The 138,283-nt window shown below is 49.9% G+C and overlaps 2 protein-coding genes and 1 long non-coding RNA gene across 4 annotated transcripts; 2 read left to right on the top strand and 1 right to left on the bottom strand.

Moving 5' to 3' along the window:
- The first annotated feature begins 7,647 nt into the window (after nt 1-7,647).
- On the top strand, nt 7,648-75,507 carry CASTOR2 (cytosolic arginine sensor for mTORC1 subunit 2). Its single transcript, XM_049904800.1, has 9 exons — nt 7,648-7,762; nt 44,606-44,676; nt 46,651-46,844; nt 49,737-49,869; nt 50,327-50,450; nt 51,519-51,629; nt 52,074-52,156; nt 69,477-69,571; nt 69,653-75,507. Exons 1-9 carry the CDS (start codon nt 7,650-7,652, stop codon nt 69,716-69,718), a joined length of 990 nt encoding a protein of 329 aa, XP_049760757.1. The 5' UTR covers nt 7,648-7,649; the 3' UTR covers nt 69,719-75,507.
- A 4,050-nt stretch (nt 75,508-79,557) lies between these two features.
- On the bottom strand, nt 79,558-114,451 carry RCC1L (RCC1 like). 2 transcript variants are annotated; one of them, XM_049904794.1, is made up of 11 exons: nt 114,092-114,451; nt 108,704-108,833; nt 106,000-106,128; nt 105,242-105,308; nt 104,590-104,641; nt 101,915-101,999; nt 98,250-98,431; nt 91,756-91,843; nt 90,280-90,453; nt 87,643-87,728; nt 79,558-80,890 (listed from the first exon to the last, which is right to left on the bottom strand). In XM_049904794.1, the coding sequence occupies exons 1-11, from the start codon at nt 114,404-114,406 to the stop codon at nt 80,813-80,815; spliced, it is 1,386 nt and encodes a 461-aa protein (XP_049760751.1). In that variant the 5' UTR covers nt 114,407-114,451; the 3' UTR covers nt 79,558-80,812. The 2 variants fall into 2 exon arrangements, with proteins under 2 accessions (XP_049760751.1, XP_049760753.1); XM_049904796.1 differs by having other exon boundaries at nt 79,560-80,890; nt 114,270-114,330.
- A 727-nt stretch (nt 114,452-115,178) lies between these two features.
- LOC126087372 (uncharacterized) lies at nt 115,179-118,281 on the top strand. The gene is made up of 4 exons (XR_007519745.1): nt 115,179-115,731; nt 116,124-116,268; nt 117,089-117,298; nt 117,955-118,281. It is a non-coding gene; the product is annotated as an uncharacterized LOC126087372 (long non-coding RNA).
- The last annotated feature ends 20,002 nt before the right edge of the window (nt 118,282-138,283 follow it).

Raw genomic sequence — 138,283 nt, forward strand, 5'->3', positions numbered from 1 at the left:
AAACAAACAAAATTAAAACTTGGCCAGGTAATCATTATAGGCTACTACTTTTGCCTTCAAGCTACATGGCATGAGCTATAGCTCAGGTGTAGCTAATAGCTACTGCGTTGGAGAGCACAGGTCTAGGAGATAGGAAGCCTCCTCCCCTTTGATCTGCACGACCACATCCTAGGATCTGGGCTTGGTTTCCTTAAGGGAGCTGCAGTTTCCTCTCATGGCCCTTGAGCAGAGAAGTGCAGGGCAGGACCACAGTGAGGAACAACAGCTACCCTGGCAACAGGAGGAAGGCAGGAAACCATCTAGGATGGTGTGGTTATCAGGATAACTGCCTGAAGTGGGACCAGGGTGGAAAGAGAGGGTGGGTTACAGGGGCCTGCAGTATCTTAAATCATTAAGACTTGGTGATTGATTAGATATTGGGGGGCAGGAAGCAAGAAGTAGCAATCTAGAGAGATTCCCTCACCAATCCTCCCTCCTCACCACCAGATTGATATCAGGGTATTATCTATTGTTGGCAAAGAATATTGAATATATCATGGACTGCCAGAAGAACGAGCAAGTCTGTCTTGGAAGAAGTGCAGTCAGAATGCTCCTTGGAAGCGAGGATGGTGAGACTTCGTCTCACGTCCTTTGGACATGTCATCAGGAGGAACCAGTCCCTGGAGAAGGGCATCTTCCTTGATAAAGTAGAGGGTCAGCAAAAAAGAGGAAGACCCTCAACAAGACGGATTGACACAGTGGCTGCAACAATGGGCTCAAACATAGCAACGATTATGACGATGGCGCAGGACAAGGCAGTTTCATTCTGTTGTACAAAGGGTCGCTATGAGTTGGAAGCGACTCTGCGGCACCTAACAACAACATCTATTGGTGCTTAACAAACCATTTTAGCAGGATTCTGCTGAAGGTAGTTCAAACCAGCCGCAGCAGTACGTGGTCAGGGAAGTGCCAGATTCAGAAGATGACGTGGAATGAGGGATATCATTGCTGATGTCAGACGGATCTTGGTCCAGAGCAGAAAATACCAGGAAGATGTTTACCTGTGTTTTATTGGCTATGCAAAGCATTCGACTGTGTGGATTATAACAAATTGTGGGTGACAGTACAAAGAATGGAAATTCCAGAGCACTTAATTGTGCTCATGCAGAATCTGTACATGGATCAAGAAGCACTCGTTTAAACAGAACGAGAGAATACTGAGTGGTTTAAAGTCAGGAAAGGTATGCACCGGGGTTGTATCCTTTCACCATATTTATTCAATCTGTATGCTCAGTAAATAATCCCAGAAGCTGGACTATATGAAGAAGAATGGGGCATCAGGATTGGAGGAAGACTCATTAATAACCTGTGGTACACAGATAACGAGGAACCCTGATGGTACAGGGTTTAAAGTGCTCGGCTGCTAACCGAAAGGTCAGCACAGAACCCACCAGCCTCTCCACAGGAGGAAGATGTGGCCGTCTCCATCTGTAAAGATTTACAGCCTTGGAAACCCTGTGGAGCAGTTTTACTCTGTCCCACGGAGTTGCTATGTGTCAGAATTGACTTGACGGCAACAGGTTTGGTTTGGATTTTTTTTTTACAGGTAATTACACACTTGCTTGCCAAAAATGAAGAAAATTTGAAGCAATTATTGAGGAAGGTCAAAGACTACGGCATTCGGTATGAATTATACTTGAATGTGAAGAAAACAAAGACCTTCACAAACAACATCAGGATAAATGGAGAAGAAATTGAAGTTGTCAATGATTTCACACTACTTGGATCAACAATCAACATCCATAGAAGCAGCAGTCAAGAAATAAAATGATGTATTACATTGGGCAAATTTGCTGCAAAAGATTTCTTTAAAGTTTTAAGAAGCAAAGATGTCACTTTAATGACTAAGGCTTGCCTGACCCAATCCACGGTCTTTTCAATCACCTCATATGCATGTGAAAGCTGGACAGTGAAAGAAGAAGACAGGAGAGAAACTGATACATTCAAACTGTGGTGTTGGCAGAGAATCCTGAATATACTGTGGAATGTCTAAGAACAAACAAATCAGTCTTGCAAGAGATACAACCAGAATGTTCCTTAGAAGTGAAGATCGTGAGACTTTGACTAAACATACTTTGGATACGTCATCACGAAAGACCAATCACTAGAAAAGGTCATCAAGTTTGGTAAAGTAGAGGGTCAGCAAAAACAAGGGAAACCCTCAGTGAGATAGGTTGACGCAGCAGCCACAATGGACTCGGACACACCGACAATCGTGAAGAAGGACAGGACCAGGCAACATTTCGTTCAGTTATTCATAAGGCCATCATGAGCGGGAGCCGACTTGTACGCAACTATCAACAACAACAACAAACCACCCCAAAATTTAGTGGCTTAAAGCAACAATCATCATTTTATTGTTCTCTCTCAAGGTTTTGGAGATCGATCGGGCTCAGCTGGGTGGTTCTCACTCAGGGTCTCTCTTGCATTTGCAGTCAGATGATGGCTGGGACTGGGGTTGTCTTGAACACTTCCTCACTCACACGTCTGGTGACTGAGGCTGGCTGTCAGCTTGAACTCAGCTGGGGCTGTGGACGGAAGACCTTCATGTGGCTGGTGCATCCTTACAGCATGGCTGGTGGGCTCCAAGGCTGAGTATCCTAAGACAACCAGATAGAACTTATATCACCTTTTTTGGACTAGTTACAGAAGTCACATAGTGTCATTTCCTCCATAGTCATGGGCTTGCTCAGATTCAAGGGGACCTCTTAGACCCACCTCTTAATGGGATGATCGTCAATGTCATGTTGTAAGAAGGGCGTGTATAACGACAGATCTTGTTGCAGTCATGTGGAAAATGCAGTGTGCCACGTGAGGTTTGTAGCTTGAAGGGTTGTGAGGATGATGGTGTCATTAACTAAGACAGGTATTACAGGAGGAAGAGGAGCAGATTGACGTGAGTTAGATGATAAGGTGAAGTCTGAACAGATTGCACTGGCCAAGCCTGCGGACATTTAGGTGGACGTAGCCAACCACTACTAAGTCAGATATGTGAATCAGGGCCTCAGGAGCATGCTTTGAGCTGGAACTGTCAATTTGGGGGCCATCAACATATTAAAAGCTAGAGACTAGGTGTACCCACAGAGTGAGAGCAGATGACCGCTGAGGGGAGTGTATCAGCGAGCTGCCTAACGAGCTAGCCCACAAGTTACTGGCTTAAAACAACTTTTTCTTTTTTTCATGCTTCTGTGACTTGGCTGGGCGGTTCCTCTTCTGATTTCACCCAGGCTCACTCATCTGGCTGCCTTTAGCTGGGAAGTGAGCTGAGCTGGAAGGCCCAAGATGGCCTCACTCACATGTCCAATAGTTGGTCCTAGCTGTCAGTACGGCGCTGGGCTCCCCTGGAACACTCGAACCTCTCTCTCCATGTGGCCTTTCATCCTGGACTTCTTATATAGTACGATGGTCCCAGGGCAGCATTCCGAGAGCCAAGGCCCCATGCACAACACTTAGCCAGCACATTTCCTAATCTCTCATTGGTCAAAGAAAGTCACGTGACCAAGCCCAGCATCAGCGTGCGAGGACTTGCGATGCGCGGACCAGGGGGCGTGGATCATTGGCAGCCATTACTGTAACAATCTATGACAGGAGAAAACGCTAGGTGGGCCTCCACTTTGTTTTGGGGTGGGTAACCAACACCAGTCGACTCCAACTCATGGCAACCCGTGTGTGTCCGAGTGGAGCTACACTCCGTGGGGTTTTCGATGGCTGAAGCACCTCTGGGTAGACTCAAACTGCCGACCTTTGGGTTAGCAGCCGAGGACATTAACTGTTTACACCACCCAGGGTCTCCTAGGGTTGGGCATAGGAGGAGAAACCAAAGTTAGAAACCCAGTGGAGCCAGGAAAGGAGAACCAGGAGAGTGCAGTGCTAAAGAACCAAGAGATGGGGGAATTCCACTGGGAAAGTGCTGACCCCACATTTGCACGACCTTGAAAATGAGTTAATGTCTCCTTAAATTTTGGGGCTTAGGTGCCTCACTTGGCCCACCCTAGTCCTAGCCTGAAACCTTCCTCTGGATTTGGCAAAACAGACGTCAGTTTCCTTAACGCTCCAACAATAATTTCAGCAGTTAGTTTCACGCACGCAAAAAAAAATCTGAAACACCAAATACAACTCAGTGAAAGGAATTCTGCAAGTCAAACCAACATGGTCTAAGTGGGGGCAGATTATCCAATAGGGAAAGTAAGCACGGCGCTTGCCTTGCTTACCAGATCATCTGTAGTGAACAACTTCACGTTTTTTCACCACATCAAAGATTCTGCTTCTAGGTATGGCTGGCATCTGTCTCTCTCCCAACCCCACAGCACATTCCTCCAGAATCACAGCCTCATTTCAAATTTACAAACCCTGACAGGGGGCAGATGTAAGCAAGGTAAGCACAGGTTTACTTGTAGGGAACAATTTCACTGGTAAGCAAGGTAAGGTCTAAACTTGCAAACATTATCATGGTCTGACTTGATGAAGACAAAGCCCACAGTGTTTTCAAACGTTTAGACTATGACACTAAGAAATACCTTTTCCATCAAGATCCGGTATACTCGTGTGCGCACACACAGAGACACACACATACACTTACCCACATATCACCAAAATGAGGGTTTTTCCTGAAACATACTAAAGAAAATAGCAACCTACTATTACTATGTGGAATGCACTCTGCTATTTTCTACTCTGTTCAATTCTTTTTTTCACAAATGCTAGATGTACCCATAGAGTGAGAGCAGATGAAGGCTGAGGGGAATGTATCAGCGAGCTGCCTAACGAGCCAGCCCAAAAGTTAGTGGCTTAAAACAACTTTTTATTTTTTTCATGCTTCTGTGATTTCACGATCCAATTATGGCACTTAGGCCATCCAGAACAGAAGTCAGAAAACTGACCCAATCCTGCATTCGGCTTCATTTGTTTTGTTTTATCTGTTGGATTTTTTTTTAATTGGATTTCATGCCTCAAGAGAGGCCTACCCTTGCACCACTCCTGACTGTCTGACACCCAGACACTCACACATTTCTGTTGTCTGTCTGGTCCCCAGAAGCATTTCTGCTTGGGCCCTCTAGACTCCTAGGTTATAACAGGGTAGATGTATGCATGTATTCACTCTACCAACACTGACCAAGGTATCTCCTATGGCACTCACTACTGCAGGACTGGGAACACCACAAAGAACAAAGCAGACAGAAACCCATGTCTTCATGGAGCTGAGTTTATACAGGGGAGATGGACAAGCAAAAGGAAAAAAAAAAAGTAAATATATTCTTTATTGGTTGTTAGCTGCCTTCCAGACATCCCCAGCTCATGGTGACCCCATGCACAACAAAACAAAACATTGCACAATCGTTATGAGCCATAGGATTCCCATTGGCTGGTTTTTGGAGGTAGCTCACCAGGCTTTTCCTCCTAACTCATCTCAGCCCGGAAGCTCTGCTGAAACCTGTTCAGCATCATAGCAACACACAAGCCTCCAGTGATAGACATGTGGTGGCTGTGCGTGAGGTGCCTTGACCAGGCATTGAACCTGGGTCTCCTGGGTCTCCTGCATGGATGGCAAGAATTCTACCACTGAACCAAAATACACCCACATATTCTTTATCAAACCAAACCAAACCCATTGCCATCGAGTAGATTCTGACTCAGCAGCCCTACAGGACAGAGCAGTTTTGGGGTTTCCAAGGAGTGGCTCGTGGATTCTAACTGCAGATCTTCTGGTTAGCAGCCGAGTTCTTAACCACTGCACCACCAGGGCTCTGTGTTCTTTATTAGAATGTGGCAAACTCTTTAGTAAAAATAAAGAAATAGACATGATCTAAGAGCCAGCAGAAATTTCAGGCTTCAGACCCCATTGAGGGAATGAAAAGAACCAATAGGTTCCTCTACCGCCCATCAGTCATGTTGTCCCACTGTGGTGGCTTGTGTGTTGCTCTCACGCTGGAAGCTATGCCACTGATATTTCAAATGTCAGTAGGGTCACCCACGGTGGACAGGTTAAAGCTGAGTTTAAGGACTCAGGTGGGCTAGGAAGAAAGGCCTGTCGATCTACTTCCAAAAATCAGCCAGTGAAAGCCTTACGGACCACAACAGAACATTGTCCAACTTGCTGGCTTTGTACACGTCATCAGGATGGATCAGTTGCCGGAGGGGAATATGTTTGGTGAAGTGGTGGGCCAGCGAGGTCGAAGGAGACCCTTGGTGGGATGGATTGGCACGATAGCCCCAACGATGAACTCAGACATGCTGGTGATTGTGCAGCTGACGAAGGACCTGGCAGCCTTTGGTTCTGTTGTACATGAGTCATTGGACTCCATGTCAACTATCTAATAGGCTCCTACCCAAAGCCCTACTCCACACAGACAAGGGCTGAGGGGGTGTGGGAGAGTAAAGCCAGAATTTTCCTCAAAAATAAAGAATTCCAAGCCTGCCCTAGCAGGCAGAGCTGACAGATCATGTCCCCAGATTGGTGTGCCAAAGGGCAAAGCACCCGTCAGCCAGGAGGGGGGAAGCCTTGTGGGCTCTGGCACTGGCACGTTGGCCTGAGGGTCGAGGACCTTCAGGTGAACCTACTACAGACTTTTTGGGAATTCAGCCTTCGCAGTCCCCATCACCCCTCTGCTCACGGGATAAAGGGCTCCCTCCTCAGCTCAATCCACATGACCCCTCTCAACTCGACTCCTGGTTACCACGCCTCCTAGTTACCACGCCAGCCTTATCTCTTGCCTCTCCTCCCTCACATTTTCCGCTCCAGCAAAGCCAAACACAGTGCCGTGGGGACTTTCACGCTTCCGTGCCTTTGGACACGCTGTTCCTTCTGCCTGGAAGGCCGCTGCCCTCCAACGACGCCCCCCTCCCCGGCGAGCTCCCATTCATCCTTCAGAGCCCAGCCTAGACACCGCCTCCTCCAGGAAGCCCTCTTGGATCTCTCGGCCGACGCTGGCACTCCTCAGCCACCACTCGGCCCCGGCACCCCTCTGTCCCTCTGTCTGGCTTCTCTGCACTATAGTCGCCGGCTTCTCGAAATCGCGCCCCTCCCACATCTGGCCTCCTCCAGCGCTGCTGTTGTCGTTGCTAGCTTTGCATCCCCCAAGGCCGCCCGAGCTCTGAGCGGCAGTGCTTGCACCTTAGCCCGGGCTTCCTGGAGGCCCCCCACTGCCCCCGGCCTCCCTGTGTCCCCGCGGGGACCCCACGCCCGCATCTTCCGCGCACGACCGGCCCCCGTCGGCCGCCCAGCCCCTGACATCAGCAGGCGGCAGCGCCCCGGCCGCTCGCGACTACAAGTCCCGGCATGCCCCGCGGCGGCCGCGCGTGCGCACGGGGCGCGCGTTTGAGTGGCAAGTTGTTTGTTCCCCCGAAGACCAGCTGCTCGCGCCGGGGTGCGCGCCGCTCCTCCGCCGGCGCTGCCTCCTCGCCCGCCGCCGCCGCCGCCGCCGCTGTCGCCGCCGCCGCCGCCGCCGCCCTTCGTCTGCCGCCTGCAGCCCCGGCCGCCCCTCCGGCCGCCGCCCCCGCCCGCGCCGGAGCTCGGTCCCGCCGGCTGCCTCGGGGGCGCGCGGGGGCCGGGCCGGTCGCCCCTCGCCGAGGAGCCGCGGCGCGCGGGCGGGCGGGCGGGCGGGCGGCGGACGATGGAACTCCACATCCTGGAGCACCGGCTGCAAGTTGCCAGCGTCGCCAAGGAGAGCATCCCGCTCTTCACCTACGGCCTGATCAAACTTGCCTTCCTGTCGTCCAAGACCAGGTGAGCGGCGCGCGGACGCGGCGCGGGGACCGGAGACAAAGGCGCAGCCGGGCGGCCGTCCTCGCGCGGCGCCTCCGACCCAACACCTCGGAGCCGGGAGCCGCCGCCCCGCCGCGGCGGGGGCCGGGACAAAGCCGGCCGCTCTGCGCGCTCGCCCCGGCGGGGCGCCCCCGCCCCGACCCCCGTGCGTCCCCGCCGCTGTCCCCGGCGCGGCCCCTCCCGCCGCTCCCCGAAATCGCGGGCCGGCGGGCTGCAGGGCGAGCGCCGGAATGAATGAACCGGCGAACGAATGAATGGGAACAGGTGTGGGGGTGCGGCGGTGGGAGCGACAAGCTCACCCCATCCCCCACCTCGCGGCCGGGCCGGCCCCTGTCGCCTGGCGGGGGAGGGATTGCGCCGAGCGCGGCCACCCGGGGAAGGAATCGTAAAACCCTTAATGGGTGTTTATCTCAAGGTGCCTGCGAGGGGGGCGGCCGGAGCTGGAGGTGGGGTGGCCGGGCGGAGCTGCGAGTGAGGGTCGCCGTGATGCTCTCTCCTTGGGGTCGGGGAAGGTGGGGGCGAGGAGCAGGGGTGTTTGTGGATCGGCCTTAGGGCTGGGCTTGGATGCTGCAGGAGGAAAAATAGTTGAAGGCCCTGGGAGGTAAAAAAAACTTGGGATTTTTCCAGTGCCAGGTAAGGCTTTGACTTTTTAAGCCCAGGGAGTGCTCGGATTTGGGGTTTTGTTTTGCTTTTCTAAGGGGGTGAGCCCAGTGGAGTGCAGGATAGCAGCTAGAACTTGAGTCCCGGGTTTTCCCATCTTTATGGCTGTTGAGAGGGATGATGAAGTTGTTGCTGGTTGCTTTGGGGAGCATTGGGGTAGAGGTGGTTTTTCCCGGTTTCAAAATGAGTGGATAAATTACAGGTCAAGGTTAACATTGAAACGAGGCCCCCCTGGGCTGCCCGCTTTGGTGCTGAGCTCAGGGGACACAGGGAATAATTCAGTTGGAGCCTCTTCTCTGCCTGTTAAAGTTCTTCCTGGGAAAACCCACTTTGCTGTGTGTGCCTGAGCTGCGAGCTCAGTCCTGCCATTGTTTGTGAGATGGAGAAAGCCTGGCCGATGGCATCTTGTTTACTTTCTCCTCGCGCTGCTCAGTGGGGTATGGAGGGTTGAAATCCCTGGCTTGGCTGGGCCGGGGCCCTGGGAGCCTTGCCCCTTTGATTGCAAAGGTAATTATTAAACAGGTCATTTGAAAACAAAGCCAACAGCTCAGGTTCTGAACAGCCCTGCACTCCCCACCCCACCCCCCAGCTCCCTCTGGCTGTTGACACTCTCTACCCGCCCCCCCCCGCCCCCCAGCCGGTCTCCAGGTTCCACCCCTCGCTGGTCCACAGGTTCCATGGCTGGAGGTAACCTAATGGCCTTGTTTTTCCAACCCTTGGCCCCTGGTCTCAGCAACCCCCTGGCTGACTCCTCGGCTACTGCTCACAGGGATGATGACTCAGGCTGCGGCTGTGCAGGGGCCTGGCGCGGGGAGGAGGGGGCAGCGGGGGGCGGGCTCCCTCCGCAGGTTCCCTTTGCTGGAGGGACTGGCCCTCTTCTAGCCCTGCCCCCCTCCCACCCCCGTGAAGACTCTTAGGTGCCTGTCCCTGAGGGTGAGCCCCCCTGGCCTTTGTGACCAAGGAAATCCAACTCCTCAGGGGGGTCGCCTTCTCCCTCTCTTGCAAGAGGCAGTCAGTCTGAGGCCAGGTGACCTCCTCAAGATGACTCAGGTCAAAGGTCATCTCCAAGCCTCCAGAGACTGCCTCCAGAAGGTGCTGGACATGTTTGTCAGATGGCTGAAGGCCTGCCACCCTGAGCACTCTGGGCCAAGGAGCCCCCACATTGCCTGAGTGGCCGGGGGCAAGGCCTTTGGCCTTCTCTGGCCCTCACTTTGCCCATCTGTAAAGTGGGGATAACACCACTTGGCCCACTCCCCTTCACAGAGCTGCTGTGTGTGTGCCATGGGCTGATGGTGGAAAATGGCATTTTAACAAGTGTCAGGGGTGTAAGGACACTGAGTAGTGCAAGTGGTTTGCTCTGGGCTGCTAACCAACAGGTTGGCGGTTCAAATCTACCCAGCAGTGCCACAGAAGAAAGGCCTGGTGATCCATTTATGTAGGATCGCAGCCGTTGAAAACCCTGTGGAGCGTAGTTCTACTCCCATGAGCTGGAATTGATGATGGCAGTGTGCTTGGTTTTTTTTTGTTGTTGTTGTCGTTCCTTAAGGGATAATGGGTTATGGATCTGTTATTCCAAGTTCTTTTCACTACTCTGTCATCGAGTAAAACTTTCGGTCCTCCTTGACGCTTCTGCTGTACCTGCCCCCAGGGGATGGTCATTTTCCTCACATGCCACCCTCTGTCCTGCCACCCCCCAAACCAGTGCGGCCTCCCGTAAAGTTCTCTCTGCTTCCTCCTCTCCCTAACCAAGCCGTCCTCCCACCAGCTGCCTGAAAATGCGTGTTTGGTGGCTACCTACTTCTATTTAAGATGTTTTAATCGCTCCCTACAGGTAGCGTGGTATTCGAGGCCTTTTGGGATATGGGCCCTGATTCCTCACCTTAGCCACTCCTTGACGAATACCTAGTGACACAGTTTACCTTGTGCCCTCTCTCACCTCTGTGCTTTGTACCCTCATGTCTTCCATCTCTGCCTAGAATGTTCCCCTTCCCCACAATAAATCCCATTTATCCCTCTAGACCTAAGGATGCCACCCTGAAACCTTCCTGACTCCCCTTGGGCAGACCTGGTCACTCCCTCCTTCTCTGAGAGGGAGCTGGAATAGGTAGATACCCACCCTGCATGGGACACAGCTGGAGCCAAGAGATAGCAGGATGCCCTGGCTCTCCCTCTGGGATGCCCAGAGCCTGGTGGGGGAGAAGGAAAGGCCATTCCTGCCATCATGATAAAGGAGGGGGGATCAGAGAAGGAACTGTCTCTGAAGTAGAGCAGGGGCTCTGGGAGGCTCCCTGCAGGAGGTGGTGTTGAAGTTTAGGGCTTTAAAACGGGACTTGTTGATCACAGCCGTAAGTCGGCCGCAGGGCCACCCCATGCACAACAGAACAAAACACCGCCCTGTCCTGTGTCACCCCATGACCGGTTATGGACTGGGCTGTTGTGATACGTAGGGTTTCATTGGCTGATGTTTGGGGATAGATTGCCAGGCCTTTCTTCCTAGTCCACCTTAGCCTGGGCGCTCTGCTGACCCCTGTTAAACATCCACTGACAGATGGGTGGTCGCTGCACATGAGGTGGCCAAGAATGGAGCCGAGGTCTCCTGCGTGGAAGGTGAGAATTCTACCACTGAGTCACCACTGCCCCCAAATAGGAATTATCTAGGTGGGAAAGGGGGTTCCAGCCCCCAGATACTACGACTACAACACCCGACAACTCTGTGAATTAGGCGTTAATTATACCTCCTTTGCAAAGAAGCCTCAGAGGTTAAGTGACTTGCTCAAGGTCACACAGTAAGTGCTGGAGTCTGGATTTCAGCCTTCCTCTTCGGGCTTCAGCTCAGTGTTGCCACTAGAGCAGGCTGAAACGATGCCCATATTCAGCGGCTGTAGCCTTTCTGTGTGTAAGGCGCTGCTCTCTCCTTCACGAGCACACGCTTGAAGCCCTGGCCTGTCTGTGTTTCCCGCTGCCAGGCCTTTAAGGGATTTCTTCCACCAGGAAGGCTTGTCCCTTATCACCTCCCACTTAAACTTTCTGCTGCTTTGGGGCCTCACCCAGATGTTCCTGCCTCTTCTTCAACGTATCTCACTTCTCAGCTTTTGTCCATAACAACATGTTGCTTATCTTATTCTCCCTCCTAGATTAAAAACTTTAATCTCAGGAACTTTTCTGTGCATCTTTTTGCCTATCTTTGTCTTCTACCCCCCCCCCCCCCCCCCCCCCCGTGACAATAAGAAAGACTGTCTGTTTCATCAGGTGAAGACACTGGGATCCCAGGAGCGAAATGGCTTGCTCAAGGGCACACAGCGGGGAGGAGACAGGGTTGAGATTTGAACCAGGTCCTCTCTCTGATGTGCTTAGCACACTGCCTCGTAGGCACTTAGTGAGTGTCTGTGTGATGGATGTTCGGCCATGCACAGAGTGACCCAGATTCCAGCCAGGTATTTCCCAGAGTGTCTTCCGAGTGCCCTGGGCCTGGAAGGGGCGGGCTAGGCGGAAGCACAGCTGGAAGCACAGCTGGCAGGAGCGTGCCAGGCGGAAGCACAGCTGGCAGCACAGCTGGCAGGAGCGGGCTCACTGGCCCTGACTCTGCTGAGCAGGACTCTGCACAAGACATTGGGGCAACATCTGAACGTGGCTGGAATAGGGGGTCAGAAGGCCAGTCAAGTGCGCCTATTTTAGGCACAAAGCTAGAGGGTGAGGTGCAGAAAGCAATTTGGCCTTTGTTTTTGGTTCCTGAGAACCACACCACATCTAAGGCTAATGTGTGGGGGCTGACTAGACCAAGAGGAACCACCTAGAGGCCGATGTTGATTAGCCTCAGGAGGCACGATGTAGTGTATTGTGGTGTTGTGGGGAGGCCAATAAGAGCCCTGAACCCTGTGGTTCAGATGGTCTTCCTGGTTGGTGAGAACATCTGCTTTTTCTTGGGAGGGTAGCGCATCCCAAAGGAATGTGAAGCTCCATGCTGGGACTCCTCCCAGACCTCACCCTATGTGTCTCTTGGTTTGTATCCTTTTTGGTTGTAACGAATCCATAGTCGTAAGTATGGCATATACTGTACTGAATCTGTGAGCCATTCCTGCGAATTACCCAACCCAGCTAGCAGAGGTTGGCGTCTGCCTGTTTGGCAGTCTGAAAGAAGATGTCCTTCTAACTTGTGAGCTCTGTCCTAGCTCTGGGTGGCTAGGGTCAGAGAAGGAAAGTGCCGCATGAGTAGCTGGCCACAGGGATGGAGAAGGAGAAGTGGGAAGGTGAGGACTGGCTCTATCTCCATATTTTGGGGATTGGATTCATGCTGATTCCTTCCACGCAGTTGGCAATGAAGGAGGATTTCCCCACCTCGCCCCTTGCATAGCGTGCCCTGGCTAGCAGAATCCAGGCTGGCCACAGAGCTTCTCCTCTGCCCTGTCTGTAGCTCGGCCGCTCGGCCCTCTGCGGCCCACACGCCTGTCCCACCAGCCTCGTCTCTCGCGGGTCCAGCCGCGCAGATGATTTCTGCTGCCCCCACGGGCCCTGTTGTGTTTGCAGCCTGCAGGCTTTCGCTCCACCTGTCTGGAATGTCACTCCACACTTTGTCCCCCTTGTCTGCCTGCTCCTCCTTTTAGGCTCTGTTTTAGCTTCACCTCCAAGAAGCCTTCCATGAGTGCAGAGCTGGAAGACCCCCCTCCAGTGTGATGGACTTAATCTGGAGAAGATGAGACGTGACCATGGAGTATCAGCAGGGAGGCTTTGGGCTGCAAGTAAAAGAATCTGTGACTTAACCTGCTTACACAATAAAGAGTTTTCACTTCACATAATAGGGGGTCATGAGTTGGACTGCCCCGGGGTTGGTTAGCTTAAAGGCTTGACAGAGTCATCAAGGACCTGGGCCCTCATCTTTCTGCTTGGCCATAGTCCCCTGCACACAGCTGGCAGCTCCAGGCATTACGGACAGTCAGGAGGAAACCCGGTGGAGGGAAAGGGCTATTGCCTCTAGGATGTGCGTGAGAAAACCTTCCTAGAAACCTCTTCCCACCCCTGACAGACTTCCTCGTTTCATTGGTGAGAGCTGGGTCACATGAACATGGCTAACCAATCACTGGCACAGGGAATGAGGCCATCGTGGACCAATCAGGATTCACTGCTGAAGCTGGGGCCTGCCCACAGGGGGGTGGAGGGTCCAGTGGCTGTGAGTGGGTGACCAGCAGTGTGGACCTTGTGGTAGAGGCTGATGGTCCCATGGCAGACCTGCGTAGGGCAGGCCTGGTGGCTGGCTCAGGTGTTAGGGGCCCAGAGAGAGTTCTCTTCCCACACTTGGTTAGGGGTGACCGGAGCTGCATAAATGTAAGCATCACCCCAGATCTAGGAGGGGTCACAGCGCTGCCCTCTGCCTAGCTTGCCCAGACCCCGCTGGAACCCGGACCTGCTTCTGGAGCCCCTTGTAAGGGCCATGGCTGGCCTGGATGAAGCTGTGGGCCCAGCCGGAGCTGCTTTGTGAGGGCCTCGGAGCCCTGGGAAGTATCAGAGGGGCTTGGGGTGTGCAGTCAGGGCAGCAACTTCCTGCCCCCTGGGCTAGTAAGACTTCTGTGGGATTTAGGTTTGTTCTCTGTGGGCGCATAAGGCGGAACTGGAGAATACAGTGATGACAGCAGCAACAGTGTGAACGAGATCACTCATAAAACATTCCCTGCGTGCCACACACTAGTCCAGGCACCATACATGTAACGTTGTTGTTAGCTGCCATCGAGTTGGTCCCCGACTCATGGCGACCCCGTGTACAACGGAACGGGATGCTGCCTGCTCCTGTGCCATCTTCATGATCGGTTGGGGATCAGACCAGTGTGATCCACTGGGGTTTTATGGGCTGATTTTCAGAAGTAGATCACCAGGCCTTACTTCCTCATCCGTCTTAGTCTGGAAGCACCGCTGACACCTGTTCAGCATCATAGCAACATGCCAGACAGGTGGTGGCTGCACACAAGGTGCATTGGACGAGACTCGAATCCAGGTCTCCCACATGCAGGTGAGAATTCTACCACTGGGCCACCACTGCCCTCTATACGTATATTTGCTTATTTAATCCTTACAACTTCATAAAGTAGGCTCTCTGTCGCTCCCAGTTTGCAGATGAGGAAACCGAGGTGCTTTAGTGCCCAGGGACACGCTGAAGTGGCAGAGCCGGGGTTTGATCCTAGGGAGTCTGACCACAGGACCCGCCCTGATAACCCCTCTGCCAGGCATACAAGCAGACCAGTCTGGGTTTCCTGTCAACCAGGAGCCACTTCGCAGAGGTGTTGCCGAGAGGCCATGAGGAGTGAAAGGGGGTCTGGGCAAAACCATTATCCCGAAATGTGCTCGGGTGGCAGGAAGCCACCGTGCCATCTCTCTTGCCTGTGCGATGCTGTTACCTTGGCCAGAAAAGCACTTAGGTAAGTATGTAGTAGGCGTGTGCCCACAGAAACCCTTGCCCACCTGGCTGGAGCTGCTGTGTGCAGGCCTCCGGCTCGTTTTGGCCCGTGCTAGGTCTTTCTTGTCGTTGCCTGCTGGAAAACTTGCCACCAAGCCATCGTGAGCACAGAAGGCGTAAGGGGCCTTTATGGGAGAAAAGCTTCAAATTGCAAAGTCCTTCCAGAGTCCTAATTGTTTTCCTGACTGCACTGGACTACCGCCACTGATGGAGTTTAGGGAAGGACACGCTAGCAGGGGATTAGGGCCCTGGAGCCTGGTACCTTGGTTGGAATCCCAGCACTCCACTTCCTTGCTGTGTGGCCTGGGGCAAGTTGCTTAACTTCTCTGTACTGTTGTTTTCTTACCTCTAAAATAGAGGTAATGCCCACACCTACTACCTAGGTTGTTGTAAGGACTTAATGAGATAAACTGCTTTGAGCACTTACAACAGTGGTCCACTGAAAACGCCAATAAAGTTTAGCTGAGGGAGAGGATGTCCTGGTTAAGCTGGCTGACACCAGTCTGGGGTGGAGTTTGAAAAGCTCAGGGTAGACTTTTTAAGGTCTTTACACGCATATAGGAGTCACTGTGGTACAGACGGTTAATGTGCTCAGTTAACGTGCTCAGCTGCTAACCAAAAGGCTGGTGATTCGAGTCCACTCAGAGGCACCTTGGAAGAAAGGCCTGACAGACTACTTCCAAAAGGTCGCAGCTATTGAACATACTATGGAGCGCAGTTATTCTCTGACATACATGGGGTGCCATGAGTCAGAGTCATCTCGATGGTCACTGGTTGGTTACATGTATGGAATCACGCTCTGGTTCTAGGAAGTGAAAGTTCTGTCACTGCACTCAGGCAACTTGGCCACCAAGGACACCAGTCATTTGAGTGTAGGGCCTTTTGAAAGGAAGAAGTAAGGCTTCCTGTAGGGGGTGGCACCATTGGAGCCGGGTCTGGGTGGATGGGGACGATGCCAGGAGGTGAGGGTGCTTGGGAACAGGGCGGGGAGCTGGAGGGGTGGGTCCTATAAGGCAGTGAGGTGAGGAATGGGGAGAGTACAGGGGCCCCAGAGCCATTTCCCACGCCTGCCCAGGACAGCCATGGCTAGCTGCTGCCCCACAGGAAGGGGCTGGCTAAACCCCAGCTCCAGGCATCAGGTGTGGAAGGCACAGGGTTGTCCTTGGCCTCCCCCACAGCCAGCTGCTTGTCACGGTCTATCCCTCCTCACCAGTGGCCACTGACTCGGCCGTGGGCCATTCATCATCCCTGCCAGAATTACCTAAACAGCTTCCTGTGGGGCAGTCTCCAGGGCAGCCTGGATGGTCAGTCAGCCAGAGCCCTGCAGGCAGGAAGAACAGTGTGAGCAGAGAGGCTGGAAAGGGGGAGGTGTGTGCAGAGGGCATCGTGCTGTCTGGAGGTTGGTGCAGACAGGTGTGTTTTGTTCATTCAGAAACCCTGCAGTGTGCACCTGCTGTGCAGGGCACAGAGGGAGATACAGAAGGAGCTTCCATCCAGTGGGAAAAGACATATCCTCCACCATAAGGTAGAGGGCCAGAGGTCCAGAGGGAGGGGACAGCGGTAGGCAGGGGCCAGGTGGAAGCAGTATGGCCCGACAGGAGGTTGGTGTTGGGCAGATTTCACGGGTTCATTCTGAATCCCTGATGACATCCCTGCCTTGTCCCAAACCCTCGTCTGACTCACACTCATCACCTGGCATTGTGACTCGTCCTTGATATGACTTCTCTCTGGCTTTGTCCTGTCCCTACTCCATGCATGCTTAATTTTTAGGGTAACTGGTAGTTTTAAAATATCGCAAGTCCTGCAATACTCCTCTCTTTAAAACTAGGGTCCCCCACCTTCAGATGTGGTCTGGATTAGTGACTCCTCTAATGAATAGAAAATGTTAGAAGCTGTGCTGTGACTTCTGAGTCTAGATTGGAAGCAGTGCTGTGACTTCTGTATCTGCCTCCCTCCTTCCTATCCCCCCGCCCCCTGTCCATTACTCTGAGGGGAAGCCAGCAAGCCAACTGCCGTGTGGTGAGAACACTTAAGCATCTCTGTAGAGAGGCCCACAGTGGAGAGAAACTGAGGCCTCCCAGCCAACAGCGAGCACCAGGTTGCCTACCTGTGAGTGAGCCACCTTGGCAACGATCCTCCAGCCCCAGGCGAGCCTTCCAGTGACTACAGCCCCAGGGCCTCTTGACCACAACTCTATGACAGATCCTGAGCCAGAACTGCCCAGTTAAACCACACCCACACTCCTGACCCGTAGAAACTGTGAAGCCTAATAAGAGCTTGTTCTTGTTACCCCACAAAGCTTTGAGGTAGTCTGTATGCAGCAGTAGATAACTAATATGGTGACCCTGTAATTTATCATCCAGACGGGACATGTTCTAGACTAACCAAAACCCAAAGCCAAACCCAGTGCTGTCAAGTCGATTCCGACTCATAGCGACCCTATGGACAGGCAACACTAAAAACAATCGCCCCAGACAGCAGGGCACACCACAGTGGAAAATTACCCTATCTGTTCATTCAGAAACCCTGCAGTGTGCACCTGCTATGCAGGGCACAGAGGGGGTCCTTAAACATACCACAAACTCCTTTCTCCTTGGAGTCAGCACAAGCATCACCTCCTCCAGGAAGCCACCCTGGCACTGGGTGAGTGGCTTCCTAGAATCACCTGTGCCTTGGAGATGTAGGTTGCGGAGGCAGCCCCCCTCTATCCTGACCCCCAAGTGCATGTCCAGGCCTCAGGGGCAATGTTTCCCTGGCACTGTCTCACCTCCCTCAGGTCAAGGAGGGCAGGTCAGTGAAAGGTTGAATTGTTCTCTTCTGAGCCCTGCACTCGGATGGCAGGTTTTGTCCTTGTAATAGACTCCTGCAACAAGGATCCCAGCCCTGAATTGTTGTTAGCTGGAACCCTGTACGCAGCAGACCATGGTGATCCGTAGGGTTTTCATTGGCTGGTTTTCAGAAGACCGCCAGGCCTTTCCTCCTAGTCTGTCTTAGTCTGGAAGCTCTGCTGAAACCTATTCAGCACTGTAGCAACACAGCCAAGTCTCCACTGACGGGTGGTGGTTGTGCAGGAGTTGCCTTGGCCGAGAATCGAACCTGGGTCTCCCGCATGCAAGGTGAGAATTCTGCCACTGAACCCCCCATCCAGCCCTGAATAAAACACTCTCGTTCCACGGGGGCTTGAGCTGCTAAGTGTTCTGGTTGTCTGAGGCCTCCCAGGCCCTCTGCAGGGGCACAGGGCTGTAGCGACCCTCCAGCAGCTGATGACTTACCTAAACCTTGAGCCTCTGAATGTGTTGTGTATTAAATTACAACTTTTAAGGGGAAGATCCCTTCTGGCAGCCTTGCCCACTGCCTTGCCAACCTGAGTAAGACCTGTGTTTAAAAGTTTGGGGTCTCCCCAGTGGCACAGGATTGAGAACCAAGATGTGAATCTGTCCCCTCCTGCGGTCACCTGATCTTTGACAAGGACCCAAAGTCCATCAACTGTGGGAAAAGACAGTCTTTTAAACAAATGGTGCTGGCAAAATTGGATGTCCATCTGCAAAAAAATGAGACAGGACCCATACCTCACACCATACACAAAAACTGATTGGAAATGGATCAAAGACCCAAATATAAAGCGAAAAACTTTGAAGATCATAGAAGAAAAAACAGGATCAGTGCTAGAATCCCTAATACACAGCATTAACAGGGTACAAACCACAACCAACAGCACATAAGCTGCAGAAGATAAGCTAGATAACTGGGATCTTCTAAAAATGAAACTCTTATGCTCATCAAAAGACTTCACCAAAGGAGTAAAAAGAGAACCTACAAACTGGGGAAAAAATTTTGGTTATGACAAATCTGACAAAGGTCTAATCTCTAAAATGTACAAGAAAATCCAACACCTCTACAACAAAAAGACAATCCAATTAAAAAATGGGCAAAGGAAAAGAACAGACACTTCGCCAAAGAGACATTGAAGCAGCCAACAGAAACATGAGGAAATGCTTAAGATCATTAGCCATTAGAGAAATGAAAATGAAAACCACAGTGAGATACCATCTCACCCCAGCATTACTGGCACTAATAAAAAACAGGAAATAACAAATGTTGGAGAGACTTCAGGGAAATCAGAACTCTTATGTACTGCTGGTGGGAATGCAAAATGATACAACTGTTTTGGAAAACGATATGGCACTTCCTTAGCTAGAAATAGAAATAGTGTTTGATCCAGCAATCTCACTCCTAGGAATATACCCTAGAGAATTAACATCCATCACAAGAATAGAAATATGCACATCCATGTTCATTGCAGCATTGCTCACAATAGGAAACAGGTAGAAGCAACCTTGATGCCCATCAGCAGATGAATGGATAAACAAACCGTGGTACATACACACAATGGAGTATTACGCAACACTGAAGAACAACGATGATTCATCTCGTAACATGGATGCATCTGGAGGGCATTATGCTGAGTGAGATAAGTCAGTCACAAAAGGACAAATATGACACCACTACTGTAAAAAGTCATGAAAAGGTTTACACACAAAAAGAAACAAGCTTTGATGGTTACGGAGGAGGGCAGGGGTAGGGATGGAAAAACACTTAATAGACAATAGATAAGTGGTAACTTTGGTGAAGGGTAAGACAGTACACAACACTGGGGAAGCCAGCACAACCTGTCCAAGGCAAGGTCATGGAAGCTCCATAGACATATCCAAACTCTCTGAGGGACCGAATTCCTGGGCTGTAGCAGTGGGGAGCACGGTCTTGGGGAACATCTAGCTCAATTGGCATGATATAGCTTATAAAGAAAATGTTCTATATTCTATTTTGGCAAGTAGCACCTGAGATCTTAAAAGCCTGTGAGGGGCCATCTAAGGTACTCCACTGGTCTCACCCCTTTGGGAACAAGAGAGAATGAAGAAAACTAGATACACAAGGAAAAGACTAGTCCAAAGGACTAACAGACCACAACTACTACAGCCTCCACCAGACTGAGCCCAGTACAACTAGATGGTGCCCACTACCACCACTGACTGCTCTGGGACTCACAATAGAGTCCCAGACAGTGCTGGAGAAAAATGTAGAACAAGATTCTAACTCACAAAAAAAGACCAGACAAACTGGCCTGACAGACTGAAGAAACCCCAAGAGTATGGCCGCCAGACATCCTTTTAGCTCAGTAATGAGGTTTACCCTTCATCCAGAGCTTAGACAGGCCCATAAAATGAAACAAGACTGAAGGGGCACACCAGCCCAGGGGCAAGGACTAGAAGGCAGGAGGGTACAGGAAAGCTAGTAATAGGAGACCCAAGGTTGAGAAGGGAGGGTATTGACATGTCATGGGGTTGTTAATCAATGTCACAAAATAGTATGTGTACTAACTGTTCAGTGAGAAACTAGTTTGTTCTGTAAACCTTCATCTAAAGTACAATTAAAAAAAAAAAATCGGGGGTCTTCATCGAATACCAGCTGTTCTGGAAGACAGTGGTGCTTCTCTGGTCTTTTGAGGTGTGTGGAGAGATTGGTTGCCACAGGCTGTGACGGTTTCTGCAGTTTTTCTTTCTTCCTATGGCCAAATAATTGACTCTGTCTTCCTGGTGCAGCCTGGGTCTTTGTCTTCAACAGCTTTGAGACCAGCATGAGCTTTGGGTCTAGACAGACTCAGCTTCAAATCCTGGCTCTGTGGTTCCCTCTGATATTTCCTGAGACCCTTCTGTATGCCGGGGACTGTTACAGACCCTGGGGAGACAGCGGGGCACAAGTTAGAGGCCCTGAATTTATGGGGTTTATCTTCCTGTTGGTGAAGATGGACGGTAAACAAAGGAGCAGAATTTCAGAGAGCACGATTAAGAGCCCTGAAACCATAAAGCAGGAGAGTCATGGTGGCTGGGGGAGGCGCTAGTTCGTGTTTGATGGACAGGGAAAGTCTCCATGTGACAGGCGGGAGCCAGCCATGCTGAGACGTGGGGCCACAGTGGAAACTCCAGAGCAGATGTGGGGTCTTAGAGAACTGGGAGCCTGGTGAGTGTGCCAACACCAGTGTGCAAGTGGGGGCGAGAGGGGCGCAGTGATGTGTTCAGGGGTGAAATAAGGAGCTGACATGTAGTAAGGCCCTGCACTGTGCATGTTACCTGGCAACTCCTTTGATCCTCACAACTACCCTTATCAAGTAGATAGGTTTACTGGCCCCATTTTACAGATGAGAAAACCAAGGCACCAAAGGGTCCAGTAACTTGTCCAAGATTATGAAAACCAGTATGTGAGGAGTAGGGATTTTTTTATAACAGTTTTATTGAGATATAGTTTACAAATCATACAATTCACTCTTTAATGTGTACAATTCGATGGCTTTTAGTACCTTCACAGTTACATAACCATACGTACTAACTGCTAACTGAAAAGTTGGGGGTTTGAATCCACCCAGAGGTGCCTTGGATGAAAGGCCTGGCAATCTACTTAGAAAAATCAACCCCTGCAAATCCTGCAGAGCACAGTTCTACTCTGACGTGTGGGGTCACCATGAGTCAGTTGACTTGACAGGAACTGGTAACTGGTTAGGATTCCAGTCTCCTCAGCTGCCTTGGGGTGAGCCTGGGGGGTGAATTCTCAGGGAAAGGTGATGCCCCCTATTCAGGAGCTGATTTATCCTCCCCTCCCTGTAGGCCCCTTGGCCCCAGGCCTCCAGGTGGATCGTCCTACCCCCCTCCATTGCATGGCCCCCAGCAGGTGCAGATCTGGGGAGACTCCCCTGGAGGACCACCTGGAATGACGCGTTTGCACCACCCAGGCTGGCCCTCCAGGGCTGAGCAGCCCTTCAGAGGTAGTTTGTCCCCTAAGCAGTCCTACTTGGGAGTGAAGGGTGAGAGGCATTCCCGGGCCAGGAGCACAGCAGCTGTCAGTCTGAGGGCCCCAGGTCAGTGACAGGCCGCCTTATGGGTTCCAAGGGGCCTCAGTGGGTAGCCCAGGTAGAGGGCGTCTAGCAGCTTGAAGGCAATAAAACTTTTTCTTTTTTTATCTGCCTTTTTCTACATACTCTTCAGACTTTGTTCTCTTCAGAGCAATTCGCCCTTCAGCTTCCCTCGACTGGTTTCCCTCCCCAGCTCCCCAGTCCACTGTGCCTTTGGTGCTGCTGTTGAGTCTGCTGTTGAGTCGGCTCCTGACTCATAGCAGCCCCGCACACAGGGAACAAAATGCTCCCCGGTCCTGCATCGTCCTCGTCATCTGTTGTAGGTCGGACTGTTGTGATCCACAGGGCCGTCACTGGCGATGTTCAGAAGCAGATCACCAGGCCTTCCTCCTAGTCCGTCTTTAGTCTGGAAGCCCTGCGGAAACCTGTTGAGCAAGCCTCCACCGACAGATGGGTGGTGGCTGACCGTGAGGCCTAGGCCAGCCGGGCTCAGCTGCCGTCCTGTGGTTGCAAGGATTAGATGAGACCCTACAGGCCAAATGCTGAGAGCGGGGCAGCGTCCTCACAGAGAGTGTTAGCTGGCGCCTGTCTGCGTGTCTCCCCCGCCCCATTCCCACCCTGACATGGTGTCTGAGTCCTGGTGAGCACTTTACAAACATGGCATCACCAGGCAAGCCCATAACCCCTCTCATGGAGAGCCCAGCATATGTGCTGTGGTGCGGGATAGGTCCCAGCCTCACAGCACCTACATGGGGGCAGATGTATCCTTGGGCAAGTGATGGGCCCTTTTAGGGCCTCTGGCTGTCATCTGTGAAATGGGGGTTCTCCACAGTGGGCCCTTAATGGCGCTCTCGCTGAGCCTCTGGCACACAGACTGACTGAGAGTGCACAGCCCAGGGCTGGCCGTTCCACCAGGAGGCCCTGGAGGTGGGGAAGGCGCAGATTGCCTGGGGCACCCTGCCGTCCTAGGAGTTGAGGTGAGGAAGACAGAAAATCTGCCTCAGAGGCCGGACCCCGGGCCACCGTTGAAGGGCTGCACAGAGGCCTCTCTGGGTGGACTTGAACCTCTAACTTTTCTATTAGCAGCCAAGTACATTAACTGTTTGTACCACCCAGGGATTCCCGTTGGTCTGTTACTCCCGCACTTTACAAATGAGGAAACTGAGGCCCTAGAGGGTGAGGAACTTGCCCAAAGCCATATAACTTAGTGAGTGAAGAAGCCAGGCTTGGGCGCAGGCAGTCCAATTCAAGAGCCACTCTTGACTACCACGGCAGCGCCCTCTGCACAGCCTCCCAGGGCGGCCCTGAAGGCGTGAGGAGCACGATCTAGCCCTTCTCAGAGGCGGGTCTGCTTCTGACCCCAAGATTCCCCACAGGAGCAGAAGTTGAGCCTCTTTTGATAGCCAGTGTTGAGGTCTCAAGTCCGCCCTGATCTGTGTCCCAGTCTGCCCGCTAGCTGTGGGACTTTGGACGTGTTGCGTCTCCCCCTGAGCCTCTGTTTCCCGTCTGTGGAATGGGTGGCGTGAGGATTGATGACATCACACAAGGCAGAGCCGAGCAGTGCATCTGGTACTTCTTTTTGTTTTTACTCCTTCAGCAAGTGCTCACTCACCGAGGCCCGTGCTGCCCTCAGAGCCTCCCGAGAGCTGCAGTGCTGTAGAAGGGGCCTGTGACAGGGCTGTCCCTTCTCTGCGAACACCCAGAACCCTGCCCCAGCTCAGATTCATGTGGGGCTGGAAGGTGGCAGCTCCCCGGAGCCCCTGCATACTGTGATTGTAAGATCCCCACGTCCCACCGCTGCTCAGGCCCTGCTCTGCACACCAGGTGTGCTCCTAAAACGTCCTGTGAAAAACCAGCCATTACAAACCGTTGCCCTCTGTGTTAATGCCCTAAGGAGAGCTTGTTCTCAAAACCCAGGACCCCAGAATCTTCCTGTAGAATGAAGAATTCTTGTGTCATCCTGCTCACCACACACACACTTGTCCTGTGAGGACAGGTGCTCTCTGCAGACTCGTCCCTTTCCTAGGAAGAGCAGGGACAAGCCAGGGAGGCAGCCCGAGGGAGCAATCCAGGCCATATGAGGTCTGGAAGGCCTGTGCCTCATTTCAGGGTGGCTGGGAGCAGGGGACAGCAGAAGCTGCCAGTGGAGAAGGCTCTTCCTGCCCAGGGTTGACCCTCCACTTGGCCTGGGGTCTTGAAGACTCCATAATGTTCATAGTTCACCAAGTGCTGAGTGCTGGGTCCATGAGGGTGAGGACCCAGGCCCTGGACGTGAGTTGTTCACTACGTAATAGGGAGAGACAGACCTTAATTACTCTGTTAGTATGATGAGAAGAAAGTCCTCAAGGCTGGAAAACCAAGGTGCTGAACAGGAACAGTGAACGTTGTTTATACCAGTTTATGTTTTTAAAAAACGGGGAGAATAACACACACATGCACATACTTGCCGGTCAAGGAGGGCTTCCAGGAGAATGAATGGGACACAGCCTGGCTGGAAACATTACGAGAGGGCAGGGAACCAAGGAGGAACAGCGTGTACAGAAGCTCAGGGCCCTGGCCCAGGTGGCACTGCGGGGTGTGCAGCTGGTCGCAGAGCTAATCCTAATCCCAGGACTGAAAAAGGCTCGCGGGGGAGGGGAGGGGAGGAAGGAGGGTGCCGGACAGCTGGGGAAGGGTCTGTAGAGATGGCCCAGTGGAAAGGGAGTAGGAGGGAACATGGTGGGAGGCTCTGGGCCAGTGAAAATGAGCAGAAAATCTGAGCTGGGGTGGGGGTGTTGTTGGGGCAGAGACCCTCAGCAAGGAAGTGCCTACATCCTGGGGCCTTGACAGGCCTGGGTTTGGACCCTGGCTGGCCACTTTGGAAAGTTGTTTCACGTCAGTAAGTCTCCTTTCTCATGTCTGGACAGCAGCGTGGTATTGTAGGACTCGTGGGCTCACCTGTGTCCAGTGCTACACTTAAGGCGCTCAGCAGATGGCCTCGGTCAGCACCACCAGGCTTTCCTGTGTGCCCCTCCACTGGTGGCAGCAGCCCACCCTCTGGGCCCTCAGCCCCAGAGTCTGCCCCCGGGAGACGCTGTGGTTCATTCGGGAGGCTCCTGCTGGGCCTGGGGCTCCAGTCTTGAGGCGAGGGCCTGAGGCAGACAAGGCCTCAGGCAGACGTGGGGGTGGTTTCTGTCTGCATGGTGGGTCTGGAGGCTGCATCTGGGATACCCTCACCGTGGGACCCAGATCTCCTGAGGGGATGACCCAGCAGTTCCTCCCAGGGTGGGGAGAGGGGCAGCTCTGGGTCAGCTTTAGGATGATAGACCACCAGCCCATGAGGTGCGTCAAGGTCAGAGTTCCCAAGTAGATGGTTACTCACAGGGTGGGGGAGGGTCACCCCAGCCTGGGAAGGCGTGGAGCCCCTCATCTCCCATCCTCCTTGGGTATCAGGTATTAGTCTTGGCTGGGATGGCCCCAGGGTCATGGCACAGGTAAATGACAGGCTGGGCTTTGACACCAGGACTGTGTCCTGACACCATGCCCTTGACCTTGCACCCCCTTCCTACCCCGCCACCTGCCTTGGCTGCCCCCACCCCCGTCCTGCCACCTCCTGCAGGAAGGCCTCCTGCCTCTCGTGTTTTGTTTTCTTATTTTTAACATTTGCCTTTTGAATAGATAAGAAATTCACTGGGTTCAAAATTCCAACGATACACAGAGGTGCCCCATGAAAACTTCCTCTCACCCCTGTCCTCCAGCCACCCAGTTCCGCCCTCACAGACATCAGATTCTTGGTGACATTCCCTGTGTGTGTATGCAAATGTGTAGGTCTTGTTTTCCCTTCGTTTTTTGACATGAATTGGTGTTAGACTGTGCTCACTGTTCCTGGGCTGCACCTCGGCCTTTTCTGTCACACTCGTCTTGGCGACGAGTCCGTCTCATTCATTTTAACTGCTGCAGTTTTCCACGAACGATGACCGGAGTGGGGTTATCCTGTCTCCCACTGATGAGCACTTGTTCTCACCTTTTTTTTTTTAACGAATGCTGTGACGTATTGCTCGGTGCACAGACCTGGTTTTACAGGTATAGGGGTGTGTTTGTAGGCACAGGCCTAGGGGCAGAATCCTGGCTAGAGCATGGGCACCTGTGGTTTTCTCAGGTGTTGCATTTCATAGAGGGGGTCACGGGAGCAAATATCCTTGGAGAGAGTGTCATGGGGGAAGGGTGTCCCCAGGGAGAAGGGTGTGTTGGGGGAGGGGTGTTCTGGCGTAGGGGTGTCCCAGGGAAGGGTGTCCCAGGAGATGGGTGTCCTTGGGAAGGGGTGTCTGGGGGAGGAGTGTCCTGGGGAGGCATGTCCTGGGGACACGGTATTCCAGGGGAGGGGTTTCTGGAGAACAGGTATCCTGGTGAAGTGGTTTGGGAGAGGGGTGTCCTGGAGAACGGGTGTCCTGGTGAAGTGGTCTGGGAGAGGGGTGTCCCGGTGAAGTGGTGTCCTGGAGAACGGGTGTCCTGATGAAGTGGTCTGGGAGAGGGATGTCCTAGTGGGGGGGGTGTCCTGGAAAACTGGTGTCCCTGGGAAGTGGTCTGGGAGAGAGATGTCCTGGGGGTGGGGGGTCCTGGAGAACGTGTGTCCCGGGAAAGTGGTCTGGGAGAGGGATGTCCTGGGGGAGGAGTGACCTGGTAGAGGGGTATTTCTGGGAAGGGGGAGGGTTTCTGGAAGCGTTTGTCCCAGGGGAGGGGTATCTGGGAGAAGGATGTCCAGGGGAGGACTGTCCTGGAGAAGGGGTGTCCCGGGAAAGGGATGTCCTGGGAGAGGGGTGTCCCCGGAGAGGGCCCGCTTCTCCCAGCCTCACCAGCACAGCACGTCATCTGACCTGTGTTTGACCTTGACCCCCTGAGGACCTTCATCATGCTGCCTTTTGTTCTGGGGGGTGTGTGTGTGTACAGACCTACCACACCCTCACGCCCGGCTGGTAGTGATTTGCCACTGTTCATTGTCCCTCAGCTAGGTTGCAGGCTATGAGGGTCTTTGCATTTCAGTGGGCCCCAGCGCTGAAGCACCGATTTCATTGCTCTGGGTGACGGAGCATTTGCTTGCCTGTGGCTGGCTCCCCTCCTTCCCTCCAAACGCAGATGAAGGCGGGAGAGGAGCCAGGTCCCCCAGCCTCCTCCCTGCTCTCTCCTGTGCCCGGGCCAGGTAGCCAGATCGTCCCGCAGCCAGTGAGTACTTTAAGACCTACCCCCAGACTGCCTGGCCCCCCAGTGGCTGCCCCACCTCAGGCTCAGCGCCTCCCTCTTCCAGGAATGTTGCAGAGTCTGTCCCCGGGTCACAGCAACCAGGCCCCTGTGGTGCCCCCTTCCCGCCCTTCACTGATGGGAGACTCCAGGTCAGGGACCAGGGTCCTTTGCACTCAGGCCAGGCTGAGTGGCACCCTCCCGAGGCCCCAGGTGGAGCACCAAGTCTGCACAGGGGCCAAGTGCACAGACACCATAGAATACCTTCTGGCCTGGGGAGGTGAGTCCACAGCGCTGGCCCTCTGACCCCGGGAAGACTCTGCTCACCTGCTGCCAAAGGTGTTTGCCCCTGAGGTCACCCACCTCCTATGTGGGCAAAGGGGATGTTGGCACTGTGGCAGGCCAGGCCTTCTTGGGCCCAAGGGCCTCTCACTGTGACCCCTCCCCCCCTTATCAGTCACACTGACACATTCTTTCCACTTACCAGCACGCCTGGCCTTTGGCAGGGTGTTGATCTCCCACGCCTCAGTTTCTTCCTCTGTAAAATGGGACGATCACACCAACTTTACCGGGTTGTGAGAGCTATATTTGTATGTTGTTATGTTCTAATTTGTGGGGCGGTGGTGGTTCAGTGGTAGAATTCTCTCCTAACGTGGGAGGCCGGGTTTGATTTCTGGCCCACTGCACCTCACACACAACCACCACCTGTTAGTCAGTGGAGGCTTGCATGTTGCTATGATGCTGAACAAGTTTCAGCAGAGCTCCCATACTAAGATAGACAAGGAAGAAAGGCCTGGCAATTTGCTTCTGAAAATCAGCCTGTGAAAACCGTGTGGATCACAAGGGTCTGATCCGATTGTGTGTGAGGTAGCTGTGATTTGGGGGCTGACCTGACAGCAGCTCACCAGCCTTGGCAACATTGGACATGGCCCCAGGGGTTGGCCACAGCCAAGGAGGAAGTTTTAATAAAAATGAACTGTTTGGCCCAAAGCCCTTTGAAGGCCGAGGGGCTGCTGGACCTTTTCCAAGCCTCCCCAGCGGCTTGGAGAGGCGATAAAAGGTGCAGCCGGTGCAAACAGCACTGCGTCCTGCAGGAGGTGTTAGCGGGGGGGTTGAGGAGCTGACCTGGCCCGAAGCGTCGGTTGATTTTAGACTCCAGTCCTGACTCCAGGCGCATTGATGCTTCCATCAGCTGAGGAGGGTGGGGTGATGGGGCTGCTTGGGCTGGGGATTGGCAGGAGTGCTTCAGCCATAGCTTGACCCCCTGGCTGGTGGCTGGGCACTTTGGAAGGAGCAGGGGCTGGCAACCTGTGTCTGGTTAGTAAGCACAGCCCTCCTCCTGGCCTGGGGGAGTCTCCCAGCGCTGCACTGAGAGAAGGATCTAAGCAGAGGGGTCTGTGCTGCAGGACTGGAGGCCTGGGGCTGAAGTGGTCACTTAGCTGGCCCCTGGCCCCAGGTGTAGGACAGCACTGTATAGTTCAGCATTGCCCTTCCTAGTGGAGAAAAATAGCACATTGAACATCTAGTCCTGGCCAACTCTGGGCCAGGCTTGGGGTCGTCGTCTTTAGTTCAGCTTCTGGTTTGTGGATTTGGGACTGAGTCCGAACAGTAAGTGCCTGGCCTGAGCACATGGCGGTCACACAGATCCCCTGGGGTACAGAGAAGCCCTGTGAGCCTGGCTGCTGTCCATAGGGCCCTGGGTGGTGCCCACGAATGGGTGTGTTGGGACAGACCTGTGGCAGCAGAGGGGGACTCTGCCACTCGGGGGGTGGAGTGGGGGAAGGGAGCCCACCTATGTGTTCCCAGCTCCACGCCTTCGTGCCGGCCACCTTCTTTCTCTCTCCTTCAGTCCCTCCTGTCCTCTGGGGCCCAGCCTGAGTCCCCTCCCTGGGAGGCCTTCCTGAGCTCTCTACTCGGCCGTTCTTTAGCCATTTGACTGGGCTGCAGATACTTCCCCTCCATTCAGCTCAGAAACTGCCTGCAGTACATTTTTTCTGGAGTTACGTTCGGTCAGCCCTTAACCCTGGTCTTTGCTGTTGTCCCTTTGCATCATGAGTGTCTCTTCTGGTCAGTAAACCAGTCACCGTGGAGTCGCCTGTGACCCATGGCGACCCCATGTGTGTCAGTGTAGGACTGTGCTCCGTAGGGTTTTCACTGGCTGTTGTTTGGAAAGTACAGCACGAGGCCTTTCTTCCAAGGCACTGCTGAGTGGACTTGAACCTCCAGCCTTTCAGTTAGCAGCTGAGCACGGTAACCGTTAACACCACCCCTGGGCTCCTGTGCTAGGACCTGGTTATACACAGGTGAGAGGAACGGACCCGCTCCACTCCTGCTCTCACGCTTGCACACATTTCTTCCCGCCTCCCGTCTGAAAGCTCTTTCTAGGAGGGGTAATGGGGAAGGCCTGTGGCCACTGTACTCAGGCACAGGGCAGAGCCTGAGCCTGGGCAGCCCTGCAAGGAGTCAGGTGCAGCCGAGGTGGGCAGTGAGCCCCTGAGAGCTCCAGATTAGTGGCCTGCGTGTTTCTCTGCCGTCTAGAGCTGGCAAAGGGTCACAGGGCACAGGCCACTTGTGTTTTATCTGGTTACGTTGTACGTATCCTATTCCTGCCTCCACCCTGAGGGCTGTCAGGGAGCTCGGGGCACTGACCCCACCAGCCATCACACATACACCCTTTGCTGTTCAGGAAATTGCCCCAAATCAAGACACTGAGAGTCTTTGGGGGTCTGGGAGGGGAAAGCGGGGTCTCTGTAAGCCAGATGTGTTTTCTTTGGCCTGCCCAGTATGTTTTTTAAAAATTACACCAGCACTTAAAAATGAAAAGCAATCATAAAAATCTGGATTTCCATCTTGAAAATTGGAAGATCTTGCCACCCAGGGCCTACATGGTGACAGTTTGGATGGCAGCTGCCACCAGATAGGGAACCCCAGGTGGCCTGGTCCGTCCACCCCCTGGTGTCCTCCCACACTGAGACCAGGTGCCAGGTGCTGTTTGTCATTGAGCTCGTGCTGGCTGGTGTCTTGGGTGCAGAAAGGTATCTCTCTTCTATTCTGTCCCAAAAGTGCGAGGAAGACAGACAGCCTGAGAGGGCCACATGTTTCTTCGTGAAAGTGAGGAGTGTACTGGTGTTTACTGTGCAGAGGTGACTGCGTGGATTTTCCTTATTCCTGTTCTCCTCACCATGGATCTCCACTCCCTGCCCTCTGCAGGCCTCTGAGCTGTAACCCCTGCTCTAGAAGTGTCTGAGCCCTGTGTTTCCTGTCCCCAGGCCCCTGCAGACACCCAAGCACATTTGTGTCCCAGTGCTGATACTGTGGGGCTCCTTGTCCTTGGAGAGCCTGGCTGACAGAGCTGACTTCATCATGACAGCAGGGCTTGCCGCCTCTGTGTGTGTGTGTGTGTGTGTGTGTGTGTGTGTGTGTGTGTGTGTGTGTGTGTGTGGCGTGGAGGGTGTGTGTGTGTGGTGAAAGTGTGTGTGGGGGAGTGAAAATACGTATAATAAGACATATGCCATTTTGACAGTTTCTCCATGTGCGATTCAGTGACACTGATCACGTTCAAGTTGTACGGCCATTCTCGCCTTCCTTTTCCTAATCGTCCCACCACGTTCACAGGAACGCAGAAACTTCCCCTTCGCCCTCCTTCCCTCCCCCGGTGACCAGCAGTCATCTTTGGTTTCTATGTATTTGCTTATTTTACACAAGAGATCATTCGGTGTTTGTCCTCCTGCAGCTAACTGACGTGGCTCGGCGTGTTTTCGAGGTTCATCCGTGTGGCAGTGCGCATCAGGACACTTCTCTCCTCACGGCCTAGCGATGTTCTCTGCTCCTGGCTGTCCCTCCAGACCCCACGCTCATCTCAGGGTGCCCCGCGGGAGGGGTGCGGCCCCGGGGCTGCCGACACAGCCTGTCTCACGGCTTCAGTTCTGGGTCCCACGTCCCAGCCTCCCCTCGGGGCCCTGTGGGCTGCCAGTCCACCTCCCCCACCCCAGGGCGCTCCAGCGGGAGCAGAGAGAAGCGCTCAGAGGTTGAACCGCATGGTGGTGGGTGAGATGCAGGCGTGTCTCCTCGCAGCAGCCAGCGCGAGACTCTGAAAACAGAGCTGCTGACTTCCCACCCTCAGCCACCCGCAGACATCTCAAAGCCTTTTTTCTGACGGACCTCAGGAGCGCAGAATTTGATTAATCGTCATCCTTGTTTCATGACGTACTTATCATTGATCCGTGCCAGCGTTTACTTTAATGTTTGTTCACAGTCACCTGGGAAGCCAGTCCCCAGCTGCGACCGTGACATTGATGGTAACGGCTGTCAACTCATGTTTCTCTTTCCTTGATTTTTTTATAAACAGTTTTTATGTATACGTGAGTCTGTACATACACACGTAACACATTTGTACGAGTCAGTACCGTTGTGAGTTCCTTTCCAGCTCCCGGCGGCCCCGTGTGGTCAGAGGAGACTGTGCTCCACGGGATTTTCAGTGGCTGATTTTTCAGAAGCAGGTTGCCAGGACTTCGTTCTGAGGCACCTCTGGGTGGATTTGACCCTCCCACCTTTCAGTTAGCCCCTGGGTGTGTTGCCTGTTAGCACCAGTACCTGGCTCCCTGAGTTCGCGCTCTCTCCGTTAGGCCACCAGAGCACGGAGGTGCGTGCACAGCACAAAGCTCCTCGCCAGGCAGCCTCCAGCAGCCTCCTCTGGCCAGCAGGGCCCAGGCATCCAGGGAAGGAGCTGGCCCCCAGGCTGCCTGGCACGTTAGCTGTACGTCCTCAGCAGGCCCTTTGGGCGTGGGCCCTGGCATCAGTATTTTTTAGCACTCTCTGGTAGAGTTCCATTGCAGCCAAGGTTGAGAACCATGCTTTCAGCAGCAAAGAGCTCCCACTGTGGAAGAGTGGGCCCTGGTGGGCTCCCTCCTTCCCTGTTACTTTCCCAGCCAACGATGGATCCCTGAAGGGCAGAATAAAGACTAGCAGAACGCGAGTTAAAGGGAAAGCACGTCCATAGAGTTTTCTAGAAACCACTCACCCCAGAATGGAATGAATTGCCTTGCAAAGGAGTGAGCTCCCCGTCTCTAGGGATATGCAAATGGAGGCTGGGTGACCATCTGTCCGGGATGCTACAAACACATAGAATGACATTCCAGGCTTGGTTCTGTGACTCCCTGTGGCCCAGCCTCCCTGTCGGGGTAACAACAAGAAGGTCCCTCTTTTGTGGTTTCAGTGGGGGGCCTCTGGTAAATTGTCCCACAAGTCAAGTGGGCACTTGTGATTCCCTTCCCTCTGCTCATTCATCTGGCCCAGCAGTTGGAAGTCTGACGGAGTGAGTTTTCCTGGATGGGCCTACCTGTCAGTGGTCCTCCCCTGCTCCAAGCTCCCCACCCCCTTTGCCTTCTGGCAGAAGGTCTTCCCATCACAGGACTTTGACCGGGCTGGGGCCTGTCTCCTAGGGTGCCAGGGAGAGGCCCATGTGAGGGCCTGGCTCTGCAATATTTGGAATCTGAGAATAAACAGATCGAGTTTCCAGCATCAGCCAGGCCGTCCAGTCAGGCGGCCACAGCGATGGAAGATGAGAACTTTCTCCTCAGAGATGACGCAGCTTCTCAGCCACAGTATAGGGCAGCCCCAGCTCCTGGCTCTGCCCTGGCGGCTGGCTACACGCCAAGCCCAAGGGGAAATAACAGTGGGTTTTTAGAGTCAAGCAACTGGTGTGCAGTGACCTTTCACCCCTGCAAGACAAGGGCACATTTCAACTCTCTGAGGGCCAGCTGCAACTCGGTTATCTGTCACCTTGCTCAACCTTACCAAGTTTCCTCATCTGTAAAATGGGGGTCAGCAATTCCTATCTCAGAGGATTGATGTGAGAAATGAGCACAGGGCAGCCCCAGCCAGTGCATAGTTGGAGAAGTGCAAGTCTGAAGCTGAGAGAAAACCCTGGGCCACGGTGGCTGGAACCTTGGTGATGAGAGAATATGGGGAGCGTGAATAGTGAGAGCGGAGTCCCTGTGTGCTATAAACCGTTAATGTACTCAGCTGCTAACTGAAAGGTTGATGGTTTGAGTCCACCCCGAGGTGCCTTGGAAGAAAGGCCTGGCGATATACATCTGAAAAAAAAAATTAGCCATTGAAAGCCTTATGGAGCACAGTTCTACTCTGCAGCACATGGGGTCTCTGTGAGTCAGAATCGACTCAGCTGCTACTGGTTATTGTGAGATTAGAAAGGACGTGGGAATGGCCCATTGAAAGCCACCGACGCTGGAGAGGGAGAAGTCATTACAGGAAACAGAAGAGGAGTGTCTGAGGAGTTGCAGGAGACTGTGTGGTGGGTGGAGGCCTTGGTCAGCCATGTTGGATCCAGCAGAGTCAAGCACAGGAGGGCATGAGGGAGACGACCCTGAGGTTTGCCTGGTGCATGTCTTCAGTGGGCTGACCAGGATCAGTTGGAGGGGTTGAGGGCCAGCCACATGGCGGTGGATTGAGGGTTGGTGTGAAGAGTTGGAGGCATGTTTAGTGGTGGCCTGAGGAGGAGATGGGGATGAGAGAGGACTTTTATTTAGAGTAGAGGAAACTTGAGCTTGTTTGTCAGCTAAGAGGAAGAAGCCAAGTACGAGGCAGAGACTGCTGGGAGGAAGGAGCGTTTGTGGGAGTAAGTGAAGGGAATGAAGCTTGCCTCAGGACCATTTTTCTGAGGCCAAAGGATGAATGAAAATTGTAAGGGGGGGGCCCTCACTGGTTGGGGAGCTGAGGGTGCCAGGCTAGAAGTGAGAGTCCTGGGAGAGGCGGGACGGGAGCAGACCCAGTGAGGACGGACAGGAACCAGGTCTTGGTGGGGATTTCCGAGCTGGAGGCCATTGCTGAGCAGGGTGGGGGTCATCTGCAGGGACGTGGCAGTCTCTGAATATTTAAAAAAAAAAAAAACGCTAAACCCATTGCCATCAAGTGGATTCCAGCTCATAGCAACCCTATAGGACAGAGTGGAACTGCCCCATAGCATTTCCAAGGCTGTAATCCTTATGGAAGTAGACTGCCACATCTTTCTCCTTCAGAGCGGCTCACCACTACCCACTGCCTTCCAGTCGATTGCAACTCATAGCGACCCTATAGGACAGGGTAGAACTTCCCCATAGAGTTTCCAAGGAGCGCCTGGTGGATTCGAATTGCTGGCCATTTGGTTAGCAGCCGTAGCACTTAAGCACTACGCCACCAGGGTTTGAACCGCCAAACTTTCAGTTAGCAGTGAAGCGCGACACCGCTGCGCTACCAGGGCAGCCAATGCGGGCAGCCAAGGACAGCTGTCCCAGAGGCCAGCAGCAGGCAGTACAGAGGATGGAGTGGCTGCAGGCAATGAGAGGAGCCCTAGGTGACCTTCCCAGGGGCCAGGGGACTCACAGAGTTGCCAGGCAATAAGACAACAACGTGGGCTACAAAGTTCTGTCATAGCAAAGCTGCTAGGGAGTGGTGATTCCCAGTTAATAGGGACAGGAGACTTGGGGCAAGTGGTGCGAGAGCTGCAGATTGTTTTAAAAACAAAAAACCAAACCAGCTGCCGTCAAGTTAGTCATGACTCACGGCGACCCATGTGTGCAGAATAGAACTGCTCCATAGGGTTTTCAAGGCTGTGACTTTTCAGAAACAGATTGCCAGGCCTTTCTCCCAAGGTGCCTCTGTGTGGGTTCAGATGCTTAACTGTTTGTGCCACCCAGGGGCTCCCTACAGATTGCTTTATGGTCAAGTGTGTTAATTATTGTTTTTAATGTGTTGGCAAAAAGCTGGTTGCATCCTGAGAAAGGTAAGAGGTTGTGAATGGTCTGAGGCCACAGGGCTGGTACCATAAAAAAAAAATTTTTTTTTTTTTTTTTTTACCAGGGCTCAAACCCAGACCCTCTGACCCAAAAGCATCTGTTCCCAAAACACTCTCTCCACTACCCACAGAACCATGAGGGATCCAAGTGAAGGCTGGACTGTGGCCCAGGGGTCCAAGTCAGGGAGTAAAGGTACATCCACAGAGCCATAGTGAACCCCAAAATTTCTGTGACCAGCCAAGGCCAAATTGGATGACCCCAGTGGGGAGGCAGTTGGCCCTGGCCAGTGTGCCTGTTGGTTCTGGGACTCTTGCCTGATGGTGGTGCCTGGGCCCCTCTCTAGGTGGCTCTCGGCCTCATTCCCTGCTGACACTGGCATCCTTTCTGCAGCCTAGAGGCCTGCCCTGACCACTTCCATGGCCAGCCCTCCACACCCTTCTGCCAGACCCCTGGTCCCGCCCACCTGCTGCCTAAATTCCCGCCTTATCCAGGTTTCCCAGAAACAGCCTCTGCCTTCCAGGGCACGCCTATAGCCATCCATTTTTGTACCTCAGCTCAGGCATAGCCCCAGCCACAGGGGTCTCTGCACAGCCCGCTTATGTTCATTTTTCTGGTTAGTATATGAATGTAAGGAGCATGTATAAAGCCACTGGCGAACTGCTTCCATAAAATGCCAGCCAAGAAAACCCTATGGGGCAGTTCTGCTCTAACACATGGGGTCGCCGTGAGTTGGAGTCAACTCAACTGCAAGGGGTCGGGTTTTGGGTTTGGTAGAGTATTCATGTCGACCACTGTATAACATTGTGTAAGGAACCCTGGTGGTGCGGGGTTAAGCGCTTGGCTACCAACTGAAAGGTCAGCAGTTCAAACCCACCAGCCGCTCCGCGGGAGAAAGATGTGTGGCGGTTGCTCCCGTAAAGATGACAGCCTTGGAAATCCTATGAGGCAGTTCTGCTCTGTCCTGTAGAGTCGCTGTGAGTCAGAATCAGCTCAGCAGCCACGGGGTACGATGTTCTGTGCGCGTGAACTGCCATGTGTGCACTCCTCCCGGGTGGGCCCTGGGTCGTCTCCAGGTCTTGTTTACTGACAACAGGCGGGTGGGATTGTGTGGTCTGGGTCTCCCGCTGCACGTACGTAAGAGCTGCTCTTGGCTGTGTGCTCAGAGCGGAGTAGCAAGTAGGATGGTCGGGGACGTGCGCCGTTGACCTCTGTCCTCAGCCTCCAAGACCACACCCACCTTCAGGCTGCCTCGCCCTAGAGACAGCGCGGCCCAGTGGACCCACGGCACCTGCCTTAACCTAACTGAGCTTCAGTTTTCTTGTCTGTGAGATGGGAGTCATTCTACTGTATGTTCATTCACTTCTCATTGATCAGGTGCTGACTTGGGCCAAGCACTGGGCTGGGCACTGTGGCCTGGGCGGGTGGGATGCTGGGCACTGTGGCCTGGGCGGGTGGGACGCGCCCCTTGCAGGAGGAGATGTCTTGCTGAGGCAGACAGGCCTGGAGGGAAGAATCTCAGTGACCTGAGGGGTGTTACCGCTGGGGAGGGGAAGGGAAAGGAGGCAAGGAGCTGGCTGTGAAGGGAGGGTGTTGCCCACCTGCAGGTCTCTGTGTGAGCCTGGGGTTGGGGCCACAGCGGGTGGGGAGACCCTGCATCAGGCAGGGCTTGTTTAATACCAGAGAAGCCAGGAGCCGAGAATAAGGAGGGGTGCTGCTGGCCACAGGGAGTTCTTCAGCGCAGAGAGCTGCTAGAGAAGTCCAGTTCCACCAAAGGACCCCTGGACCCTCCTCGACTGTGACAGCGAATAACTGCCACATGCCAAGGCTGGCTCCTGGGCTCTTCCATGAATGTTCAGCACCGTGTGTGTCACTAGGATGCTGAACAGACTAGGAAGAAAAGCCTGGCGATGTACTTCCAAAAATCAGCCAGTGAAAACCCTATAGATCACAACAGTCCAGTTTCCACCCGATCGTGGGAATGGTGCAGGACCAGGCAGCCTTCTGTTGTTTGCGGGGTTATCAGGAGCAGGGGCTGACTCTATGGCAGCAGACAACAAGGGCCCTGCGAGGGAGATACTTTCAAACCTCTTTGACAGATAACTGGGGCTAATCAAGAACCCGTCAATTGTACCTGCTCATCGTGGGTAAGTGGTAAAGCTAAGAGCTATACTAAGGCCTTGTAAGTCTTGGCCACTCGAGGAGGAAAGGAAACTGCTGTCCAGTGCCTCAGTGTGCGCTGCGTGTCTGTGTGTTCAGGAAGCGGGAGCTAGACGTCCCCAAGATGTGTTGCCACCCTGACTTGTGCATTCATCCCACCTGGTTCCCCCAGACAGATGGGCCACTGGAACAAGCATCAGGAAGTCACACTGGCTCTTTGCCAGATGTTCCCTGCCACCCTCCTGGATGTGCTTTGGCCCCTTGGGGCAGGGCAGCCCCACCACCCCACTTTCCCACCTTCCCCAAGTATCTGTGAAAGAAAGTCCTGAAGTAGCCAGGCAGGGCCCAATCCAAAACCAGAAAACCAAACCCATTGCTATCAAGTCAGTTCCGGTCATGGCCACCCCATGTGACAGAACTGCTCCACAGGGTTTTCTAGGCTGTGATTTTTATGGAAGCAGATCGCCAGGCCTTCCTTCCACAGAACCCCTGGGTGGGTTTGAACCGCCAACCTTTTGGTTAGTAGTTGAGCGCAAACTGTTTGCACCACCCAGAGACCCAGGGCCCAATCAGAGGTAAGTAATTTCTGTGGCCAGCAGTTCAGGGCCCACCACTGCCCCCTGACCTCCCTCTCAGAAGTGGGCCCTCCACAGTGACTGACCAGGGACCCTGACGGTGGAGGCAGTTGTTCCCTGCCTCGATCTCGTATTTCTAACCAGTTTGTTGAGTGTTATTTCCTGGCCGCAGATGGACCCATGTCCACCCCTGCCAGCCTGGCCAACCCAGCATCGTCTCTTACCTCCAAAAACCAAAAACCAAACCCACTGCCGTTGAGTCAATTCCGACTCGTAGCGACCCTATAGCACAGAATAGAACTGCCCCATAGAGTTTCCAAGGAGCGCCTGGCGGATTTGAACTGCCGACCTCTTGGTTAGCAGCTGTAGCACTTAACCACTAGGCCACCAGGGTTTCCACTTACTTCCTGAGTGGGCTATTTCCAATCTTTACAGCAGCCACCACCCCCTTACTGCTGCCGTCATGGCCTGTCGCCCTCCCCTGCTGGAATCCTCTCGGCCCCTCTGGGCTTCGTCACGCCAGGCTGTCCCCAGCTCGGCACTTTGCGCACACTCTCCCCTCCGTCTGGAATGGCTTCCCCAGGCTAGCAGCGCTCTTCCTCCCCTCCCCTCCCCTCCTCTCTCATAAACCGCAGGCCTCTGCTTCACCAAACGAGTTGCCATCAAGTCAGCTCTGACTTGTGACAACCCTGCGTGTGTCAGACTAGAACTGTGCTCTGCGGGGTTTTCAGACGGCTGATTTATCTGACGTAGGTTACCAGGTCTTTCTTCCAAGATGCCTCTGGGTAGACTTGAATCTCCAACCTTTCCATTCAGCTGAGCATGTTAACTGTTTGTACCACCCTTGCCCCCTCCGTTTTTTCTGTACAACAGTGGTCGCTCTCTGACATAGTGTATATTTTATTTATTCCCACCCCCGAACCCCCCCCCCGCCCCAGTAAATTCCAGTAGCCTTAAGGTTTTTTTTTTTTTAAGGTTACCCAGCACCTGAACACCTACAGCAGTGCCTGGCACACAAAGGTACTTCATAACGTTTGTTGAGTGACTGATTTATCAACTAAATTAGACTGTTGTCTGGATCTCAGGGGTTTATCCAGATCCTTCTGGTTTCTCTGCCCACCACCCTCCCTCCCTTTGCATTCCTGCTCTGCCCACCATCCCAGAATTTGCGAAACACCATCACCCACACTGTCTGAGTGGATTCCCCTGGTCGCCCAGGACATAAGCAGTTTTTTTTCCATCTTACAGAAAATCTGTTGAGGATGGCCCTTCAAATCACTGAGCCTCTGCAGAATTTTTTTTGTTTGTTTTCTAACTGAAACTGGAAAAGGCAGCTTCTAATTGCTAAAGGCAGTAGAAATGAAATGTAAATAGCACGAGAGACCTACTGAAGACCCAGGAGAGACATGAAGGAGCCGGGGCTGGTGCAGAGAACAAAGCCTGACATGCGTCCCCATCCGCCTGGTGTTGCTGGGGAAGAAAAGCTCAGTAAGAGTGAGACCAGTGCCCCCGGAGGCCGAGCCCCCCACACACAGCCCCAGTGAGTAGTAAGACCAGCGCCCCCACGAGGCCGAGCCCCCCCGCCCCCCCGACAGCCCAGAAGCAGGTCTGTCCCTCATTGGATGTTTTAAAAGGTCACTGGGCAGATGCTGGGAGGTGGCCAGCAGTTGGGCAGCAGGGACACGTGGGTGGTCTCTGGAAGAGGGTCAAGCCCGGACCCCTCCGGCTTGGGATTTGCTGCAGAAAAAAGTGAGGTGGAACCTCCATCCTTCCAGATGGAACAGGCTCTGTTTTACAAGAAACACCCCTGGATCCCCAATTCCAAGTGAGTCAAGGGGCACTCCAAGGCCCTAGGGGACCTGCTTCAGGCCCTTGGGTGGCATGAATGGTTTACACTCAGTTTACTAACCTAAAGGTTGGCAGTTTGAACCCATCCAGCAGTCCTGCAGAAGAACGGCCTGGCAGTTTGCTTCCATAAAGATTGCAGCCAAGAAAACCCTGTGGAGCAGTTCTATTCTGTAACAGATGGGGTCGCTGTATGTCAGAATCAAGCAGGTACTTGGACCATGCAGAGAGCCTGTTCTGAGGGCCCCTGGCTTTGTGTGGTCAGTTTGTGTAGTGGAAGTCCTGGAGTTAATTTCAAAGCAAGGCTGGCCAGCCCCTTAATTCCAATGGTGTGGACTTGCTCTGCAGCCAGTCAGCCAGCAGGTGACCTCAGCAGGGTCTCACTGTCTTGACCCAGGGCATTATGGGTCTGACCCACAAAGCCAGCTCCCACCTTCCAGAGACCTTTGTTCCCTAAATGGGATACCACACACAGGCAAGCTTTGCTGAGTCCTGACTCTTTAAGAGGGTCTTTGTGGTGTCCAGAAAGCTAGAGGAAGGGGGCATGGCCTACTGGGGCCACGGAAGGCCGAAGGGTGGATGGAGAAGCCAAAACAGACAGTGCCGGTGGTAGTGCATCAGGCCTCCTTGGCTCCCCCTGCACAACAGCCCCGTGCTTGGACATGGTTAGCACCTGTGAAAGTTCCCGAGGATCAGAGGGCCAGGCGGGGCCGGGTCTAGGGCTGCAGATTGGCTCCAGCATGGACTCACCGGGAGACTTCAGGCAGAGTCCGTCTCTTCAGTGATGAGATGGAGTCATCACCTCATAGGTGGTTACCTGGTGGGAAGCGGGCTGCTGGGACACGGGAGCATGTTGCTTCGCAATACAACATGTAAGAACAAGGTGTTTCAAAGAATTGGAGACTCAGAGCTCCAGGGGGCCAGAGGCGGTTTAATCCAGTCTCCCGTCAAGGTGGTATCTGCCGCAACCTGCCTTTCTGCCCCCCCCAAGGACAAACACCCCCCCACTACCTCCCAGGTCACCCCGTTAGCCTCTCATGGCCCAGCTGCTGTCGCGCTTTTCTTTCCTGTGAAGCCAGGTCGGCCTCCCCGTAGCCCCCACTTCAGCTGCCTCTGCCCTTCAGGAGGGACACACAGGCACTTAGCCCAGTCGCATTGCTGTCGCCAGCTACTGTCCAGTCAGCCCCTGACTCATGGCGACCTGTGCACAGTGGGATGAAATGCTGCCCTGTCCTGCACCGTACCTGTGATCAGGTGCAGTCGTCAGACCATTGTGATCCACAGGGCTTTCATCGGCTGATATTAGGAAGGAGATTGCCAGGCCTTTCTTCCTAGTCCATCTTAGTCTAGAAGCCCTGCTGAAACCTGTCCAGCATCACAGCAACCTGCAAGCCTCCACTGACACACAGGTAGCGGCTCTGCTTGAGGTACATTGCCGGGAATCGAACCCGGGTCTCCCTCATGGAAAGCAAGACTTCTACCACTGAACCACTGCAGTCATACTGTGTATTAACACATTTATTCTTCAACAGCAGCCCTATGAAGTAGGTGCTATTATCACCATCTGTAAAGAGGAGGAGATTGAGGCACAGAGAGGTTAAGTAACTTGCCTAAGGTCACACAGCTGTAAGGGCTGCATTGGCCTTGTGACTCCAGGCTCTCAGCCACTCCGTTTCACCGAACAAGCCTGCACCCCTTGGTCCAGGATGGTCCTCCAGAGATTTAACAGTGGTGACCAGAATCTTCCTCCAGACTGAAGTGAGCACAGGTTAGTCCCCTCAGCCCCGCCAGACCTGTTCCATATTGGCCTTGAGACTCTGAACAAGCACAGGCTTCATGGTGTGGCCTGCCCTCTATGTTCACAGAGCCCAAGGTGCCCCCAGACTGGGACCAGCATGATTCTTGGAGTAATATCCTGAACCACAGTGAGCTGGGCTCTTCCTGGGGCTGTTGGACCCCCAGTCTTCCTCCTTCGTTGCTCAGGGCTATAGGGTTTTGTGTCCTACTTACCTAACTACTCTGAATACACTAACATGAATGAAAATCACAGTTACACAGGTTACACACTGCCCAGCTCTCAGGGCACACTTCATCTCGCCTGAGATGGATGAGCCCCGCAAGTTATAACACCCCAGACCATCTGTGGTCCCCAGTGGCCTGGAGTCCTCTTGTAGAAGTGCACCCTGTGAAGCTGAACGCCACCAAGGAGGGCCACCCCTGGTGGAGGTGAGAGAGTGGCGGCTGGTGCAGAACAGGCAAGTTTCACTCCAGAGAAGAGGCTTAAGCTGGGCCTTGAAGGGTGAGCAGGAAGCCTCCAGCCAGCTAAGGGGAAGGGTGCCAGCCAGCAGAGAGAACACTTATCAGCCTCTGGGGTGTGAGCCAGGGAGGCGGGAGGCAGCTGAGAGTGGAGGGACAAGACGAGGCAGAGGCTGTGGCAGAGCTGTCATGGGGGAACTTTGCAGGGGGACCATCTCAGAGTTTGAGCTGGGGTACAGGACCTAGGGACAGGGAAGAGTCTGGGGCCAGCTTGCAAGTGTGGTGACGGGTGCTGACTTGGCCTCTCTGAGCCTCGCCTGCACCAAGGTGCACATCCTGAGATTGACGTCTAACAGCTGGCAGGGCCTTGAAGGCCTGGACCCAGGACACAGACCACATCAACGACATATTTATACCCCACTTTTTTTTAACATAGCCGCTGCGCCTTCTGCCGGTGTTTACGGCCTCCAGAATCATTTGTATGGTCTATTTCTGGAGTGTCCCTCACTCCAGGAGGGCATGGGGAGCCAGTGCCGAGCTGTTGGCCTGCACAGGGCTCTCTGGGACAGCTGGCAGCCACTCACCCACCCAGAGAGTACCTGCTTGTGGCACCCTGGTGATGGGGGAGCATTTCCACTTGGGTCCCTGGGAAGGAGCGAAGCCTGCCATGCAGAGGGTGCAGAGACTGCCATTTAGTAAGGCGATTGTTTACCGCTGTTCCCAAAGCAACTATCAGTTTCATTTGTCCAGGCAAGAGTTACAAACTGGATACAGGACAGGCAGGGACAGAGGTGTAATTTGAAAACCTAAGAGCTGGAGGGAAATTGAAGAGTGCGAGCTGTTGGCTGGACATAACGTCAGAGGGGACAGAAAGGCCAGCCTCCCTTCCTACCCGAGCACAGCGCTTTTTCCTAAAGTCAGGCTCCTCGAGGTGTAATTTACATACAGCAGCATTTGCTGTGGTTGGCTTTGACAGATGGATGCCTTCTGGTAACTGCCACCACAAACAAGATACAGAACAGCTCCAAGAGCCCAAGCACTTTCCGGTACCCCTTATGGCAGCGCCACCCCAGTCCCTGGCCACCACTGATCTGTTCTCTGTCCCTAACGGTTTGCCTTTTCCAGAACAGCAGACTGGTAGAATCGCGCAGTGCGTAGCCTCTTCTGTTGGCCACCTTTCACATAGCCAGTGCATTTGAGATTCATCTGTGGTATTGCGTGAGTCAGTAACTCATTGCTTTTTACTGCCAAGTCATACTCGGTCTCCCAGGGTGGTGCAAATGGTTAACACTCCCTGCTGCTGACCAAAAGGTTGGAGGTTCAAGTCTACCCAGAGACACCTTGGAAGACAGGCCTGGCAGTCTACTTTCCCTAAAAAAATCAGCCACTGAAAACCCTGTGGAAGGTTCTCTGACGCACATGGGGTCGCCATGTCAGAATGGACTCGACAGCAGCTGGTTTAGTATCCCCTTGTGTGGCAGCATCGCAGCTTATGCACTTGCTGGTTGAAGGAAGGGCCTTTGGGGTGTCTCCGATTTGGGGTAGCTAAAAGTAAGCATTCACGTGCAGGCTTTTGTGTGGATTTGTGTCTTCGTTTCTCTTGGGTAAATACTGAAGAGTAGTGGTGCTGGGTCTTGGGGTGAGTGTTTACCTTTATAAGAAAGTGCCAGATGTTTTCTACAGAGCTGCGCAATTTTACATTTCACTGCAACGTTATAAGAGTTCCGGCTGCTCCGTGTCCTTGTCAATGAGCCTGCAGTGTTGCCCGCGGCGGGTGGGAGGGGGGGTGTGGCAGGCGAGGCGGACCATGGAGAGAGGGCTACAGATGTTTCTGGCTGCCTCTGTCTGTGATCAACACTGGGTCTGTTTCAAGATTCCGTGTCCATTTTACTCCTTATAAAAGTGACATTTGGACCCTCATCAGGCTTGTCCCTGGGCCACCCTCTGTCTCAGCTTCTTGTGATGGACGGGTTTTACGTGCTGGGCACGGGGCCCATGCTTGTCCTTGTGCTTGGGATCAGTGACGCTGGGTAAGTGACCGTGGTCCCTGTCCTCCCAGCTACTGCTGTGCACTCAGGGACGCCGTCTCTCCCTGCAGCAGCAGCACCTGCAGTGTGGGGGGGCGGAGGCACTCTAGCTCCATGGGCGCAGGGAGAGGACATTGAGGGATGATGACCCTGGCCCCAATGACTGAGGGCTGCGCACACACAGCCAGGCATCTGCAGCGTGCCCAGGACTGGGACCAGCAGGGATGAGATACAGACAGACAGAGCAGTGCTCACCCCTGCCCTTGGGGAGCTGATGGTCTGGCTCTGGGGGGGAAATAAGCAACATGCATCCCGGGCTAAGCAGTACTTCTAAGAAAGTGCAGCCCGGCAGGGACTTTGCCCCAAGATGTCCTAGGTAGCTGTGGCGCTCTCGTCTGGGGGCAGAGTCAGGCAGGGAGGAGGGGGGCAGGGGTCAGTCGGGTCACTGTGAGTTAGGCCTTAAGTGGCAGTTGGAGCTCAAGAGTTGGGGAGTGGAGGGGTGGAGACAGCCTGGCGTGAGACAGCCAGCTAAGGCCGAAAGGTCGGAAAGCGAGGGGCCATGGGAGAGGCAGTTCCTCACCCAACCCTGCCGAGGGCCACCCTTTCAGCTGCATCTTCCCTCAGAGAAGTGGGAGCTAAGACTTCTGTGCCTGGACTGGGCCTTAGGGGCTTTCTGGCTCAGTGGTCCCCAAAAATTGGGGGGTGCAGGGGTAGGATGAGCATCTCTAGGCCTCAGTGGAGACCTGGGTCAGAACTGTAGGGGGCAGGACAGAGCGGGGTGACACATCGCAAGTCACCAGCAGAGCTCTGGGTAAACGAAGGCAGCTCCGCCGCGTCGCACTGCCCTGGGGACTATGCAGGTGGGCACCCCGGGGGGACCTGCCTGGGAGGAGCGGGACTAAGGTGTGGTGCTCTCTCTGTCCCTACCCAGGTGCAAGTTCTTCAGTCTAACTGAGACACCAGAGGATTACACCATCATCGTGGATGAGGAAGGCTTTCTGGGTGAGTGGTACCCTCACCTGCAGCCTGAGGTCATGCTGCTGCCACCTTATGTCTGCCCCTATCCACAGTTCAGCCAGCAAGTCCACAGAGTCTGGTTCCTTCTCTCCCTGTGTCCCTGGCTGACCGCCCCCCGTCCCCCCCTCACCCCCCTGCCCGTCTTTCCCCTCTTGAGGCTGCACCAGGGAAGGTCCCAAAGTGAAAGGGCCAGTAAGGCTCAGCACTACCCAGCAGAGGATGTAACAGCCAGGAAGGAGAAGGAATGTGTTTTATGGAGCACTTACTGTGTGTGAAGAGGTCCCTGGGTGTCACAAACACACCGGTTTGTGCTCAGTTACCAACCTAAAGGTTGGTGGTTCAAACCCACCCAGCGGCACTGCAGAAAAAAGGCCTGGCAGTCTGCTTCTGTAAAGATAACGGCCAAGAAACCCCTGTGAAGCAGTTTTACCCTGGGGAGCTTGCATCCTCTGGTGGGTAAGACTGGGACATCTCTTGGCTGACATCTCAGATAATAGAATAGACGCGGAAGCCAGAGATCGGGGCCTTTTAAAGACTTTCTCCCCACTCTCCCTACCAAGCCTTTTTCCCTTTCTCTTCTGTAAAACCTCCTGGCACTTCCACCCACCCACTGGCCGAGGGCTGGCCCTTCCCAGCCAGCAGGACCAATGGGCTTGCTAACCTGTGGTCACCGTGGCAACCAGAGCTGGGCAGGTAGGGGCCTGGATGGGCCCTCCTTTAATCTCCCCCCTCGGAAGCCATCTTGCCTGAGACCAGCAGGGCCCAGCTCGTCTTCCCTGGGGCATCCGTATCATCTGCACAGCCCCCTTAGCTGGCCCCTTTTTGGGCCCCATTCTTACTGGTACCCACCCCGCTTCTTGGGGACTGTTTGGTGCCCAGGACAGAGCATGGGACTTCGAGTCAGGCCTGAGTTTGAACCATGGCTCTGCCGTCCCTGTTGAAGTGATCTTGGGCTCATTAAAGATCCGAGGCTTCTGGTTGCCAGATGCACAGTGGGGATAATAACCCTCTGACTTTGCTGAGCCCTAGTGGAGGACAGGGTCATGGTCAGCCTTCCCTGTGCCTTGCGCCCTCACTCCCAGGGCCTGGCCCCTGCTGAGGCATGACCGAGTCCCGTGTGCACCCTGTGAGGGGCTGGTGGCTGTGTGTATGTGGAAACACGTGCATCCGTGTGAACCCATGTCCTGTGTATGGGCTCCTGTGGGTGTCCTCTCTGTAGGACTGGGCGGAAGGCACAGTCTGAATGCTGGTTCTGGGTCTGTATGAGCTGGCCAAGGAGACATAGGGCTTGCTGTCCCTCTGAACCTCTCCTGCCCACACCAGCGCCATCCCCAGGACCCCTGGGCTCTCAGGAGGGACTTGGGTGCCCATTACTGCACCCAGAGTGTGGCAACCTCAGGAGACCCCCTGGAGCTGTAAGTTGTTCCAGAGAAGCCAACATGTAGGTTTGGTCAAAGCAGGAAGTTCCAGGCCCCACCCTGTCTTCTGGCCTTCCTTCTACCCCCAGCCCCCACCCCTTCCGGAGGTTCCCAGGAACCCAGTTGGAAAACCACGGAGTGGGTTCTGCATGGAATAATGGTAGTGACAGTAGCACCTGACACATGGAAGGGCTGTGAGAACAAAAAGTGACCACTCCATCCTTGTGAGGCTGAGCCTGTTACCTCCATCTTACAGTTGAGGAAACCGAGGCTCAAAGCACTTGGACCACTTGTCCACGTGGCACCTACTCAGCCGAGCTGCTTGGTACATCCTGAGTTACCAGAGGAAGGGACCTCTGAGGCAATCCCAGCTTCTTTTACCTTGAGGGGACTGAGGCCCAGAGAGGGGCGGGAGTGGTCAAGGTCTTCCAGCCCATCTGGAGTGGTGGAGCTAGCCCCAGAGCCTCAGGCTCTGCCACTCTGGCCTGTCCCTGCCCTGGACCCCAGCAATCACAGGGCTTCCTTCTCCATCCCCGTCCAGAGCTGCCCTCCTCGGAGCATTTGAGTGTGGCAGATGCCACCTGGCTGGCCCTGAATGTGGTGTCTGGTGGCGGCAGCTTCTCCAGCTCCCAGCCCATTGGTGTGACCAAGATCGCCAAGTCGGTCATTGCCCCGCTGGCCGACCAGAACATTTCCGTGTTCATGCTGTCCACCTACCAGACGGACTTCATCCTGGTAAGCAGAGCACTTCGTCCCAGACAAGACCTCAGACACAGTAACGGGCACGTGCATTCCCATCACACACCTCCTCAGACACATTGCCTCCCTCACACACTCACTCACACCCCACACACACACTCCCCCTAACCCAACCTCATACATTCACACCGCTCGCACACATGCTTTTCCCCTGCACACTCTATCACACACTCCCCCTCACATACCCTCGCACACTTGGATACATTTACTTTCACCATTCACACACACACACCCTCCTACATATGCTCACCCACACACACTCTGATACATTCATTCTAACACCACTAGCACACGCCGCCTCACACACCCTCCTCACACTCATTCCCTCATACATTCCTTAGACATTCCCCTCACACAACTCACAGACACAGCCCTCACAAACACACTCCCCCTCACATTCCTCAGACATTCCCCTCACACCATTCACACGCAGAGTCCTCACACACATTCCTCAGACATTCCCCTCACACCACTCACAGAGTCCTCACACACATTCCTCAGACATTCCCCTCACACCACTCGCACACAGAGTCCTCACACACATTCCTCAGACATTCCCCTCACACCGCTCACACACAGTCCTCACACACATTCCTCAGACATTCCCCTCACACCGCTCACACACAGTCCTCACACACATTCCTCCGACATTCCCCTCACACCATTCGCACACACAGCCCTCACACACATTCCTCAGACATTCCCCCTCATACCATTCGCACACACTCCTCACACACATTCCTCCGACATTCCCCTCACACCATTCGCACACACTCCTCACACATATTCCTCAGACATTCCCCTCACACCACTCACACAGAGTCCTCACACACATTCCTCCGACGTTCCCCTCACACCATTCGCACACACTCCTCACACACATTCCTCAGACATTCCCCTCACACCACTCACACAGAGTCCTCACACACATTCCTCCGACGTTCCCCTCACACCACTCACACAGAGTCCTCACACACATTCCTCCGACGTTCCCCTCACACCACTCACACAGAGTCCTCACACACATTCCTCAGACATTCCCCTCACACCACTCACACACAGTCCTCACACACATTCCTCCGACGTTCCCCTCACACCATTCGCACACACTCCTCACACACATTCCTCAGACATTCCCCTCACACCACTCACACAGAGTCCTCACACACATTCCTCCGACGTTCCCCTCACACCACTCACACAGAGTCCTCACACACATTCCTCCGACGTTCCCCTCACACCACTCACACAGAGTCCTCACACACATTCCTCAGACATTCCCTTCACACCACTCACACAGAGTCCTCACACACATTCCTCAGACATTCCCCTCACACCACTCACACAGAGTCCTCACACACATTCCTCAGACATTCCCCTCACACCACTCGCACAGAGTCCTCACACACATTCCTCAGACATTCCCGTCACACCACTCGCACACAGTCCTCACACACATTCCTCAGACATTCCCCTCACACCACTCACACAGAGTCCTCACACACATTCCTCCGACGTTCCCCTCACACCACTCGCACACAGAGTCCCCACACACATTCCTCAGACATTCCCCTCACACCACTCACACAGAGTCCTCACACACATTCCTCAGACATTCCCCTCACACCACTCGCACACAGAGTCCCCACACACATTCCTCAGACATTCCCCTCACACCACTCACACAGAGTCCTCACACACATTCCTCAGACGTTCCCCTCACACCACTCACACAGAGTCCTCACACACATTCCTCCGACGTTCCCCTCACACCACTCACACAGAGTCCTCACACACATTCCTCCGACGTTCCCCTCACACCACTCACACAGAGTCCTCACACACATTCCTCCGACGTTCCCCTCACACCACTCACAGAGTCCTCACACACATTCCTCAGACATTCCCCTCACACCACTCGCACACAGTCCTCACACACATTCCTCAGACATTCCCCTCACACCACTCGCACACAGTCCTCACACACATTCCTCAGACATTCCCCTCACACCACTCGCACACAGAGTCCTCACACACATTCCTCAGACATTCCCCTCACACCGCTCACACACAGTCCTCACACACATTCCTCAGACGTTCCCCTCACACCACTCGCACACACAGCCCTCACACACACACTCCCCCTCACATTCCTCAGACATTCCTCTCGCTCCACTCGCACACAGTCGTCATGCACACACTCCCTCACACGCAGCCATGTGCCCCGTCACATGCCTACTGATGCCCTCAGCCACGGACCCCAGCTGTCTCCTGGGTGTTGGCTTGCTGTGAGACCTCCCTCTGCAACGTTCTGTGGTCACCAGCCCCTCACCAGTCCAGAGAGAGGTTCAGGGTACCTCGGGGTCACTGGTCAGCCACCACTGTGGCCCAGACTGGGCTCCAGGTTTGTACCGACCCCCCCATCTGCATGTTACCGGGCCATGGGTTGGTTTGGCCTGGAGCCAGGAAGTGAGAGGGCCGGGGCACAGTGGGCAGAGTGCGCTCCAGCTGGACCCTCGGTGCCCCTCTTTCTGCACCCGTGGCGGTGAGTGTGCCCTGGTAATGTGGCCAGTGCTCTGCCTGGCTGCCATGTTGTCTGTGTTCTTCCCCAGTGGAACCTGTAGTCTGGGAAGGGGCAGGGACAGGCCTGGGTACACATGAGGTGGAATGGGGCACGGACCTGCACCTCCTGGCCTTGGCGGAGTGTCTCCTCACCCCACTGTCCCTGCTGCCCCCCAGACCCTCCTGTCTCCCCCCATCAGGAATGTAGGAGGCAAGGACGGGGGGTGAAGGCAGTTCTCACAGCAGAATGTAGAGTGAAAGGCCCAGTGCCCCCAGGCCCAATCGTCCCCCACTCCCCGTCCCCAGGTGCGTGAGCGGGACCTGCCTTTCGTCACCCACACCTTGTCATCGGAGTTCACTATCCTGCGGGTTGTCAATGGGGAGACTGTGGCCGCTGACAACCTCGGCGTCACCAATGGCTTTGTGAAGCCCAAGATGGGTGAGTGAGTAGGGGTATCTGTGCAGGAAAGACCGGGCCCTGCCTTAGAGAGTGTGGCTTCATCCACCGGTGAGTCCTGGGGCGTCAGGCGTGGTGCAGAGGTCCCTCCCGGTTAGACCCTCCCCAAGGACTAGCTGGCTCAGTAAAGGGGTAAACAAGGACACAGCAGTGTGGCCAGAGGCCATCCCCACGAGGGCCAAGGAGGCTTCAGAGGCAGTGAGGCTGGTGCTGAAACTTGGAGCCCCAGTCAGAGCTGAGCCAGGTGGGGAGGGCCGGGAGGGCATTCCGGGCAGGCCGCACAACGTGGACAAGGGCCTGGAGGCTACAGGCAAGCCTGGAGAACCTGTGGCTGGGCCTCCCTGGAGCAGCTGCCCAGCCAACGCCAGCCCTCCTTCCTGGGTCCTGCGGCTTCTCTCCCTCCGGCCTCAGCCGTCTCGTTGTCTTTGTGCTCCTGCAGTCCAGAGGCCAGTCATCCACCCACTGTCCAGCCCAAGCAACAGGTTCTGTGTCACCAGCCTGGACCCTGATACGCTGCCCGCTGTTACCACACTCCTCATGGATGTCATGTTCTACTCCAACGGGTAGGTGCACCCGGGGAGGGGCCCCAGGGCCTGCACCCACCCCCAGCACCCTTGGGCCTGAGGTGTTGCACCGTGGGCCAAGGGGAGATGCAGGTCTGAGGGGGGAGACACCACCCTGCCCTAGGAGCTAGCTTGAGGGAAGAGACGTCCCCCTGCCCCAGAAGCTAGTCTGAGTGGGGAGACAAACTGCCCTGCCCCCGGAGCTAGTCTGAGAGGAGGAAACACAGCCCTGCCCCTGGAGCTAGTCTGAGGGGGTAGACACAGCCCTGCCCCAGAGTTAGTCTGAGGGGGGAGACACAGCCCTGCCCCTGGAGCTAGTGTGAGAGGGGAGACACAGCCCTGCCCTGGAGTTATTCTGAGGGGGGAGACACAGCCCTGTCCCAGGAGCTAGTCTGGGGAGAGACACTGCTTTTGGGAACCCTAGAGCATGGTAAAGCACCAGATACCACACAGATGGAATAAACACCTCACTATCCCCTGAGCCCTAAGGACAAGCCCGGTCAATTGGGGAGCGGGGAACTCAGGTTTTTTATTCAGTGACCACAGGCTTTGTGTCTTTCTCAGGGCACGTTTTGTTACAGTTAGGGCAACACTGAATAGGTTAGGGTCCCAGTCTGGCGAGCTGGCGGTGACCACAGATGGCAACCCGAGATGTAGGCAAACAAGGGGCAGAGACACCCTCCCCAGTTTGGGGCTTGCAAACCCTGCACAGGCCACTCTCTACCCAGCGCTGTTCCCTTCCGTGCATGGGCCGCTCACTCTCCAGCGCTGTCCAGCACTGTTCCATGCGTGGGCTGTTCACTCCCCAGTGCCCATTCCGTCCCATGCGCATTTTTGTTAATGTGGTGGAGTCCGTATCTCACAGATGGGCAAACTGAGGGAGACAGAGGCTCCGGGTGCACCAGCAACGCAGGGTCAGGACCATGACTTGGCCCTGGGTTTCCCCAGCCAGTGCTCTTCCTGGCAACCTTATGCGAAGGCTGACAGGCAAAACAGGCAGGTTGCGGGGTGCGGGGATGGGAGTTCAGTGGGGGCGCAGCCCCCCTCACCAGCTCTTCTGGCCCCTAGAGTGAAGGACTCCATGGCTGCCGGTGATGACTGTGGCCACATACGCTTCTTCTCCTTCTCCCTCATCGAGGGCTACATCTCCCTGGTGATGGACGTGCAGACCCAGCAGAGGTGAGCCAGGCCCAGGGCAGTGCCAACCCCAGGGTGGCCAGGCTCCATGCTAGACACAGCATCCGCTCCTGCCCTCATACATCCTTGCCACGCTTCAGAGAGTTTAGAGGGTGAGGGGCTTGCCTGAGGTCCACAGCAGCTCGGTGGCAGAGCAAGCATTTGAACTGTGGCCCCAGGCCTAAGTGCGCTCACTGAAGCTGGGAAGGGGCACTGCACAGCTTAGCAAGAGGTGTGTGTCCCACACCCAGCCCCAGTCACTACCTTCCCTGCCCACCTGCCCCCAAGATGAGGAGGGGTAGAGCAGATGGGCTGAAAGGAATGAGGGGTCAGGAGGGGGGATGGTCCTCGAGGCCCCTGAGCTTTGCTTCTCTTGGGGGAGGTGGGGGCTGGCCATAGAGGCACAACTAACAGTGACCCCTGGGGTTTCTCTCACCTCCTCTGAAGGTTTCCTAGTAATTTGTTGTTCACAAGCGCGTCTGGAGAGCTGTGGAAGATGGTGCGGATCGGAGGCCAGCCCTTGGGATTTGGTGAGCCATGCAGGGTCCAGCGCTGGGGCGGGGCCGGGGCTGCCGAGGGCCTCCACGTAACAGCTCGCTGACCAACGGCAGCCCTTCCAGGGAGCTCTTGGTGGTTATAGATGGGGAAACTGAGGCTTAGCGAGCCTGACACGCCCATTGCCCGCAGTCCTTTGATCAGTGTCTGGCAGGCGTGCACGGGCCTCAGAGGACGAGAGGCACACACGTCAACCGAAGGGCGACTTTCCCGGCTGTAAAATTGTTGTCGTTAGCTGCCGTGGAGTCAGCACTAGCTCGTGGCGACCCCACACTCAGCAGAATGAAACCCTGCCCAGTCCTGCACCATCCCTGTGACCGGTTGTGGTTTGGACTGTTGTGATCCACAGGGTTTTCACTGGCTGATTTTCAGAAGCAGATTTCTAGACATTTCTTCTGAGTTATCTCTGGGTAGATTCAAACTTCCAGCCTCTCAGTTAGCAGCCAAGTGTGTTAACCATTGCACCACCCGGGGGTGAGTCCCAGACCACGTCCTCCAAACACCTCTCACATTGAAGCCAAAGCCAAGGCCATCCTGATGGTCAGGGACAGAGGCCTGCTTTCTGGAGTGCTAGGATATGTACGCTGAGGGCTCCCAGTCCGATCCTTGGACCAGTGTGTGTCTCAGGCCCCACAGACCCCAGCATTTTTCCAAACCCTGTTCACGGCACCAGGCAGCATCATGGGGTGTGGACATTGAGTAGCCTAGAGGAACTCGCCAGTGAAGGAGGCTGAAAGAACCAGTCTGCCCTCGGTGACTCACTTAGTGGAGCCTCGGTACCTACCTTGTGGGGTCATTCTGAACCTTGCGCAGGTGTTGTGTGTATGGCATAGGATATCATACCCATGTATAGTACAGGGCATCACATGTATGACGTGGGATGTCACGTGTATGGTGTGGGATGTCGTATAGTACAGGACATCACGCACGCTTATGACATGGGGCGTCACGTGTATGGTGTGGGATGTCATATGCATGGATAGTACAGGGCGTCACGTGTATGACACAGAACATTGTGTGTGGTATGGGATGTCAGACATGTATAGTACAGGGCGTCCTGTGTATGACATGGGGCGTCACGTGTATGGCGGATGTCATGGTACAGGATGTCACACGTATATGACATGGGACGTCATGTGTATGGCATGGGATGTCATATGCATGTATACTACAGGACATCACATGTATGACATGGGATGTCACATGTATGGTGTAGGATGTCATGCATGTATGGTACAGGGAGTCGTGTATGACATGGGACGTGTGTGGTATGGGATGTCATACACATAGTACAGGGCATCACGTGTATGACATGGGACGTCACGTGTATGCGTAGGATGTCATGTATGTATAGTACAGGGCATCACGTGTATGACGTGGGGCATCAAGTGTATGACGGGTGTCACATGTATGGTGTGGGATGTCATACGCATGTTTAGTACAGGGCGTCACACGCGTATGACATGGGGCATCACGTGTGTGGCATGGGATGTCACATGCGTGTATAGTACAGGGTGTCACACGCATGTATGATGTGGGATATTACACATGTATAGGGTGTCACGTGTGTATCACATGAACTGCTCAGTGCAGTGAGCTCTGGCACTGTGAGTGCTCTCTGAGTTCAAGTTGCTGTCACATCATGGGTAAGGACCAGGTGGCTGGGAGAAGGTTGGGAAGGGAGGGCTTCCCAGAGGAGGTGGTTCCAGAGCTGCCCGTTGAAGGACCAGCTGACACTCACCGGGCAGACATAAGAGGGGGGCTGTGCCAGCAGAGGAGCAGCAAGGGCAGAGGCATGGAGCTGCCACAGCACGGCTTGTCCACGGCACACACCTAGCTCACGGTGGTTGGGCCCAAGGTGCCGAGTCCAAAGGAAAGGGCAGGCAGGGAACACAACCAGGTCACAACAGGCAGATGGAGCAGGGTCTTGACTGCCAGAGTAAAGGGCCCTTCAAGATTTCTCCTAAAGGTAGGAGGAGCCATCACAGAAGTGCTTTAAGTGGGGAAGGAAGGGCTGACGGGTCACTGGGAAGCCCTGTGGAGAACTGATCGGAAAAGACAGTGGCAAGACACAAGAAGACGTGTGTATTTGCTTATCTGTTTATCCCCAGCTTTGGTCCTAAAAGATGTTGAGGTGGTGGAAAACCGTTTGGCTGTTCCTTAAAAAGTTAAACATAGAATTACCCTGTGACCCAGCAATTCCACTCCAAGGGATATGCCCAAAATAATGAAAGAGGTACTCAAAAGGGATATTTTCGCACCAGTGTGCAAAGCAACATTAATCACGATAGCTAAAAGGTGGGAACAACCCAAGTGTCCATCAGTAGATGAATGGATAAACAAAACATGGAGTGTATATACGACAGAATATTTTTCAGCCGTGAAGAGAAATGAGGTTCTGATAGATTCCCTGATACCTGGATGAACCTTGAAAACATTCTGCTATGTGAAAGAGGCCAGACACAAAAACACAAGTATTATATGATTCCACTTATGTGAAATACTTAGCAGAGGCAGATACATAGAGACAAAAGTAAACCAGCAGTTAGCAGCATTCTTTACAGAGATAGAAAAACCAATCATTAACTTTATATGGAAAGGAAGAGTCCCTGGGTAAGTAAAACATTATTGAAGAAGAACAAAATAGGAAGCTTCTCACTACCTGACCTCAGAACCTACCATACAGCTACAGTAGTCAAAACAGCCTGATACTGGTGTAACGACAAATACGTTGACCAATAAAATTGAGAACCCAGATGTAAATCCATCCACCTACGGTCACCTGATCTTCGACAGGGGCCCAAAGTCCATCAAATGGGGAAAAGACAGTCATTTTAACAAATGGTGCTGGCAGAGCTGGATGTCCATCTGCAAAAAAATGAAACAGAACCCATATCTCACACCATACACAAAAACGAATTAAAAATGGATCAAAGACCTAAATATAAAATCAAAAACCATAAAGATCATAGAGAACAATAGAATCAAACCTAGAGGGCCTAACATACAGCATTAACAGGATACAAACCATAACTAACAACACACAAGCTTCAGAAGATAAGCTAGATAACTGGAATCTTCTAAAAATTAAATACTTATGCTCATCAAAAGACTTCACCAAAAGAGTAAAAAGAGAACCTACAGACTGGGAAAAAAATTTTCGCTATGAAGAATCTGACAAAGGTCTCATCTCTAAAATCTACAAGAAAATCCAACATCTCTACAGCAAAAAGACAAATAATCCAATTAAAAAATGGGCAAAGGAAATGAATAGACACTTCACCAAAGAAGACATTCAAGCGGCTAACAGACACATGAGGAAATGCTCACGATCTCTAGCCATCAGGGAAATGCAAATCAAAACCACGATGAGATACCATGTCACCTCAGCATTACTGGCACAAGTCAATAAAACAGAAAATAACAAATATTGGAGAGGCTGTGGGGAGATTGGAACTCTATGCAGTGCTGGTGGGAATGCAAAATGATACAACCATTTTGGAAGATGATATGGCGCTTCCTTAGAAAGCTATAAATAGAAATACCATATGATCCAGCAATCCCACTCCTAGGAATATATGTTAGAGAAATAAGAGCCGTCACATAAATAGATACATGTACACCCGTGTTCATTGCAGCATTGCTCACAATAGCAAAAAGATTGAAACAACCTCGATGCCCATCAACAGGTGAATGGATAAACAAACCCTGGTATATACACACAATGGAGTATTACGCAACACTGAAGAACAACGATGAATGTGTGAAGCATCTCATAACATGGATGCATCTGGAGGACATTCTGCTGAGTGAAATCAGTCAGTCACAAAAGGACAAATATTGTATGAGACCACTACTGTAAAAACTCATGAAAAGGTTTACGTACAAAAAGAAACAATATTTGCTGGTTAGGAGGGAGGGAAGAGGTAGGGATGGAAAAACACTTAATAGATAAGTGTTAACTTTGGTGAAGGGTAAGACAGTACACAGTACTGGGGAAGCCAGCTCAGCCTATACAAGGCAGGGCCATGGTAGCTCCATAAACACACCCAAACTCCATGAGGGACCAAATTGCTGTGCTGAAGGCTGTGGGGACCATGGTCTCAGGGAACATCTAGGTCAATTGGCATAACATAGTTTATAAAGAAAATGTTCTACATTCTACTTCAGTGAGTAGCACTTAGGGTCTTAAAAGCCTGTGAGCCGCCATCTAGGGTACTCCACTGGTCTCAGTCCTTCAGGAACAAGGAAGAATGAAGAAAACTAAAGACACAAGAGAAAGATTAGTCCAAAGGACTAATGGACCACATCTACCACGGCCTCCACAAGAGTGAGTCCAGTACAACTAGATGGTACCTGGCTACCACCACTGACTGCTGTGACAGGGATCACAATAGGGGGTCCCAGACAGAGCTGGAGAAAAATGTAGAACAAAATTCTAACTCAGAAAGAAAGACCAGACTTGCTGGCCTGACAGAGACCAGAGAAACCCTGAGAGTATAGCCCCTGGACACCCTTTCAGCTCAGTGATGAGGCCACTTCTGAGGTTCACCCTTCAGCCAAAGATTGAACAGGCCCATGGAACAAAACTAGACTGAAGGGGTGCACCAGCCCTGGGGCAGGGACTGGAAGGTAGGAGGGAACAGGACAGCTGGTAATAGGGAAGCCAGGGTTGAGAAGGGAGAGTGTTGACATGTCATGGGGTTGTTAACCGATGTCATACAACAGTGTGTATACTAACTGTTTGATGAGAAACTAGTTCTGTAAACCTTCATGTAAAGTTCAATTAAAAAAAAAAAAAAACGTTGACGGTTACGAGGGAGGGGAGGGCTAGGGATGGAAAAACACTAAGTAGACAATAGATAAGTGGTAACTTTGATGAAGGGTAAGAGAGTACATAACACTGGGGAAGCCAGCACAACTTGTCCGAGATAAGGTCGTGGAAGCTCCATAGACCTATCCAAACTCCCTGAGGGACCAAATGAATGGGCTGAGAGCTGTGGGGACCATGGTCTTAGGAAACATCTAGCTCAACTGGCATAACATAGTTTATAAAGAAAATACTCTACATTCTACTTCAGTGAGTAGCATCTGGGGTCTTAAAAGCTTGTGAGCAGCCATCTGAGATACTGTGTCACCCAGTTGGGAGCAAGGGAGAATGAAGAAAACCAAAGACACAAGGGGAAGATTAGTCCAAAGGACTAATGGACCACAACTACCACGGCCTCCACCGGACTGAGTCCAGTACAACTAGATGGTGCCCAGCTACCACCACTGACTGCTCTGACAGGGATCACAATAGGGGGTCCCAGACAGAGCTGGAGAAAAATGTAGAACAAAATTCTAAGTTACAAAAAAAGACCAGACTTACTGGTCTGACAGACTGGAGAAACCCCAAAAGTATGGCCGGCCCCCAGGCACCCTTTAGCTCAGTACTGAAATCACTCCTGAGTTTCATCTTTCAGCCAAAGATTAGACAGGCCCATAAAACAGAACGAGACTAAAGGGGCACAGCAGCCCAGGGGCAAGGACTAGAAGGCAGGAGGGGACAGGACAGCTGGTAATAAGGAACCCAAGTTTGAGAAGGAAAAGTTGACATGTTGTGGGGTTGATATCCAATGTCACAAAAAAATGTATGTACTAATTGTTTAATGCGAAGCTAGCTTGTTCTGTAAACCTTTATCTAAAGTACAATACAAAAAAATGTGCTAAGTCAACATTAAGTGGTATCTGTTAGACCTCAAGGTTTATAACATAGTATAAACCATGTTAAACTAGCCTTTTCTGCCTTGTTTTTAGATTGATTTAAAAGTTAAAACCAATAAATATGTTGAAATATTAAAAAAAAAAAGACGAAACAGTGAAAAGACAAGCTACTGACTGGGAGAATATCTTTGGAAACTACATATCCAACAAAGATCTAATAACCAAAATACATATAAAGCTTCAACAACTTAACAACAAAAAGACAAATAACCTAGTCATGCAATGGGCAAAGGACAAATAGACATTTCATCAAAGAGGACGTTCTAGTAGCCACCATACATGAAAAGATGTTTGGCGTCATCGCCATCAGAGAGCTACAAATCAAAACTGCAGTGAGATACCGTTTCACTCCCACTAGGCTGGCAAAGATAAAGTAACAGCAAAGGTTGGAAAGAATATGGGGAAAGTGGAACCTTCATTCATGCTAGCGGGAATGCAAAACGGTGCAGCCGTTGTGGAAAACAGTTGGTGGTTCCACAAAAGACTAAAAATAGGACTACCATATGACCCAGCAATTCCATTCCTAGTTATATACCCAAAAGACTTCAAAGCAGACTCCAGTGAGCTTTGTACACCGATGTTCATTGCAGCACTATTCACAATAGCCAAAAGGTGGAAACAACCTAAATGCCCGTCAGCAGATGAGTGGATAAACAAAATGTGGTACACACCTACACTGGAGTACTACTCAGCCACTATAGGGCCGCTATGAGCTGGAATCAACTCGACGGCAGCGTGTTTAGGTTTTCTTTTTTTTTGGTTAGTAGAAGAAGTCAAGCCTTGATACATGCTACAGTATGAATGGAGTTGGAAGACATTATGCTGAATGAAATAAGTCAGTCAGTCACAAAAGGACAACTATTCCATGGCCTTACTTACATAAAAAGACAAGAAAAAGCAGATGTATAGAGACCAAAGTCAATTAGTGGTTGCCAGGGACGGGGGAAGGGAGGTTTAACAGGCATGAAAAATCGCGGTGATCCAGAGCAGTGTTGCACAGCTAATTGTTGTGATTGCCGTCAGCAAGTCGTACACCCGGAGAAGGTCAAATTGGCAAAAGTTTTGTGACAGATATATTTACAATAACAACAAAAAGAGTAGCTACTGAGGCTGTTTATGTACAGCCAAACAATGCATGGGATTTGGCTCCTTGGTTTGGAGGTTTACGGTCATGGTTTCATGGGACATCCCAGTTAATTGTTCCAATAACATGTTTAGTGCTTCTGTTCTACCTCCTAGTTCATTGCATAGTGCCTGGGGTCTCGAAAGCTTACAAACAGCCATCTAAGGCATTACAATTGGTCTCTATTCACCTGGAGCAAGAGCGGAAGAAGAGTCAGGAATAGGAGGAGGAGATGGAATGTCTGGCTAATTGCCTCCATGAACAACTGCTTCCCTTGCTATGAGACCAGAAGAACTGGATGGTGCCTGGCTGCCATTACTGGACATTTTGATCAAAGATTCTATAGAAGAATCCTGATCAACACGGGGGGGAAATGCAGAACAGAATTTCAAATCCATGTGAACTCCAGGCTTTCTGGAGCCACGAGGGCTGGGTGAACCTCCGAAACTATTGCCCTGAGATAACCTTTAAAATGTAAACCAAAAATATTCCTTGAGGTCTTCTTAAAACCAGTTTAACTTAACTAATAAAAAATGTCTGCCTTGAGCATTATGCTCTTTTAAGAACTGTCTATATGGAATCAGGAGCCCTGGTGGCTCTGGGTAAGAGCTTGGCTGCTAACCAAAGGGTGGGCAGTTCAAATCTACCAGCTGCTCCTCGGAAACCTGTGGGGCAGTTCTACTCTGCCCTATAGGGTCGCTATGAGTTGGAATCAACTCGATGGCAGTGAGTTTGGTTTTATATGGCATCAAAGTGACAACAACTCGAAAGATAGTAATCTTAGTGAGTTTATGTTAATAGAGGAGGAACAACTCAGGAAAGGAGGGTGAGAATGGTTGCACGACTTGAAGTATGTCATCAATGTCACTGAAATGTACATGTAGAAACTTGAAGTGGTGTGTGTTTCTACTGTGTATGTTCTCAACACGAATAACAAAACAAAAATTTTTTTTAATGGTTAAAAAGGCAGATTTTACATTATATATTTTTGACCACAGTAGAAATAAAGGGGTTTTTGAGGCCGCTTACCAGAATGCACTCTGTATAATTACATCACCCAAAACAGTCAGGTGGGGGGTAGGATGGCTTCGGTGGCCGCAGTGGGCACCGTGCTGTAAGGCTGGTTGGTTGGTGGCCTTGGGCGGTGATGAAGGGAAGTGAGCATATAAGACACACTGATGTTGGTTCTGGCGAGCAGCGGCAGGATTTGCCTGCCTTCCCAGGGTGTAGAGGTGTTCAGAGCCATACTTGGAGTTGTAAATATTCCTGCAAGAAACGTAACTTTAGGGAATCTGAGAGATTTTAGGCTGGTGGCTCCCTGTGTTTTCGACCATGGTCTGTAGAAATACGTTTTACATCACAACCCAGGACACACGCAAATGACTGAGACGGAAGCATGCTTCTCTGGCTACTTGCTGCACCGTTGGCCTTGTTGTCTATCCTTTGTCATTTTACACAGCACTGGTCACCCACCTTCTCAACTGATGTCACAGCACATTTGAAAAGCACACTCTAGACCCTAAAAGGAGTCCCTGGATGGTGCAAATGGTTAAGGCTCGCGCCTGCCCGGAAGCCCCTCGGAAGAGGCTCCTGGTGACCTGTTTCAGACAAATCAGCCATTGACAACCCTGTGGAGCGCAGTGCTACTCTGTCACTCGTGGGGTCACCATAAGTTGGAATCCGCTCCACAGCAACTGGTTAGACCCTAAGAGACCCTGGCCACCTCCTTCCTTCTTCATAGATGTGGTTGTTCTCTAGCTAAAGGTGTCTGAGGACACAACCAGCCTCTATCACCCAGCGAGGGAGCTGACCAGCCAAGGGGCTTGTGGGTTTAGCCGTGGTCCCCTGGCAGACCTGCCTGGCCGCCCTGCACAGGTCTGGGGGTGATGCTGAGAGCTGGACTGGGGAGTGAAGGGAGGGGGTGCTGGGCTTCGGTGTGGTGGGGGTGAAGGAAGGGTGACGTCCTGCTCGATTCCCTGGCTCTGGGCTTCAGGGTCCCATGGGGCGCTGCCCCCACCCTGGGGAGGAGATGGGGAAAGCATCACTGCCACATTAGAACACCAGCTTTTAGGGAAACAACCAAGGGGATTTTGGTCACCGTGGATTAATCTTAGTCTGATATTTGCAGGTGAATTCAAACATCAAGATTTTCTTTTGGTGGGGACATTGGTGGTTCACTGGTAAAATTTCATCTTCCATACTGGAGACCTGGGTTCAATTCCTGGCCAGTGCACCTCATGAGCAGTCACCACCCATCTGTCAGTGGAAGCTTGTGTGTAGCTATGATACTGAACAGGTTTCAGCAGAGCTTCCAGACTAAGAGACAAGGAAGAAAGATCTGGTGATTTATTCCTGAAAATCAGCCAGTGAAAACCCTATGGATCATGAAAATCCTGTAGCCACAACCGATCACGGGGATGGCGCAAACCGGACAGTGTTTTGTTCCGTTGTGCATGGGCCCCAACCATGAGTTGGGGGCCCACTCAACTGCAGCTAACAACATAGCAGCATCCCCTTTACACTGGCTTTGTGTGTGTGTGTGTGTGTGTGTGTGTAGTGTTATTATCCCCATTGCCATTGAGTCCATTCTGACTCACAGTGATCTTGTAGCACAGAGTGGTACTGCCCATAGAGCTTCCAAGGCTGTAATCTTTACAAAACGCATTTGTCAGTGGGCTTCGTGTTGCTGTGATGCTGGAAGCTATGCCACCGGTGTTCAAATACTGAGACAGACTAAGACTAAGACAGACTAGGAAGAAGTACCTAGCAGTCTACTTCTGAAAAGCATTAGCCAGTGAAAACCTTATGAATAGCAGCGGAACATTGTCTGATATAGTGCTGGAAGACGAGCCCCCAGGTTGGAAGGCACTCAGAGGTGACTGGGCAAGAACCGTCTCCTCAAAGTAGAGTCGACCTTAATGACGTGAATGGAGTCAAGCTTTCGGGACCTTCACCTGCTGATGTGGCACGACTCAAAATGAGAAGAAACAGCTGCAAACATCCATTAATAATCGGAACATGGAATGTACAAAGTATGAATCTAGAAAAATTGGAAGTTGTCAAAAATGAAATGGAATGCATAAACATCAATATCCTAGGCATTAGTGAGCTGAAATGGACTGATACTGGCCATTTTGAATTGGACAATCATAGGATCTATGCTGGGAATGACAAATTGAAGAGGAATGGCATTGCATTCATGATCTATCCTGAAATACAGTGCTGTCAGTGATAGGATAATATCCATAAGCCTACAAGGAAGACCCGTTAATACAACCGACTATTATTCAAGTTTATCCAGCAACCACTAAGGCCAAAAACAAAGAAATTAAAGATTTTTACCAATGTCTGCAGTCTGAAATTGATCAAACATGCAATCAGGATGCATTGATAATTACTGATGATTGGAATGTGAAAGTTGGAGACAAAGAAGTATTTGGTAGTTGGAAAACATGGCCTTAGAGATAGAAATGATGATGGAGATTGAATGATAGAATTTTGCAAGACCAACAACTTCTTCATTGCAAATACCTTTTTTCACCAACATAAAGTGTGACTATACATGTGGACCTCACCAGATGGTATACACAGAAGTCAAATTGACTACATCTGTGGCAAGAGACAATGGAAGAGCTCAATATCATCAGTCAGAACGAGGCCAGGTGCCAACTGTGGAACAGACCATTAATTGCTCATATGCAAGTTCAAGTTGAAACTGAAGAAAATTATAACCAGTCCATAAGAGCCAAAGTACAGCCTTGAGCATATCCCACCTGAATTCAGAGACCATCTCAAGAATAGATTTGACCCATTGAATGCTGATAACTGAAGACCAGACAACTTGTGAAATGACATCAGGGACATCATACAAGAAGAAAGCAAGAGGTTATTAAAAAAAGGCAGGAAAGAAGGAAAAGACCGAAATGAATGGTAGAACAGACTGTGAAACTTGCTCTCAAATGCTGAGTAGCTAAAGCAAAAGGGAGAAAAGACAAAGTAAAAGAGCTAAACAGAAGATTTCAAAGGGCGGCTCAAGAAGACAAATGAAGTATTATAATGACATGTGCAAAGACCTGGAGGTAGAAAACCAAAAGGGAAGAACATGCTTGGCATTTCTCAAGCTAAAAGAACTGAAGAAAAAATTCAGGCCTCGAGTTACAGTATCAAAGGATTCTACGGGGAAAATATTAAACAACACAGGAAGCATCAAAAGAAGATGGAGGTAATACACAGAGTCATTATACCAAAAAGAATTGGTCGATGTTCAACCATTTCAGGAGGTAGCATATGATCAGGAACCGATAGTACTGAAGGAAGAAGTCCAAGCTGCACTGAAGGCATTGGCAAAAAACAAGGCTCCAGGAATTGACATGGCCTGAGATGTTTCAGCAAGTGGATGCAGCACTCAAAGTGAGCACTCATCTATGCCAAGAAATTTGGAAGACAGCTACCTGGCCAAGTGACTGAAAGAGATCCATATTTATCCCTATTCCTAAGAAAGGTAATCCAACTGAATGCGGAAATTGTCGAACAGTATCATTAATATCACATGCAGGTAACATTTTGCTGAAGATCATTCAAAAGCGGCTGCAGCAGTGTATCAGCAGGGAACTGCCAGAAATTCAGGCCGGATTCAGAAGAGGCCGTGAAACCAGGATACCATTGCTGATGGCAGGTGGGTCCTGGGTGAAAGAGAATACCAGAAAAATGTATACTTATGTTTTATTGACTATGAAAAGGCATTCAACTGTGTGGATCATAACAAATTATGGATAACATTGAGAAGAATGGGAATTCTGGAGCACTTAATTGTGCTCATGAGGAACCTGTACATAGACCAAGAGGCATTTGTTTGAACAGAACAAGGGGGTACTGCGTGGTTTAAAGTCAGGAAAGGTGTGGGTATCCTTTTACCATATCTATACAGTCTGTACACTGAGCAAGTAACCCGAGAAGCTAGACTATATGAAGAAGAATGGAGCATCAGGATTGGAGAAAGACTCATTAACAACCTGCGTTATGCGGATGACACAACCTTGCTTGCTGAAAAATGAAGAGGACTTGAAGCGCTTACTGATGAAGATCAAAGACCACAGCCTTCAGTGTGAATTACACCTCAACATAAAGAAAACAAAAATCCTCACAACTGGAACAGTAAGTAACATCATGATAAATGGAGAAAAGATTGAAGTTTTCAAAGATTTCATTTTATTTGATCCACAATGAACACCCACGGAAGCAGCAGTCAAGAAATCAAAAGACGCATTGCATTGGGCAAATCTGCTGCAAAGGACCTCTTTAAAGTGTTGAAAAAGCAACGATGTCACCTCGAAGACTAAGATGTGCCTGACCCAAACCATGGTGTTTTCAGTCGTCTCATATGCATGTGAAAGCTGGACAATGAGTAAGGAAGACTGAAGAAAAACTGATGTCTTTGAATTGTGGTGTTGGCGAAGAATGATGAATATACCACGGACTGCCAAAGGAACGAACAAATCTGTCTTGGAAGAAGTACAGCCAGAATGCTCCTCAGAAGCAAGGAGAGTGAGACTACATCTCACATACTTTGGACATGTTATCAGGAGGGACTAGTCCCTGGAGGAGGACATCATGCTTGGTAAAGTAGAGAGAGGGTCAGCAAAAAACAGGAAGACCATCAACGAGGCGGATTGACACAGTGGCTGCAACAATGGGCTTAAGCATAGCAACAATTGTAAGGATGGTGCAGGACTGGGCAGTGTTTTGTTCTTTGGTACATTGGGTTGCTATGAGTCGGAACCTGACAACAACAATCTTTACTAAAGCAGACTGCCACATCTTTCTCCCACTGAGCCTCCAGGGCTCCTTACTATTATACTGAGTATATTTCAGTAAACTATCTCAAAACCCTTTTTGTTGTGAGAAGAGTGGTCCTCAGATCCTGGAGGTGTTCCTGTAGTAGGAAGCCTTGAATGACACCTTCAAATCAGGAAGAAAGCTGAGGCTGGGGTGTGACGCAACCCAGGAAACCCCAAGACCACCTTATTGGCTGGAACCAGGGTGTAGCCTGGGGCAGTCCCCTGCTTTGGAGGTCTAGCAGAAGAAGGAACTCATGTTCCAGCTGCAATCAGATGTTAGGTACTGCCTTTGTTGTGATTGTTTGCTGTCGAGTCATCCGACTTCTAGCAACCTTACGTACAAGAGAACAAAACATTGCCCAGTCCTCAACCATCTCCACGATCATTGTTTGAGTCCACTGTTGTGGCTATGGTGTCAGTCCAACTCATGGAGAGCTTTCCTTGTTTTCACTGATCCTGTACTTTACCAAACGTGATGTCCTTTTCCAGCAATCTATTTTTCCTGTGACATGTCCAGAGTGATTGAAGTCTCACCATCCTTGGATGCTGCCTTTAAGAGGGACTCTTACCTGATAGGAGTCACTGGGCAGCACATATGGCTAACCGCTTGGCTACTAACCAGAAGGTTGGAGTTCACCCAGAGGTGCCTCAGAAGAAAGGCCTGGAAATCTACTTTTGAAAAATCAGACATTGAAAACCCTGTGGAGCACAGTTCTACTCTGACACAGGGGGTCACCATAAGTTGGGGTCAACTTGATGGCACCTGGCTTGGTTTTGTTTTTTTTCTCTTTTTTTATTGTGCTTTAAGTGAAAGTTTACAGTTCAGTTTCTCATACAAAAACATATACACACATTGTTAGGTGACCCTAGTTGCTCTCCCTACAATGTGACCGCACGCTCCTCCTCTCCACCCTGTATTTCCCATGTTCATTCAGCCAGCGCGTGTCCCCCTTGGCCTTCTCATCACGCCTCCAGACACAAGATGCCCACATAGTCTCATGTGTCTACTTGAGCTGAGAAGCTAACTCCTCACCGGTATCATTTTGTGTCATATTCCAGTCTAACCTTTGGAGAGTTGGCTTCAGGAATGGTTTTAGTTTTGGGCTAACAGAGAGCCTGGGGGCCATGACATCTGGGTTCCCTCCAGGCTCAGTCAGACCATTAAGTCTTGTCTTTTTACTGGAATTTGAGGTCTGCATCCCACTTTTCTCCTGCTCCATCAGGGATTCTCTGTTGTGTTCCCTGGCAGGGCAGTCATTGGTGGTACCTGGGCACCATCTAGTTCTTCTGGTCTCAGGCTGAAGTAGTCTCTGGTTTATGTGGCCCTTTCTGTCTCTTGGGCTCATCTTTACCATATGTCTTTGGTGTTCTTCATTCTCCTTTGTTCCAGGTGGGTTGGGACCAATGGATGCATCTTAGATGGCCGCTTGCTAGCTTTTAAGAACCCAGACGCAACTCACCAAAGTGGGATGCAGAACGTTTTCTTAATACACTTTATGATAGTTGACCTAGATGTCCCCTGAAACCGTGGTCCCCAGACCCCCGCCCCTGCTACTCTGACCCTCAAAGTGTTTGGTTGTATTCTTAGCTTTTGGTTTAGTCCAGTTGTATTGACCTCCCGTGTAGTGTGTATAGTCCTTCCCTTCATCTAAAATAATTATTGTCTACTATCGAGTTCGTGAATACCCCTTTCCTTTCCTCCCTCCCTACCCTCGTAACCGTCAAAGAGTATTTTCTTCTGTGTTTAAATCTTTTCCTGAGTTCTTAATAATAGTGGTCTCATACAATATTTGTCCTTTTGCAGCTGACTAATTTCACTCAGCATAATGCCTTCCACATTCATCTGTTATGAGACGTTCACAGATTCATCATTGTTTTTTATCATTGCATAGTATTCCATTGGAAATCCAGGTGGTGTAGTGGTTAAGTGCTATGGCTACTAATTAAAAGGTCAGTAGTTCAAATCCACCAGGCACTCCTTGGTAACCCTATGGGGCAGTTCTACCCTGTCTTGTAGTGTCGCTATGAGTCAGAATTGACTCAACGGCAATGGGTTTTTGGGTTAGTATTCCATTGTGTGGATATACCATAATTTATCTATTCATCCATTGATGGGCACCTTGGTTGCTTCCATATTTTTGCTGTTGTAAACAGTGCCGCAGTGAACATGGGTGTGCATATATCTGTTAGTGTAAAGGCTCTTATTTCTCTAGGATATATTCCAAGGAGTGGGATTGCTGAATCCTATGGTAGTTCTATTTCCAGCTCTCTAAGGAAGCGCCAAATCAATTTCCAAAGTGGTTGTACCATTTTACACTCCCACCAGCAGTGTATAAGTTTTCCAGTCTCCCCACAACCTCTCCAACATTTATTATTTTGTCTTTCTTGGATTAATGCCAGCCTTGCTGCAGTGAGATGGAATCTTATTGTAGTTTTGATTTGCATTTCTCTAACGGTTAATGATCATGAGCATTCCCTCATTTATCTGTTAGCTACCTGAATGTCTTCTTTAGTGAAATGCCTGCTCATATCCTTTGCCCATGTTTTAACTGGGTTATTAGCCTTTTTGTTTTTGAGGTTTTGCAGTATCTTGTCGATTTTAGAGATTAGATGCTGACCGGATTAGTCATAGCCAAAAATTTTTTCCCAGTCTGTAGGTTGTCCTTTTAATCTTTTGGTGAAGTCTTTCAGTGACCGTAATTGTTTGATTTTTAGGAGCTCCCAGTTACCTAGTTTGTCTTCTGGTGTTTATGCATTGTTAGTAATGTTTTGTATACTGTTTATCCCATGTATAAGGGCTTCTAGTGTTGTCCCTATTTTTTCTTACATGATCTTTATCATTTTAGATGTCATATTTAGGTCTTTGGTCCATTTTGAGTTAGTTTTTGTGCATGTTGTGAGGTACGGGTCTTGTTTCATTTTTTTGCAGATGGATATCCAGTTATGCCGGCACCAATTGTTAAAGAGACTGCCTTTGCCCTGTTTAATGGCCTTTGGGCCTTTGTCAAATATCAGCTGCTCATAGGTGGATGAATTTATGTCTGAATTCTCAATTCTGTTTGTCTTAGTCATCTAGTGCTGCTATAACAGAAATACCACAAGTGGATGGCTTTAACAAAGAGAAATTTATTTCCTCACAGTCCAGTAGGTTATAAGTCCAAATTCAGGGTGTCAGCTCCAGGGGAAGGCTCTCTCTCTGTCGGCCTTCTCATCAGTGTTCCCCTGGATAAGGAGCTTCTTCACTCAGGGACCCCTGGTCTAAAGGATGCACTCTGCTCCTGGTGCTGCTTTCTTGTCGTATGAGGTCCCCCAACTCTCTGCTCGCTTCCCTTTCCTTTTCTCTCTTGAGAGATAAAAGGTGGTACAGTCCACAGCCCAGGGAAACTCGCTTTACCTTGGATCAGGGAGGTGACCTGAGTAAGGGTGGTGTTACAATCCCACCCTAATCCTCTTAACATAAAACTACAATTACAAAATGGAGGACAACCACACAATACTGGGAATCATGACCTAACCAAGTTGACACACATTTTGGGGGGAACACAATTCAGTCATGACACTGTTCCATTGGTCTGTGATTCTGTTGTACCAGTACCAGGCTGTTTTGACTACTATGGCGGTATAACAGGTTCTAAAATCAGGTAGCGTGAGGCCTCCCACTTTGTTCTTTTTCAGTAATTTTTTACTATCCGAGGCCTCTTTCCCTTCTATATGAAGTTGATTTGTTTCTCCATCTCATCAAAAAATGTCATTGGAATTTGGATCTGAACTGCATTAAATCTATAGATGGCTTTTGGTAGAATAGACATTTTCACAATGTTGAGTTTTCCTATCCATGAGCAGAGTATGTTTTTCCACTTATGTAGGTCTCTGTTGGTTTCTTGCGGTAGCGTCTTGTAGATTTCGTTGTATAGGCCTTTTACGTCTCTGGTTAGATTTATTCCTAAGTATTTTATCTTCTTGGGGGCTGCTGTAAATGGTGTTGATTTGGTGATTTCCTCTTCCAGGTTCTCTTTGCTGGTGTTGAGGAATCCAGATGGTTTTTGTATGTTTATCTTGTATCCCGATACTCTGCTGAAGTCTTCTATTGGTTCCAGTAGTTTTCTCGTGGTTTGGCTCAGTTTTTTGATTTATTAACTGGTAGAGATTCTGATGGGGAAACTGAGGCTCAGAGAGAAATGACTTGCCCACGATCATCTGACTAGAAAAGAGCAGAGCAGAGCTGAGAGGGGTGACCCACATCCTTCACACCATACCACCCGGTGGCTCTGTCTGCAGAGAACCCCCAGAATAGCAGGGAAGCAAAGCTGGGAATCCTCGCGGGGCCTGAGCCGAGGGTGGTCACAGCGGCTCTGTGGAGGTCTGTGGACAAGAGCTTCCGGCTGGCCCGGGGACCCCAGAAGGTGCCTTGAGGATGAGCCTGAGAGCAAAGCCTTTAGGGAGAGCCATGGGGATTCTCTGGGAAGATGGTGGCTGTAGCTGGAAGGGATAGGCCGAGGGCATGCTGGATGGGTGTCCCGGGAGACGAGGCCACCTGGGCCTGAGCTCTGCACCCACCTCTCTCCCCAGATGAGTGTGGGATTGTGGCCCAGATCTCCGAGCCCTTGGCTGCTGCAGACATCCCAGCCTATTACATCAGTACTTTCAAGTTCGACCACGCACTGGTGAGTGTCCAGCCCCCGGGACGGGGCCGCACGGGGTGGCAGGTCCCCGGGTAATGGGTGTCCACTTCCTGCCCCTTGCAGGTACCAGAAGAAAACATCAATGGTGTCATCAGCGCCCTGAAAGTCAGTCAAGCTGAGAAGCATTAGGATGGCCCCATCTGCTCCCCAGTCCGGGCTCCAGCCCCCACCACCCCGAAGATTGTTCTTGCAGTATTTCTCAACAGACTGGAAGATCGGCCCCAGAGACCCCAGAGAAGGGGCTTCTGGGATACTCGCCTGATTGCTGACTCCTCCAGGCCTGGGGCCCACGCCAAGGCCTCCTCCCCATGACTCCCGCCCCACGCCTTCCCCGAGCCCCCAGACCCTCCTGAGAACTGCCTGTCTCCTTCCCAAACCCCACCCCCGAAAATGGCTTCTGAGGCCCAGGCAGCTTGTGAGCGGTCATCCTCTCATCATCCACACCAGCGGGCAGGTGCCAAAGGGAGCTGACTCCTCCTGCGAGACTCTGGGTCCTGTCTCTCGTGCTGTCCTGGGGGCTGGTGGAGGGGGGCTGCATGCGTGGAGCCTGGGGAGGCCCCCGCTGCAGGGGGCTGCACGCCAAGCTCGCTGGTCTCATCCATCAGCTCAGGGCTGGTTCCAGAGTAGAGGCCAGTGGGCCACCCTCGGGTCATAGTGGCTGCGGAGGTGGGACAGGAGCATGGGTGGGCACCCAGCACCTCGCCGCCAACCACAGGCCTGCACCTAACTCCCAGCAGGACTGCCAAGAGGGACCCTGTCCAGCCACCCTCCCCATGGGTGGGGTCCCAGGAGGCCCAGCAGCTGGGCCACATGCTCCTGTCCTGTCTGCTTTCCCTCAGCCCTCCAGCAGACTGCACCTCAGTTTCCCCATGTGGGGGCATCCCCAGCATTCGGGGCCCAGGGTCTCTTAGGTAACCCCCACCTCCCAGCAGTTGACTAGACCAGCATAGGACCCCCTGTCCTTCCCCCTCCCCTGCCCACCCCTCCATCCGGGGACCGTGGCATTCATGAGTACTTGACCTGGGAGGCAGCTTAACTGAGCCTTAAAGAGAAAACCGTAGCTTGTTTTAGTTTTTTATTTAATGCATTTTCACCCAGGCTGCTGTTGGCAGGGTTTCAGTTTTCAGGGGTGGGGCCTGTTTTGAGTTCTCCCAGGGGACCCAGAGTAGAGGCTTCAGGTACAAACGTGAGAACCGGGCCTCGCCCTCTCTTCTCTGTGGGAGGCTGCTCCAAGAGAGCTGTGCCCTGTGGCACCCACGCGAGGCCTCCCAGCCCGCCACAGCAGCACGGGTCCAGGAAGCCACGGTTCTGCCTATGCGTGGGGTGGGGGGTGCCAGGGGACCCAGGGTGACAGTGGAGGCCAGCAGAGCAGCAGCTGCCGGCTGACTGGGGAAACGGGCAGCCCCCAACCCCTTAATGTCTGGGGGTGCTTCCTGCATGAGCAGGACCAGAAGAGCCTGCTGGGTTGCCCCAGGACGCTCCCTGGTGCTTTGTAGGGCTGTAGCTGGTCGTGCTGTCTCTGAGAAGGCCAGAGAAGAAGGGCCGTTGCCATGCTTTCTCTGAGCTGCGTGGGACCCTCCAAGCCTTGGAAGCCTGCCCGTTGGGGAGCTGTGTGTCAGACCATTTTCAGATGCCTGGGGCCTACAGCACAGATCAGGAGCTCCCCCTTTCTAAGTTAATTCATTTTGCACAAAACAACCAAAACTTATAAATTGTTTGCTGGTTCCCAAAGGGAGGCGGCCAGAGGGGGCGAGGCAGCGGCTGGAGCCCCGTGTCCCCTTCTCTCTGTATCAGGCCTTGGTTCTCCGCGGCACCTCTCGAAGCTTGTGCGTGTCCCCAGACCCCAGGACGTATCTGTTGTACACACATATAAATACCTGTTATGTTGATATAGATGTATACTGTAAATAGCATATATACTTGAGCAATATATATGTTAATATATACCATGTGCGCGCTGTGTGGACACGCCCCGCCGGGTGTGCACGTGTGTGTGTGGCCGCCAGGGCCTCTGCCCACCCCGTGGTGGCCGGGCACGCACGTTTTGAGCCACCATGTATTTTTAATTCAAGTATATAGGCAATACGATGATTAGGGAAGCCAGTCGGACCCCGCACACCTGGTTTTCAAGGAAACAAGCCCAGGAGCCTGACCCGGGACTGTGCCGAGGGCCTGGTGTGGTCTGCGCCCTGACTGCCTGCCCCGCTGCCCCCCAGGCGCCCTTGAAAGCTGGCCCCTGCCCTTCCCCACACCTGTTCCCACAGCCAAGGCACCCAAACCCTCGTTTTATTTGTGGGGGGGACCGTGTTACAGAGGGAGGAGGGGTTGGAATTTCTTTCTTTTTGACAAAATGGCCAACCTTCTGGAACAGTCTCCTGTCTGAAGAACGAGGCCGGCTGGGTGGGTCCAAGTCCCTGCTTGGGACCCTTGGGTCCCCCCCCCGCAGGGGGCTGGTTTTATGTTGACAGCTTACCTGATTATTTTACCTGCAGGCTTAGAAATCTCAGGTTCTTTTCCCAGGCGGCCTCCGGAGCTCTGTCAAAAGAAAAGGATGTGTGACTTGATGTTTGCGTCGGGAGCTGCTTGGCTTGAGGACGTGGCCCTCCGGCCCTGGCGGCCACGTGGGTGTTTCCAGCTGACTCAGTGGGAACCACAGTGGGCCCTTCATGTCCCCAACCCCTTTCCTTCTGCCTGTATGAAGAAGCTGGTTTATTTCTGTGTTCTCTGCGTGCCTGTGAGTAGGATAGACAACGGCATGGTCTCCACAGCTCTCCTGGGGAAGCGTGTGGTCCCCTTGTCCCTTCTTCCATACCCCTCGCTGGCTCCTTGCTTGCTGGATAAGTGTCCCCAGACTCCACTCCTCAAGGGAAGTTTGTTTCTCGGTGTGCCGAAGGTTGTCCACCAGCAGTTGCTCAGGGTCGCTCCTCCCTGCCCTGGGGAGTGGGCCAGGCTGGGGCTGGGCTTGTTGGCTCTGGCTGAGGGGGCAGGCGAAGTGGGAAGGAAAACGGTGTTCCTCGCAGCGTAGACCTCCAGGAACCCAGCCAGGCTCCTGGGTGGGCGAGACTGCAGAGAGGAGGGGAGGAGATGGGCCCTAGGCTGGACCCCGGTGCACAAGCGTGTGTGTGCGCCTTTGTCTCCATGTCAATCTCGGGTGAGAAAGGCTCAGTGTAAGCACATCCCACACCTCGCCCCTCACCTGCCCAATCTAGAGAGGTGAGAACTTAAGAGTGGGGTGTCAGAGAGGGAGCAGTGACACCCCCCTCCCATTTATAAAGATTTGGCCCAACCCTCAGCATGGGGCTCCCTTTTTCCCCAGAAGCCCCGGTCTCCCTCAGCCCCCCAGTCCTGACCAGCAAAGGCATGGGTGCTGTCAGCTCTGCCTGCTTTCTCCTCGGGGGTCTCCAAAGCCCCCAGGGGCGTGCAGACCTGGCCCTGGCAGCCTCCCCTCAACCAAGGTCCAAGTGAGTTGAGAGCCTCCCAAACCACTGGCATTCTTTTCTCACTGCACTCCAGGAAACAGCAGGCTCCTGGTGGGCAGTGGGAGCTGGGTGCCCAGGGCTGCTGACGTGGCTTCAGGCAGCATGGCCTCTGCCATCAGGCAGCATGGTCACAGTGACCTGTTAGGTTCCCAGCAGGAGGATGGTTGCTGTGATGAGGCTTATGCCCTCTGAGGGGACAGACAGTACTCTGGAGGTCAGGAGACAAGCAGACAGGGAGGGCCAGGCCCCTGCCCCAAGCCACAGGCACCATTTGCCTGATAATCTTAACAGATGACTGTGTGCCCCTTGCCACCAGCCGCTCTTGGCTGTTTCCCAGGCTTTGGGAGTCCTTGGACCACCTTTTTGAGCTTCCAGATCTGGATATGGATGGAGTCCTCTGTGGCTTTTTGCAGCCCCAAGCTGGGAGGGGCCCCGGGCCACCCCTGGTGACAGCAGAGCACCCTAGCCCTGGGACAGGGACTTTCAGTACCACTTCCTGAGTGAAGCACAGGCTGGGGGGTGGGAGGGAAACTCCCCAGTACCTCTGCCCACTGTGAGCAGGGCTGACAGCTGCCGGTCCTTGGCGACCCAGCCACTGAAAAATGGGGTGGAGGGCTGGCTTGGTGAGCATGAGGGAGTCTCAGCAGTGAGAAGGCACGAGCCATGGCCTTTTCAGGTGTCCTGGATACTGTGCTGACCGACCGTGAGGCATTAGGCCTGGAGAAGGCAGTCCTTTCTGCTTTAGAGAAGACTGCCTGGGAGGGAAGCCAACCAAGATGGCTGACGGGAAGGAGAGCGCTGGCTTGAGGGGAGAGGCCAGGGGGTGTCATTGAGGGTAACTGAGCCCCAGTGTCGCTAGCCAGGAGGAGCTCTGATGGCGCAGTGGTAAGACATTTGACTGCTAACTGAAAGGTCGGCGGTTTGAAACCACCTGCGGTTCTGTGGGAGAAAGATGTCACACTCTGCTTCCGTAAAGATTACAGCCTTGGAAACCCTGTGGGGTCACTATGAGTTGGAATGGAGTCGGCAGTGGACTTTGGTTCGGGTAGCTAGCCAGATACCTTTTCCTACATCCAGAAGCCCACCCCAGCTTTTTTCTTTCTTTCATTTTCAAAATAGGGCAGCAAACAGACAAGCTTGCCTAATGGTCTCTCGTGCCCTTTCCACAGCATGTGGGGGGAAGCCATGGGGGGCTGTGGCCTTCAGCATTGATGTCCACCCTCCCGTGAAGGCTCTTCTCCTTGGGAAGGTAAAGGTTGGAGCTGTTGGCTGAGGCAGGCATGCTCTTGGGGCTGGTGACCACAGGAGGTGCCCTGGGTGGGGCAGAAGAAGCCTGAGGCCTGGGCTGTGGTGACCTGGGGCAGCCTGATGGCAAGGGAGTTTGTGGTGTGGCTCTTGGTATGAGGGGAGGGGAGGCTGGGTGAGGTGGAACACTGTTTTGTGCGTGCCTGTACGTGTGTTTACACACGTGTAAGCATGAATGTGTTATACATGTTGTGTGTGTGTGGCACATGTGTGCAAATCCCAGGTCCGAGCTCTAGCATTGGTTCATTGAGTCCTCGACAGTCTTGCCCCCGGGCCACATGTACAGGGGTGATTCAGTGGGTGGGTGGCCCTGGCCCCAGTGGAGAGTGGGGCCCCCAGGGAAGTTTCTCTGGTTAGGAGGGCCCCTCCCCACTTGACTCCTTAAAAATCCTCTCTGGAGGGGGAAGAGGGGCCCCACAGGGAATCTGCACCCCACCCCACTCCCCAGGCCTGGCAGCCCCTGGACATGGCAGTCCACACGGCCCTCCTGAATGGGGAGACCTGCCCATGAGGACTCTTCAGAGCCTCTGGTCCTGGAGTCAGCCTGGGAGAGCACCTAGCAAAGGTGGAAACCCAAGGAGAGATAAAAAAAACAGGCCCAATGCAGTTTCCTTTCCACTGCCTCAGTTTACCTGTTTGAAAGTGGCCCAGAAGAGTTGAGCAGGGTTGTTTCCAAAACAGTGGGGGCTAACTACACGGACTCCCCAATCCCCTTGCTCTATGCCAAAATCATTTCCGTTATCCTGAATGGGGGTGGGTGCGTGGGACGCGCAGGGCGCTGAGGGGCCTCTGCCCTGCCCAGGGCCTCACCTGACGCGCCCTGTGTCACCAGCAGCGCTTACATCTGCCCCGAGGTCTGGGTGAAGGGGCAAGTGGGCAGCCTCCAGCCCTCCCCCAGGGGCCCTCACGCTTACTCTCTTTGTTGAAGAAACACAAAACCTTCGAGATTCATGTACTGTATGATGGAGAGAAAAAAGTACCTAATGTCCCCCAAAACAGTATATTTTGTACTTTGTAAAGTGTTAATTAAAACGAAGGAAAAAAAAATGAAGGTGGCTGACGGCCGTCTGGTTTCGTGCTGACCCGACATCTCACTCGTCCCTTTCTCTGTGTGGCGGTCAGGGGACCACAGGCCAGGGGCTGGGCGGGCGTCCAAATGATGTTTCAGTCCAACATCCAGGATCAGAGGGGAATCAGCCCCCTGAGAGACAGCACTAGGTGTTTGTTACCTAATGCTGCCTAAGAAGCCGCCCCAAAACTTCGTGGCCTAACACAGTAATGACGTATGCACGTGTCATGGTTTCTGTGGGTCAGAAATTCAGGAGCAGTTTGGCTGAACAATTCTGGCTCAGGGTCGCCCATGACGTTGCTGTCATTCTGAGTCACGTGGCTGTAAGTTAGGGCTGACTGTTGGCAGGAGGCCTCAGTTCTCTCCATGTGGGTCTCCCCATAGGACTGCTTGAGTGTCACTGCAGTATGGTGCCTGGCTTCCCTCAGAGCAAGGGATTCGAGGGCCCAAGCTCCAAACCATCCCCAGCCTCAGAATTCACACGTACCCATCATTCTGTTGTCATACACCCAGCTCTGTTGGGGAAGTAAACTACACAGGTGTGAAACCAGGAGCTAAGATCATTGGGGCCATCGTGGAAACTGGCTACTCCACCCACCATTCCTCCCTGAAACTCTAGCAGAGGGGGCCTGGGAGTCACAGGACCCCTGGAGCTGGACAGCAGGCCTTGCTGATGGCAGGGGAAGATGGAGGCTGGATGCCAGGCCGTAGACCCTCTCTTCCCCATGCCTGGAGCCCTGCTGTGGGCATCACGGCCCAGGAAGGGTGCCTGGGTGCTAGAAGCCCAGACAAGGTATCCTGGGGGAAGGAGGGGGGCACCATGCTGAGCATCCCTCCCGTAAGCACTGGGCAGGTGGACATTGGGGCTGCCCAGGCATAAAGAGATGAGCTCGAGACCAGCCAGTTCTGGGCTTCTGACACCTTGCATCCTGCTCCTTGGACGTTTTCCGTGGAGGGCAGGTATGAGCCGCACAGGGCTGACGAACTGGACCTGGACTTGGCCCTGTCCGGTCCCACACCACCTCAGACCTGCCCCCACAGAAGAAGAGACCCTGGAGATGGGAGTGAAGGTGACGCTGGTGAACTTTCACCATCACCTTGAACCCAGGGACATCCCGGCTGCTGTGAAGGTTCTTTCTGGGGTCTGCAGACTGAGACCCCCCTCAGTCCTTCAGCTATCCACTGGGGCCAGGACATCCGTGGGGACCCCTGAATGCCCCAAAACTCTCAAAACAGTTGCAAAGGCCTCCAGAGCCTGACCTCCTGTCCACACCGCTCACACACATTCACTCTCAGCCAGGCGGTGCCAGGCCCTGTGCTGGGCGTGGGGACCTGGAGGAATCAGCCCTGGCCCCTGCACTTGCTCACCGCAGGGGAGGTATATGGCCATGGAAACAGGCTGTTACAGGGAGCACAGTGCTAGGATAGACCACAAGGGGGCGCTGGGCTCTGGGAGGACAGGACATTAGGGTCGAGCTTGGTAAAATCAATGGCCCAAGCTGTGGGAACAGCCTGGGTTCAGGTGAGAGGGGACAGGCTGAAATGGAGAAGTGGGGTGGGGAGGGTGGAGATGAATGGAGATCCAAGGTGGGTGTTCAGCAGGCGAAGGGCCTCAGCCCCTCCTACATGCCGTGGGGAGCCAGAGGACTTCTCAGCAACTCAGCAGTGGCTTCTGGGTCACTGAAGATGGATGACGGAAGGAAGGAAATGGGCGGCCAGGGGGGTCAGTGTCCTGGCTGGCCTCCCCTTGACTTCCCAGTGCAAAGTTGAGGTGTGGGGAGGCGAGAGGAAGCCCTAGTGTCGGGGAGGCCCTGATGTCAGCCAGCCTTTCAGAACCATTAAGGGAGCCTTCCTCCCCCCGCCCCACCCCACCCCAGTCAGGCTGTAATTCCTCCTGGGGTGCAGCATTAGCGTCTACTTGGCAGGGCTCCCAACCCTCGCTGCTCATGAGCACTGCCCTGGGAGCTTGCTCCTGGGCCTGGACTCCGCCTCAGAGTCTGAGCTGGCCTTGGCTTTAAAAGCTCCCCTGCACATGACTGTATCGTGCAGCCGAGGTGAGAGGCCCAGGGTTAGGAGACAGAATCTGCCCCAAGGAGTCCCCAAGGCCCACTGTAGCCATGGCTCCTTTTGCTGTTCTGCAGGGCAGGTGGCCCATCCTGTCTTTCCTCCCTCTTGAGACCAGACGGTCAAAGCAGCGGGCCCCAGAGCGCAGGCTCGAACGCTAGCAGCCTATCACCATGGGTCCCCAGTGCTGGCAGGTCCTGGTGCAGAGAAGGCCCCGGGAGCATATGCTTCCTGGTCAGGATTCTCCCACTGAAATGAGGACCAACTGCAGCAGCTGTGGAGCCAGCGTGTGCCACTAGCCTGAGTCCGTTCTGCTGTAGTCCACAGGGTGGACTTAGTTCGGGGCATTTTTCTGCTGGGCATGGCTTTGTGGGATCTGCTCTCTGGTCTCCTAGTGTTTTAACTGCCACCGTGGCCCTACCAGAGCATGATGTCCTCGCCACAGCAGCTCCCACCACCACCTGCGTTTCACCTGCTTGCCTCCCTGGTTTGGGAAGGTGACCACAGGATCTGGGCTTATCCCTTTAAAGGTGACTTTTGAGCATACCCCTCAGTATGGCCCCAGATTTGAGAAGCGTGCAGGTGAAGGGACCCCATATGCTGTCTCCCGCTCAAGCATTGCCTGGACTGAGCTGTCTCCATGTGAAGTCTCGAGGTTGGTGTGTGAGGTTTCGAATTTCTCAATGGGGCAGCATGACTATCTGATGGCAACTGGGTGATGCAGCCTGGGGGAGAGGAAGCAGGTGTGGGGCCCTCAAGGAGGGTGTGAGCGCAAAGCGCACAGCCACTCTGCAGGCCCTGGAGAAGTGGCTGCTCCACGTGCCACGCCAGGGGCTGAGCGTAGTCCTGAAGGCCATCAGAAGGGCCTGGCCACACTCCAGCTCCGACAGCTCTGACTGCAGGATTGTCCTGTAGATGGGTGAGGGCAGCCCCAGCCACCATTGAAGGCTAGCATCCTCTGAACTGTGGATCTCTCAGGGTATGCGGCTGGCTCCGCTTTGTCCTGTGGACACAGTAAGCACGTGGTATTTCCCGAATTAATGAGGACGGGGATCACCCACAGATTCCGGAAACAGGAGCTATGACCGGGTTCTCCTGAATATGCCCGGGGTTGACACCCTTATGAAACTAGCACGCCAAGTGTCTTAATAGCTGATTTCACACTTTTTGTGCCAGTGAGAGCCATTCCTGTCCCCAGGAGTCACTGTGGAGCAGTGGCCAGCATGTCGGGCAGTACAAGAGGACTGAAGACTGAGATCCAGGCAGCGTGGGAAGGACCCTGTCTCTAGAGGGAGGCGCTGGGGCCCCAACAAGTGGCAGGTATTCCTACACCTTCTCAGGCTGACAGCTGGGGCTGCTCTTCTGGCCTTGGCTGCAGCCCCTAAGATGTACAGACAGGCAGGGCTGGGAGCAGGAGCAGCGGACGGCAGAAAAGGCACCAGAGTGGGCAGGTGGCTTGCTTCACTCAGGAGCCTGTGACACTGACTCTTCACAGAACAAAATGACAAATCACAGCAGCCGAGCCAACGGCCTAACAGGTCTCCACGTGTGCATGCGCTGAATGCAGGGAGCGGCCGGGACACCACCTTTGCTGCGGTAACCTAAGGACTCGACCCCCTGGCCGCAGGGAAACGGGAGGGGGCACTTGCCCAGATGAGGGGCCCCTGCTGCTGCAGTGACGGGGCTGCTCCTGCCCCTACGGACACCCCCCGGCTGCCTCCGCTCACAGCCAGGACACCGCCTACGCAGTGGCCGTTCTACTTCAAACCACGGTCCACCGACACCTCCCGTCCCTGCCGTTCTCTTCCACGGTCCGCACGACTGCCCCACGCTGTACCGCACCTGTTTCTGCTCAGTCTCCTTATTGAGGTTTTAAGCCTCAGGACGCAGGAGTTTGTCGCCATGCGACCGGCGTCACGACCTGTCCCTAGCACCTCAGGGACACAGTGGAGGTCTGCTGATGCCACGAGGAGCAGGGAGCTGGCAGCAGCATGTGTGAGCACCAACTCCTTCACCAGTGCCAGTACCACTCGCATGGGGTAGCTTCCGACTCACGGCGACCCCACGTGTCAGAGCAGAACTGTGTCCCACAGGGCTTTCGTGGCTGATTTTTCAGGAGATCACCAGGCCTTTCTTCTGCCGTGCCTTCGAGTGGATTCCAACCTCCGACCTTTCGTTAGCAGTGGAAGGCGGTAACCGTCTGCACCACCCAGGGACACGAGCTGTTTTACATCTCATTATTCCCTCTCAGTTGAACTACGGGGTAGAATCCATCCAGAGAACATTTCTAAGTAGGCCTGTCTTCTAAAGTATTTTTGTTGCTGGCTTTTATTTGCCTCTGTATCAAAAGCTAATCTTTTGATAATTTTTCTTAATCTCTAAATGATCAAGTAAAATAAAGACCCCTTCACTTCTGAAAAATAAAAAGGCAGAAAATATATTTTATTCCAAAAGAGATTTTTCAAAGATGTTTTTCAAGAAAAAGACAAGTTACATTATTAAATCAAGTGTTTTTCACAATTTCTGAATCATCCTCCTCCAAGGCTTGGTGCTTCAGCCAAGCTTTTGAGGGATATGTTCAAAGCCCTCAGCCCACAAGAATCTGGCCTCGATCTTCTTCCTGTGGGAGCTTCTCAGCTTTTCAAAACTGGCAGTGAGAATGGTTACAAGGCTGACGCAGGCTCCACGGTGAAGCCCGCCCAAGGTAGCGCAGGCGGCTGGCTTCGTGTCCACAGCAAGCTGGCTGGGGGCAGCTGGCCAGGGATGGCAGGGGAGCAAGGTGGGTGTGGATGGAAACCACCAGCCTGGCATCCTCACCTCAACGGGGCTCATCCTTGCGCAGCACAAGCCTCCCCGACACAAAGCGAGCCATCACTGTGCTCAGAGGGGCCGCTGAAGCCCTCCTGAACACCAAGTTCTGTCAGACCACCTCTTACGTCAAACACAGTGCTATGGGCGCTCAAAAGCTGTCACACATGTCCTGGACGGAACTGAGAGTGCAGACTGTCCCTACCCTCCCCAGGCTGGGCCTTTAACCCTCACTCCTCAGGGGCACAGCTGTAGCCCCAACGGCAGCCACACTGTGCCGGATTCAGCAGGTTTCCCTCTTAGCGGGGAGAAGGGACCATGTCCCCGAGACTGCTAACACATGCCCACTAAGGGCTGCAGGAGAGCCACACGTCACAAAAGGTTCTGAGCCCCTTCGACCCCCACCAGGAGCCCTGGCTGGCTGGCATGCCTTGGTCCCCACTAAGCACTTCCCGTGGTGCTGGGGCCAGGGCAGATCGAGCTGGGAAGGGAGGCGATTCAGACGAAGGACTTGGCCAGAGTCACCATGTGATCCACGCCACAGGCCACATCCACGGGCTCCCCAGGCATCGTCACCTGCAAGACAAGGCCCAGCACACACTGAGGCGGGGACGGCTCGCCGGGAGGCAGACGGGCCCGACTGTGCCCCTCAGTCAGTCACATGGCCCCAAGCCTCCGTTCCCTCCCCTTGAAGTGAGCTGTGACACCGACCCAGCAAGCCTAATAGGACACTAAACGGGACAACCCACGCACAGCCCAGTCAACAGCAGCCACTCACTAAGAGGCTGCTCTGGGCAGGAGCACAGCCTGTGTCATCGTTCTGGGACGTCCACCCAGAGGGCCCTCCCCTCTGGACATGCCAGGTGCTCCATGACCTCTGCTCGGGGTCACTGCCAAGGCTCACAGAGTGGCTTAAGAACGCTTTCTCCTGTCAACTCTGCTCCTGGTAAGGGCAGGCTGTTTCCAAACTCACATCCCCCCTCGAGGAAGAGTATCTGGTGTGTCTCAGAAGACGCCAAAGTTCCTGCTGAAGTCCTGTGGCAACGGCCCACCTGTGCTGACAACGCTTGTTACAGGAAGGCCCAGCTAGAGGTATTAAGATGCCTCATTTGGATACGGAAGCTCCGGACTCTTTGCCTTTAAAATGACTCTCCCTTGGTTTGGAGGTTTAGGGTCGTGGTTTCATGGGACATCCAGTTCATTGGCCTAATAACGTGTTCAGTGTTTCTGTTCTACCTCCTAGTTTGTTGTGTAGTGCCTGGGGTCTTTAACGTTTACAGGCAGGCACCCAAGGCATCACTGGTCTCTATTTGCCTGGAGCAGGAACACAAGGACGAAATGGAATGCCTGGCTAACTGCCTCCACGAACAACTGCCTTCTTTGCCATGAGACCAGAAGAGCGGGACGGTGCCAGGCTACCGTTACTGGACACTCTGATCAAAGATTCCTTAGAAGAATCCTGATCAAATGGGGGAAATGCAGAGCAGAATTTCAAATCCTCATGGACTCCAGACTTCCGGGAGCCATGGAGGCTGGATGAAACCCTGAAGCTATGGCCCTGAGATAATTTTAAACCTTAAATCAAAAATATCCTCTTAAGTCTTCTTAAAACCAAACAATAGTTTAGCTTAACTAGTAAAAAATGTCTGCCTTGAGCACTGTGCTCTGTTAGGAACTGTCTATATGGGATCAAACTGACAACAGCAACTTGAAAGACTAGGTAGGAACCTTAGGGGGCAGCGAGTTTATGTTAGTGGAGGAGGAACGACTTAGAAAGGGGGTGAGAACGGCTGCACGACTTGAAGTATGTCGTCAATTTCACTGGACTGGACATGTGGAAACTGCTGACTGGCATATGTACTGCTGTGTATATTCTCAACAACAACAAAATAAAGTCATAAAAAAAAAAAAAAAAAGACCCTCACTGTTCTACAGCCTTCCTGGTAAACAAACACCCCAACAGCTCACGCGCAGTGTGCTCTTGGTTCCAGGATAACCACACCTGCATAACTAAGCCGGTTCTCGTGGAAAAGGGCACTTTCCTTTCTTCTTCTTGTTTACTGTTATTATCGAATAGATCATACATAGTTACAATATAAAATGACATTCAGTGACAGAAAATAAAAAGGGATGAAATACCCTTTGTCCCTGGGTCACGCAAAGGATTAAGACGCTCAGCTGCTAACTGAAAGGTTGGAGGTTTGAGTCCACCCAGAGGTGCCTTGGAAGGAAGGCCTGGAGATCTACTTCTGACACACCAGCCACTGCCAACCCCATGGAGCACAGCTGTACTCTGACACACAGGGGTCGCCATGAGTTGGAGTCAACTCTACAGCAGCGGATTTGAACCCTTTACTACCACCCCTGCCGTCATCTGCCCACTCTCCTTCCTCTGCCCTGGAAATTACTCCTAATTGGTCATCCTTGCAGAGCTGCTTCGTGCAGTTTTGTTTATGTGACAGCTTTGAAGTCGGCACCCTGCCTCTCTGGCTCTCTGACTCTGGCTGCAGTGACCAGACCTGCCCCCACCCCCGCCACAGCTGCACTCTCTAGCAGTGTGACAGCTGGAAAGGAGACTTCAAACAGCCTGTGGAGTTTACTGAGCTTAAGAGAGGACCGGTCTGATGCAAGATGCTGGCCTAAAAGCAGAGGCAGCAGGCGTCGGGCCGGTGCTCCACTCCCACAGCCAGGGGACCAAGCCATTAAGGACTCCTGGGCACAGGGCCCACGGATGCTAGGAACCCAGCCCTCTCTAAACAAATGTCCTTAGCAAAACCTATTACAGAAATGACTGAGCAAACAAGACCAGTGCCCCAGCTGATCACCAAGGCCTGGAAACACAGAAAGCATTATGGAGGCAGAACACTCGCTGTAATCTCTGGCGACTGCAGCCAGATGGACACTTAGCAACCTCCCCAGGCCATGAGCAAGCACGATGTTTACCCTTCCCGGGACAGTGACACTCCCTCCACTCACCTGCAGCCAGCCTGCTGCTCTTAAGCACCTCTGACCTTACTCCCAGAGTGCTCTGCCATTAGTGCCCGAAGCCAAGTCAACCACACCACCTTGGCCAAGGCGGGCCTGGGAGGCCAAGGGTCAGGCCCTGAGGGCCCTGAGGGTTGGCTCTGAGGGCCCAGTTCTGAAGGCCCTGGGGGCTCTGAGGGCCTGGCTCTGAAGGCCTCTGTGGGTGCCGTGGCAGAGCTGAGGCTCCAGCTGCCACTGGTACGCAGTCTCACCTAGCCTCTGAACCAAGGCCAAGAGAAGGTTGCCCTCTGTCATGGTACAGCTTTGTCCAAGTCAAGGTTAAAAGGAGTTTCTATCCTAATTTGCCAGAACGCTCCTTAGAAGCCAGGATGGCAAGACTTCATCTCGCATACTTTGGACGTGTTATCAAGAGGGACCAGTCCCTGGAAACGGACATCATACTTGGTAAAGCAGAGACTCAGCAAAAAAGAGGAAGCCTCTCAATGAGAAGGACTGACACAACGGCTGCAGTAACAGGCTCAAAGAGCAACGACTGTAAGGATGGCGCAGGAACGGGCAGTGTTTCGTTCTGCTGTACACATAGGGTAGCTATGAGTCAGAACCGACTTGACAGCACCTGACAACAATTCTAAACCCATTTACACATACATCGTTATTGCAAAGGGAAACTGTTCCAAAAACCAAAACCACGTTTAGCCTGAGTGACTCTTCAAAGTTTGTGTGGAATCCGTTTTGAAACAAACGCCCACCAGGTGAGAGACAGGCCTGTGAGGAGCCTGCACAGGAGCCAGGCGGCTGCCTCCCCCACGTGGCTGCACCTGGCATTTCCTTTACGGGATCGAGAGGCAGCCAACCCTGGGCCTCTGAGGAAGGAGAGCGTTCAGATACCAGCAGAAGGGGTGCTGTTCCAGCGGGCCACCTTTGAAAACCGACTTTCTCCTGGCTTGTTGGAACCACCTGTGATCACTGAGAAAGAAGCCTGGAAGTCAGAGGGTCACTAAGCTAGTACTCCTGAAGCTCCACTGGCCCTGCCAGGGGAGCCCAGAAAGGGACGAGCACAGCTTTGCACCAGAGGTCCCAGGTTCAAATCAGAACCCAGCCCACCGAGGCGTGAGTCCTCAGGGAGCCCTTTCAATGCCGAAAGTCAAAAGGCTGCTTTGAGGATATGAGATAACGAACACTCAGTCATCCAGCACGTTGTACATGCTCTGCCCTCCCCAAAAGGGCTGCCATTTTGGACCTTTGGAGGTGAGGGCGCCACCTGGAGGATGAAGTGGGAAGATACTCCCGTCTTCCCTGAGTGCCTGTTCCGATGCCTGCTGTGCCCCCCACTTAGGTCAGAGGGCCTGTGAACAGCCAGGTGACACCTGGTCAGCTGTCCCCAGCTCTGCATGCCGGGATGCTCCCCACAGCCGGGAGGCCACAATCTCCAGTATCGGGCTCTCTCAGAGGAGGTGGGCTACAATGGAAAGACCACATCTTTCAAGTCAGACAGACCTGAACCTGAATCCTCCCTCTGCCTGTTTCTAGCTGTGTGACATTAAAGAAATCACTTAACCTCTCTGAGCTCTGAGCATCAACGTTTAGCATGAAAACATGTCCTGGGAAGGTTCCAGAAGGAGAGGCTCAAATCCGGTGGCTCAGGTGTCACTTTCCTGGGCCTACATGTGTCAGAAAAGCCCAGGTTCTGGAGTCTACACAGACCCAGCTGGTACCACTGTATGAGCTATAAACAGGCTTTACTGTTCTGTTTTCTGTTCTGCAATACTTTTAAAATGATGCAGCACATTTCCCCACTGAAAACTAATAAGAAAAAATCATTTTCTAAAGAATAAAATGAAAGTCACCTGTACTGAAAAGGAAAAACCAGACCGATGCAGAGTCCAGCTAACCAACAGCAGACTACTCCATGAGGAATCCCACCAATGGATTCTAGTTGCTGACGCCACTCCCCTCCCAGAGTCCTGGCCTCGTGTCCCCAAGCTCACATACAGCAGGAAGGAGGCAAAGAATCGGGCCTCAGCACCATCCTTTCCAGCCCTCGCCATTCACCCAATGCCCCCAGCCCCCCAGGTGACAAGGGGACAAAGCACCCAGGGCTCGCAGAACGTGCAAGAGGAATGGCAGCAGGGCCGCCACAGGGACTGACCACAGTGCTCTTTCCCCGAGGGCGTGGGTGACCGGGGGGTTTGGTGAGCAAGGAGCCAGAGCAAGGGGAGAGGCGGCTGGACATCAGGGGCATTGGGCTCCAGCAGCCTGGTGCTTCCAGCACCACCACAGACACCAACGCTCTGCATACGCCATTTATTCAGAAAAGGTTATTTGTTTAAAATTCTATTTCATGACTTGATCACCTCTCTAATTTGGAGGAAACCAAGGCAGGCGGGTAGGCCCTCGTCACAGTGCTCATCACGTAAAACCCAGATGCTTCAGCTGGTTCCCAAGCTTCCCCTCAGAAAGAAATCCTTTTTGGCGGGCCTGAAGAAAGAGCAGTAAGGAATCACCAGGAAGACAAGCGGGATGTGTGAGCTCCTGACATTCACATTACCTGAAGTATTGTACACCACAAACCATTCTGACTCCGTTCTTGGCGTGTGATGTTTCCAGGCTCAGAAACTAGCTTCGAGCGCCAACCATCTTGGAAACAACTCTGATACACAAACATTTCTTTCTAACAAGTTTAAAGTCTCCGTTCTGACTTGTTCTCTCAGAGACTCCACCAGCAGGTTTTGGTAGTCAGGGCCTGCTGATTCACAGGGAACTGGGAGAAGCAGCAACTAAGGGAAGGGTCAAGGAAATATCTGTCACAGATTGAATTGTGTCCCCCCAAAATGTGCGTTGGGCTTTTCACCCCACACCTGCGCTCGTGATCTAATTTAACCTAATGCAATCGAGTATCATCCATCAGCCAGCTGAGGTCACATCAGTGGAGGGTGGAGCCTAAACCCAATCGCTTCAGAGTTACAGAAAGACAGAGTGACCTGCGCACAGACACAAACAGGGAGACAGACACCATATGAGGATCGCCAAAAACCAAGGAACACTGGAGCTACAGACCAGGAAGGAAATCGACATAACAGAGACCCTGACTTGGACTTTTAACCCCCAGAATGGTGAGGAAAAAAAAAAATTTGTTCTCTAAAGCCACCACTCGTGGTATCTGGGTTATGGCACACTAGGTAACTAAGCCCCAGTCAGAAAGCCCTAAAGCCCTAAAATACGAAATGCCTCAAAACATTCTGCAGCTGGGTTTCTGACAGATAAATCCTTATTTTATTTAAATGATACATTTCTTTTGCATTTTTACAAGTGTTTTTTAAAAATACTTTTTGCACTTTCAAGGCATATTAAAATCCAATCTTCAAAAAAAGTGCATGGCTCTCTAAGCAGAGACTCTCTGGAAGGGAATGTAAACCAGCAGCACACGGGCTGCCTCCAGGAACCAGAAAGTGGGGACTGGAAGACTAATTTTCATAATACGCTTCTCATCTTTTAAAGTTTTTGCCATGTGCGTATGTTTAGTCATGAAAAACACCACACAACATTCATTCTGGAACTTACAGGATTGATTTAGTAAACAAGACTAATATAAACTACAGTTTAAGGGAGGGCCTGTTTCCTTAACTCTGAAATGAGCCTTGTTGTCTAATTGCATCCTACCCCTAAGAAACACTTACTTTTCACTCTGGTGGCTGTGGTTAGGCACTCTAAATATTGAACATCCTGCTTTTTTTTCCAACTCTCTGTGAACCATTACAATCCATGAGCTATAACAAACAGCTCCTACATGTTAACTTTTTCATTTCAACTATCCTCCCTCTCGAGGGCTTGGGAACACCCTACCTGGAGCTTGCTCCTCTCTGATGGGCGGGCACTCCATGTCTCTCTGCTCTGAGTCTCTCATGTGCGGGTGCCCCATGTCTCTCTGCCCTGAGTCTCTTATGTGTGGGTGCCCATATCTCTCTGCTCCGTGTCTCTCATGCACGGGTACCCACGTCCCTTTACTCTGTTTCACCTCAGACAGCCTCCAACATGGCGCTGGCAGGCTAATATGGGGCTGGAACACTTGGGGTAGACCATTCAACCAACAAGCCCCAGAAGTGAGGTGACGTGCCCCCCAGGAGCCAAGATGCATAAGTCTGCAGCCTGAATACCTGCACTGGCGCGGGTGCCTGGCCACTGCCACCAGACAGGTATCTGGGCCGGGTACCACGGTGGAATGCACTGGGGCAGGCAGAGGGTGGCAGGACTCGGAAGGGGAGGAGTTCCTTTGGGCCCGTCCCACTGCACACTGGGGACCTGCTCTATGGGCCTGTCCTCAGGCCCGCCCCGTCCAGCCTTACCCGCCATGGGAAATACTGGTCCTCCAGACGACCGATTCCCAGGCATCCTCGGATGTTCTTGCCCCACACAAACAGCTCTCCCTTGTCTGCCAAGAAAGAAAAACAGAGGCGTGGTTGGGGCCGTGGCAAGAGCAAGTGTTCAAGAAAAGGGAGGGTCACAAGAACAGGCTTTCCAGCACCAGGTACAAACAGCCCCCCAGCATGCTGACGTTTTCCCAGGCATTACTGTCTTCTTCTGAAGAAAAGGGCAAATGTCTAAGGCAAGCGCTCCTACCAGATGTCCGAGGCCGGGCGTTACACTGTGTCCACCGCCGGGGAGAGGAGCGCCCACAGGGGACGGTGCCCACAGGGGGCTGTGCCCAGAGCCCACTTGCTTGCCCCTCACCCATACCGCCCTGCCGCTTAGCTCTGACCAAACGCTTCCCTCCACAGATCCTGAAATCTGAGCGGCCTCAAACCCTGGTCACACCCTAGGCTTTCTAATCTGGCAGAGCGAGGAGTAGGACCATCTGTCATCCTTGTTTGGGATTCCACATCTGAGGCACACTGAGTCGAGTGACACAAGCGACTGGGTGCCTATGTCTCGTCTGTGCTAGGAGCTGGGGACGGGATAGTGACTGGCAGACATGGCTCCTATCCTCATAGAGCTCCATCTAGTCAAAGAGCTAGAAATAAACAAATTGTTAAACCTATCAATACATACTTACAGATTGTAGGAAGTGTCGTGAAGGAAAAGAACAGGGTGCTGTAAGAACGTAACCCGGGGGACCAGGTCTCGATTGGGCTCTGGAGACATCTGCCTCCAGGAAGGGATCCCCGGCCTGGTTGGGAAGCTGCTCAGTTCACAACAGCTCGGACCCCTGGCACAGAGGCCTCCATTTCACCTCCCCGTGTCTGGCCAAAGGCTTGGTCACGGGAAGTGGAAAGGTGTGATGGAGAGGCCGGGACTGAGACGATCCAGCTGTCACTGTGACCAGCTGTCACCACCTCTCTGGTCTGGCCCTCACTCTTGGCCCTCCACCTCAGATTTTATGTGTTTAACAGAACTCAGGTGGACACTAGAGGGATGTCAGCAGACCTCGGAGTAAGCCAACCAACTTCAATTCCCAGGTGGCCACATGTGAACACTGGGCATAGAGACACACAAAAGCCTGAGGTCCGATGCCCCCTCCACAGAGGGGCAGTCACCAGCACTTAGAGGGGAGCTGTTGGGTCTTGGGGGAAATCTAGGCAGAGATTTCATTTCAGTGTGACCTGAAATGGCGACATGGCATGACAGCAGACAGAAAATAAACGCCCTACTCTAATCAAATACTTTGATGGATTTCTAAGCATATGACTTTGCACGCAAAGTCTCAGAACATTCCGGAAATGAGATATCTGTTACTCCCAGGATTAGTCCATAATGCTTCTTATTTGCTAAATCAAAATAGCTTTAAAAAATTCACAAGACCTGGACCCAATTTTCAAATGGAAGCGGCCGACCCAGGCTGAGTGGTGGGGAGGAATCCTTTACTTCGGCTACACTACCACGACTCGTTCCTTTAATACAGTCAGACCGGGCGCCAACGCCGGAGCCTGCGTGCTGGGAGGCCCCCAGGCCGAGCAGCAGCCAGTACGCTGGTGCAAGGCGCCATCTGTAACAGCCCTCACCTTAGAACTGGGCCCCAGGCACAAACCAGGACAACCCACACGGACCGTCCAGGCCCAGATGTTCCAACACCAAAGCGAAACGATTGCTTACCATGGGGCTCGATGAGTTTTTAACTGCAAGAAAGTGGTAGATTTTCTTGAGAATCACGAGATTAAATCAATTAGCATGGTTTTACTGTTCATGTCAACTAAGAGCAGCAAACTGAAGTGAGGGGGACCGCGGAGGCATCAGAGGCGTGATGGAGAAAAGCAGAGATACCTTCCACCTTTATAACTCGGCAAACCTTTTCAGCCTTCCCCTCTGGTCACGCTCTCCCCTCTCACTTCAGAGAAACCGAGGAGATCTGCCTCCATAAAACCAAAGGATGGTCTCGCAAATCTGCCTCTGCCATCCCACGTTCCTGGGTCAGATCGGGGTTCTGGTTGGCCGGGAACGAGATCAAACCCCACATACTCATTTCCTAATTACCCGCGTGGACTTGCCAAACCTCAGCTGGTTTCCTCTAGCACCCTGACATACTCCAGGGTCCCCTCCTCCTACTGCCAGCAAAGTGTCCTCTCAGGAAAATCACTTTAACGTTAGCCGAACCACAAACCAAATAAATCAAAGCAAAACTCCAGGATGGACAACAGACACGGTCTACAATCCCGAGCCAGACGACAGACACGGTCTACAATCCCGAGCCAGACGACAGACACGGTCTACAATCCCGAGCCAGACGACAGACACGGTCTACAATCCCCAGCCAGACGACAGACACGGTCTACAATCCCCAGCCAGACGACAGACACGGTCTACAATCCCGAGCCAGACGACAGACACGGTCTGCAATCCCGAGCCAGATGACTCTCTGCTCATCCATCCAAAGGCACCACTCCACTGCGTGGACGGAAAACTGAGAGCCGCCCACAGCTCTGGCCTGAACCTGACAAGGGGACCCTTCACCAGTGTCACTAGGGGGCTGGATGGCATCGGTCACTTACTGGTAAGCGCAGCAAAGTGGCTGAGTCCACACCGAATGCGGGAAACCTGGATTTCTGGGTTGAGCTCCGTCAAGCCGAAGAGAGTGGGTGGAATCATTTCTGGAAGAGCAGTTTCCAGTAGGTTTGGTCCTTTCCCAAGAATTCCATAGCCCCAGACAAAAACATGACCTTCTCCTACATTACAGTAAAAACAATGGTCAGAAACTCAGCCCAAATGTAGCCCTCCCTCACCAGACATTCACACTGCACCATACAAAAGTCATGACAGCCACGTGGGTATTTTTTTCTCCCTGCTTGGCAGGAACACACTGACAGATATTTAAAAGATGTTTCTCCTCTCCTCTTCCCCCTGCTTTCATTCTTGCTTGTTGAACACGTCTGGCCAGCTGACCAATCTCAGAACATAAGCTTCCCACACCTTAAGGGTAACCTGCACGGACCATCCACCCACGTTAACAGGGAGAAGCTCAGAAGGGCACTGGCCCCAGCAACACCTCCAAGTTTCACGCTGTTCAAAGACCAAGCCACGTACATCACCCACCTCTGGCCAGATTCTTAGAGAGGATTTTTTGGTCACCAGTGGTGCCAGGCGTTTAATCCAGGGCACAGATCTTGGGATACGAACTCTAAGGCTTTTCTCCCATCTGCCTTTTCTTTCTTGGCACAGCCTCTCTGGAGAAGGCAGATCTAGGATGCCTAGCCCAGGAGAAGGGAAGGGAATTAAGTTCATTCTCCACTCCAGAGGTCTGCTATTAAGTGACTAAGCTCTACTGCCGTCTACTTAGAAATCACAGGCTGTTATCTTTCTGTCAAGAATTTCACACAGCATCCACCAGACTGAGTGCAGTACAACTAGATGGTGCCTGGCTACCATCACTGACTGCTCTGACAGGGATCATAATAGAGGGTCCTGGACAGAGCTGGAGAAAAATGTAGAACAAAATTCTAACTCAAAAAGCAAGACCAGACTTGCTGGCCTGACAGAGCCTGGAGAAACCCTGAGAGTATGGCCCCCAGACACTCTCTCAGCTCAGTAATGAGGTCACTCCTGAGGTTCACCCTTCGGCCGAAGATTAGACAGGCCCATAAAACAAGACAAAACTAAAGGGGCACCAGCCCAGGGGCAAGGACTAGAAGGCAGGAGGGGACAGGACAGCTGGTAAAAGGGAACCCAAGGTTGAGAAGGGAGAGTGTTGACACGTCCTGGGGTTGTCAGCCAATGTGATAAAACAATATGTGGACCAACTGTTTCATAAGAAATTTGTTTTGTAAACGTTCAACTAAAGTACAATTTAAAAAAAAAAGTTTTACTCTCACCCTCTAATAACTGAATTCAGCCCAGCCAGCTCTTCCCACGGCCACGCTCCTTTCCGTATACTGAGGTCTACAGCCCACAAATCCAACGGACACTGACCGTGCCCTCCCTATCCAACCCACCCACAGCTTCCCAATGAATTGCGTGGAAGAGGTTCTCACCGTTCAACACGGCACAGCCGGTACCACCACATGCAGCCTGCTTCACCTTCCCCACTCCTGAGAAGGGCAGGCACCGGGGTACATTCACCTGCCAAAAAGGAAGAGTCCAAACGGTTAGGAAAACCAACCAGCGAGAACTCAGGAGTATCCTGATCTTATGTACAAAACAGATGAGTCCCAGTTCATTCATTCACTCCACAAAAAATTCCTGAACCTCTAACGGGTACTAAATACCTAACCAGGCGCTGGGACACAGTGGGGAGTCAAAGAGACCTGGTTTCTGCCCTCATGGGCTGCTAGTCAAGTAGAGGAGGCAGATGCCAACCAAAGGGCAAACAGTGTGCAGGATCACATCTGTGCTAAATGCAATGAAAGGAAGTACCAGAGTCTCTGAGAGCGCACATCAGGGGGTTTTATCTAGTTTAGGGGAGGAACAGTCACAGTCACAGAAGGCTTCATCTGTCCTGACACCTCGAGGATGAGGGGTTACCAAGGCAACGGGAAAAGGGAAGGACATGCCAAGTTGAGAAGCCAGCACGTGCAAGGGGAGTGGGGGGTACAGGGCACACTAAAGGGGAGTCGAAAAGGTCAGAGTGGCAGAAGCAGGGAGAACAAGTGAGACAAGGTACAAGATGGTGGGCACAGAAAAGCGCGACCAGGGTACAGGCAGGCCACGGTAAGGATTTGGTTTTTATCTCAAGCCTGACGAGAAGCCAGAAAGCGTTCTAAGCAGAGGGATGAGATGGCCATCTACCAGTGGGCAAGGACCAGGGCTGTGGGGCATGAACATGGGCCCAGGTTTGGACGAACTGAACCTGCAGTGCCCAGAAACAGCCCAGGACAGATGCTGAGTGGTACCTAGGGGTGTCTGGGCCTCAAAAGTCTGGGCCTCAGCAGTCCGGGCTGAGACACAGGCTGGGGAGCATAGTGAGAAGAGTTTATGTGGCCTTGGCCTTGGTTCTGTGAAAAAGGGAGAAAAAGGAAACAGCCTGGGAGATTTCTCCCCTGGGCGCTGAGTTGTTACAGTTGCCCGAGTCCTTTGGAGAAGTTTATTTCTCTTACACAGGGAAGAAGCCAGTCCCTACCAGCAGAAAATGTCAGTTAATATGTGAATAGATGAAGCCACTTACAAGGGGACTGGCTAGTTCAGTGCAGAGAGGGAGCCCGTTGGTTATTATGGTGCATAAAATCAGCCCAACAGGATTGAGTTGCTTGCTTATATAAGCACCCATCCCTCACTACCATCAAGAAGAGTCTGGAGCAGAGCACATCCTTTGCACCAGGGGTCCCTGCACTGAGAACCTCTAAGACCCAGGAGACAGAGCCGTAGCACTGGAGCAGCGGCAGCAGAACCAGGAGGCCGGCGCGAGACAGCATAGTGGGCTTGCTGCCCCAGAGTGAGAGCTGAACGCCTTCAGGCAGGAGGCTTGCTGGCAGAGTGGGGTGCCTTTGGGCACTTACTGGTAGAGCTAAAAAAGCTGTAACACCTGCCCAAGCAGGGGCAGAGAAGGCCAGGCTCAAACAGGGCCTGGCAGCAGCAGCCGAAAAGAAACTCCTAATTGAAGAACTGCACCCTGAGTTACCTGCAAGCTAATCCTGATCCCATGTTACTTCCCTAAAAAACCATATAGTTTTGAGTATGATCTGTGAGTTCCATGTGGCCACTGCAATCAATTATCAAGCCCAGGAGAGAAGCAGAGAGTGCTGTGGGGAAGATGGCTGGTGTCAGAATTGATAAAAAGGTTGAAGAGGGGAGGTATGTCTGACCTCCACCTCAGAGGAATCAGCTTTGTGTTGATGCTGACTCCTCCCGAAGTCTGACAAGGTCCAACACTGCCATACCCTGTCACAGGGTCACTAGCATATAGAGAGTAGCTGAAGCTGTGTGTGTGACGAAGCTCTTTTAAAGGGAGACTACACACCAAGCTTTGAGAATCTTCAATATTTAAAGGCTGTCTTAGTCACCTAGTCCTGCTTGCTATAACAGAGATACCACAAGTGGATGGCTTTAACAAAGAGAAATTTACTCTCTCAGTCTAGGAGGCTAGAAGTCCAAATTCAGGGCATCAGCTCCAGGGGGAAGGTTTTTCTGTCGGCTCTGGGAGAAGGTCCTTGTCATCAATCTTCCCCTGGTCTAGGAGTGTCTCAGCACAGGGACCATGGGCCCAAAGGACACGCTCTGCTCCTGACTCTTCTTTCTTTGTTGTATGAGGTCCCTCTTCCCTCTACTGGATTCTCTCTTTTATATCTCAAAAGAGATTGACTCAAGACACAACCTAATGCTGTCGCTTGAGTCCTACTTACCAGCATAACTGCCTCTAATCCTGCCTCATTAACATCATAGAGGTCAGGATTTACAACACACAGGATAATCCCATCAGATCATAAAGTAGAGGACAACCACACAATACTGGGAATCATGGCCTAGCCAAGTTGATAAAATTTTTTTGGTACACAATTCAATCCATAACAAAGGCTTTACAAGAGAGGAGAACCAGGAAATGAGACCACGAAGGAACAACTAGACAGGCAACAGAGTACTAGAAGAATGTAGTCACAGGGCAAAAGGAAGGGTGTTTTCACAAAGATGGTCAACATGTCATGGTCAATGTCAATGCTGCTGAGAGGTGAAGAAAGACAAGGACTAGAAACCGCTCTCCTGTTATTTTGTTTGTTTTGTTTTTAAATAATTTTTATTGTGCTTTAAGTGAAAGTTTAGAAATCAAGTCAGTCTGTCACATATAAGCTTATATACACCTTACTCCATACTCCCACTTACTCTCCCCCTAATGAGTCAGCCCGTTCCCTCCTTCCAGTCTCTCCTTTTGTGACGATTTTGCCAGTTTCTAACCCTCTCTACCCTCCCATCTCCCCTCCAGACAGGAGATACCAACACAGTCTCAAGTGTCCACCTGATACAAGTAGCTCACTCTTCATCAGCATCTCTCTCCAACCCATTGTCCAGTCCATTCCATGTCTGATGAGTTGTCTTCGGGAATGGTTCCTGTCCTGGGCCAACAGAAGGTTTGGGGACCATGACCGCCGGGATTCCTCTAGTCTCAGTCAGACCATTAAGTCTGGTCTTCTTATGAGAATGTGGGGTCTGCATCTCACTGTTCTCCTGCTCCCTCAGGGGTTCTCTGTTGTGCTCCCTGTCAGGGCAATCATCGGTTGTGGCCGGGCACCATCTAGTTCTTCTGGTCACAAGATGATGTAAGTCTCTAGTTCATGTGGCCCTTTCTGTCTCTTGGGCTCATAGTTATCGTGTGACCTTGGTGTTCATTCTCCTTTGATCCAGGTGGGTTGAGACCAATTGATGCAACTTAGATGGCTGCTTGTTAGCATTTAAGACCCCAGATGCCACAATTCAAAGTGGGATGCAGAATGGTTTCATAATAGAGTTTATTATGCCAATTGACTTAGAAGTCCCCTTAAGCCATAGTCCCCAAACCCCCGCCCTTGCTCTGCTGACCTTTGAAGCATTCAGTTTATCCCGGAAACTTCTTTGCTTTTGGTCCAGTCCAGTTGAGCTGCCCTTCCCTGTATTGAGTATTGTCCTTCCCTTCACCTAAAGTAGTTCTGAGTGTTATTTTTAACATCATGAAGTGACTGGCAACCCCAGCAAGAGCCATGCGGCAAACAGACATGGGTAAAAGACAAGTGGAATGGACTAAAGAATGGGTAAGAGACAAGGCAATGGAGATGGCAAATAAATGAAGCTCTTGGGAAGTCTGGTCTACAAGAGGAGGCTGGAGATAAGCTGAGGGAGCAGAGACAGGAGGAGAGAGAGGACCCCAGACAAGGAGTCTTAGATGGGAGATACATACTGATGGGGAGGCCCCAGTGAAGGGAGAGAGGCTGAAGTTACAGGAGAGAAATCCCAGCAGACAGAATAAGGTACTGAGAAGGTGGAGGAGATGGAACCCAGGGCACAGAGAGAAGAACCAGCCTCCAAAGGAAGAAAGACACCTCCTTCACTGTGACAAAAGGCAGCATGGGTACAGGCACAGGAAAGCGTATGGGATTCATGGTGGGAAAATGACTTTTCCCTTCTGATAGCCTGTTTCTCTACTAAGCTCACTCTTTTGCTGAGGGTGAGAGGTGGGATGGTCAGTGGTTACAAGAGTGAAATATGGCCGACTGAGCTTTCCAGCACAATGATACTGGACTTGGCACCTTTATTAAGGAATAACTTTAGGAAATAGATTTTAAGCACTTCAGTGACAGACGTGAATCCTTACTTTTCACTTTCAAATGGAGACAGCTGGAAGATAGTAGTCCCTAATTTCGCTCAAAGGAATAAAAGGGAGAAAGCATGCCTCAATAGAGCTGGGTTCAGCCTCCACTGAGTGGCTCTCAGAGAACATCTTTACTCGACTCTGCTCTGGCACAGAGCCCTCAGCAAATGCTGAGAAACGCTCTAGCAACAGCCGCTAGAAACCTACCACTGCCATCACTGACAGGATGAGACTGAGGCCACCAGCCATGACAGTGGTAGATTGCTTCCAAGATGGCACCCATGCCCTTATGTGTGTGGGCTGGACCTTGTGACCTGCTTCAAATGAACAGAATACCAGCAAAAGTGATGGGATGTCACTTCTAAGATTAGACTATAAAAAACTGTGGCTTCTGTCTTTGTGGCACTCTCTCTGGGCTTCTCACTTGCTCACTCTGATAAAGCCAGCTGCCCTATTGTGAGCCTATGGAGAGGCTCACATGGTATGGAACCAAGGAAAGCCTGGTCAACTGTTGGCTGGTCAAGAGCCAGTGAGGAACTGAGGCCTGCTGTCCTGTGGTCCAACAACCACTGAGTGAGCTTAGAAGTGGGTCCATCTCAGTTGAACCTTAAGATAACTGCAGCCTTCCGAGAGACCCACAGCCAGAAGACCTAGCTAAGCCACATCTAGATTCCTGACTCAAAGAAATTGTGAGATAATAAATGCATGTTGTTTTAAGCTAAGTTTTGTTGTCATCTGTAATGAAGCAATTCATAACAATGACAGGATACTGGATCTGTCCCCTACATGAAGGCCGTAGGAGATATTTCTCTCTGGCCTTGTTGTTTATCTTATGGAAACAATGAATCATTTAAATGATCCTGTTTTCTTCTTTGTTTTGGCTGCTAGGATGCTCAGAGCCAAATCTGCAACCACTTCTAGCAACTGTACCAGAATACAAAGATTGTCTTTTTCTGTCTTATTATCTGACCTTTAGTCTCTCCTGGTTCAGATTTCTTTATCTATTAGTATATTTATAAAATCCTTCTGTATCTTATCAGAAGTTTGATTATATGAAAGAATGTAGTGTGTGTTTTTTTTTTTTTAATAGTCCTTATCTTTTATAGATATGTGCTAAAATTTTTTATGGATGAAATATGTCCAGGGTTTGATTAAAAAAAAGCAGGGCATTCCTGTATGCAATTGCTTACACTCCAGGGTAATGAGTAACCTCTCTCCAGGGAGGACAGGATGGGCAGATGTGTCTGCGGCTTCATAAAAGCTCAGAGCCTAATTCCAGGACTCCTCTCCTGTGGTACAGACCACCGTACACGCAGGCAAACATCTGGCCCTCTGCAAACCAGGCCATGCGGAACCAACGCAAGGTACTGCTCAGCCTGCTGTTTTTGGCTGAGTAATAAACTGCCTATTTTCTGGGGAGGAAAAAAAAAGTCCAGAGCAGAAAAGTAGATGGAATTATAGATGAAAGAAAACTGGCCACTAGGGGTACGTGGTTTTTTGTTTTGGGGTGGGTGGAAGCGATGAAAATGTTCTGGCATTAGATAGTGGTGACGGTTGCACAACTTTGTGAACACACCGAAGACCGCTGAATTGTATGCTTTAAAACGGTGAATTTTATGGTATACGAATTATATCTCAATTTTGAAAATTGGCTCTCAGTTGTTAACTGTGAAGGTGCGCGATGCATACAGACGGAATAATTATACAATTATCTCTACTCTTGAAATTTTCCTTAGTAAAATGTTAGCAATCCCACTCTATGACGGCAGTTCCCTCGGTGAGAAGGAGGCGTGAGGGTGGGGAGAGGGTACAGGCAGGGCCCCTGAAGGACTGTCGGGGTTACTGCATAATCCAGACACAGGCTGCACAGGGGCTCACTGAGCTGCACGCTTAGGATTGCGTTCTTCCACCAGACGTGTTCTACTGTAATAAAAAGTATACTAAGACACCAGGGGTACTGGTGTAAACAGCCTTGTGTCCCTTTTAGAAGGAGATGGAGCATACAAACATCCCTCAAAATTGATCTAAACCAGAACTCATACAAGCTCATACAAGCATTGACAATGATGGCTTTTAACCTCAGCTTTCTTTCTGGGCTCCAACAAGAACCCAGTCCCTTGCGGGGCATTGTTCTCACAATAGGGTGGCACTATCCAGCACTTTCTACGTCGCTCCTTGGGGAAGAGCTTCTTATAAATGTCCTCAACACTTTCTACTTCCAAGCCCCCCAGCACCGTAACGCACATCACCAAGTACCTGTGTGGAATCAGTGATGGAGGCCAGCTGCAGGTACTCAGAGTTTCCCCAGCCAAAGACGTCTCCGTCCGCAGACACGGCCAGGCAGCAATCCCCATAGGTGGCCACCTGGATGATATTCACGCCGGCAAGATCTCCACCCAGCTTGGTAGGCACGCTGCTGACATTGTAGTGACCCAGACCTAACACAATGGAAAATACTTACTTTTAATGATTTATTCTTTCAGCAAAGACTTACACAGCGTGACTATGTACCAGGCACCATTCTGAGCACTTCAGAAATACCAGCTCTGAAATCCTAATCTGTTCCTCTGCATGCTCACATAATCCCCTTCTCCCTGTTCTCTCGGGGGAAAAAAAAAGACATAATTCTAATTGGCGTATTTTTAAAACCCCGGGAATTTTCCAGATCTGATTCAAGTTAGAAAATGCTGCAGGATGGAATAGCACTGCGCAACGAAGCTATCGGGCCCTGCCTAAATGACAACAACCAATTGCTAATGCACTGCTGGCCTTGCTGGAAAACGAAGGAAATCTCTAGAAGCCTACCCCAACCTGCCATCCCACTTCACTCTCCCCCAAAAAACTGAAACCGCAACTGACCAAGGGAACAGTGTGGGGAACAGTAGGCAGAGGTACAAGGCAGGGCTTGCCCTGGGGACAAACGTCAGCATCAGCACTGCACTGGAGCCTACTCTCTGGGCAGCAGGTAAGGGCAGAACACTGAACCTTAGACTCCAGGGCTCCTCAGAGGGGGTCAGTGTGGTATCAGGTTGGTAGCACCCCTTAGCAAAATCCAAATCCTCTCTGGAGGAAAACATCACCAATTTAGGCCCTCAGGGTTCCCACAAATTAATTTCAATAGAATATGAGCACATAATCAAAAACTACCAAACAACACACAAGGGAAAATGTGTGAGTCAACAGAATCAACAAACAACCAATTTATACTCTCTAGACTTTTTTTTTTTTTAGACACGAATTATGACACACAAAATAAAAAAATAACTCCTGTGTGCAAAACAAAAGCAGAAACAAGTCTATCAAAATGGCCAAGCAACTTTGAAAAGAAAACAATTAGAAATGAAAAATACAGTTGTAAAAATTAAAACTCAAATGGACAAAAAGACAAGCCACAAGCTGGGGAAAGATATTTGCAATGCTACAACTGATAAAGATATGTGTATAAAATACATAAAGAATTCCCAAAACTCAGTAACAAAAAGACAAATAAGCCAACATAAAAAACAGGCACAGACACTATTCTATTTCAGAGAAAAAACAAGACCAACCAATAAACAAAAGGATGGTCACTCTCAGTGGTTTAGGAAAACGCAAATTAAAACCACAATGAGATGCTATTTCACACCCACCAGACAGGCAAAGCTGTTAAAGTGGACAGGCTGTGGTACCAAGGTAAGACCCCCGCTGCCGCGAGGGTCACTCGTTACAACTATTGTGGAAAACGGTAATTTGAACACATATGCATACCCTATACCCTAGCAATTCCAGTCCTAGAGATCTTCAGGAGAGAAACTCTTGACCATGCATACAAGGAGACATACACAGATGGTCACTGCTTGTTACAGCAAAGTTGTTACCCAATGAAATGTCTATCGACAGGAAGACAGCTAAACCGAGATACAGTCTCACGATGGAATATCACAGACGTAAATATGAGCAAACTGCACATACATATAACAACGTGGCTGAATCTTAAGAAACAATGCTGAGTTTAAAGCAAGTCACAGAAGACCATATATAACATGACCCCCAAAATAAGCAAAACTAATCAACACGGTGTTTAGAAATATGTAAGTATAGACATGTATGCAATTGTTTTCCCTCAGAGAAAGAAAGAATAAAGAGAAACTTCAGGATAGTGTGCCCCGGGGAAGGACAGGGGTGAGAGCAGGAGAACAGGGAGGAACACCCAGGCAGAGTCTGCAGTCCTGGGAGTTTTCTAGGTCTTAAACTGCGAGGAGGTTTCACAGGCATTCGTTTTATCACCAAGTTTCAAAATTAACTTTTATGTATCTTTTGTACATATCAAACATTAAACCTGTTGCCGTTGAGTAGATTCCAACTCACAGTGACCCTATAGGCAGAGGAGAACTGCCCCACAGGGTTTCCAAGGCTGTAAATCTGTACAGAAGCAGACTACCACATCTTTCTCCCTTGGAGTGGCTGGTGGGTTCGAACCACTGACCTTCCGGCTCACAACCAAGTGCTTTAACTACTATGCCACCAAACATTACATGTTAAAAAAGATTTTAAATAATTGAAAATGTTGCAGGGTTAGAAAAGAAAGGAATAAGATGCTGAGATAAAAAGTGTCAAGGAGGAAGACAACAGCCAACTTAGAAAGACTGTTCAGGGAAGGCTTCACTGAGGAGGTAAGATGCAAAGGCGAGTGAAGGAGGACACCTGTGAACACGGAGCTGGGCACGCCCCAAGACTGGCCGAAGGAGGCACAGCAGGGGACAGTAAGTTTCTGGAATGACGCCCACCGTGTCTCTACAGGGAGTGGGTCTTGAACTTTCTATGCTCTCAGAAGGTACCGGCAAGGTCATTACTTTATTAAAACCTGAATAATAAAAAAATTACCTCCACCAATGTTTTAAAAATAAAGAGAAGCTCCAAACCTATCGTTGCCCGAGGAATGTACGTCTTTAAATCTGGCACACACTTACTTAACTCGCACACTTCAATTGATCTTATTCACTGCAGGAGGGGTTATGATCAAACTAGCGCTGCTGTGCACTGCTGAGGTGGCCTAAAAATGCTTGGTAATCAACTGAGCAATACATTCTTATAAAAATATTCAAACCCTTTGAGCTATTCCTGGGAATTTCCTAGGGAAATAATCCCAATGAGAGAAAAAGCTGTAGGCGTACACATGGTGACTGTGCTGCATCTCCACGCGCCCCCTCCTCCAAAAACAGTACGCCTCCTGACAGCAGGGGAATGATTAAAGACCTTATGGTAAATTAACTTAATGCCAAATCGCACAAATATTTAAACTGTAGTTGTGAAAACTGCAGCAACGTGAAAACACACCGCATGTAAATTTAAAAGAAAAAGTAAGCATATAAGGTTACATCCATGCTATTGTTACACCAAGATAAAAGGCATATACACGGGACAAGGACTGGAAGAGAACGCGAGACGATTCCGAAGTGGTGGGCGGATTATGGAGGATTTAAAATGTTTTTCCTCATTGTTCTTACTGTGTTGATGGTACACTTAAAAAGAGAAATTCAATAGGTCACACTTAAAGGCCTTCCCTCCGGATAAATATCAAACAATAAAAAGATTAAATAAATTAGGTTGATGAAATTTGTCCCTCGTTCCTCCCCTCCTTAATCACATTCTTCTCAAATCAGCTAAAAAAGCACTCCTTTTAGGTGGCTTTTGTTTCTTCTTCAAAAGGTTGAGGTTCCTCTCTCAGCTGAGAGAAATGCTCACAATTCCTTTGTGGAGTTACTGGTTCAATTCTATCTCAGCCAGGGTGAGGGGCCTGAGAAAAGACCAGGAAGTGGCTAAGAGCGGTAAGAGTCAACTTAAGAAAGGTGAGGTCTAGCCCGTGAAAGGCCTACAGCTCACAACTCCAACCAGCACAGGCCAAGACCCTGCACTGTGCCAGACGGGTGAAGGTACACTACCTGTTTGTCCATCTGCGCCCCAGCCACAGGCATAGACTTCTCCTTTATCTGTTAGGAACAGGCTATGGTCCTGACCACAGGCAACCTACCGGATGAACAGAGGTGAGAAGAAACACTTAGAACCAGCGTCCCAGTCAGTGGCTCCCAAAGAACCAGCACCATCCCACCACTGCTCCCACGGTACCTGAGCACGGGGAGGAAGGGTACAAGCAGCTGCCCGGCATTGCCTCTGCATCTTACTCTTCCTCAAGCCACTGCAATCTAGCTTTTATCACCCACCCATCGAAGTTGCTCTTGCCAAAGAGCCCGAGGTCCCAAGGAGCAAATCCAAGAGCTCCTCCATCCCACGCCAGTTCTGAGGAACCGCAAGCCTTTCTCCACCCCATTACTCTACACTATCTCTAGCAGCTCCCAGTCTTTGTGCCCAGCTCATCCTCTGCCCTACCCTCCTTCAGTGTTAGAATCCCTCTCCAAGGCTGTCTTCCGCCCTCCCCGCTCCTCACTTCACTTCCCTGGCAGACTGCACCCACCCCCAAGGCTTTAGTTGTCACCTCTACAGTTCTCTCCAGTCCCAACAAGTGTACCAAGCTCAGCCCTGTTTGCAGCCCTCTGCATACAGAAGCACCCGGTGAGAAACCGCACCTCAGAGAAGTGTGGTAACCTGTCCAGAGCCCATCAGTTATCAAGCAGAGGACTTTGACACCTGTGGACAACGTACTGCACTCCGCTGCAGCCTTATGTTCAACATCCCCCAGAGCAAATGCACTTTCTAGCTCCCTAACCTCTCCCTCACCACCCCATCCAAGCCGGCTCCTCCTCGGTCGCCCCACCTGGTTAGAACACTGGCTCCTTTGCCTACTGGAGTCTCAGTCTCCCCACCTGGTTAGAACACTGGCTCCTTTGACTACTGGAGTCTCGGTCTCCCCACCTGGTTAGAACACTCACTCCTTTACCTACTGGAGTCTCGGTCTCCCCACCTGGTTAGAACACTTGCTCCTTTGCCTACTGGAGTCTCGGTCTCCCCATCTGGTTAGAACTCTCACTCCTTTACCTACTGGAGTCTCGGTCTCCCCATCTGGTTAGAACACTCACTCCTTTACCTACTGGAATCTCGGTCTCCCCATCTGGTTAGAACACTCACTCCTTTACCTACTGGAGTCTCGGTCTCCCCACCTGGTTAGAACACTCGCTCCTTTATCTACTGGAGTCTCGGTCTCCCCACCTGGTTAGAACACTCGCTCCTTTACCTACTGGAGTCTCGGTCTCCCCACCTGGTTAGGAACACTGGCTCCTTTGCCTACTGGAGTCTCGGTCTCCCCATCTGGTTAGGAACACTGGCTCCTTTGCCTACTGGAGTCTCGGTCTCCCCATCTGGTTAGAACACTCGCTCCTTTGCCTGCTGGAGTCTCAGTCTCCCCATCTGGTTAGAACACTCACTCCTTTACCTACTGGAGTCTCGGTCTCCCCACCTGGTTAGAACACTCGCTCCTTTATCTACTGGAGTCTCGGTCTCCCCACCTGGTTAGAACACTCGCTCCTTTACCTACTGGAGTCTCGGTCTCCCCACCTGGTTAGGAACACTGGCTCCTTTGCCTACTGGAGTCTCGGTCTCCCCATCTGGTTAGGAACACTGGCTCCTTTGCCTACTGGAGTCTCGGTCTCCCCATCTGGTTAGAACACTCGCTCCTTTGCCTGCTGAAGTCTCAGTCTCCCCATCTGGTTAGAACACTCACTCCTTTACCTACTGGAGTCTCGGTCTCCCCATCTGGTTAGAACACTCACTCCTTTACCTACTGGAGTCTCGGTCTCCCCATCTGGTTAGAACACTTGCTCCTTTGCCTACTGGAGTCACACTTGATCCTTCTAGCTCACTCTCCACCATCTAGCAAGCCCCAGCCCAGGCAATTCTCCTCCTACACGTCTCTCTCACCTGCCCCTTCTCCCCAAGACTCCCAACTAGCCCTCATCATCCCCTCCCCAGCTCTCTCCCACATCCTGGCCAGAGTTCTCACTCTGACCAAGATTCAGCTGTCATTTGCCCTGCTCAGAACCCCTGACAGCCCCCATAGTCAAGGGGATCAAGTCTAAAGTCCTCCACACGGCACAGGAGAGCCTGCATCGCTCACACTCACCCTGTCTTCCAGCCTCTCCTGCTCTCTGTCTGACCCAGACCAACTCCAGCCACGCTGCCTGCTCTGGGCACCTGCTCATACCACCCCTCCCCCGGGCTATCTACCACCTCCTCCACGTAGCACCTCTCCCTGACGTCCCGCCGCTGGCAGGCTTACCCCTTCCCCACTGGGTGCTCCATAGTGCTTTCTGTATAGTCATTTATGGATTCAAGTATGTGCTACAAGTACCTACCGCCTGACAGGCACTGCCCCGGAGATGGGGATAAAATGCTGAACAAAGCGAGCTGGTCTGGAACCTACACAGCACTAACAGCCGTCTCTCCCATGAGACTGCCAGTCCCCCAAAGTCTTATTCAACTTTGAATTCCTCATTTCTAGCATAAATTCTGGCCTACTGCAGGCAAGCAATAATTTTTACTAAAATAATTTACTAAATAATTTTCAGAAAATTCCCCTAACAAGTTTGCCATCACCCTACCCAATTTTCAACCTTTCAAAGGCACCCTGGGACAGGAGAAGCGGCTCTCTGTCCGTGTCTCTTACCTGGACCACCTGTCCATCGAAGTCCTGCATTCTGTGGACTTTGTGACTTTCACTATAGCCGAGAGCAATTTGGGGAGAAGCAAGAGGCACGGTTACAGTACGCACTGTGCGATCCTGGCCTCCTAATTGCTTGGCTCCCACCCCCACGTTTCCATCCCTTGGCTTATTCTTGAGGTGACACAGTATCTGTTAGGGAAACACTCAGGGGCAAACACAGACCAGAGTTAGGCCTAGGTATGAAGTTAAAGGAAAACAAAGCCCTTAGGTGATGTGAATAATGCAGCCAAAGCTGAGAACAGTGCTCAGGCCCACCAGTATCATATGAGGAACCAAAGAGAAATCTTTTCAAAGACTAAAATGAACAGGACCAAAATAAAGAGAAATTTTTTAAGTTAATCAAGTTGACAAAAATTAATTACTAAAAGCCCATTCATTCAAAGAAGTTCTGTGCATCACAACCAACGCTCACACACTGTCCTCTCACGCCAGGCTCAGCGTGGAGCCCCACGAGAAGTGGGACAATTCTTGACAACCTTCCTCTCATTGTGGGGACCTTGCTTTATTTAGGCTCCACGGGTCGAACATGCAGTAACCACCGAGGAGGGTTTAAAGCTTAACACAGTAAGGGGAAGGAGTCCTCTCAGGAACTCACCTGTAAATTTCATTTTCAACCACCTTTCTTCCACATTGCCCGTAGGAATTGTTCCCCATGCTGAAGACTAAAGAAGGACACCCCAATTAGATCAGTTCTGCAAGTTCTCAGCATCCCAGAATGTGAGGACTGGGTGGGGGGCAGGCGCACCATAACTGCCAATGCTCCCAACCTCTGCGGGCACAGGCATAGGTATGCTGGGGTCTCCACCTGCCACGGCCAGGCCATCTTTACCATTCCTTCAGCCTTCTGCTCCAGGCCCTAGTTCTGCCCCCTTGGTAATACCATATTACCAGGCTAGCACCCTCCCAGGAAAGGCCTCAGCATCCCGTCCTCTGCTTCTGTCTCCAGGTGCCCTCGATACCAAGTCCCCTCTTGAAAGGGGTCCCTGGAAGCATCTCCTTTTTTGGACAGGAGCCATGTTACCCGGGAGCCTGGACTCTGGAAGCCCCACATCAGTTGGGAGAAATGTTAGCAAGCAGGCTTCTTTAAGGAGCAAACAGAAAATGTAGCCTAGAAAGCCCAGTTCAGTGACTGCACGGCCCAGAAGAAGGAGATGAGGCTGCTTTCTGTGCTCCGCCACTTTTAAAATGATTTTCCAAGAACCACAGAAAACATAAAACAGTCATCAAGGTCTTTCAATACAGGTCTCCTGAGCAACCCTTCTGATTTACTCAGCAAAGCCAACAGTTTCACTAGTGAGATGTGTGACTCAATCAACATGCCCCCTCCTCCATGGACCCTGACTAGTCAATCACCTCCTTCGCCATCTGTCAGGATGAGGGAGTGCGCTCGGCCGCAGGAGACTTGGAGCACCCGTGTTTCCTGAGGTCTGTCCAGAGGCAGGGGGACCGGCGAGGGCTCCAACACATACTCATAGCCCCGACCTGAAAACACACAACCAAGTTTGTTTTTTCAAATCACATCACACTGACTTGGAATGACAGCATTCCTAACACTGAAAATCACGTTCGACCACCACATTCTTATGCAGGAAAAAAAGAGCCGGAGATGGGACTGACTCACCCAGGCCCGTCAGTTGGCGGCAGAGCTAGGACTAGACCCCCGGGTCCCTGGCTCCCAGTCCACTGCAGCACACTGCCTCCGCTACACAAAGGGTTACCGAAAAGCATGCTTAGTCTCTTCACACGTGATTTACTACCGTCTGACTTTTTAAAGGAAGTGAAAGCATTTCCTCCTGCAATACCCACTAAAGTTCCTTAGTGAGGTTAAGAACGGCATATATTGCATGATACACTTACATGAAGAAGAAACAAAAAGAATACTTGCGCATGCATTAAATCTCTCTAAAAGGGTAAACTAGGAACTGTTAACACAGGTTGCCCTCAGGGAGAAGAACCGTGGGGCCGGGGACAAAGGTGGAAAGCAGGCTTCTTCCCATACACTCTACCACACCTGTGGATTCTAAACTACACAAATATGTTATCTATTCAAAGCAGAAATAAAATGAAAAATCCTTTTTTAAATTCCAGGTAAAAATTCTTTCATCCAATGAACCAGAGCCGCACACAGCACAGGGACACTCATCCGCTCCAGAGCCTACCTGAGAAAGCCAGCGCTGCGGTCGACTTCTCCCCAGCCTTATTCTGACCTCTCTACTACAGGCTGAGCCCACCTGAGAAAGCCAGTGGTGTGGCCAGCTTCCTCCAGCCTTATTCTGACCTCTCTACTACAGGTAGAGCCCACTGAGAAAGCCAGCCCTGCAGCCAGCTTCCCTTTGGTCTTATTCTGACCTCTCTACTACAGGCTGATTCTCCACACCCTCTGGGTAGCTGGGAATTTCTTCTTGCCACAGATGAGTTTATCCCCAAAGTGCACTTACTTTAAGTAAGGGGGAGAATTTGGTAAAAGTCACTTTGAGGAAGAACCTTCCTGCTCTTTACAGCCCTATGGCAAAAGCCAGCCTGGACTATGTAGGGGCTTCCCCTTGCAGGCATTTGAACAATTAGAATGCAGGCTGGGGTTAAGGTGCACTGGTCCTCAACTTCCTCCCCACTAATGACCCCTCTATCTTCTGCCACGGACTCAGGTTTAAAAAGATTCTATCTACCAAATGGCATTATTAGTGCTATCATAACACACTTGCCCACGTGCATTCATCGCTGGCTGCTATAACTCTCTGACAGAGCTACTGATCAGCATGGGATAACTGGTTCATCACACTGAGATGACAGGATTCTAGGCAAAGAACCTGGATAAAGTTGTTAGCTTATACAGCCCTACTAGCCGAAAATACACAGTACTTTACTAAACAGTGACTTACAGCTCCCGTTACTATCTTCATAGACCCCGAAAGGCCTGGGAACCAAAAATACTTTACATTTAAAGGCAACCGGGCTCAAACGGGGGTGGGAACAGCAGCACAGGTCAAAGAACATCATCAATGTCGCTGATCTGCACATGGGAAACTTGAACTGGTGTTATGTTTTTGCTGTGTATGTTCTCGAGAACAACAAAAAGTAAATTATCAGTAAATAAAGGCCATCTGGCTCTAGACCTAACTACAGTTCACAAGAAACAAAGAAGACAGAGGATCAGGCTAAATGGCACCACAGGGATGCAGGAATCAACTCCATACTAGAAAATTCTACAGGATAAGCAATGCAATTTCTTCAACAAACAAATTGCAAGGAAAACTGGTTCAAACAGACTTAAGGACCCTTAAGAGACTTATCAACTGATGCAACGTGCAGACCTTGTTCAGGTCTTGATTTGAACAAATTATAAAAAAATAAAAGTCTAATGGCATTTATGAGACAACTAGCAATTTGAACACTGGACACTTCATATTAAGATATTATATTGGTAATTATTTCTAGATGTGCTAATGATACTGTGCTTATTTTTTTTTTGAGTCTATTTTTTTAGATATGTACTGAAATACTACTGAAGCATACGTTATTATCAAAATTATATGAAACTATATTTTCACATAAACAAGGGAAAAGGAAAAATGAAAAGTTTGGGTACTTTCCCTTTACTTTAAAAAAAGTTTATTATTGTTCTTATAATATTGTTTAACTAATGTCTGTTTTTTAAAATGTCACTATAAATTACTGCTAACATCTTTACCATCCAAATTTCAAACATTTAGAACAATACCTCCATTTTAACGTTTTCACTAAATTTTTTTCCCCAGCCCATATCCATACCATATCCTAAGTAGTTGAGGTTGCCTCCAAGCTGGGAAACAAAAGGAACATTTTGGGCCCAAAAGAAACACCTTCACTTAGCAGATCCAGGGCCTTGCCCTGTGTCTGAAGGCTCCATGTCGTTACCAAAGAGGCTGAAAGTCATCTAGTCCAGATGGTTTCAGACAACACGCCTCTAAGGCTCCGTCTATTTTGTTATGGTTTAGTTTATGTAACCACATCCTTGGAAAGCAAAGCGAGCTTTCTCAGACCTATCACAGCACTGCAAGGCCAAGGGGAGGAGGCTCACTTTTATCTTTAGGGCTCCTGTGAAATCCAAGCTGAGAATCCTGGTTGAGTCCCATACCCCACACTTTGGTAACATCCTTCGTTTTAGAGGACAGCAACGTGAATCCGTAGCCACAGGCAGCAGACGAAATCTGAAAGAGTCCCCACAAAAGAGCAACAGATTTGTGCTGTCAAGTTTTTTCAACAAGAAATGATGGTTATTTACCAAATCCAAGACCACATACTGCTAATGTAACAACTAAGATGTACTGAAAACTTACTGTGTCTTTTGATATTTATCACCTCATTTAATCTTCACAATCACTCTAAGGAGCAGGCGTTATCATCATCTTCACTCACCAAGAGCACAGCAGTAGCAGTCAAGCTCACAGACTGCCTTGGTTTGAATCCTGGCATCTTGGCTCTCCCCCTTACCAGCTGTGTGACTGGAGACAGACTAGTTAACCTCTCTAGTGTGTTACCCTCTGCAAAATGGGAGATAACAGCATCCTTCTCTCTCATAGGGTTATGAGAACCAGATGAGTTAACACAGCTAAAGCCTTTAAAGACAATAGTACCTGACTTAATGTAAGAGCTACAGAAGTTACTTATTATTGTTGTTTGGCTGATGAGAAAACTGAGGCTCCATTATTATTATTTGGTAGATGAGAAAATTGAGGTCCCTGGAGATTAAGTATCTTGCCTGGTCACACAGCTAATATGGAGAAACTGATTCCAGAGTTCACTCTTCTAACTCTTATGTTGTACTGTTTCAATCTCAAACCATTTCCAGAAAGAATAACAATTCCATACGACTCACCAATCCGACTCCTAGGAATATATCCGAGAGAAATAAGAGCCGTCACATGAAAATGCACACCCATGTTCATTACAGCATTATGCACAACAGCGAAAGGATGGAAACAACCTAAGTGCCCATCGACAGATGAATGGATAAACAAATTATGGTACATACACATACTGGAATAGTACACAATGATAAAGAACAGTGACGAACCAATGAAACATCTCACAACATGGATGAATCTGGAGAGCATCACTCTGAATGAAAAAGTCAATCACAAAAGAGCAAATATTGTATGAGACCACTATTACAAAAGCCCATGAAAAGGTTTACATACAGGAAAAACAAAAATCTTCAATGGTTACAAGAGTGGAGAGGGGAAATCACTAACTAGATAGTAGACAAGTATTAACTTTGGTGAAGGGAAAGGTAACACACAAATATAGAGGAAGTCAACACAACTTGACCAAGGCAAAGTCATAGAAGCTTCCTAGACACATCCAAACACCTTGAGGGACTGAGTTACTAGGGCTGAGGCCTGGGGACTATGATCTCAGGGGACATCTAGGTCATCTGGCATAACATAGTTCATAAAGAAAACATTCTACATCCTACTTTGGTAAGTAGCGTCTGGGGTCTCAAAAGCCTGCCAAGTGGCCATCTAAGATACATCTATTAGTCCCATCATGTTCGTAACAAAGGAGAATGAGAAAACCACAGATACAAGGAAAACAGTCATCAACGGACTAACAGAGCACGTGAAGCACAGCCTCCACCAGCCTGAGCCCAGAAGAACTAGATGGTGCCCTGCTATCACCACCGACTGCTCTGCCAGATATCACAATAGAGGGTCCCAGACAGAGCAGGAGAAATAGAACAAAATTCAAATTCACAAAAAAAGACCAGGCTTACTAGTCTGACAGAGACTGGAGGAACCCCTGAGACCATGGCCCCCAGACACACTGCTAACTCAGAACTGAAGCTACTCCCGAAGTCCACCTTTCAGCCAAAGAATAGACAGGCCCATAAAAATAAACAGTAACACACCCGAGGAACATGCTTCTTAGTTCAATCAAGTACATGAGACCAAATGGGCAACACCTGCCCAAGAGCAAAGACGAGATGGAAGGGACAGGAAAACTGGGTGAATGGACATGGAGAACCCAGCACAGAAAGGAAAAGGCGGAGAGAGCAAACACATCACGGGGACTGCAACCAATGTCATAAACGATTTGTGTACAAATTTTTGAATGAGAAACTAACTTGCGGGGTAAACTTCCACCTAAAACACAATAAAAAAATACAGCTGTTGTGTGCCCTCAAGTCCGTTCCTACTCACAGCAACCCCATCTGACAGAGTACAACTGCCCCACAGCGTCTCCTAGGCTACAACCATTCCAGGAGCAAGCCGCCAAGTCTGTGCTCCCTTGCGCTCCGGGGTGGGTTCAAACCCCCAATCTTTCAGTGAGCAGTCATGCACTTAACCACTGTGCCACCAGGGCTCCTGACCATTACAGCTACTGTGAATTTAACATATTAACACATTAACGACGTCAGGTTCATTGCTGAGTGTTTTATTCACATCGTCATCAATCCTCACCTTCATTGACCAGATGAGGAAACAGGCTTTCAGGCGGGCTAGAAGCAAATCAAAGGCTGCCTGGTTTTAAAGTCTACCTTCTTCCCATACTACCCAGAGTAACCATGTAATGGATTGAACTGTGTCCCCCAAAAATGTGTCAACTTGGTTGTCCTCCATTTTGTGATTTTCCTATGTGTTATAAATCATAATCTCTGCCTGTGGTTAAAAGGAATAGGGTGGGATTGTAACACCCTTGCTCTGGTCACCTCCCCGATCCAATGTAAAGGGAGTTTCCCTGGGGTGGGGCCTGCACCACCTTTTATCTCTCAAAAGATAAAAAGATAAAAGGAAAGGAAAGCAAGCAGAGAGTTGGAGACCTCGTACCACCAAGAAAGCAGCACCAGGAGCAGAGCACTTCCTTTGGACCCGGGGTCCCTGCACCTGAGAAGCTCCTCGACCAGGGGAAGATTGAGGACAAGGACCTTTCTCCAGGACCTACAGAGAGAGAAAGTCTTCCCCTGGGGCCGACACCCTGAATTTGGACTTGTAACCTACCAGACTGTAAGAAAATAAATTTTTCTTTGTTAAAGCCATCCACTTGCGGTATTTCTGTTATGGCAGCGCTAGATGACTAATACAGACCATATTCCCAGTTGGCCTGAGACAGTACTGGTTTACACTTGATGTCCTAACGTTCACTCTCAAAAGTGTAAGACAATAAATTCCAGGGTCACCCTAACTATCCCCCACTATCTTTCAGCTGCTATGAGTCGGAATCGGCTCAATGGCAAGGGTTTTTGTTTTGTCTTTTTTTTTTTTTTGGTTTTTATCTTCCAGCCCTGGTGGCATAGTGGTTAAGAGCTATGGCTGCGAACCAAAAGGTTGGTAGTTTGAACCCACCAGTTGCTCCTTGGAAACCCTATGGGGCAGTTCTACTCTATCCTATAGGGTCGCTATGAAAAGCAATCGATTCAATGACAATGAGTTTGGCGGGGTTTATCTTCTGGCTGTTTACAGTTAACCAGAGACCACCTGTAAGTCTAACGTAATCCTGCAGAAAATGCCAGCTTCCCATTGACGAGAAACAAGCACAAGGCAATTCTTTTATTATTATTATTCCAGCATTTCTTCATGAAAGTTGGCGGACTATTTTTTTTTATTTGATTTGTTGAAGCCTTGCGTAGCTGAGTCATCCCTTCTTTTGCCTTGTGATGTGTCTCCTCATATCACCCATCTGGAACACAAGGCACCCACATCCTTGCGTCTGTCAAGAAGCTTCAGTTCTCTGGCCTCACAGAGCCCCTACACTTCCAGAACGGCTCCAGCTTCACAACAATGACCTATTTGGCTGCCAAGAGGCAGCCTCTAACCCTGCACCAGTAAACGCAGAGAAGAGTAAGTCCAAAGATGATGCCCAGTTATTTAGAAGTGTGGTCCTAAATTCTTATGGAAAACCAAAAGACCCAGAATAGCCAAAACAATTTTTTTTAAAAGAACACAAAGGATTTACATTTCCTGATTTCAAAACTGAATTTTCACCTACAAGAGTCAAGACAGTATCACCGTATTGTCATATGATCTATAAAACATATAGATCGCTGGAACAGAATTGGGAGTTCAGAAATCAACCCTTACATTTATGGTCAATTGATTTTTTTACAGGTGCCAAAACCCATTGCCATTAAGCCGATTCCGACTCATAGAGACCCTGCAGGACAGAGCAGAACTGCCCCATAGGGTTTCCAAAGAGCGCCTGATGGATTCGAACTGCCAACCTTTTGGCTAGCAGCTATAGCTCTTAATCACTGCACCACCAGGGTTTCCTACAGGTGCCAAGACAATTCAATAAGGAAAGAAACGTCTTTTCAACTAATGACGTTAGAACAACTGGACGTCCATACGCCAAAAGACGAGTTTGGAACCTTACCTGACGCCACACACAAAAATGAACTCAAAATGGCTCACAGACCTAAACATAAGCACTAAAACTGTAAGAAATCTACAAGAAATGGTAGGGGAAAAATCATTGTGACCTTGGATTAAGCAAAGATTTCTTAGCTGTGATGCCAAAAAAGCATGACAACGCACAACAGAAAAAGCGGTAAACTGAACTTCATCAAAATTAAAAACGTTTGTGCTTCTAAAGACACTGTCAAGAAAATTTTTAAAAAGCCACACATACGGGAAGAAAATATTTTCACCGATAGGCACTAAAAGGTTTGTATCCACAATACGTAAAGAACACTTACAACTCAATATTAAGTCAAACAGCCCAACTTTTTTTCATCTGGTGCTTAAATTTCCTATTTCTGTTGATTTCCATTTTCAGCTTGATGGTCGTTTTTTTGTTCCTGACAGAGAAGTCAGACGCCAAACCGAGCTCAAGTCTGCTTCTTTCCATCACCCACCAAGACTTCCACGACGGCTGCCAGGCAAGGACCCGATCCTGAACGTCCCTTTGTCACCTTCTGAGTCGTGGCGCCCCAGGAAGCCGCCCCCGCACGGCGCGCCCCGGCTGCGCGCGTTTCCAAGCCGAGCTCCGCCGACTCGGCCCCCGGTGCGCCACTGCGGCGTATTCAGCCGTCGCATCCCTCCTCTCTCCCTCCGTAACTGCTCGACCTACCGTCTCCTCTCCGAGGGCTTCCCGCCTCCAGGCGCCCCGCGTTTCCTCCGAGCTGTCGGAACGCGCCTTCCCACAACCCCAAACCCCTGGTGTCCGGCCGTCCGACTGCGACCCCCGCTCGGACGGGGCCCGCCAGCTGTGGGGCCTCGAGCCCGTCCCCGAACCTCCCTGGGCCTCCCTCTCCTCCCCTTGGGAGTGACGGCTGCCGGCTGCCGGGTGGAGTGCCGGGGACGCGGGCCCGGCCCCCCAAGCCGCCCTGCCCGGCTTGCAGCTGGCTTGGGGTCGTGCTCCCCGAGACGTGGCCGGCCGGCGTCCCAGCTCCCGGAGAGGGCCGAGTGGCCCGGAGGGCGGCGGGTCCCGGGAAGGTGAACGGGAGGCGGGAGCGGACCGCGGGGCGCACCTTTTGCTCCAGCTCCAGGCGGTAGGGCACCGGCTGGATCCGGCGGCGCGGGCGCAAGCCGGCGCCGGGCGCGGACCCCGAGCTGGGCACCACGAAGGTGGGCACGCCCAGCGCCCCGGAGAAGCTGAAGCCCCACACGAAGACGCGGTCGGCGCGCGCCGCTCGCTCGCCCACGTACTGGAACACCGGTGCTGCCGCCTCGGCCTCCGCCGCCTCGCGCCGGCTCCGCGAGCGCCCGGCCGCCGTCCAGTGCCCTCGCCACGGCCCCGGCCCGCTCAGCCGCCGCCCCAGCCGAGCCCCCGCGGCCAGAGCCATCGTCCGCTTCACGCGTCAGCGGCCCCTGGGCGCCGCCATCTTGCGTGACCCTTGACCTCACGCGCCGGCGGAAGAGGCTGCCACGTTTACTACTGGCTGAGGGCAAAGGCGCTGAGGGCAGCCCGCGCTGGGGAGGGGAGGGGAGGCTGGGTGGGAGGGGAGAGGGGAGGGGAGGCTGGGTGGGAGGGGAGAGGGGAGGGGAGGCTGGGTGGGAGGGGAGGGGGGAGGGGAGGCTGGGTGGGAGGGGAGGGGGGAGGGGAGGCTGGGTGGGAGGGGAGGCTGGGTGGGAGGGGAGGGGGGAGGGGAGGCTGGGTGGGAGGGGAGGGGGGAGGGGAGGCTGGGTGGGAGGGGAGGGGGGAGGGGAGGCTGGGTGGGAGGGGAGGGGGGAGGGGAGGCTGGGTGGGAGGGGAGGGGGGAGGGGAGGCTGGGTGGGAGGGGAGAGGGGAGAGGGGAGGGGAGGCTGGGTGGGAGGGGAGAGGGGAGAGGGGAGGGGAGGCTGGGTGGGAGGGGAGAGGGGAGAGGGGAGGGGAGGCTGGGTGGGAGGGGAGAGGGGAGAGGGGAGGGGAGGCTGGGTGGGAGGGGAGAGGGGAGAGGGGAGGGGAGGCTGGGTGGGAGGGGAGAGGGGAGAGGGGAGGGGAGGCTGGGTGGGAGGGGAGAGGGGAGAGGGGAGGGGAGGCTGGGTGGGAGGGGAGAGGGGAGAGGGGAGGGGAGGCTGGGTGGGAGGGAGCCGGTCGCCAGGGTCCCTGAGTGAGCGAACCTGGCGACCCAGCCTTGGGCCAGCGCACCTAGTGGGCGTCCCAACGCTCCTCGCACGTTTACTGAGCATCTTGCCCGGGTCACCAGGCAGGTTAACTTAGAGGTTGCCCACTTGGCGAAGCCCAGTGCATTGCTCACACGGACCCTGTTTTACTCCCGGGCTGCTGCCCCCCGCCGTGTCTTACCCGGTTTCGTTGCAGCCCCCGGTCCCGCGCCCCGGCCCCATCCCTTTCCAGCCTCTGCAGTCCGTCCTCCAGCCAACGGGAACTAGAGCGTAGCTCTTCCTGGTGTCCTGCGCTGCAGAGAGCCGCTCAGCGAGTCCCTCCTGCCTTCCCCTGTACCTTTCCTCCCCGGAGCCCTCTCTCTCTCGTCGGGCCTCCACTCCACCTGAGTCAGACAGCTCTACTTGTCATTTCAGGCTTCCCTCCTCTTTTTTTTCCTTTGCAGCCAGCACCTGGAATGCCGGCTCCACCGCCCTCCTCTGCTCCAGATGTCTACCAGACTCCTGCTCATCCCGGGAGATCTAACTCAAGTATCATCTTTAAGGCTCCTGAGGGCAGGAACTTAACGTTAGTTCATATCCTCCTCATCAGTTTTGTACTCCTGGAGTTGAATGTCCATCCCCCGTCTGTCAGTTTGTCTTACTGTGGTGGCTTGCAAGTTGTGGTGGCTGTGATGCTGGGAGCTATGCCACCGGTATTTCAAATACCAGCAGGGTAACCCATGATGGACACGTCTCAGCAGAGCCTATGAACTAGGAAGAAAGGCCTGGCAATCTACTTCTGAAAATCAGCCAGTGAAAACCCTATGGATCGCAACAGAGTACTGTCCAGTCTAGTGCTGGAAGATGAGCCTCTAGTTTGTCGGGCGCTCAAAATACACAGTGGCCACATTGGACTCGAGCATATAGATGACTATGAAGATGGTGCAGGGCCAGACGACGTTTTGTTCTCCTATACAGGGCGTCACCGTGAGTCAGAGTCAACTCGAGGGTAACTAACAACAACGTCACCAAACTCATTTCTAACATTTGTTAAGCTGATGAGCAAATCCTCCAGTGTTGATAGAGATTGCTGAAGGCTCCTGGTGGCTACCTCTGGAGTGTGGTGAGTCTGATTAGATGTCGACTGCCCCACCTGAAGTGTTTCTGAGACACAGCAAGGAGGGCAGGGTGGTTGGACCTGAGTGAAGATGGTGGAGGGGAGTAGGAGGTGAGGTTGAAAAGATGGAATGTCCAAATCATAGAGGACCTTTTGTCCATGGTAAAGTTTTCAGCTTTTATCTAAATTTGTAAATATTTGTAAATTTCACCAGTGAAAGGCCATTTCTAACACATTTTCAATGCCAGCTGTATCAGGTATCAATTTATTACCTCCCAGCTTTAAATCCGTTCTTGGTTGCCTACTATGTGAAAATGGAGCTGGGTCCTCTAAATATTTTTTAAGTACATGTAAATATGTATGCAGATATATTCATTTGTAGTGGAGAAAGCACATGCAGGGCCCCCAACCACCCCCTCTTGGCCTAACCTCTGCCGTCAGCCATGGCTGGGATGGATGGCTCCATGCAAACTTTGACTCACTTGAAGACAGCACCCACATCAACCTTCCTGTCCCATGTGCATGCCAGGCATTTTAAATTTCTGCCAAAAAGCTAGGCTGATGCCTCAGACTCAGAAAGGAGCTCACAGGGCCATATACGCATGCCACTTGGAAATGAGGAAGAATTAGCATCCTAGGAGATAATCCTCAACCCAGAGGCTTGGGAGCTGATGGATTAATGCCACCACCGTGGGCCATTCTGGGAGGCACTCTGTCCAGGCACTCAGTCCTGGCGGAATCAAGCCCCCACAGGTGAGAGTGCCCCCTTGTACTGCCTTTTCCATCTTTCCACCTGACTCTTCCTGCTCTCACTCTTGATCCCTAGAATCGCCTCCCAAATAAACCACCAGGGCACAAGTCTTGGTCTAAGGCTCTGTTTTTGGAAGAATAGGAGCTAAAAGAGTTGCTCCCAGAAGTGGGGACTACTATAAACTTAACCAAGCACATAGTCCAATTGCAACTGCTGTGTCAGGTGTAATATTTGACTGGAACGGATCAACACAGCCTCTGGACCTTGCCATGGGATACTGATCTGGTGAGTGGATCCTTTTTATCCCGTCAGTAAAAAACCTGTTGCCATCAAGTCAATTCCAACTTACATCGACCCTATAGGACGGAATAGAACCGCCCCATAGGGTTTCCAAGGAGCAGCTGGTGGATTTAAACTGCCAGCCTTTTGGTTAGCAGTCCAGCTCTTAACCACTGCACAACCAGGGCTCCACCCCGTCAGTAAAGAGGGTGAAAAAGCGGTTTACCTCTGTATGGGAGGGACAGCAGCACTCACTGACTCCCCTGCTGTCTCCTGATACCTCCCAAAAAAGTATCTGTGTACAAGACCAGGTCTCAGTCTCTGCTTTTATTGATAAAATTAAGACATACATTGATAAATAGTAACTATGTAAATACTGTGGAAAGGGGTGGTCTGACACAGCCTGCCACCTTTCCCAGGGACCCACCAACAAACCTTGTGCTTAGAACCAGATGTGTCGGCCTAGCTTCTGGGATGGGATGAGAATGTGGCTGACTCACGTTCCCAGGGCATCTTGACCCAAAACACATCCCTTAGCAGCTGGTGGCCTATCAACACATCCCTCCCCTCTCGCCCTGAGCACATGTCAACATTCCCAGGAACTGGTGAGCTAAGTGTGTAACTTAGATGGCACGTGGCCAACCTTCTGTATCTGTTCCCAGCGGGAAGGGAACGGGGTCTCTCAACTGCAGCATAAGAGGGGTTCAGGCAGACCACCGCCAGTCCTGCATTGGCTGTGGAGAGTGACGTGCTGGCCATGGGGGACCGACACCCGCTATCGAAGCTGACCTCCTTTTGTCTCTTCTCTCTGTGAATAAAGCGTTGTTCCAGCCAGTGCCTCTGTTGTATCTTTCTTGGTGACCTCAGACCTTCGCTCGGCAAATATTCTTGATATATTGATGGAATGCTTATATACTTATGAAATGTGTGTACACCTTTCACCTGTCCTTTCGTAAACAGGAGTGTCCTTTTATCTGTTTTTGGCCAAATTTGGGGGGTTTTAAATGTCTTTTCGGAAGACTGAAGAAGAATTGACGTCTTTGAGTTGTGTCGACGAAGAGTATTGAATATACCATGGACTGCCAAAAGAACGAACAAATCTGTCTTGGAAGAAGTACAACCAGGATGGTCCTTAGAAGCAAGGATGGTGAGACTGCATCCTACATACTTTGGACATGTTGTCAGGAGGGATCAGGGCATCATGCTTGGCAGAGTACGGGGTCAGTGGAAAAGAAGAAGTCCCTCAACGAGGTGGACTGACACAGTGGCTGCAACAATGAGCTCAAGCATAACAACGATTGTAAGGATGGCGCAGGACACTTGTGCATAGGGTCGCTGTGAGTCGGAACAACAACAAATGTCTCTTACAAACTGGTAATGATGATAGTAGGCTTTTTAAAAATTCATACTTGTCAAAATAAAAATGCTGACAACCTTATGGGGGTGTCCAAAATTTCTAAAAATTTTTACTTTTGGATAAGGAATGTCCAGAAGACTGGAAACTACTGGTCTGGGATTGGGGAGAAAAGAGTGCAGCGATGGGCTCTGCAATGTCAATTACAGCCACTGGGTGGCAGTGCTGGCCCCTTAGTTCTGTGACTTCTGCGCTCGGGAAAAAAAAACCAAACCCACTGCCATCGAGTCAATTCCAACTCATAGGACCCTGGGAAAGCCTAAAAATGGGTTTTGGCCAACCGAGAGCCGGATTTATACCGACACAGCTAGGCTTTTCTATTTTACTATCAAGACCTGATAGATTTTGTAGACTGGCTGTAGGCAGGCAAACACTTGCATTTCTGTCCAAATCCAAACCTTTTCAGATGGTTCTAAAACGAAATAATTCACTACTCCAAAGTGGCAAAATGTTTGCTAATGTTGTTCTTTTGCTGCCCTTGAGTCGGTTTCAAAGCAGAACCACGTTCCATAGGGTTTTCAATGGCTGTAATCTTAGAAGGTCTGGTGTCGTAGTGGTTAAGAGCTTGGCTCCAAACCAAAAGGTAGGCAATTCAAATCCACCACCCGCTCTAGGGAAACTCTGTGGGGCAGTTCTACTCTGTCCTTTAGGGTCACTATGAATTGACTCAACATCAGCAGGTATGGTTTCGTTCTGGTTTAATCTTATAAAGCAGTTCACCAAGACTTTCTTCCGAAGTGCCAAAGGGTGGAATTGAACCTTTCAGTTAGTACCAAGCACAAACCGTTTGTCCCCCTTCAAGGACCTTTGCTAAGGTTAGCCTGCTAAGTTTTCGCCACATATAATGACATTTTCCTGGAGGCGTCCTAATTTCTTTGATACTTGGGGTAGCTGGAATCCTAGTCTTGGAAAAAGTAAACTTAGTCTTACATATTTTAGTTATTATTATTATCAAAGGAGCCCTGGTGGCACAGTGGCTAAGTGCTCGTCTGCTAAGTGCTCAGCAGTTCAGACCCACCAGCCACTCCTCAAGAGAAAGATGTGGCAGTCTGCTCCCATAAAGATTTACAGCTTTGGAAACCGTACGGGTTTCCAAATGACTTGACAGCAGTGAGTTGTTATTCGGTGCCGTCAGTCGGTCCCAAGCCATAGTGACCCTGTGTACGGCAGAACAAAACACTGCCCAGTCCTGTGCCATCCTCATGATCATTGTTATGCTTGAGCCCGTTGTCGCACCCACTGTGTCAATCCATCTCTTTGTCTTCCTCTTTTTCACTGACCCTCTACCACACATGATGTCCTTCTCCAGGAACTGATCCCTCCTGACAACATGTCCAAAGTATGTGAGATGTAGTCTCACCATTCTTGCTTCTAAGGAGCATTCTGGTTGTACAGATTCCAAGACAGTTTTGTTTGTTTTTTTGGCAGTCCATGGTATATTCAATATTCTTCGCCAACATCACAATTCAAAGGCGTCAGTTCTTCAGTCTTCCTTATTCATCATCCAGCTTTCACGTGCATATTAGGTGATTGAAAACACCATGGCTTGGGTCAGGCGTACCTTAGTCTTCAAGGTGACATTTTTGCTTTTTAACATTTTAAAGGGGTCTTTTGCTGTAGGTTTGCCCGATGCAATGCATCATCTTATTTCCTGACTGCTGCTTCCACAGATATTGATCATGAATCCAAGTAAAATTAAATCCTCAACAACTTCAAACTTTTCTCCATTTATCATGGTGTTGATTCAGTTGTGAGGATTTTTTATTTCTTTATGTTGAGGTGTAATCCATCCTGAAGGCTGTGATCTTAGATCTTCCTCGGTAAGTGCTTCAAGTACTCTTCACTTTCAGCAAGCAAGGTTGTGTCATCTGCATAATGCAGGTTGTTTATGAGACTTCCGCCAATCCTGATGCCCCGCTCTTCATACAGTCCAGCTTCTCGGGTTATTTGCTCAGCATGCATATTGAATAGGTATGGTGAAAAAATACAATGCTGGCACACACCTTTCCTGACTTTAAACCATGTAGTATCCCGTTCTGTTGGAACGACTGCCTCTTGGTCTGTGTACAGGTTCCTCATGAGCACAATTAAGTGTTCTGGAATTCTCATCCTTCAAAATGTTATCCATAATTTGTTATGATCCACACAGTTGAATGCCTTTGCATAGTCAATCAAACACAGGTAAACTTCTTTCTGGTATTCTCTGCTTTCAGCCAGGATCCATCAGACATCAGCAACGATATCGCTTGTTCCATGTCCTCTCCTGAATCCAGCTTGAATTTCTGCCAGTTCCCTGTTGATGTACTGCTGCAGCCACTTTTGAATGATTTTCAGCAAAATTTTACTTGCGTGTGGTACCAGTGATATTGTTAATTGGTATTGATAATTTCCACATTCTTTGGGATGATCTCTTCCAGTCAGTTAGCCAGGTAGCCAGCTGTCTTCCAAATTTCTTTGCATGGACGGGTGAGCGCCTCCAGTGCTGCATCGGTTTGTCGAAGCATCTCAGTTGGCATTCAGTCAATTCCCGGAGCCTTGATTTCCTCCAACACCTTCGGTGCATTAATTATACAAGTAATATACAGTGCAGCCCCCTTGTAAAAACAATCGATCAATTGAACGCTGTGTATGGATAAGCCTAAATGTTCCTTTGTCCACAGCCCCAGATAGATAAATACAAAAAAACTTTTTATTTTTGGAATGTGATTAAAGAAAATGGCATATTATATGCATACCCGCAAGGTCCTCCTCTCACTCAAACTCCTTTGGAGATGCTTCTACACCTCTTTGTTTGGACTTTCTTCCTTCTTTCTCTCTGTTGCACATCAGTGCACCGTCTACGGAGCCAGTCTTCCTGCAGTAAACATTTGGCTTATATCCATTTTTTGTCTGTTCTAATATTACAGTGAATATTCTTGTACATGTTTTCTCTCGCACCTGTGTAGGGTATCTCTCGAATATATACTGATCAATGGAACTGCCGGCTCATAGAAAATGCTCGGTTTTTTATTTTAATAGATGTTTTCAGTCTCCAAAAGTTGTGCTTCGATAAGCTATGAGTAGATTCATTTTTCCATATCCTCACCAACACCAGACACAAGCTGTTTGCCAATCTGGTAATAAAAACTTCGTATCTCATTGTTGATTTAATCTATATTTCTGTAACCTCTAGGAAGGTTGAACACCTCGTATTTACTGGCCTTTCATGTTCTTTCTGCTGAGAGTTTCTTTCTTATTCATATCCTTGGCCACGTTTCTGTTGGGTTGTTTGTCTTTTATTCATTTGTAGAAATGCTGATATATTCCAGATCGAAAGACTTTGTTATATGTTGAAATGTTTTCTCCTGTCTGTTTACTTTATTTATGATACCTTTTTTTGTCATATAGGATTTTATTTTGATGTAGTCGGGTTTATTAATCTTATCCATGAGGACTTCTGCTTTCTGTATCTTGTTTAGGAAAACTGTCTGTTATAAACATATTCTCTAATATTTTTAAAAGATTAAATCTAATATTTTTATTATTATATTTAGGTTTGGAGTTGATTTTTATAAATAGTATGAGAGCAGGCAGTATACTTATTGCTGTTTTTTCCCAAATGGATAGCTGATTGTCCCAAAATAATTAATTGGCTAGTACAGATTTTATCTGAAGATTTGAAATGCCACTAATTACATATGATAAATTTCTATAGCTATATGGGTCAATTTCTGGAAACTGTTTTTAATGTTTTTGTTTTTTTTGGTTTTATTGGGATTTAGGTGACAGTTTACAGCACAAATTAGTTTCTCATTCAAAAATTTCTCCTCAAATTCTTTTGTGACATTGGTTGCAATCCCCACAATGTGTCAGCACTCTCCCCATTTCCCTTTCCACCCCAGATTCCGCATGTCCATTCCTCCAGGTTTCCTGTCCCTTCCTGTTTTTTCATCTTTGCCTTGGGGCGGAAGTTGCCCACCTGGTCCTCCATTGAACTAAGAAGCACATTCCTCACCTGTGTTGTTCGTTTTTATAGGCCTGTCTAATCTTTGGCTGAAAGGTAGACTTGGGGAGTGGCTTCAGTTCTGAGTTAGCAGAGTGTCCGGGGACCATATTCTCTGGGATTCCTTCAGTCTCTGTGAGACTACTAAGTCTGGTCTCTTTTTGTGAATTTGAATTTTGTTCTGTGTTCTTCTCCCACTCTGTCTGGGACCCTCTATTGTGATCTCTGTCAGAACAGTAGGTGGTAGTAGCTGGGCACCACCTAGTTCTTCTGGGCTCAGGCTGGTAGAGGCTGTGGTTCATGTAGTCCTATGGACTAATATTTTCCTGTGTCTTTGGCTTTTTTCATTCTCCTTTGCTGTGGATGGGATGGGACCAATGGATGTATCTTAGATGACCTCTCACAAGCTTTTAAGACCCCAGACTTTACTCACCAAAGTAGGATGTAGAACATTTTCTTTATGAATTATGTTATGCCAGTTAACCTAGATGTTCCATGAGACCATGATTCCCAGCCCTCAGCCCCAGTAATTCAGCTCCTCAAGGTGTTTGGATGTGTCTAGGAAGCTTCTATGACTGTGCCTTGGTCAAGCTGTGCTGACTCCCCCTATATTGTGTGTTGTCTTTCCCTTCACCGAAGTTAAAACTTGTCCACTATCTAGATTTCCCCTCCTCAGCCCTCTCCTCCCTTGTAACCATCAAAGATGGTGGGTTTTTTTTTTTTTTTCCTGTGTGTAAACCATTTCTTGGGTTTTTATAATAATGTTCTCATACAATATTTGTCTTTTTATGATTGACTTATTTCACTCAGCATAATGCCCTCCAGAGTCATCCGTGTCGTGAGGTGTTTCATGGATTCATCATGTTCTTTATTGTTGTGTAGTGCTCCATTGTGTGTGTACCAAAATTTGTTTATCCATTCATCTGTTGATGGGCTCTTAGATTGTTTCTGTCTTTTTGCTGTTGTGAATAATGCTTCAATGAACATGGGTGTGCATATGTCTATTTGTGTGATGGCTCTTATTTCTCTAGGATATATTTCTAGGAGTGAATTGTTGGATCCTATGGTATTTCTATTTCTAGCTTTTTAAATAAGCAACATATTGTTTTCCATAGTGTTTGTACCATTTTACGTTCCCACCAGTAGTGCGTAAGAGTTCCAATCTGCATGCAACCTCTCCAACATTTGTCATTTTCTATTTTTTTGATTAGTGCCAGTAGTGTAAGAGTGAGATGGTATCTCATTGTAGATTTGATTTGCACTTCTCTAATGGCTTTTTTTTTTTTAATGGCTATGATTGTGAGCATTTCCTCATGTGTCTGTTAGCTGCAGAATGTCTTCTTTGTGGAGGTGTCTGTTCATATCCTTTGCCCATTTTTTAATTGGATTATTTGTTCCTTTGTTGTTGAGGTATTGAAGTATTCTATAGATTTTAGAGATTAGACCCTTGTTGGACATGTTATAGCCAATTTTTTTTTCCCCAGTCTGTAGGTTCTCTCTTTCATTCTTTTGGTGAAGTCTTTTGATGAGCGTAAGTGTTTAATTTTTTGGAGCTCCTAGCTATCTAGTTTATCTTGTGGTATTTGTGCATTGTTAGTTATGGTTTGTATTCTATTTATGCCATGTAGGGGCCCTAGCATTGTCCCTATTTTTTCTTCCATGATATTTATTGTTTTAGGTTTTATATTTAGGTCTTTGATCCATTTTCAGTTAGTTTTTGTACATGGTGTGAGGTATAGGTCCTGCTTCGTTTATTTACAGGTGGACATCCAGTTTTGCTGGCACCATTTGTTAAAAATAAAACAACTGTCTTTTCTGCATTTAATGGACTTTGGTCCTTTGTCAAAGATCAGCTGACCATAGGTGGATGGATTTACATCTGGGTTCTCAATTTTCTTCCATTGGTCTATGTGTCTGTCATTGTACCAGTACCAGGCTGTTTTGTAAGTACTGTGATCAGGCAGTGTGTGGCCTCCTACTTTGTTCTTTTTCTTCAATATGGTTTGCTTATCTGAGACCTCTTTCCTTTCCATACAAAGTTGGTAATTAGTTTTTCTATCTGGTTAAAGAATGCTGTTGGCATTTGGATCAGGATTGCATTATATCTATAAATTGCTTTGGGTAGAATTGAAATTTTCACAGTGTCAAGTCTTCCTATCCTTGCAATGGTATGTTTTTGCATTTATGTAGGTCTCTTTCGGTTTCTTGCAATAGTGTTTTATAGTTTTCTTTGTACTGGTCTTTTACGTCCCTGGTTAGATTTATTCCTAAGTGTTTTATCTACAGACTGGGAAAAAAAATTTGGCTATAACATATCCAACAAGGGCCTAATCTCTAAAGTCTATAGAATACTTCAATACCTCAACAACAAAAGAACAAATAATCCAATTAAAAAATGGGCAAAGGATATGAACAGACACCTCCACAAAGAAGACATTCTGCAGCTAACAGACACATGAGGAAATGCTCACAATCATAGCCATTAGAGAAGTGCAAATCAAAACTACAATGAGATACCATCTCTCTGACGTTATTGGCACTAATCAAAAAAAAAACAGAAAATAACAATGGTATTGTTTTTCTGATTTCCTTTTCAAAGCTCCCTTTGTTGGTGTATACGGACCCAACCAATTTTTTGTATGTTGATCTTGTGTCCTACCACTCTGCTAAATCTTTCCATTAGTTCCAGTAGTTTTCTTGTGGAATCTTTGGGATTTTCTACGTATAGGATCATATCATCTATGAGTACGGATAGTTTTACTTCTTCCTTATCAATTTGGATGCCCTTTATTTATTTTTCTTTCTTTATTGCTGTATCTAGAATTTCCAGCACAATGTTAAATAGGAGTGGTGATAAAGGGAATTCTTGTCTTGTTCCCATTCTCAAGGGGAATGCTGTCAGCCTCTGTCCATTGAGAATGATGTTGGCTGTTGGTTTTGTATAGATGCCCTTTATTATGTTGAGGAATTTCCCTTCTGTTCCTATTTTATTCAGAGTTTTTATCAGGAATGGGTGTTGAACTTCATCGAATTCATTTTCTATGTCAATTGAGATGATCATTTAGTTCTTTTCTTTTGTTCTATTTATGTGGTGGAGTATGTTGGTTGATTTTCTAATGTCCAACCATCCTTGCGTACCTGGTATGAATCCCACTTGGTTATGCAAGCATTATTTTTTTTATACGATGCTGAACTCTACTGGCTAGACTTCCGTTGTTGAGAATTTTTACATCTATATTAATGAGAGTTATTGGTCTGTAATTTTCTTTTTTCATGGTGTATTTGCCTGGCTTTGTTACCAGGGTTATACTGGCTACATAGAATGAATTCAGAAGTATTCCTTCCTTTTCTATGCTCTGAAATAGTTTGAGTAGTACTGGTGTGAGCTCTTCTCTGAATGTTTGGTAGAATTCTCCAGTGATGCCATCCAGGCAGGGCTTTTTTGTTGTTGTTGGGAGCTTTTTGGGTTTTTTTTTTTAATACCTCTTCAATCCCTTCTCTTGTTATGGGTCTGTTCAGATTTTCAACCTCAGTTTGTGTTAGTTTAGGTAGGTAGTATCTTTGTAAAAATTTGTCCATTTCCTCTAGGTTCTCAAATTTGTTGGAGTACGGTTTTTCACAGTATTCTGTTATACTCCTTTTTATTTCAGCTTGTTGGTCTGTTGTAACGTCCCCCATCTTATTTCTCAGTTGAGTTATTCGCTTCCTCTTCTGTTTTCCTTTTGTCAGTTTGGCCAGTGGTTTGTCAATTTGGTTGATGTTTTCAAAGAACCAACTTTTGGTTTTGTTGATTCTTTCCATTGTTTTTTTTTATTTCATTTATTTCTGCTCTTGTCTTTATTATTTTCTTTCTTCTGGTGGCCACAGGTTTCTTTTGCTGTTCTCTTTCTATTTGTTAAAGGTGTAGGGATAACATTTTTATTTTGAGCCCTTCTTCTTTTTTGATGTATGCATTTATTGCTATAAATTGACCTCTGAACACTGCCTTTACTGTGTCCCAAAGGTTATGGTATGATGTGTTTTCATTCTCTTTTGAATCTAGGAATTTTTTGATTCCCTCTTTGATCTCTTCTATTACCCAGTTGTTTTTAAGCAAAGTGTTATTCAGTTTCCATGCATTTTTTTCTTCCTTACACTTCCTGTTAACGGTTTCTACTTTTATGGTGTTGTGATCAGAGAGAATGCTTTGTATTATTTTGATGCTTTGGATTTTCTTGAGAGTTGCTTTGTGGTGTAAAATGTGGCCTATTCTGGAGAATGTTCTATGTGCATTGGAAAACAATGTATACTTTGCTGCTGTTGGGTAGAGTGTTCTATATGCATCTATGAGGTCAAGTTGGCTGATTTTGGCCTTTAGATCTTCTGTATCTTTGCTGAGTTTCTTTCTAGATGCTCCGTCCTTTACTAAGAGTAGTGTGTTGACATCTCCTACTATTATTGTGGAACTGTCTATTTCTCCTATCAGTGCTGTTAGAGTTCATGTATTTTGGAGCTTTTCGTTGGGTGCATAGATATTTGTTAAGGCTATGTCCCCTTCCTGGTGGATTGTCCCTTTAATCATTGTATAATGTCCTTCCTTGTCTTTTATATTGATTTTGCCTTTAAGTCTATTTTATCTGAGTTTAGTATTGTCACTCCTGCTGTGTTTTGTTTACTATTTGCTTGATATATTTTTTAATGAACTTTGATTTTTAACATATTTATGTCTTTGTGTCCAAGGTGTCCCTTGTAGACAGCATACTGATGAGTTATTATTTTTTTTTAATCCATTTTGCCACTCTGTGTCTCTTCATGGGTGCATTTTAGCCATTTACATTCAGTGTGATTGTCAATAGGTATGAGTTTATTGCCATCATATTGTAGTGCTTTTTTTTTTTTTCATACTGACATTGTCTTTGTTCCTTTTACTTTTCTGTGCGAGTTCCTTTTTTTGTGTGTGGATTTTCTTTTCATTTGTTGTTATAGATTTTGTTTTTACTGAGTTTTTATATTTTTCTTCTTTTTTATTCTGATGAGTAGGTTTATTAACTTCCTTTGTGGTTACCTTGAAATTTACCCTTATCTTCCTAAATTTGAACCAGTGTTTTATTACTTGATATTGCCTCGACTTCCTCTCCATTTAAAAGTTCTATATCTACACGATTTATTCCCCCTTTTATTGTTTTGACATTATTGTCATTTACAGATTGACATCTCTGTCTCTCTGCTTTAAGTCTTTCAGTTTTGCTTTATTATTGACAGTTCTTTACCTAAGTTTGTGACTTAGTTATCTGGTGCTGCTATAACAGAAATACCACAAGTGGATGGCTTTAACAAAGAGAAGTTTATTTCCTTAGAGTAAAGTAGGCTAAAAGTCCAAATTCAGGACGTCAGCTCCAGGGAAAGGCTTTCTCTGTTGGCCTTCTCATCAATGTTCCCTCAGACTAGGAGCTTCTCCACACAGGGGCCCCAGGTCGAAAGGATGAGCTTGGCTCTCGGCACTGTTTTCTTGGTGGTATGAGGTCCCCATGTCTCTCTGCTGGCATCTCTCTTTTATATCTCAAGAGATTGCCTCAAGACACAATCCAATCTTGTAGATTGAGTACTGCCTCATGAACACAACTTCTGCCCATCCCCCCCTCTTTAACATCATAGAGGCAAGGTTTACAACATATAGGAAAATCACACAATACCGGAAATCATGGCCCAGCCAAATTGATACACACATTTTTTGAGTGACACAATTCAATCCATGACAGTTGGTATCTGGCTGATGCTGTGCTGTGTCCTAGAGTCCAGTTGTTGTTTGATGGTGTTGGTTCTCTAAGTGAAGGACTCCCTTTAATATTTCTTGTAAGTTTGGTTTGGTTTTTACCTATTCTCTTAATTTCTGTTTATCTGGAAAGATCTAATTTTGCCATCACTTTTGGGAGACAGTTTTGCACAATACATTATTCTTGGTTGGCAGTATTTTTTTCTTTCAAGGTTTTATATATGTGATTCCATTGTCTTCTTGCCTGCATAGTTTCTGGTGAGTAATCAGAGTTTAGTTTTATTGTTTCCCCTTTATAAGTGACTTTTCATTCTTCTTGAGCTGTTCGCGGGATTCTTTCTTTGTATGGTTTTGGCAAGTGTGATAATGCTATGTCTTTGTGACTTTCTTATGGGGTCTATCCTATGTAGGGTTCATTGAGCTTCTCGGATGGTCAGTTTCTGGTCTTTCATGATGTTTAGGAAGTTCTCTGCTAGCAAATCTTCAACAGTCTTCTCTGTATTTTCCATTTTCTCCTCCTGTTCTGGAACTCTAATCATGCACAAATTTTTGTTCTTGATTCTGTCCTACATGATTCTTAGGTTTTATTCATTCTTTTCTCTGATTTTTCCTTAAACAAAGTGGTGTCCATGGATTTGTCTTCAATCTTACTGATTCTGTCTTCCATTGTTTCAAATACACTCCTAAAATCTATTGAGCTATCCATTTCTGAAATTTTGTATTTATCTTTTGGATTTCTAGTTGCTGTTTTTGTATGATTTCTAATTAATTATTTCGATGTTATGTTCTTGTGTTCTTTTTCTAAATTCTTCTGTTGCTTTGCCTGTATTTTCCTTGATTTTGGCTATGGTTTTGTTGGCTTTATCTTTGTTTTCCTTGATTTCTTTGAGAGCCCTAAATATTAGCCTTTTGACTTTCATGTTAGGTAGTTTCCGTTGGCTTTTCTTCTATTGAAAGGTTATCTGTTTCTTTATTTTGCTCACTTGCTGGAGCCATCTTTTCCTGTTTTTTTTACATGTTTTGATATTGTCTGCTGTCTCTGAGACATTAAGGTATTATTTTCTTTATTTAATAATTTGTTTTGTACTGCTTTTTTGTTGTTTTGGTATGTCAGGGAGGGCTGGCCTGTTGTGCTTTGCTGCTTGCTCATCTGTGGGCACAATAGCTTTTAACTTTTTGTCAGGGTGAGCAGGTCAGCAGCAGGCAGGGTACATCTTCACTGTACATTGGTTTGGCAAGGTGGCTGAGGGAGGACTGGGCTGGTCTTGTTGGCCTCCTCATATTTTCCCCTTATCAGGTGAGTGGGAATGTCATACAGGAAGTGGTACATGCTCACTTCCCACCGTTCAGCACCTGATCACGTGTTGGGAAGAGAGGGGCAGTGTGGGCCCCCTGTGCAGCATTGGTCCTGAGCACGAGGATGCTCTAGGCACAACAGTGCAGTAGCGGCCAGCGGAAAGGTGGGGTGGCATTCAGGGATAGGTGGGGGGAAGAAAGAAATGAAAAAAGAAAGAAAGAAGGAAAAAAAGTGTAGTTGGTACATCAGAGTGGTGTAGACCTGGGTGCCGGTGGGGAGAGGGGGGAGGCTGTGTATGGAGGTAGGTGGGAGGGAGAAAGAAAGAAAAATAAAATAAATGGCAGCATGATAGGGGTGGGGCAGACCTGGGACAGTGGTAGTCTGGTGTGCCAGTGGCAATCTATCTGCAGTGATGCTTCAGGGGCCAGCAGGAAGGGAGGCAGGTGGCATACAGGGCTATGTGGGAGGGGAAAAAGCAAAGTAAGAAGGAAAAAAGAAAAAAAAACAGCAGCACAGCAGGGGCTTGGGAGTGGGGGCAGGGTGGGTCCAGGGATCAGTAGGAAGGGAGGGAAGGTAGCTTATCAGGCTAGGTGGGATGGTGAAAGAAAAAATGGCAATGCAGTCATAGCTGGTGGTTGGAGGCAGGGTGGAACTGGGGTGGTGGTGAGCCACTGGCACTTAGCTGTGGCAGCATGCCAGGGCTCAGCGGGAAGTTGGGGGAGGTGGTATATGGGGCTAGGTGTGAGGGATAAAGAAAAGGAAGAAAAAGAAAAAAAAATGGCAGCACGGTGGGGGCCAGTGAGTGAGGGTGGGGCAGACCTGGGGGCCTAGAAGGGAGTGAGATGATGTCCTGGGCCAAGTGGAAGGGAAAAAGAAAAACAATGCCCACATGGTGGGGACTAGTGGATGGGGGTGGGGCTGACCAGGGGTAGCAGCTGCCCTGTGCACCAGTGGCTCTCTAGCCAAGGCAGTGCAGCAAGGGCCAGTGGGAAGGGGGTGGAAATGGCATATGGGGCTAGGTGGGAGGAAGAAAGAGAAAAAAATAAGTAAATAAAAAACTGGCAGCATGGTGGGGGCAGGGCAGACCCAAGGGCTGGTGGGAAGAGAGGGGAGGTGACGTATGGGGGTAGGTGGGAGGGATAAAGAAAACAAAAGCAAAAAAAAAAGTGGCAGCATGGTGGGTGGGGCAGGGCAGACCCAGGACGTATTGGGCTGGTGTCGCTCTAGCTGCGGCAGTGCAATAGGGCCAGTGGGAATGCGGGGAAGTGGTACACAGGGCTAGGTGGAAGGAAAAAAAAAAAAGGAAGAAAGAGAAAAAAAGATGACACAGTGGATGGGGGTGGGGCAGACCCGGGGTGGTGGTGGCCAGTGGCTCTCTGGCCTTGGCAGTTTGTTGGGGGATGGTGGAGAGGGGGGTAAGTGGAATATGGGGTTAGGTGGGAGAGAGAAAGAAAAGAAAGAGAAAAAAAAAAAAAAAAACATGGCAGGAGGGGGTGGGGCATGCCCGGGATGAGGGGCTCATATTTTAGACCCTTGCAGTGGGGACTTCTTGGATGGGGGTTTCTTGCTTCTACTCACCAGAAGGGTGAGGGGTGGGAAAGTGTGGTTCTCTGGTTACTGCGTGCTGTTTCTCCTGTTGGGAGCTCCGTGAAGTTGCCTTCCCATACTCCCTATCTGGGGTCATCACTGGCTGTGGTCCAAGATGGCGATGTTGTGCCATGTTAGTTGGCAGGGGACCTCCATTCTGTATCACTCCTTGTTCTCCGTTTTCCATCAGTTTCTTCTTCTATTCCGTGTTTGATCTAGTTCTTTATCCCTTCAATGATACTTAGGGTTCCAGGACTGATATTTGTATCTGTTTTACTTAACACTTTTGGGCCTTTGCTGCAAAGGGATGGCATGATGTGTCTGTATAGGGTGTCACATTGGCTCCACTTACTATTTTTGTATTAAAATTACATTTCAAATGCTACAGCTTCATAATATGCTGTGACTTTTATTCAATCAAGTCTCTCTTTTGTTCTTTATTTTTAACAAAATTGCCTTTGCTATTCATAACATTTACTTCCATATAAATTTTTAAATCATCTTGTCAAGTTGCATAAAAATCCCACTGGGATTTTGACTGGAATTGCATTAAATTCTTGAGCTAATTCAGAGAAATTAACTAGGAGAAACGATATTTTACAATCTTGAACCTTTTCATCCATGGATATGGTATTCTCTAATATTAAAATTGGCTTCAGTCCTCTGCATAAATGGATCCATCCCTCTACTTGTAAATAAAATTTTCTTTCAATTTCCTGAGAACAAGATTGTTCAACTTTTTAGGCCATTGGTCTCCAAATTATTGTGATTATGAATCCCTATGAGTAAAATTTTGAGCATGAAAAAAGTAATAAATTATTTACACACGATACTTTATAAAATATACAAAGAAATTTAAAAATGGTATAAAGATGAAATAAACAATAATTTTAAATAAATATGCTTTTTGTTAAGCCATTTTGCTCTCATTAAAAATAGTGTTGGATATATGATTTTTGGTGGGCAGTTTTTTTCTTCAATTCTTTATATAAGTCATCCCATTGCCTTCTTGCTTGCATGTGGTTTCTGCCGAGTAGTCTGAGTTTATTCTTATTGACTGTCCTTCACAGGTGACTTTTATCCCTAGCTGCTCTTAAAATTCTCTCTTTATCTTTGGTTTTGGCAAGTTTGATTATAATATGTCTTGGTGACTTTCTTTTAGAATCTACCTTATGTGGCGTTCGATGAGCATCTTGGATAGATATCTTCTCATCTTTCACAATATCAGGGAAGTTTTCTGCCAGCAAATCTTCAACAATTCTCTCTGTATTTTCTGTTATCCCTCCCCGTTCTGGTACTCCAATCACTCATAGGTTATTTCTCCTGATAGAGTCCCACATGATTCTTAAGTTTTCTTCATTTTTTTAAATTCTTTTATCTGATTTTTCTTCAAATATATTAGTGTCAAGTGCTTTATCTTCAAGCTCACCAATTCTGCCTTCTGCTTGGTCAATGCTGCTCCTCTGACTTTCTACTGAGTTGCCCAATTCTGTAATTTTATTGTTAATCTTCTGAATTTCTGATTGCTGTCTCTCTATGGATTCTTGCAGCTTATTAAATTTTTCATTATGGTCTTGAATAACCTTTTTAATTTCTTCAACTGTTTAATCTATGTGTTCCTTGGCTTGTTCTGCGTATTGCCTGATCTCCTTCCTGATGTCTTGAAGGGTTCTGTATATTAATCTTTTATATTCTGCATCTGGTAATTCCAGGAAGGCACTTTCATCTAGGAGATCCCTGGATTCTTTGTTTTGAGAGCTTGTTGAAGTGATTATGGTCTGTTTCTTTATGTGATTTGATATTGACTGTTGTCTCTGAGCCATCTATAAGTTATTGTATTAGTTTATTTTGTTTGCTTACTGTATCCTAGCTTCTTGCTTTGTTTTGTTTTAGTATGCCCAAATGGGTTGATTGAGTGAACTAGCTTGATTATTTTCACCTTTGAAGCTCTGACGTCCTGTCACCAGATGGCTAGAGCTGTTATCAGGTATATCAGTCTAGAAGTCCCTTTGCTTTTCTTGTATGGGTTCAGCTCAGGTGTCCAGGTAGCTGGTCATCAAGAGTGTGGTACAGGCTCTGTCCTACAGTCTTAGAGGGGTAGGGGTAATTGGTGTAGGTATTGGTATCTGGTTGCAGCAGGGGGTCACACTCTGAGCAAGGCAGGGGGCTGAGAATCGTCCCTCAAGTTTCTCTAAGGAAAGCACATCCCTCTTCCCTAGAGCGTACAGGTGGGTGGGTTCTGAAGATGGACCATGGGCACCCAATGGTTTTGGTTGTAAGGACTGGGAGGTACCAGTTATCCTTGGACCCCTGTTGTGGGTGCCTGGGTGACCTGAGTGGAGCCACCAGTCCTTAGGCCTCTGATGTGGGTAGGTGAAGACCCTGTTTAATAGGCAAATATCAAACATCCACCTCTCCACCGCACAGCTGAAACAGTTACAGTCTACTAACAAGGGCTTATTCTCCCAAAATGGGCCCACACAGGTCCATGCAGGGGGGAAAGGTATTTAAAGTCCATGGACCATTTATGCCTGGACAGGAGCAGCTTCTGTCCGAGCTCCCCCAGTTAGCGGAGCTGGCAAATTATCTTTTCCCACAATTGCAAATTTATTCCTTCTCCAAGGCCAGGAGAATGGTTCCTGGTGCTCAACAGGGCCTATCGCAGGCCCAGGGAAACCCACAGCCACTGAAGCTACTTGAGGGTGGGGGGTGCGGTAAAATATATGCAAGTACATAGCTTTTGCCGAGAGCACCATTCTCCGGTTCCAGAGGTGTGAGTAGGCTGTGCAGCGGGCTGCTTCTCCCTAAGGAATCTGTGGCCAATCGCTAGTACCAGCCCACCGCAGCTGCTCCCGGGAGTGGTGCCTGAGGGTTCCCAGCGATTCAGATCCGGCAACTCCTCTCTGCTTCTGAACTGTCTCTCCCTCCCTCTGCCTCTCAGTTCATTTTCTAACTCTGGGCTCCTAGCTTGTGATGAATAAAATCATTTCACTTGTTTTTTCGGGTCTTTGTTGTAAGAGGGATCGCCAGAAGTGTCTGGCTACTCTGCCATCTTGGCCCCACATCCTAATTTTAGAACATTTTTATAACCCCCAAAAGAAACCCCATTCACTTTAGCAGCCACTCCCCAACCCCGGTCCCCTACCCTTAGCCCTAGGTAATCATTAATCTGTTTTCTGTCTCTATAGATTTGCCTATTCTGGGCATTTCATTTCACTGGAATCATACAGTATACGTTCTTTTGTGACCAGCTTCTTTCACTTAGCATAATGTTTTCAAGGTTCATCCATGTGGTAGCATGCATCACTACATTCCTTTTTATTGCTGAATAATATTCCATTGTATGGTTATGCCACATTTTATTTATCTACTCATTGTTCAGTTGATAGATGTTTTAGTTGTGCACATTTGTGTACAAATTTTTGTGTGGAAGTATATTTTCATTCATGTGGCTATATACATTGGAGCAGAATTTCCAGGTCATATAATAAATCTATGTTTAACATTTTGAGGAACTGTTAAATTTTTCCAAAGCAGCTGCCCCATTTTACATTCCACCAGCAGGGTATGCAGTCCCTGGGTGGTGCAAATGGTTCATGGCTCAGCTACTAGCTCAAATCCACCCAGAGGCACCTCAGGAGAAAGGGCTAGCAGCCTATTCCCAAAAGATCATAGCCATTGAAAACCTATTGAGCACAATTCTACCCTGAAATACATGGGATCGCCCTGAGTCAGAATGGACTAGGCAGTAACTGGTTGATAACAGTGTACATGAGTTCCAGTTCTTCCACATCGTCCTTAGTACTTGGTATAATCAGTCTTTTTAGTTTGTAGACATTCTAATAGGTGTGTAAAAGTGTCTCGTGGTTTTTAATTTGCATTTCCCTAATGATCAATGATATTGAACATATTTTCACATGCTTATTTGACGTCTGTATATCTTCTTTGGTAAAGTGTCTGCTCAAATCTTCTATTTTTTAAGTTGGGTTGTTTATTTGCTTATGAGTTCTTTATATGTTCTGGATAAAAGTCCTTTATCAGATATAAGCTTTGCACAGATTTTCTCCCCAGTCTATGCCTTGTCTTTTCATTCTCTTAACAGTGTCATTTTAAGGGCAGAAGTTTTAAATTTTGATGAAGTTCAATTTATCAATTTTTTTCAATGGATTGTGCTTTTAGCGTTATCCAAGACTTCTTTGCCTAACCTAAAATAACAAAGATTTTCTCCTATGTTTTCTTCTTGACATTTTATAGTTTAGATTTTATATTTAGGTCTGTGATCCACTTTGAGTTCATTTCTCTATATTGCACAAGGTATGAATCCAAATGAGTTTTTTTCATATATAGATATCCAACTGTTTCAGAACAATTATTGAAAAAAGTTATCTTTTTTCATTGCATTGCCTTTGTGCCTGTATAAAAAAATTAGTTGTTCATACATATGCAGCTTATTTCTGGATTCTCTATTCTGTCCTATTGGTTTATTTGTCTATGTCGAAACCTTTTGATAGTGTCCTTTGAGACACAGAATTTTTTAATTTTAATGAAGTCCAGTTTATCTGTTGTTTCTTGTGTTGCCCATGATTTTTGTGTCGTATTTAAGAAACCATTTCCAGATTCTAAATCATAATAATGTGTCCTTATGTGAGTCTGGGTGCTAACCAAAAGGCCAGCAGTTCAAATCCTCCAGCTGCTCCTTGAAAACCCTATGGGACAGTTCTACTCTGTCCTATAGGGTCTCTATGAGTCAGAATCAACTTGATGGCAACAAATTTTGGTTTTTTATGTTTTCTTCTAAGAATTTTTTTAGTTTTAGCTTTTAAATTTAGGTGTTTTATCCACTTTGAGTTAATTTTGTATATGGTGTGAAGTAAGGTTCTAACTTCATTCTTTTGCATGTGGATATCCAGTTTTTCCAGCACCATTTGTTGAAGGGCTGTTCTTTACCAACTGAATTATCTTGGCACCTTTGTCAAAAATCAATGTACCATGCTACCATTACTGAACATTTTGATCAAAGATTCTATATAAGAATCACAATCAAAAGAGGGAGAATACATAAAAGAATTTCAAATTACCATGGACTCCAGACTTTCTGGAGCCATGGAGGCTGGATGAGCCCCTAAAACTATTGCCCTGAGATAACCTTTAAATCTTAAACCCTGAAGTTTTCTTCAAATCAAATAATAGTTTAGCTCAACTAGTAAAGAATGTCTGGCTTGAGCATTGTGCTTTTTCAAGATCTATCTGTATGGGGGAAACCCTGGTGGCGTAGTGGTTAAGTGCTACAGCTGCTAACCAAAAGGTCGGCAGTTCGAATCTGCCAGGTGCTCCTTGGAAACTCTATGGGGCAGTTCTACTCTGTCCTATAGGGTCACTATGAGTTGAAATCAACTCGACGGCAGTGGGTTTGGTTTTCTTGGTATCTGTATGGGACCAAATTGACAACAACAACTTGAACGGTTAGATAGGAACATTACGGGATAGTGAGTTTATGTTAATGAGGGAGGAACAACTCAAAAAAGAGGGTGAGAATGGTTGCACTACTTGAGGAATACAATCAATGTCACTGAATTGTACATGTAGAAACTGTTGATGTATGTTTTGCTGTGTATATTCTCAACAACAAAATAAAATTTAGAAAAAGTTGTTGACTATAGGTTTATTTCTATGTCAAGGTTTATTTCTATGTGAAGATTTATTTCTGTGCTCTCTATTCTAATCCATTGAGCTATAAGTCTATCCTTATGCTAATACAACCCTGTTTTAATTACTGTAGCATTGTAGTAAGTTTTGAAATTGGGATGTGTAAGTCCTCCAACTCTGTTGTTCTTTTTCAATATTATTTTGGCTGTTCAGGATCCCTTGGATTTTAGGGTGTGTTTTTCCATTTCTGCAAGAAACCCTATTGTGATTTGGTCATCATTTGTTCTTCCTATTGTAGTGGCAGAATCTGGGTGAGGTTACAGTTGGCTGTGTTATCTGCAGAATTAGTGTGGTGTGTGGGAGGAGTACAGGATAACTCTAGGGTTTTTGACCCGAGTAACTGGAAGAACAGATTTGCACTGAGATGGGGAAGACCGTAGGAGGACCTGTGGAGAAGCTGGAACACGTTCCTCTTGAGATGCTTTTTCATCTTCCAAGTGAAGATTTCAGGGCAGGCAGCTGACCACATAGATCTGGAGTTCAGGAAGATGGCCTCAGCTAAATATATGTATGAGTCATAAGCTTATCAGTGGTATTTAAAGCCTTGAAACTGGATGAAATCATCTAAGGAGTGAGAGTAGACATCAGCGAGGCTAAGACTGAAACCCGGAGCACTGCACTATGTAAAGGTTGGAAAAAAGAGGCACCAGCAAGACAGGGGAGCATCCAGGGAAGGGTAGGACAGCATCCCATTGTGGTGTCTTGGAAGCCCACAGGTGTTTCCAAGAGGACTCAGTGATGTTATGTCAAATGCTGATAGATGAAGCAATTCTGGACTGAAAGATGACCATTGAACTTAGCAATGTGGAGGTCACTTGTGACCTTGGAAAGAGCAGTTGTAGTGGGGTGGGAGGGCAATAACTGGATTGGAATGGGTTCATGACAACATGAGAGGAGAGAAATGAGTGAGTATACACGAGCCTTCTTGATGTCAATCAGTTCTTTCTGATGATGCTCGACACTATTTTGATGCTTTTAACAAAAGTTTTCAAAACACCGAAACTCTTCATGTATAATGGTTCAACAGGTTAGAAAATTGTTTCCAGGGTTAAGTGAGCAAACATGAGTTTTACAGGTGAAACCCTCGTATTTTGTAACAAACTAACATAATGGAAATATTTCCAAACATCCCTTTTATAAATGTTATTTAAAAAAAAATTCATTGCTGCATTGTCATCTTTAGCTTGAAGGGACAGATTTAATTTTTGACAATGTTATGACTAGGCAGCATACCTCTGACAGCCACTTACAGG

This window comes from Elephas maximus, chromosome 12 (assembly GCF_024166365.1).
Source record: "Elephas maximus indicus isolate mEleMax1 chromosome 12, mEleMax1 primary haplotype, whole genome shotgun sequence".
NCBI lineage: Eukaryota > Metazoa > Chordata > Mammalia > Proboscidea > Elephantidae > Elephas > Elephas maximus.

What these genes read in the sequence shown, in the direction of transcription:
- CASTOR2 (XM_049904800.1), top strand. Translation starts at nt 7,650, where the DNA reads ATGGAACTCCACATCCTGGAGCACCGGCTGCAAGTTGCCAGCGTCGCC. An exon ending in GGATGAGGAAGGCTTTCTGG is followed by an intron (nt 44,677 to 46,650) that starts GTGAGTGGTACC and finishes ATCCCCGTCCAG; the next exon opens with AGCTGCCCTCCTCGGAGCAT. An exon ending in CTTTGTGAAGCCCAAGATGG is followed by an intron (nt 49,870 to 50,326) that starts GTGAGTGAGTAG and finishes GTGCTCCTGCAG; the next exon opens with TCCAGAGGCCAGTCATCCAC.
- RCC1L (XM_049904794.1), bottom strand. Translation starts at nt 114,406, where the DNA reads ATGGCTCTGGCCGCGGGGGCTCGGCTGGGGCGGCGGCTGAGCGGGCCG. An exon ending in CCTGACAGATGGCGAAGGAG is followed by an intron (nt 105,309 to 105,999) that starts GTGATTGACTAG and finishes GTCCTTCTTTAG; the next exon opens with TCTTCAGCATGGGGAACAAT. An exon ending in TCGATGGACAGGTGGTCCAG is followed by an intron (nt 102,000 to 104,589) that starts GTAAGAGACACG and finishes TTCATCCGGTAG; the next exon opens with GTTGCCTGTGGTCAGGACCA.